This window comes from Dromiciops gliroides, chromosome 2, assembly GCF_019393635.1.
Source record: "Dromiciops gliroides isolate mDroGli1 chromosome 2, mDroGli1.pri, whole genome shotgun sequence".
Lineage (NCBI taxonomy): Eukaryota > Metazoa > Chordata > Mammalia > Microbiotheria > Microbiotheriidae > Dromiciops > Dromiciops gliroides.
In genome coordinates this window covers 616,049,921-616,194,099 of record NC_057862.1, presented here as the reverse complement: position 1 = coordinate 616,194,099, position 144,179 = coordinate 616,049,921, and the positions used below count along the sequence as shown (strand labels likewise).

Below are 144,179 nucleotides of genomic sequence, written 5' to 3'. Positions count from 1 at the left end.
GGACAACAGAGAGAACCATGAATGACTCAAGATAGTGGCCCATTGGAGGATGTGTTTGGATGCAAACACAGAGGACTGAGCCAAAGGAGAGGAGAGAATCATAACCCAGGGGAAAACGCCAAATCAGTACACCATTTATTTTTTTGTGTATTTTTTTCTTCTTTTTCTTTTTTTCTGGGACAATGGGGGTTAAGTGACTTGCCCAGGATCACACAGCTAGTGTCAAGAGTCTGAGGCTGGACTTGAACTCAGGCCTTCCTGAATCCAGGGCCAGTGCTTTATACACTGTGCCACCTAGCTGCCCCCAGTACACCATTTAAAGAGAAAGAAAATACTACTAGGAAATGAGCAGGTTGAATACAGACCAAAGCAAGGATTTAGAGGGAGAAGGACCTTGGAAGTCATATAATTGATGACCTAATTTTAAGGTTGAGTAACAGGTAGTAAAGACTGGGTTTTTGCCAACTAGCAATTTGCTCTCTTCTTTCCAAAGTTGCATCCAGAGGGAAAGCAAGCAAGGGAGGGAGGGAGGGAGGGAAAGAGGGAGAGAGGGACAAAGGAAAGGAAGTAGTAAATATCAGGAATGAGATAGGAATTTAGGTCTTATGGTGGCAAAGACATTACTGTCTGCACTATAACATGTTGACTTTCAACTAGCCAGAAAGAGTTGAGTCACTGGGTCAGGGGGACTGTGATCCAGCCCGAGACAGGTATATTATCCAAAGAGTTGAAAGTTGGAACCAAGGACAAGCAGGGTGATTTGGCATCTGGAGACAAGGTATGACCAGCTGGAATAGAGGAGTCAGATCAAAGGGAATAGAATTCAGCAAACAATAGTTCTGAACTAACTCTATCTTTGAAGACACAAAGAAGGCCTCTGGCCCATGGATGACCAGAACTTAAAAGACCCTTCACCAGAAGAGCGGTGATAGATTTGATTAGATGTGTATGTCATGGATCCCTTTGGCAGTCTGGTAAAGTCTATGAGAAGCCTTCTTTCTCAAAAGATTTTTTTTAAATCTATTAAAATTTATTTAATGTTTAAATATATTTATTTAATATTTAAATATATTTAATTTAATTTCAAGAAATGTTTAGTTAGTGGTTAGTAGAAAAAAAGACAATTGTTTTTCTTTCCGAGTTCATGAATGCCCTGAAATCTAGTCACAGATCCTTTGAAGATCTGTGGATCCCTGGTTAAGAACTCCTAGACTAGACTCTCTTGACCCTCTCTCTTTTCTTGCTCATAATTACATACTTGCAAAGTTGAAAAGGACCTAATTGGTGGCCCAGTGGAAACTACAACAGAATAAGACAAATTCAACCAAGGGTTACCTGGGCTATACATAAAGATCTCCAATGAGAGAAAACTCTGTAATTCCTGAGACAGTCCATCCCGTTGAACTTAGCAGTGTTTGGCACAGAGTAGTAACTTTAAAATGCTTCCTTTTTTTCCCTTCCTTCCTTCCCTCCTTTCCTTCCACCTTTCCTTTCTTTCTCTCTTCCCCCTTCCCTCCTTCTTTCTTCCCCTCCCTCCTTCTTCCCTTCCCTCCTTTTCTTCCCTCTTCTTTCCTTCTTTCCTTCTGAATGCAGCTTTGAAAAGAAGAAAGTAAATTGCTAGTTCTCTGATAAACAAATCCTTTCTTAGGGAAACCGTGGTACAGTAGCATAAATGTTTTATTTAGATTCAGAGGAACTAACTACATGCATGACCCAGGAAACTTAATTTTTCTGGGGCATCAGTTTCCTTATCTTTGAAATGAGTGGGCTCAACCAGATGAGGTTGCAAGGTTCCTTCCAACTCTCAATGTATATTTCTATGATTGTAAACATTAATAGCTGACAATAAATGAATCCTGGCAAGTGACAAGAGATTTTAGATATTATTACATAGGTGGGAGATCCAGACTTACTATCCATGGAATCTTTGGAAAGTCATTTCTGCTATCTTTGAACCTCAGTTTCCTATCTGTAATGCTAGCACACACACACACATATAAATTTAATATTTGCAAAGCACTTCACAAATGTTTCCTTTCTACCTTGTAACAAGACTGAGACATAGGTGATATTATCCCCATTTTACAGATAAGGAAACTGGAAGAGACACAAGTTAGTTGACTTGCCCAAATAACAGCTAGGAAGTATCTGAGGTTTGATTTGAACTCAGGTCTTCCTAACTCCAGATCCAGCATTCCATCCACTGAGCCACCTAGAAGCCTGGGTATAAAGAACACTTGGACTTAATGATCTCTCAGGTTCTATCTAGATAGTTCCTTTGTTCTATGTAGACATAGGGCCAGCACTAAAATTCATACTAACTTAGCTAAGTGAAAAATAATTTCCTCAAGTATGGAAAATCACATATTTCTTCAGATATTTTTTTTCTATGTATTGATTGGTTTTGTGGATTTTCTTGCCTCTTCTTCCTCTTTTTCTTTAAAAAAAAAAAATTGTTGGGGCAGCTAGGTGGTGCAGTGGATAGAGCACCAGCCCTGGATTCAGGAGGACCTGAGTTCAAATCCCGCTCAGACCCTTGACACTTACTAGCTGTGTGGCCCTGGGCAAGTCACTTAACCCCAATTGCCTCACCCAAAAAAAAAAATTTAAACATCTGCTAAAAAAAGAAAAGGGTACGAGTAAAGGAGAGACAATAAAAGAAGGAAAGGGCACAAAGGAGAGAAAGGAGAAAAGAAGAATGGAGGAAAGAGAAAATATGGAAAAGAAGAGAGTAGAGAGGAGAAAAGGAGAAAGATAAAAAAGAGAAATGGATGGAAAGGAGAAAAGGAGGAAATAATGTAAAGGAAACAATAGGGGAAAGAGGGAAAGCGGAAGAAAACAAAGAAAAGGGGGAAATGAAAAGAGGGGAAAGACTGGAGAAAGAGAAAGGGAAGAGGCAAGGAGAAGTGGGAAGAGGGAAAGAAAAGTTCACCTTTTCTTTGTGACATATGCAAGGAAAAAAGGAAAAGAGTGAAGTGAAAAGGGAAAAAGAAGAAAGGAGAAGGAAAGGGAAGGAAATCCATCTTAGGCTTGATGTGTGTGTGTGTGTTGCCCCTGGTATCAACTTTAATTCAACGTGAAAGGCATCTTCGACTTGCCGGGCTCACAAAGCAAGGGAAAGTCTTTCGGAGCTGTGGTGCAATAAATAACCCCTCATTATCTGGAAACACGACTCCCAGGCAAGCAAAGTCATTTGGTAACCACAGCTCCACATGGCAGAAACCTTCCTTGTGAAATCCGGTACATTTGGTCCTCTTCCCTTTTGAAAGCTATTAGTGGAAGGGAGCCAGCCTCGCCTGGGTTTGTGGTCACTGGGCTGGACCTTGCAAAGAGCTGCTCAGCTCGGTGAGAAAACAGCCCTGCCTGAGAATCTCAGGCTACCATCGGCTCCATGTGGTCAGGACCAGCTCAGAGGGATCACCATTTTAGTGAAATTGGATTCTCCTCTAGAGATATGACAGATGGATACAAATGAAGCTTCCCCACTCGAATTCGGGACCCTTCCAGGTTTCTGAAAGTTCCCCTTCTGACAGTTGGCCTCCTTCTCCCTCTCCAATTTTCCCCTCTGCAGGAAATGTTTCCGCGGAAGGGGATAGGGAGCCTAGGGGAGTCTCTCCATCTTTAACGACATGAAATTGTGGAGCCTGAAACATTTAGAAAATGTTTAGCAGCCGGCGACTGCTAGCAGGTCAAACCACCAGACCTCTGAGTAGAATTCCTCCCTGTGGTATGTACGCCGTCCTTACATTTCAAAACAAAGATCTCCAGCCCACTCCACAGCTGTCAGAAACTTAGAGGGAGTGTTAATCATGATCAGCCTGGGCTGATCTGAACAAAATCCCCATTTATGCTACAGAGACCCATGACATCCATCCACCGGCTAGACCACATGAGGCATTTGGGGTCTTTGACCCTATTAGAAAGGAATAAGCAGCAACACTATCCTGAGTTGTCCCCCCAAAACTGGAGGAGCTCACTAGAATGCAGCACAGGCTCGGGGACAGGTCCATACGTAAGCACTTAATCAATGCCCATTGACTGACTTTTTTTTTTTTTTGGCAGCATAAACTCAGTCTAAGGATTACTCCGAGGGCAATCATCACCTGGTCTGGACTTTAGGGGAACCAGAAATTTAAGCAGAGAGATTTGGGGGAGGCTGATCTAGAAAGATCAAGATCAGAGTTGGAAGGTCTCTGGGCTTAGAGGTATCTGCTGGGGCTGTGGAAACAAATCATAACTACATACTCAGCCCCAAGGGCAGATGTTAGGACTAAGAAGTCTCAAGGTTCATGACAGGAGGGAAGGCCAGCTAGAGGGGGTCAGAAGACCTATGCTAGGACACAGAAGAGGTACCAGGATCCTACTGGTGGTAGCTACCCATGTGAACTCAGGTTAGTCAATTAAAAAAAAAATCTTCATATGCCTCAGTTTCCCCATCTGTAAAACTATGGGGCCAGACCAGATGGACTAAAGTCCCTTCCATGATCTCATCTCCCTGAATGTCAAGCACATTGGTTGGTGCACACTTCCATACACAGATGTTACTTCAGAATTATTTCAAAACTCCATGTAATTTCAGTTAATTGCAAGGATACTTTGAAAAAGGAACCGTTGGCATCCTAGTCCTAGCAGCATGCCTAGAACTGTTGACATAGCATCTGCATTGAGAGCCAAGAACAAACTAGATACACTGAAGGAGAGACAGCTTTAAGACTGTAAAGAGTCTAGCAAGTAAGGGATGGGATGGGATGATCTATGTGACCTTGGGCAAGTCAGCTGCCCACTTTGGGACTTGATTTCCTCTTCTGTAAAACAAATGGGTGAAATTACATGATTACTAAGGTCTTTTCCAGGTAAAATGCCTATGATGGATGCAAAGAGGCTGCATCCATCAGAGCATAACATCATCCATATTGTAAGAGATAATAGTCCTGCCATGCAACATGAGCATCAGAGCTCATCTGCTGCACCTACTTCTCAGCACTACGTTTTACAAAGGACATTAATGAATAAGAGAGTCTGCAAAGACAGGCTCTCATGACAGTGAGGGATCTGAACATTATGCCATCATTACTTGAAGAGACTTACTTGGAGATGAGAATACCAATAATAATCCTAGCTCACCTTTGTATTACACATAATGGTTTCCAAAGAACCTTATATACACAGTCCTATTCGATCTTCATAACACCCCCTTCGGGCCCATGGGGGTGTTTTTTGTTTGTTTGTTTTTATTTGTTTTTAACCACCATTTCAATTGACAAGATTGAGGTTAACTTGCCTGGGGTCACATGGCTTCTGAGTATCTGATACAGGATTTGAACCTGGGTCTTTCTGACTCTAAGCCAGTCATGTTGGTAGAGTCTCTTCCTAAAAATAAAAAATGCTTTTATTAAATGCAACAGATTGTAACTCTCTGTTTGAATATCAAGGATTAATATTTTTTCTTTGAAGTATAACTGCTTATAAAAGTTCAAATTTTAAAAAATTTAAAACTTTGCAATTTTGTGAGAAGCCTTACTATATGCAGGCTTTGCCTACTTGACATCCCCAACCTTATTCCCCCACCCCCTAAGACAGAATAATTGTGAGAAACTGGCACATACAGGCTTCCCATGCAAAGAATAGCCTTTATTAAGGCTAATAAAGGCATTGAATGCATGCCAAGGTTAAGTTGCCCAAAAGACCAGTTCAGAATGAGCTCAACCACCTGTGTCTTAGGCAATTAACATTCTCTGAACCTTCAGGGCCAGATCAAAGATGAGACCTTTTTCCCTAATAATTACTTTAAAAGCAAGCTTTTCCTCTCTATAATCAAGAGCAACCCAGCCTCAAATCACACTGCTTCCAAAGAGTCCCTACTGCCTTCCTACCTTCCTGCCTACCCACAATCACCCTCATCCCAGACCCAGGAAGTCACCATTGACTATGGAGACATGAAGATTCATCATAGGCCCAGAGGAAGCCAGAGGTCTTTACAGCCCTATCCCCCTTCTCCATCATTTTGGGACCAGGTCAACCAAATTATATCTTTCGCCTTTAAATATATAAGCTATGCTTTAGACTCATCTTCTACTTTTTAGTAGTGTGAAGTGATGCTTACCCTATAACCATCTGTTTATTAAGCATCTGCTGCTTAATGTCGGAGACTGTTTAGAAGAGTGATCATCTCTCTCCAGACTCTGAACTTAGACCCTCAAACCCAAGGCAATGCTGCTAAATATAAGGTGAAATGGAAGCTGTGCTTTGGAATGTCAGTTAATCAAATCACAAGAACAGAACGGAAAGGGGGCACATTTTTAAACTAATTTTATTGAAGGGGCCTCCGGTTTGGCCACCCTCACTAGCCCATTAATCACTCCACACAGTCTCTCCTGTGTTCAAAGCTAATTGAACTCTTTCTCAGGAACACTTGCTTCTTCTGACTCCCCAACATCTTTCTCAGTTCTCTTCTGAGAGCATAGCTCAAATTCTCAACCAACTACTTGGCCAACAGGCTTAAGTCATAGACACTAACTTAAAGGTACCTACAGGATTGAGGAAACAAGGATAAAAGTCTAATAGAACACAGGATACTTGGGTAGCCAGGGGATGAGGGCTATACCCTCAGAGGCTCTGGGATTGGATATATAGACATAGCCATATACTGATCTGTAAAATGAGCTGGAGAAGGAAATGGCAAACTACTCCAGTATCTCTGCCAAGAAAACCCCAAATGGGGTCATGAAGAGTTGGATACAACTTAACAACAACAAATTTAGGAGCAACTAGGTTAGTGCAGTGGATAGAATGTTGAGCCTAAAGTCAGAAAGATTCATTCATCTTCCCAAATTCAAATCTGGCCTCAGATACTTACTAGCTGTGTGACCCTGGACAAGTCACCTAACCCTGTTTGCCTCAGTTTCCTCATCTGTAAAATGATCTGGAGAAGGAAACTGCAAACTACTACAACATTTTTGCCAAAAACAAAATAAAACAAACCCCAGATGGGGTCACAAAGAGTTGAACATGACTGAAAGTGACTGAACAACAAATAACAAATTAAATAAGATACAAAAAATATATAAAGGCAGCTAGGTGGTGCAGTGGATAGAGTGCTGGGCATGGAGTCAGGAAGACTCCTTCCTCTTCCTGAGTTCAAATCCAGCCTCAGACACTTAATAGCCTCTGTGACCCTGAGCAAGTCCCTTAATATTATCTGCCTCAGTTTCCTCATCTGTAAAATGAGCTAGTAAAGGAAATGGAAAACCACTCTGTGATAAAGTAATGGAATTTGGCAGGCGCCCAGGGGGTCCCACCTGATTGATGTAGTATTGTTTGAGAAACCAACTGAGTATCTACTTGGGATGACTAGATATAAGCCATACCTGGCCTGCCCTGAGTGACGTATACTGCTAATGTCAGCAGGGGGAACCACTCACAGCCATGAAACTCCCCCTTTTGGGGGAGGGAGAGAACAAGTAGAAAAGGGAACGCTGAAGCTGGGAGTACTTTCTTTCCTGCTGGTGAGCTTCCGAGAGCAGACTGGAGAAGGGCTGCACAGCTGACTCCCATAGAAACTATGGACGCCAGGTGGTGAGTTAATAGAAACGAGGCCAGCTCTTCGAATTAGCTGAGCTGGAAGCAAGTTTGGGGATTGAGTCAGTCTTTGCCAGAGCCAGGGAGCGTATCCATTTTTCTCTTCCCCTATTCCCTTGTCCCTGACTTTATTAATTTCACCTTTGTTGTATATTTTATCTCCATTAATAAAACCTGGTTTGTCAATGGAAAAGAGGCTGTTAACCTCCTTTCTTCTTAGCCTGGGAGAAACAACTAAAAAAAACAGTTTGGAAGAGAGGAAACTTTGGGCCTAGAGGTCCCTAATTATTTTCTGAACCCCAATATTACAGCGAGCCACTCAATTAACTCTTCCATAATAAATCTGGCCCCTACAACTCCAATATCTTTGCCAAGAAAACTCTAAATGGGGGGCAGCTAGGTGGCACAGTGGATAGAGCACCAGCCCTGGATTCAGGAGGACCCGAGTTCAGATCTAGCCTCAGATACTTGATATTGACTAGCTGTGTGACCCTGGGAAAGTCACTTAACCCTCATTGCTCCACAAAAAAAAAAAAAAAAGAAAATTCTAAATGGGATCACAGTCAGAAAAGTAAAAAAAAACCTAAACAACAACACGCATATTTAAGATATAGATACATATATCTGAGGGGCAGCTAGGTGGTGCAGTGGATAGAGCACCGGCCCTGGATTCAGGAGGACCTGAGTTCAAATCTGGCCTCAGACACTTAACACTTACTAGCTGTGTGACCCTGGGCAAGTCACTGAACCCCAATTGCCTCACCAAGAAAAAAAAATACTCTGATACATATATCTGTATACACATTGTTGTATACATGTGTGTTTGCATGAATATACATTTGTATATGTGTAGGTGTTTGTATCTACCTGTGCATGCATATATGCTACATGTGTATATATAGATATATAGCTATATATACTAATGGATCATGCCCTCCTCCAGGTCAAAAAGACACCTGTTCATACCCAGTCCTGTACACTCTCCTGAATGCCAGCAAAACTGGAGGTGAAACAGTGATATAATCATCACACACCTAATAATTATCAGCTTCTTAATGCTGTGATATTTGTCTACCACCTTCCCTAACTAGGTAGATAAAGCACTGCATGTGAAATCAGGGAGACCCGATTTCTAATCTAGGTGTATAACCCACAATGAGTCACTTAACCTCTGCCTGCTTCTGTTGCCTATACATGTAATGAGGATAATACCAGCACTTATCTTTCAGAGCTGTTGTGAGAGTAAAACAATATTTGTAAAGTGCTTCACAAACCTTAAAGTGCCATACAAATGCTGTTGTTATAGTTGCTGTCATCAACCTGAAAAATAATTAAAGCAATCAGCATAACAAAATTAAGGTCTTTGATGGGGGGCAGACACCACCATAAGCAAGCTAGGAGCACCCAAAGAGTGGGACTGAAAATAGGGTTTATATAGGCTACAAAACATCAAACAGCATGAGAAAAGGCTGCCCTTGATTATCTTTTGTTTCACCTGTTAAGTTTTTTGTTTGTTTTTTTTTTTTTTTTACAAAAGCTGTTAATCAGAGTCTGGAAATAACAAAGTATGGTCAGCCCCATGTCATTCATTGGTCTGGGGAAAGAAACTAAATGGAGTCAATCAGTTCTCAGTAAATTGTGTTTATCACCATTATTATTCCCGCTATAGTTTGTTTTGTTGGGTGTTGGTTTTTTTTACACTAATAAAAAACTTCTTGGATCCTAACAATGTGCAACCCTTCCCTAATTTTTGATACTATCATATTATCTAATTTTAAAGTGTTTAAATTGTTTTAAAATGTCTTAGGAAGAAAGACCTGGGTTCAAATCCTGCCTTAGATACCTAGGTCATACAAATGTGTGATCATGGCATGTCCTTTATTTCTCTCAGCCCTGCCACATTCCTTCTCCATAAGAAGAAATAATAGTGGTACCTGCTGAAATGCTCCTTGGCTGTTATTGTAATGCTCATAGACTGTTATTGTAATGAGATAACATAAATGTTATGATCATTATTATAGTGCCTGTTTCCCAGATAAACTATGATTCAAGGAAGTTTATTGGCTTGCCCAAGGACATACAATTAGGACAGTTTAACTAGACAGAATGAAGGACAGACCCACTGAAGCAGTGAGAAAACAAATGAAGGAGATAATAAGTTAACATTTAAATAGAACCCACTGTCTTCCGGGCACTGTGCTAAGCATTTTTACAAATTTTAGCTCATTTAATGCTCACAAGAACCCTGGGAGACAGGTGCTATTATCCCCATTTTTTAAATGAGAAAATTGAGGTAGGCAGAGGTTAAGTGACTTGCCCAGGGTCACACAGCTACTACGTGTCTAAGGTCAGATTTGAACTCATGAATATGAGTCTTCCTGACTCCAGGCTCATCACTCTGTGCACTATGGCAACTACCTAGCTGCCTCTAAGCTTTGGTCAATCTTCCCCCTGCCTAGAATGTTGCACATTCCCTTCCCTTATCCAAATCCTACCCAGTACTCATGCTGGTGCTTTGTTCAGTCTAACATATTGATAGCTTATTACTCCATACCTATCCTATATTCATTTCTCCTTCCATTCATTTTCCCAATGCTCCCCATGCTAAGGATGTATGATCTCACTTTCTCTCCACATTTTCAGATTCTACCCACTCTTCAACTCCCACCTTACAGGCCATCTTTTCTTTTCCTTTTCTTTTTTCTTTAAATCATAAAAGTATTTTATTATTTTCCAATTACATGTAAAGATAGTTTTCAACATTTGTTTTCAAAAGATTTTTAGTTCCAAACTTTTTTCCCTCCCTCCCTTCCCTCCCCCCTCCCCAAGACAGAAAGCAATCTCATATAGATTATATATGTATAATCACATTAAACATATTTCTGCATTAGTCATGTTGTAAAAGAAGAATCAGAACAAAAGGAAAAAAACCTCAAAAAACAAAAACAAAGGTAGAAACAGTATGGTTCAATCTGCATTCAGAATCCACAATGGATTTTTTTCTGGATGTGGAGAGCATTTTCCATCATGAATTCTTTGGAATTGTCTTGGATCATTGCACTGCTGAGAAGAGCCAAGACTATCACAGCTGATCATCACATAATGTTGCTGTTACTGTATACAATGTTCTCCTGGTTCTGCTCACTTCACTCAACACCAGTCCACTTAAGTCTTTCCAGGTTTTTCTGAAATCTGCCTGCTCATCATTTCTTACAGCACAATAGTATTCCATTACATTCATATACCACAACTTGTTCAGCCATTCCCCAATTGATGGGCATTCCCTTGATTTCCAATTCTTTGCCACCACAAAGAGAGCTGCTAGTAATATTTTTTGTAAATGTGGGTCCTTTTCCCTTTTTCATGATCTCTTGGATACAGACCGAGTAGTGGTATTACTGAGTCAAAGGGTATGAACAGCCCCATAACCCTTTGGGCATAGTTCCAAGTTGCTCTCCAGAATAGTTGGATCAGTTCACAACTCACCAACAATGCATTAGTGTTCCAATTTTTCCACAGCTTCTCCAATTTTTATCATTTTCCATTTTTTGTCATATTAGCCAATCTGATAGATGTGAGGTGGTACCGCAGAGCTGTTTTAATTTGCATTTCTCTAGTCAATAGTGATTTAGAGCATTTTTTTTTTTCACATAGCAGGGCCATCTTTTCCATAGAGGTGTGCTTCAGCTTAAGCAAACATGAAAACCCCTTATCTAGATTGACAGAAAAGACAAATTAATGCACTGATTATTTGATTAACCAAAACAACTTTCAGGTTATAAGAGGATTCACATAGAAGTCCTTTACATAGTAAGCTCCCGCTGTGATTTAAAGTATGACAGCTTAATTAATTAGCAACGTTTCAGGAAAACATCATTCTTAGAAAACAAAATACACCTTCAGCCTGCTTTTCACCTGAACTTCGTGTTCCCAGTAATATTCAAGCCCAAACTGCTCTGAGCAGACACAAAACCAAGATCCAGGTCCTCCCCACCACCCCAAACCTGGCCCTGCACTGAACCTAGACTTGTAAGTTAAATAATTATTCACATTCTCAAGGAAGCTAAATGGTTCCTTCACATTCTCATGCATGGGACCAACAAATGAGACCATGGAAAGATGGTCTTCGTCTGCCCCCTGCTGCCGATGAGGGGAAACTGTCAAGTAGGAGATGTAAACTTAATGGAGCTGCCTGAACACACCTTGGCAAGCTGCCCATAACCGACGGGGTGTGTCCAGGGGATGTGCCATTACAATCACTTCATTTTACTTTTGAGGAAACTGAGGCCCACATTGGTGAAGTGATTTGTCTATCACAGCCAAGACTGGAGCCAACTTCTCCCGATACTCCATTCGGTACTTCTCCCACAAGATTAAAAAAGGGGTTTTGGAGCTAAAATTCATAATTAACATTCAACTTTTCAGCTCTTCCTGTGAAAAATAAACTTCATACCTCACCCTATCTACTATTAGAAGAGCATTCTTTGGGGCAGCTAGGTGGCTCAGTGGATAGAGCACTGGCCCTGGAGTCAGGAGTACCTGAGTTCAAATCCGGCCTCAGACACTTAACAGTTACTAGCTGTGTGACCCTGGACAAGTCACTTAACCCCAATTGCCCCGCTAAAAAAAAAAAGAAAAAAAAAGAGCATTCTTTGATGAAATCATAAAGTGTACTCTACACTAGCATAGATCCATTCATTTCAATAAGCACTTATCTTTCAGTCACCCAGGACCAAGACTGATTGCTAAAAGATAGATAGTATAGTCCCTATGTTGTCAATGATTAGGTAACAACACCTTTCTACCTATAACACTCTTGTTGGCTACTTCCCCATATCCCACTAGGTATTGACAGACTGGATTCCAGAAAAACTACTGTTCTTGGTAGAGTTCTGGAGGAGAACCTGGAGAAGCTGGGGCAGATATAGAATTCAACAGGTCAAGGTCACCTGGCCCACTGTCAAGTAAAAATTTATTAGAGCTAGTTGAAATAAAGTTCCTGGAACCAGGCAGGGAATATTTGGGATGTTTCTGTGTAACCCACCAGGGAAGGGCAAATCTGAACATGCTCTAAGGATAAGATGTTGGTTGGCCAATCTCTTCATTAGTTATGAGAAAAAGTTATAAAACAATACAAAGAAAGACATATTAGAGGGAAATCTGAATTGGAAGAATCAGGGATATGGAACTGGGAGGGGCCTTAGAAATCATCTAGTCCAAACGCATTTTGCAGAAGAGGAAACTGAGTCCCACCAAAGTTAAAGGACTGCACCAAAATCACACAGGTAATAAATGATAGAACTGAGTCTCAAACCTAGATCCTCCCATTCCAAACTCTACATTTTCCCCCCAAGGCACCAGAGTCTCTTTAAGGATGAGATAGAGGGGACCATCTTTCATTAAGGGGCTTTAAAAGGGACTGAGTGCCCAGATTCAAAGAGTAGAGTTAAGTGAGTTGGAAGAATATGTCTTTAACCTTTTATTATTCAACATTGAATCAGTGATTTAGATCAGGGCTCAGCAAACTACTGCCAATGGGTCAAATCTAGCCCACTGCCCATTTGTGTATGGCCTAAAGGCTAAATAAAGTTTTCTCTTATCCTATTTTAAAATGTAAAAACCATTCTTAACTGAAGGGCTATACAGCTCCCCTGACTCAGAGGATGAAATGTTTAGCAAAATTGCACATTACACAAGCTAGGAGAAATATCTAACACTGGAGTTGGAATCCCCAAAGAACTCAAACTGGAGGGATCAATTGAAACTAATAAGGTGAAATTTGGTAAGAGATTCTGTCAAGGCTTATATTTGAGTTTTGGTGTTGTTGTTGTTTTTAATATTATAAGCAGAGAATGGGTAAGGCATGGCTGAGTTCTTTTAAAAAGAAATTGGGTCACTTAGTGAATTGTAAAGCTCAATATTAGTCAATGATGTGAAGTTGTAGCAAAAAATAGCCCATGTGATTCTCAGAGGATCACAAATATGGTGAGTGCTGGAAGGGAACTCAGATGTCACCTTACATTTAAAAAAAAAAAAAAAGAACTATGCTCCCATTTCTTTTTTTCCTTTTGATGGGGCAACAAAGAGTAAATGACTTGCCCAGGGTTACACAGCTAGTAAGTGTCAAGTGCCTGAGGTCAGATTTGAACTCAGGTCCTCCTGAATCCAGGGCCAGTGCTTTATCCACTGTACCACCTACCTGCCCCTGTGTCCTCCCGTTTTTGAAGGTAAACTGTATCTTGTTTCTTATAGCTTTGTTCCGAATTAACTATAGGCAGAAGTTTGTCTCAAGGGACTCTGAAATTCAATGTCATTTAATCTCTGCTGAAACCAATTATAATATTTCATTTTATTATGCTTCAAAAAAACCATCATGACACTAAAGAAAAGGACATTTTTATATAATTTGTCCACATATTTTGCTAAATTGTTCTCCCATATCTACAGTGATCTGTCAAAGGTTATTTACAATCTTGTTCATTTTTAAAATTATTTATTTATTTGTTTGTTTGTTTATTTTTGGTGGGGCAATGAGGGTTAAGTGACTTGCCCAGGGTCACACAGCTAGTTAAATATCAAGTGTCTGAGGCCAGATTTGAATTCACGTCCTCCTGAATCCAGGGCTGGTGCTCTATCCACTGTGCCACCTAGCTGCCCCCTTTTATTTTATTTTTAATGTATTAAATAAAACAAGCATTTCCATAACATAATATGATAATTTTAAAAAAGATTATTGCACATGAAACTGCAAATCTATCATGTACAACTTTCTATTCCTTTTTTTTCTTTTTTTCTTCTTTCCCCCTCTCCCCATTGCTACCATTAGACACAACAAGAACAAGAACAATAGCTAACATTTATAAAACACTTGCTATGCACCAGACACTGTCTAAACTCTTTACAAATATTCTCCCCATTTTACAGAAGAAGAAACTGAGGCAAAGCGAGCTTAGGTTACTTTCCCAGGGTCACATAGCTAGTAATAAATATTAAAAACAACAACAACAAAAAAAAAAGACACTGGTAAGGATTCTCAAAACTATGGCTTGGAAAGCATTATGACTAAAAGGTTCAGAGATTTGGGAATAATTTTCTGGGATCCAATAAAGGGTAGAGGGAAGGAGTAACATGAAGTGCTCAACAAACTACAGACTCACAATTTTTTCTCAAGCAATATTCTCAGTATTTACTATCAGCCATAATAGCTATTGTTTGGGACAAAATTGCCTCAATTTACCCAAATAACTTGAGGAGACCACCAAGTCAAGCACAAGCAGATTTATTACATGCTCATGAGAACGGGTGACCCCATGCCAGAGATGAGGACCACAATAATGGGCTCATGAATTGGGTTTTTATAGAGATTTTGAGGGGGGGTTCCCTCGTGCACATGGTGCACTCACAATCTAACATCCAATCCTGTCTCACCCAGGGTGCGTGTTGAGCTCGTGATCAGGGTATAGGTACATGTTCCAAGAATGAGGGGGAAAGGAGAGGGGGGGGAGGTCAAACCAAGGGTGGGGAGGGTGAAACCACGGAGGTGAAACCACTCCAAACCACTCCCCCTGGGTAAGGAGGGGCAAGGGGGAAGAAGGGAGTGATGGTACCAGGAGCTGGTACCGGGGGTAGTTAGGATTTAGGAATGCAAAAGGGGGGTAGTATCTGGGTGGGGTCTGCTCTAGCACTAACAGGAGACATTTTCTCCTGCCTGGTCATGAGGTGTGTTGTAGCAACAACATAACTAACCCATAACAAGGACTGGGGGTTTGGAATGTAGGCAGGGGGGGGGGGGGAAGGGGTACCAAGGTACATCAGGTTCAGTGAGACAAGATACATGATTTCTATTATAGTCAATGGAATTAAACATGAATAGAATAATCTAACAATAACAGGGACTGGGGGCTGGGTACTTTCCAGACCCCATCCTCAGAATCTAAACTGACACAAGTCCACCTATCCCATACAGCTATTAAATGCTTTTTGTGGTGAACAAGCTTGAAGCTTATTACAAGCATCATTTGCTATCACATGTCATTATTATTATATTATTATTATTCAGTTATTTCAGTCATGTCTGATTGTCCATGACCCCATTTGGGGTTTTTGTGGCAAAGATACTGGAGTGGTTTGCCACTTCCTTCTCCTGCTCATTTTATTAATGAGGAAACTGAGGCAAACAGTGTTAAGTAACTTGCCCAGGGTCACATAACTAATAAATGTCTGAGGCTGGATTTGAACTCAGGAAGAGGAGTCTTTCTGACCCCCTTATCCAGCACTTTATCCACTGTGCCACCTAGCTGCCCCTAGAGGTCAAACTATTTAGCCCTGGCACAACCTGGCACCACAATTTTATAATGTATTACTCTTCTCCGTGTACACTATACGCCAGCCCAAATGGACAACTTGCTACCTCTGGGACGCACTCTCCACATATATGCTTTTGTTCCCACCATTCCCTTTACCCCAAAAATCTTCCCTCTCCCCCTTTCTCTGTTGAATTCCTCTCAGTCCTAGAAAGCCCATCTGCCCTCTGCCTATTACTAGGACAAGCCATTCCCTGGGCAGATAGGAGCACAGCTGGTCTGGAGCCGACTCCTTTTCCTGGATTTCCCATTAGATCCTGTATGTCCTTTATTGTTGTGAGTCTTATGTGTCTCCGAGGACAGGATAAGATTACTCCCTCATCTTTCATTTTGAAATGTTCACCAGGGAGAGACCACATGGGGCAAAGGGAGCATTTGGCGGTAAATAAAGAAGTCCAATTCTAGTTTAGCACTGCTAGGGGTCCTCTCTCTTCCAAAGTTTACAGTCAATTCTTTCTCCCAGGAAAAGGAAAACACCATAGAAGCATAGTTAATCAAGCCATTTAGGTTTTTCTCTCAGTAGACCCGATTGTCTGCTAAAGTCTTCTCCCTACATTTCAATGTGATGTGGAAGCACAAAAGGTCGTTGTTGTTGTTTGTTGTTGTTTATAAGTACCAAGATAAAAAAAAATGTACAAAATAGAGTGGCTATTTGGTACAGTGAAATAATATTGGATTTAGACTTGAGTTCAAATTCCAACTTTGCCCTGGGGCAAACTTTGATAAATCAAAACCACTCGGTGCCTGTTTCCCAATATGTTAAATGATTAGCTAGGTTGGAATCGATAAACTCTAATGTCCCCAAACCATATCCCAGGCAAGGGATGTTCAGAGCTCTATTGTCTGGTAGAAAATACAGCGACTTCATTTCTAGCGGGAAAGTAGGACAAAGATTGCCAGGCACACCCAGTCCTTTCTAGTCTTGAAAGGAAGCTTGGACTGCATGAACCTCTAAGGAACAGGAGAAAGGATGGGGGGGGAAAAGTCAGAGTAGATTCAGTTCAGAGAATGGCAATTCAGGCAGAAATGAAAGAGTTTGAAAAACCACCAGTGCTTATGGGCTTCTCTGGATACCAGGGTCTTAATCACAACAGAGCCAAAATAGCATTAGGGGCTGTGAATTAATAAAGTTAATGGGTTCATTTCTGTATAATCAGAAGCTGTATAATCGCTGAAATTCAACAGAAGGCCAGAAGGTGGCAGCAGAGGACCCATTAAATCATAGTCCACCAATAGACAAAACCCAGGGGTAGCCCAATGACTTGGGTGCTTTTAAAATGGCTGTCTCCACTGCCTATGCCTCTTGAGTACCCTGACTTCCTTGAAGACCCAGCTCAGATCTCAGCAAGAGGCATGTCACAATCCCCCCAGCTGCTAATCTCTTCTCTCAAAGTACCTTCTATCTGCCCTGAGTATCTTATGTGTATCTAATTATTTGCAATTTGTGCTCCCCATTAGAAAGTACACTCCTGGGGAAGCTAGGTGGTGCAGTGGATAAAGCACTGGCTCTGGATTCAGGAGTACCTGAGTTCAAATCTGACCTCAGACACTTAACACTTACTAGCTGTGTGACCCTGGGCAAGTCACTTAACCCTCATTGCCCTAAAAAAAAAAAAAAAAGAAAGAAAAGAAAGGAAAAGAAAAGAAAAGAAAGCACACTCCTGGGGCAGTTAGGTGGTGCAGTGGATAAAACACTGGCCCTGGATTCAGGAGGATCTGAGTTCAAATCCAGCCTCAGACACTTGACAAGTACTAGCTGTGTGACCCTGGGCAAGTCACTTAACCCTCATTGCCCCACCAAAAAAAAAAAAAAGTATACTCCTTGAGGGCAGGGACTGATTTTTCCCCACCCTTCCTTCCTACACCTGCCTTCCCTCCCAAACCCCTGCAGTTCCTAGGACACATAATAGGTGCTTAATAAATGTTTGTTGACTCATTGGGTGTACTGGTTTAGTTGTTGTTTAGTTGTTTTTCACTCATATCCAACTCATAACCCCATTTGGGGGTTTTACTGGCAAGATACTGAAATGCTTTGCCATTTCCTTCTCCAGCTCATTTTAAAGATAAGGAAACTGAAGCAAACAGGGTTAAGTGACTTGGCCAAGGTCACATAGCTAGTAAGCATCTGGGGCTGAATTTGAACTCAGGAAGATAACTCCAGGCCCAATGCTCTATCTATTGCGCCACCTAGCTGCCCCAGGTGTAGAGTGGTAAGCAGTTAATAAATACTTGTCAGCTGGCTGATTCTGCTAGGGAAATATGTTCTCTGGCCATACGTGATCTCCCTGTATGCCTTCTTCCCTAAGAGATCCCTGTGTAAGTGCCCTATCCTGTCAAGTCTAAAGCTATACCTGTTCTCTGCGCATATTCTCTCCCCTGCCAGTGGAGTGATCTTCTTTAGGAGAATACATAAGTCTCCTGAGCCCATGGAAGGTGAGAGACTTTTATTATCATTTACTTTGCTGAGTTAGGTTTTGGGGGTTCCTGGGTGCTGCATTTTGAAATCATCCATGAATCACAGACTGTTAGGAGCTGAGAGGGACTTAACAGGTTTCCAACTCATATCTCAACAAGAATTCCTTGCAATTCTGTGTGCATGATCAATTAAGATTTTTTGGTTCTATACATCACCCTGTTGACTCATACTGAGTTTGCAGCCCATAAAAACCCCAAGATCATTTTCTGATGAACTGCTGACTGGTTACATCTCCCCACAGCTTGTACTTGTTAAGCTGAGGTTTCAGAATCAGAGTACATATTTATCCCCATTAAATTTCACCTTATTAGATTCAGAACAATGTTCTAGTCTGTCAAAATCTTTTTGGATCCAGACTTATCTAGCATGTTAGATGTCCTTTCCAGCTTGTGTTATCTGCACATTTGCTACACATTCCATCTCTGCCTTTATCCAAGTCACTGACAAAATAATGGCACAGGGTCAGGAAAAGATCCCTGGGGCATTCTCAGTTCTCTGCAATTAGTTAGTAATATATTCCCCTTCCCCATGACCCTCCTTATAAAAGCATTTCACTTTTATAGCAATGTAATGGGGAGACCAGCCAATGGGTAGCCAGTCCTGGGAACACGTGCACTGTTCTTTGCCTACTGCATATTGATGTGGAGGCTTCTGAGACTCTAGAAATGCATGAGGGGAGAGGCCCTGCCAATTCAGGACATGTACAAGTGCCCATTGTTTCCTGTTGGTTTATTCCTGGTGATGAAAAACCTCTTGATTGGCTACTGAGCCAGAATACAAAAGGCATGGACAGGTGAAAGCTCTCTCTTTCTTGCTGGCTTTACTTGGAAGAAAGTTTAACTGCTATAAGACTCCAGGTAGGGGGAAAGAGGGCAGCACCCAATTTGCCTTATCTCCTCACCCAGGCCACCATGTGGCCATGACCACAAGGCACTGCTACTTCTTCCATCTCTCTTGTGTTTCTTCTTTCTTGATCTAAGGTGAATATGAATCAGGGATGGAACTACTAGACTACCACCTCATGAGCTTCAACAGTTCAGAAGAACCATTAGAAGACCCCTGAGAAGTATTCTGTTTGACCCAGCCCAGCCGTAAATCTCCTTAGCAGCCGAGTCACCAAGCCCCGACAACATCAGTAAACTACTGCACACCCAGAAGTTAACGTGGTGGAAAGAATGTTGGTATCAACCGCTTTACATTTGCGCCTACTCTCCCTGGGTATAGGGGTGGTAGAAGACACTGTGCTCCTGGTTGTGGAAGTTTTAGGTCTTGCTATCTTCTTTGTAAATATCCTTTGGTATGAGCTAATTTATATTAAACAGTAAATTGATACTGGGACACTAATTACGAGTATTTATTATATGTAGGAGATATTAACTGGTCAATTGATATTAGAGGAAAGGGTCTCATGAGAACAGGAGACAATTATCCAAACTCTTAGGATCATGCCTACAACTCCGAGGGGAACACTGAGGGACCCATCCTGCTAGTATAAATATGTTTGGGAGAGTAAGTCCAGAGCTTATTTGGGTTACATTTGATGGAGGAGGCAAAAGGGGTTAACAGATAAACTGAGGCTTGAGTCCTTATTAATAGTACCTAAAAGGGTTAACAGAGAAACTAAGATTTGTGTTCTTACAGTAACCAAGAGGATTTGTCCCTATCAACCCTGACTATCAACAGAGATAGTAACTAGGGACCATTAATAGCCATCAATATTCTTAGATGACAGGACACCTAGAAACCAGATATTAAGTAAAGAGATATCATAAACCCAGAGACCCTCTGGGTCGGACAAGTTTAAGCATGTCTTTAGGAACACGTGAAGAAAAGGCCAAATGTGTGCTTAGGTTCACCTTATGATGTGTAAACTCCAAAAACACAACTCCAAGGAAAAAGGTACCCTCACTGGAGGTTGTCTTTTGGGATGCCTCACAATCAATTTGATCAATTAAATCCATCCCACATCACATTCATAGTACCATTTTTAATGTAAATATTATTGTATATTAGTCATGAGTCATATTGACATGGGATAGAATTTGGGGTCTGACTGATCGTGAGTCGTCCCAAAAGAATTACAAAACTCAGTGACTCAGTTTCCCAAGTTTTATTGCAATACTGTGGGTGACCACAGGGAGAGAACCAGAATATTGGAAAGGTATCTCTCCAATAGTGAAAGGAAAGACAGTTATATTTATAGTATGGATAAATTGATTATCAGTCTTATAATAATCTCCACCTTGGGGAGGTGCAGGGGAGGGTTTATCCTAATTTGGAGTTCCTGGGGTCCTAAGCCAACCCCCGAGGCAGGTACCTTTTTCAGTGGAGGTGTGTTTTGGGGTTTATACGTCATAAGCTGAATCTGGGGACAAATCTGGCCTTTTCTGCACATGTCTCTTTCTGATTCCCATGGCTAGTTTCAAAATATCTCCATTTTTCATTAGAATTTCTATAGGTTGTCTTTTTCCTTTATTGTTATTTTGACCTGACCCGTTCTGGTCCATTATGGATGTTGATCACTATGGGTATGAGAACCTAACGTAAATTACCCATTAACTGGGATCTAACTCCCTTTTAGAGCTAATATCTGTACCAGAGCTTGGGTCTTAGATTTTTCTATTAACGCTTTTTTGCCTCCTACATCAAAACCACTTTAGTGAAGTCTGTCTCTATGGGCAAGGGCATCTCTAAGACCATCCAGGATGTCTGCAGTTCCTGTGTTCTCTACACTGAAACTAATATCACCAGGGCCCTCAAACTTCTCCCTCTCCTTAAGCCAACCCAAAGACAAGGGGAACTATCTGGGCAAGATTGGCAGATAGATTTTCCTCACCTACCACCTTGCAAAAAGTATAGGGCTCTTTTAGTAACCTCAACACCCAGCCCAGTCAGGGGACCTAGTGTTTCTGAAAACTTGGAAAACTGAGAGATAGAACCAACTAGTGCCTCGATTGAGGGTCCCCATTGAGTCGTGCTATCAACACCCACAGCTGTGAAGCTTAAGGGGCAGAATACATGGACTCATGTTTCTTGTATTAAACCCTTTGTCCCTTCAGATAAACAGTGGGGAAAAGAAGGACATATGTTCCTGTGAACTGGTGGAGGATCTCAAAGTTGCTCTTCTGCTGATAGACACCCTGGAATGAGTATTCCTTCTCTCTTCTTTGTACTCTCATTTTTTTTTACTTTTGACCCTTCTGCTTCTTGAGCCTATTGTTCCCATACTGACTATTGCCAAGGGGCCTCAACCATCTCACCTATGGCCACTCCCCTCACCATCCTCTGGGTTCTCCCATTACTTTTTTGTTTGTTTGTTTTTTGGTGAGGCAATTGGGGTTAAGTGACTTGCCCAGGGTCACACAGCTAGTAAGTGTCAACTGTCTAAGGCTGGATTTGAACCCAGGTCCTCCTGAATCCAGGGCCTATGCTCTATCCACTGTGCCACCTAGCTGTCACCTCTCCCATTATTTTTGAATTAGGCACTCTCTGCTACCTGGATTATTAATGCCCTGATTCAGTTAGGAGACAGTGACTAAAGCAGACCCTTTGGACTGCTGGGTATGTAAGATATACCCACAGAGCAGAAGAGAACTCTCAGCCCCCTAGCTCATGGCCTGAATCCCTCCAGTCCATGTCCTTTACCAGTACTTTCAGAGAAACACCCTATCTCAAGCAGGCATCAGATCTGATATGCTTGTCTCCTGCTATAATTCTCCCGAATGGGGGTGCTAATGTTACTCAACTATTAAGGTCAACCAAGCAACCTTACCTGGTCCTCCAGGATATAGGTTTATTTGTGGTCATTATATGACACCCCTGGCATCCTGGGCAGATACACCTGAGGAAGCTTTAATATCCACGGTCCCAACCACTTCCTGCCTCAGCCCCTACATCAATGATTGTTAGTGCAACTTGGGTTTTATAGCTACTTGTGTATCCCTATATCAGAGCCCTCTGAGCATTCTCCCTCCTGAGGAAAGGGAGAGGGCAAAAAGGAGGTCTTGGGACAGTTTCCTGTCGTGGAGCCATAAAACGGCAGCTCTAGCCATTCCTTTAGTGGGCTTCCCAGGACATGAAGCAGTCCTGACTAATCTGACCTTAACCCAGACTGCTTTGGGTCCCTAGATTCTTTGGCCAATGTAGTCATGAACAACAGGCTAGCCTTCTGTGTGAACCCATTTGTATTGGTAATACTGTCCTTTCTTTAGTCGCGTTTAGAATTAAAGCTTTCACTGAAGCCACAGTGATGCCCTTGCAACCCTTGGACTGTCCATAAGACCTTTCTCTCCCTCTCTCCTGAATCAACAGGGACATCTCTATGCCACATTTTTCAACCTTGAAGAAGCTATAGAAGATGGACCTTTGCTCCTTTCTCCCCAGAAATAAGGAGAGGGGAGGAATGTTGTGGGAATACATTGGGAGCCCAAGAAACCTCAAGATCCCAACCCCCAAGGCCAAGGGAAAAACATCTCTCTCTCCCACCAGGTAGGAGGTGTGGCAGGAAATGACTTCAGTATGCTAATAAGCAATATAAAGGTCTGCAAGAGGATATGCAGGATATGGTTGGGTGCTGCAGATCCTACTGATCCCCTCACAGTTATCTTGCCCTTCCCTCCCCTTTCTTTGTTTTGTTAGACTAAATGGACTTTGTTTTTCCCTTTGCTGGGCAATGAGGGTTAAGTGACTTGCCCAGGGTCACACAGCTACTGAGTGTCAAGTATCTGAGGCTGGATTTGAACTCAGGTCCTTCTGGATTCAGGGCCAGTGCTTTATCCACTGTGCCACCTAGCTGCCCCCAAACTATAGATAACAGTTTTTTTGGTTTGGTTTTTTTTTTTTTTTGGTGAGGCAATTGGGGTTAAGTGACTTGCCCAGGGTCACACAGCCAGTAAGTGTTAAGTGTCTGAGCTGGATTTGAACTCAGGTCCTCCTGACTCCAGGGCCGGTGCTCTATCCACTGCGCCACCTAGCTGCCCTTTCTTTGTTTTGTAAAGATACAAAAGGCCAGGTCTTCTCTTATTCCAGCTGGACAGTCAACATAGTGATCTGCACCCCAGCCACATATCCGTTTCTCCTAATAAATTCTCTTTTTATTTTAGAAGATTCATGATGAGCCTCTAATTCTTTGGGTGATTTAGCTCCTCAATCCAGGTTACAAGTGTCCCCACCCCACCCCCCCCAAAAAAAAAAAAAAAAAAGGAAGAGCAGGAAAGGGAAGGGAAGGAAACAAGCATTAAGTGACTACTTTGTACCAGGCACTGAGCTAGGTTTTTTACAGATATTTTTATTTCATTTGATCCTCACTACAACCCTGAGAGGTAGGTGTTATTATTATTGCCATTTTACAGTTGAAGAAACTGAGGTAAACAGAAGTTGAGTGACTTGTCTAGGGTCACACAGCTAGTAAGCTTCTGGAGTTGAATGTGAGCTCAGGTCTTCTTGACTCCAGGCCCAGTGCTTTGTCCACCACACCCCCTAGTGAGAGGATGATAGCATGGAAGGATGGCAGGGTAAAATGAAAGTTCACACATTTGTAGGCATCAGCAAAGGAACCAGGAGATAAGAAGAGATTTTAGAGGGAAAACAAGGAGCAGAATATGATGAAAGGGACCAGTTCTTGAAAGAGACAACAGGGGAGGGAGTAAAGAGCAAATGCAGGGTGCTTGGCTTTGTGAGACTGTTGACCTCTTTGTCACAATCTTCCGTAAAAGAGGAAAGAAAGGGAGATTACATGGAGGGGTTTTAAATGTTTAATGCAGGGAAAGAGTTCACAGAAATCAAGAGAATAGGAGGCAATGTCCTTTTCTGAGTTGCAGAGGTGAGGGAAAGGGGGTGTCATGTAGAGAACTCCAGGAGAGAAAGTTTGAAATAACTGCTGCAGAAAGTAGGATTTTCTATCAAGGAAAGAATAAAAATGTTGGCTGCCATATAGCAATAAGGGCTCAGGTGAGATGAGTTGATAAATTTGCAGGGGCAGGGTCCCCACTGGACACAGTTCTGTGACTTCCTCCATTGACGTTCTAATGCAAATGAATAGGAGCAGAAAATAACTATAGATTACTCAGAAATATGCCACCTGCATGTCATGAATACTTCCTTCCCAGAGAGTCAGAAGATAGTAGACATAGCAAGTACCAAAAATAGTGAAAAATTTTAAAAGGAAAGGAAAGGAGAGGAGAGGAGAGGAGAGGAGAGGAGAGGAGAGGAGAGGAGAGGAGAGGAGAGGAGAGGAGAGGAGAGGAGAGGAGAGGAGAGGAGAGGAGAGGAGAGGAGAGGAGAGGAGAGGAGAGGAGAGGAGAGGAGAGGAGAGGAGAGGAGAGGAGAGGAGAGGAGAGGAGAGGAGAGGAGAGGAGAGGAGAGGAGAGGAGAGGAGAGGAGAGGAGAGGAGAAGAAAGGAGAGGAAAGGAGAGGAAAGGAGAGGAAAGGAGAGGAAAGGAAAGGAAAGGAAAGGAAAGGAAAGGAAAGGAAAGGAAAGGAAAGGAAAGGAAAGGAAAGGAAAGGAAAGGAAAGGAAAGGAAAGGAAAGGAAAGGAAAGGAAAGGAAAGGAAAGGAAAGGAAAGGAAAGGAAAGGAAAGGAAAGGAAAGGAAAGGAAAGGAAAGGAAAGGAAAGGAAAGGAAAGGAAAGGACCATCCTGGGGAATAACTAATAATTAAATAAATTACTAATAATTAAAAATCCTTCTATAGATTCACCCATTCTTTCTGCTTTTGTTTGGTCTCTGATCCAAACACCCAGGGACAGCTGGCAATGCAGACAACTAGGTGGGACAGTGGATAGACTCAGCTGTTTGTGCATATTCATCCAAATTAACATGAGAATTTATTATAAGCAAGAAGAAAAAATAGTAATGGGGGAGGGGAGAAATGCAGGGTAATTAAAAAGATTTAACCCTGAATTATTTAAATAAACTAATGAAAGTCAAAAGTGGGAAAGGACACTAGAAATTGCATCAACATTAACTATAATTTCATCCAGAAGCTAAACCAATGTCAGCAAACATTTGATTTATTGGCCACATGAGAGATATGGCTGCCAAAGACAACATGACTTTAGAGTATAAACCCACTTGTGAAATCTTCCAGAGGAGGATGAGGGACAATTATGAGCCATAACATCTCATAAAGCAGAGAACAGCAGCAGGGAGTAAATCAATCAAACTTTATAATATCACCAACTAAGCAAGAACATTCAAGAAGGAAAGCAGAAAGAAGATTCCAAGTAAAAGAAATGTGGAAAGCATTTGCAATATTACAACAAAGCCCTCAAGGACAGTGGAATCACCACATTTGGACGCTAACATTGAAGTCACTAAGAAGAAGTAGAAATGATTCTAAAGAGAACAATGATGAGAAAGGTAGCAGGATTGCATCCAGCATGGACAGAGAACATTGGTGGTGGAGCAACAGAATTATGAGGTCACAATTAGTTATTAAGGTACTAACCTACAAACTGTCTAAAGGAGAGAAAGACATCAAAGGCAAAGAAGAAAAGCTTGGATTTTATTGATTCCCCAAAAAGGTGACCAAGAAAACATCAATAACTACTGACCATATTTGCCTACTCTCCCATATCTATATAAAACCTTTATGAAGGCCATGTATACATGAATTGAGGGCATCCTCAATGAGGTTATCATTAGAGAATAAGCAAGAGTTTGCTAATGGAATTCAACAATGGATCACATCCTTATATCTCATAACTGACTGAAAGATATAGTTAGAATAGAAGGTCTCATTGTACTTATTGGCAATGTAGGACTTGAGTTCAGGAGAAAATCAAAACTGAATATATAGGTCTCAGCATCTCAAAATCAGCATTTAGCTTTACAAAAATACAGCTTTTTCAACTAAGTGTCTGCCACCACTAAGTGTCTGTATATCAAGGTTATTCAGGATTCCTTGGAAGATGCAAAAACAGAAATAAACTTGTTCCATGATCCTCTCATAATAAACATGAGCCAAACTGTAAAACATGGAGATATCTGTTCAACAGAGGTATTGAGGTCCATGATGGAGGAAATCCAGTTCAGAGTCCAAGACTGTGCATAGTGAAGTCTTCCCAATCCTTCTGTTTGCAGATGACATTGTATTGATTGCATCTAGCTCCAAGACATTTCAGAACCTCCTGGAAGAGATCTGTAAGCATGCAGAGCAATGTGGCCTGTCCAGCCACACCAGAAAGACAAAATAGATGAAGGAGATGACCCACATTTCAACATGCATTTGAATGAAAATGCTGTAGAACTTTTCCAATAATATATGTATCTGGGATAGACAATACAGGATGGACGACATGCTGGGGGCCCTGACTTACGAAGAAGGGGGAAGGCAGACTTAAATACTTTTGAAGAAATGTGAAACTCTTTTACTAACCCCAAGTTTCCTATGGAAGAACAAGCCCATCTTTTTAATACTAACACCTTACCAGTGGGGTTGTATAGCATACACTCTTAGAAAGTCATTGCCTCTGAAGAACTAAAGAGAAGTGTCACATAGAATATGTGAGCAGCCTGCGGTGTATAACCAATGAAGAACTCCAAAAGTTGGATAACAGAGTATGGGGCGGTAATATGTTGAGAAGCAAAGGACAACAGGTAGGTGGCTTGGCTGCTTCATTGGTACCCGATGGTGTTGAAAAAAAATCAAGGAAAGCCTCTACCACAATTGAGTGGATTCTTAGGACTGAACTTAGAGAGGATAAAAGTTGTGTAGAATGGGCAGGGGTGAATGAATCTCAATCTGCCTCATTGGTGGCAATTCCCAAATCAGTGTGATCACAAATCAACATAAGTATTTGAGCAAGATCATATTCATTTTATTTTGTTTTGGCTTCTTTGGCCACCTCAAATTATTAACTCCTACTTTGAACAAAGTGCTATCTATCCATATTCTGTTTTGTACTTTTGAAATTAATTTTTGTTTTTTGTTTTTTGGTGAGGCAATTGGGGTTAAGTGACTTGCCCAGGGTCACACAGCTAGTAAGTGTTAAGTGTCTGAGGCCAGATTTGAACTCAGGTCCTCCTGAGTCCAGGGCTGGTGCTCTATCCACTGTGCCACCTAGCTGCCCTCCTGAAATTACTTTTTAAAACCCAAGTAGAAGACTTAATATTTACCCCAATGAGCCCAATTTCCTAGGCTATATTTTTTTTTTGAATCATCATCCAAAAACCACATCATGTCAAAGTTGGAAAGGACTTTAGTGGCCATCTAGTTCAACTTATTCCTTAATCACAATTGCCTCCTAGACTGTGCTTGAAGACTTCCAATAGAAAAAGAAATCATTACATCCTGAGGCAGTCCTATAAATTTTGGTTTAGCTTTGAATGACTTGGTCCCTCTACTTCCTCTCCTATCCCTCTATTTTTAAACTCTTGCAATTAGGCTTCCTGCCTCATCTCAAATACTCAAATGGATCTATGTTCTCAATGATTTTGGAGTTTCTTAAAATGATACAAATCACAAACCATAATTGCCTGTCCATCCTGTGTGATATTCCATGTTCCCCCAATCATTCAACACAAGGAGTTTACCCAACACGCTGGTCCTCTATAATTTCTACCAAAATTGTGAATGTACTAGGGGAGCACACTGGCTGTTTATCTATTATCCCTCACTCTTGTCACATGAGCAGTTCATCTTTCTTTCCTATCATATATGTCTTTGATAACATCCTTTACTCTTATTTTTTCTGAATTCCTTCTTGTTTCCACTAAGGCAATCCCTCTGCTCTCTAATTGATTCTCTATTCCATCCATCATAGCAGTTGTTTCAAACATTTTTGTCTCCCCTCAAGACTCCCATGGTCTCCCCTTCCCCCATCCTCACCATTCAGGACCTCATCTCAGGTTTCACAGAAAAAAATTAACCATCCGGTGAGAGCTCCCTCTTCACTTTCCTTCCCCTCACCTCACATCGCTGACATCATCCCCCTCCACCTCCTTCTCCATTCCAGTCACTGATAAAACAGCCCTTCTCCTTACCAAAGCTAGTATGCCACCTTGATCCCAAACTTGTATATCTTCTCCATCAGATAGACCCCATCATCACCCCCACTCTGCCCACAATATTCACTCTCTTGCTATCAAATTAAATATTTATAATGCACTTAGAACAGTGTCTGGTACATAGTAAGTGCTTAATAGATGCTTGTTCTCTTTCCCTCTCCCCTTTCCTTCTATCTACCGTCTCCTTCCCTGCTGCCTTCAAATGTACCCACACCTCTGCCATCTTACAAAGAAAGAAACAAACAAACAAACAAAGAATCTTTACTCGATCCAGCCTTCCCTGATAGCTATTGCCCTATATGTTGAAAGGAAAATTCTTGATTTGAGCTTTCACCCTGATTAATGAGGACAAAGAGAATTAAAAAGATTTTATTATAAGCACATCAAGGCAGCATTGAGTGGTTGATCACTGGAGATCAGCAATGGATCCAAGGTGGGGACAGCTTGGATAGGTGACTTTAAGATCATTCAGATAGGTCCACCTCAGCAGAAAAGGTTGAGTGCTTGCATCTCAGTTCCTTCCCCATTTAGCAAGAACATAACAATTTGCAGGTAAGGATACATAACTAAGAGCATGTAATTCAAAAGCTGCAGAGCCTCCCCCAACACTAATAAGCAGGGTTGAGAACAATGGATAACTGAGTTAACATATATAACTTTCAACACATATCTCTCTCTTCTCCACTAAACTGCCTGTGGGGGTTGGGAGGGGCAGGAGAACAATGTTCGATGCTTCCACTCCTTCCCTCACTCTTTTTTCTAAACAACTTGACTTCTGTCTTCCCTTGAAATTGCTTTCTCCAAAGTTGTAGATGATATCTTTCAGTACCCTAGGGTGTGACTTACCTAAGCCAGGTGACTTGGACTCATCCAGAGAAGCTAGGGCTTTTTCTTACTATCCTCTTGGTTATCTTGGGTATCAAATCTCAATTAGCCAATTTTGTTCTAAAGAGCATTCTCTTTTTTAGAAATCAAAAATATGAATTGAGCAGTTCTGCTTTATCCATTTCATAAGATGCCACAATGCCAAATGACAGTCCTTTCCCTTCTTGGATCCTCCAATTTTCCTTAATACATCATGGGGGGAAAAAGTGTTATCCTTAGTTTTCCTCACTAGCCTCAGCCAAAGCTAGGATTTAGCACACCTAGCACTTATTATTATAGGACTATGCCACACTTATTAATCCATATTTCATTGCCTATCCTTATTTCCATCTTCCAAATCCATCTTTCAAATATCTTAAGTTGGTTGGGGAGTTCCTGTATATCTACATGTTTTTTTTTTCCCTATCATGAAAATTATTTTGGTTTTGTTTTTAGAACCTAGGGGCAGCTAGGTGGCACGGTGGATAAAGTACTGACCCTAGATTCAGGAGGTCCTGAGTTTAAATCTGGCCTAAGACACTTGACACTTACTAGCTGTGTGACCCTGGGCAAGTTACTTAACCCTTATTGCTCAGCAAAAAAATAAATAAATGAACAAACAAATGAACAAATAAATAGATATAGATAGATAGGTGAATAAACAAACAAATGGATGAATGAGTGAATAAATGAATTGTGAGAATCAGGGTGCCATCCCCTGCTGAGAAAGACATTGTGAGAACCAGGACAGCTCCACCCTGAGGAGAAAGCATGTGACTTGGCATCCGGATGTTACATCTATAGAACAACCTGTAGTCATGTCAATCAAAGCTACCAGCCAATTAGCTTGGAGCTCTGTGGGTGGGCAGCCCTGCTTCCTGTTTCACAGAGGGCTTTTGGGAGAAGCTGCTGAGGATTGCTTTTTTTTTTCATGCAGGACTTCTGTTTGGTGGTGGACAGAGAAAAGGGAGCTTTTCTTCTATTCCACATAGATCTAAGCTAGGGTTTTCCATTCTACAAGAGATCTGTTCTCATTCTCTCTCTCTCTTCACTAACTTCTAATACACTTTTATAAATACTTAAAAGCCTAAACTCTTGCTGAATTTATTAGTAAATCTTAGCTAGTTTCCCCAAAAAAACTGGGGGGGAGGCAAGTAAGGACCCACATTAGATTTTAAATATCACAAAATGAATAAATGAATGAATGGATAAGTGAACAAATCGTAAGATCAATGGGATCAATATCATGGGATCAATTACCATAGGATCAATCTGTTCTTTAGTCTGAACCATTTGAAACCTCCCCTCCCAAAATCTAAGGTGCATGTCAAACTATGCCTAGTTTTCTTCCTTCTTGAGAACAACTTCCAAGATGGTATGGGATCTCTTTTCCCTAAAGTTCCTATCATTTTCTTTCTTTCTTTCTTTTTTCTTTTTGGTTCCTATCATTTTTTTTTTTTTGCAAGGCAATGAGGGGTTAAGTGATTTGCCCAGGGTCACACAGCTAGTAAGTGTCAAGGGTCTGAGGTCAGATTTGAACTCAGGTACTCCTGAATTCAAGGGCCAGTGCTTCATCCACTGCACCACCTAGCTGCCCCTGGTTCCTATCATTTTCACTGCAGCCACCAGTATGTCTTCACTGGCAAGAATCAGATTCAGAACAATACTTCCCTAGTTGGTTCTCTGCCTTTTGAATGGCAGAATCATCATTAAAGCAAAATTTTTAAAAAGTATCAGCTGTTCTGCTTACAGGAGTTTACTCTAGCAGATGTTCAGATAATTACTCATTCTGTGCCAGCCTTCTGATCTATTTCCCAAATAGACTCTTCTTTTTTCTTTTCATCTAGGTAGCCTGTACACTCTGCTAAAAATATCTCTTGTTTCTGCTTCTATTAATCTTCACAGAAATGCTCCATATCAATAGTGTCAAACTCAAATAGAAGTGGCAGGGCTACTAAACCATATATAATGATCCCGCCAACTACATATTTACTTAGAAGACCAAATGCTAGCATTAACTATGTCCTATTGTATTTTTATTTATTTTGTAAATTTATTTCCTAATCACATTTTAATCTGATTGGGCAATATCTGAGGCTATTGTTAGATGTTTGACACTTCTGATTCACTCCATGCTTCCCCATACTGATTTCTTAATTTGCTGAAATAAGCATGTTTTCCTAGTATATCATGCTTCCTCTCACTCATTCTCTCCTTTTTTCTTTTAAACCTGCCCCGTTTCTAAGATATCCTTCCAAAGTCAGTGTAGTGATGGATGAGTCTCATTCTACCCATCTTAGGGATACCTATGAGGTAAAATTTTCCTCTGTTGAATTAAAATTTCTTCCTTGTTACCCATAAATTGTACATTTTTGCATAGACATCTAAAATTATGGATTTTCTGACTTGCTCCATCCTTGGATTTTATCTTCTGTATACTTCTGGGTATTTCAAATGCCATCCTTTCTATGTGGTAGCTATTTTCTATAGAAACTAGCTTGATGGTTATACTTAGGCAGTTTCTCTATACCTGCTTTCCTTTTCACTTTAAAGTCTAAATTAGATTTGTAATGCTTCAGGCAAGCACATTTTACCTTATTAAGACTTCTGGCCAGGAAATGGAATGTACCTATCATGTTTATACTTGGTGTATTTAAACAACTGTTGAGAAAGTTAAATCCCATCTTCAGGCACCATCTTCTTAACAAGTTTCCCATTTTCCAAATCTGCCTCTCTACTGAAGCCCTTGTTTTCAAAAGGTCGAGAGAAATGAAAATCCCATGAGTGCTCCCAAGGTGTTCAGCTTCTTGTCCAATATTTCACAATCTGCAAAGAGGTAATACTTGAATCTATAAGACCTGTTATCACCAAGAAAGAGGGGAGAGAAGACCCAAGGCAGAATTTTGGGAAACATCCACATTTAATGGACAGGTGAGTGATGATCCAGTAAAAGAGAATGAAAAGGGGGCAGCTAGGTGGCACAGTGGATAAAGCACTGGCCCTGGATTCAGGAGGACCTGAGTTCAAATCTGGCCTTAGACACTTGACAATTACTAGCTGTGTGGCCCTGGGCAAGTCACTTAACCCTCATTGCCCCGCACAAAAAAACCCCCAAAAAAACAACAAAAAGAGAATGAAAAGGCATGATCAGACCAACAGAGGGAAGACTGAGAGAAGTGTGATGTGTCTGTGTGTTTGATAAGTGTAGGGGGTGGGGAGGCGGGAGGTGGTGACTGATAAGTGTTAAAATCTTTAGAGAAGTTGAATAGAATAAGGATTTAGAAAACACCATCAGATTTAGCAGTTTAACAGTTGTACATTTATTGTACTGATACCTCATAGTGTGTATGTGGAACTGGGTTCTTGAAGGCAAGGCCAACAAAAAGCACGGACTCTGCCAAGTTCTTTACCAGTAGCTCCCATTCAGTTACTTCTCAGTAAAATTATCCTTTTGTTGTTTAGTTGTTTCAGTTGTGTCCATCTCTTCATGACCCTGTCTGGAGTTTTCTTGGCAAAGATACTGGAGTGGTTTGCCGTTTCCTTTTCCAGCTTATTTTACAGATGAAGAAACTGAGGTAAACAGGGTTCAGTGACTTACCTAGGATGACATATATAGTAAGTATCTGAGGCCAGATTTGAACTCAGGAAGATGAGTCTTCCTGATTGCACGCCTGGCACTCTATCTACTGTGCTACCTGGAGATCCTAAATTACCCTACATACTCAATAAAGCTTACATCAAAAGACTGTTGTGGTAAAAAGTGAAAGCTTTTAACAGTTGGTTAGTGATAACTGAAGGATGCCAGTTTTTGAAGGACCACCCTTTCGGGGAGGAGACCGTGACAAACCACCCGTGTGTCTGCTAAGCATTCCACTTCCGGGGTGCGAGCTTAAAGGCAAGGAGAGAATGGAAGTGGGCTTTTCTTTTTCTCTCACTCACTTGCTCGCTCGCTCTGCACAAACACGCTGACTCAGGTTCGATAGTGTGGTCCTTGGTGATCGGCCTGGTCCTCCATAATAGCATGTGCTTGACACGGTTCTCAGCCTCAGAGGTGGTTTTGGAATTTGCTGAGTTCAATACGGAATATAGACTAAGCTTAGACCTAGGACTATTTATTTATATTTCTACTTTCCTATTTCTCTAATCAACATCACCTTGTTTGTTGGCTAATTAATTCCCAAACAATAAAAGCTAAGTAATCCATCTCTAAAGCTCAGAGGTTTCTTTCTCTTACTGGTCTGGGAGATATATAAGGGAAAGGTTAAAGGGCAGTTTAATGCTCTTGTATCCAATTTTAAATCTCACACTGTTATGTTATTAGACATGGATATACCTGACTACCTATTTGGTCTCTTTTCTTAGAAGAACAGCAGTGGTAAAGAGACTGGAGAATTACAGGATTTCAAAGTTGGAGGGGATCTTGGGCACTATCTATTGCCTCCATACTTGGAGAAATAATCCCCTCTATAACATGAGTCACAAGTGCTCATGAAGCCTTGGCTCAATGGTCCCCAATGAAGAAAAATCCACTTCTTCTTAAGGCAGCCCATTCCACTTAAGGGTTGCTGCAACTTTCTTTTTTTTTTTTCATTCTTTTTATTTATTCTTAACATTCATCTTTAAAACTTTGAGTTCCAGATTCTCTCTCCCTCTGACCCCTCCTCCACCCACTGAGAAGACAAGCAATATGGTGTCCATTCTACATGTGAAGTCATGCAAAACATATGTCCACATTACCCATGTTACAAAAAAAGCAAGAAAAATCAAGTGAACAAAATATGCATAAATCTGCATTCAGAGTTCACCTGTTCTCTCCCTGGAGGCAGATCACATTTTTCATTATGCATCCTTTGGAATTATCTTAGATCATTGTCTTGATCAGAGCAGCTATGTCTTTCACAGTTGCTGTTACTGTGTACGGTGTTCTCTTTCTGCTCACTTCACTCAGCATCAGTCCACTTAAGTCTTTCCAGGTTTTCCTGAAGCCATCCTACTTGTTATTTCTCATAACCCAATAGTATTCCATCACTATCATATACCACAACTTATTCAGCTGTTTCTGAATTTATGGGCATCCCTTCAATTTCCAATTCTTTGCCATCATGAAAAGTGCTGCTATAAATGTTGTTTAGTTATTTAGTTGTGTCTGACTCTTTGTGACCCCATAGACCACAGCATACCAGGCCCTTCTATTCTTCACAATCTCTTGAAGTCTGTCCAAGTGCATATCATTTTTTCCACAACACTACCTATCCATCTTATTCTCTGCTGTCCCATTTCTTTTGCCTTCAATCTTTCCCAACATCACGGTCTTTCCAATGAGTCCCATCTTCTCATTATGTGGCCAAAGGATTTAAGTTTCAGCTTTAGTATCTGACCTTCCAGTGAATAGCCTGAACTAATTTCTTTAAGTATTGACTGATTTGTTCTCTTTGTTGTCCAAGGGACTCTCAAAAGTCTTCTCCAGCACTACAATTCAAAAGCATTAATTCTACAGTGCTCAAGTTTTCTTATCTCACAGATTTCCTTATTCAGCTTTCCAACCTTCACAGCTATAAATTGCTACTGAGAAAAACCATAGCTTTGACCATATGGACCTTTGTTGGCAAAGTGATTTCTCTGCTTTTTAGTATGTTGTCCAGATTTACCAAAGCTTTCCTCCCAAGAAGCAAGCATCTTTTAATTTCATAGCTACAGTCACCATCTGCAGTGATCTTTGAGTCCAAGAACATAAAATCTGACCCCGCTTCCATTTCTTCTCCCTCTATTTGCCAAGAAGTGATGGGACTAATTGCCAATATTTTTAGGGTTTTTTTTTTTTAATGTTAAGCTTCAAGCCAGCTTTTAACACTCTCCTCTTTCACCCCCATCAGGAGGAGTCTTGATTCCTCTTCACTTTCAGTCACCAGAGTGTATCATCTCCATATCTGAGATTGTTTATATTTCTCCCATGAACCTTAATTCGAGCTTTTGATTCATCCAGCCTGGTATTTCACAGGATGTACTCTGCATATAAATTAAATAGAGTGACAGTGTACAACCTTGTCATAATCCTTTTCCAATCTTAAACCATGTTCAGTCTAACTGTTGCTTCTTGGTCCACATACAAATTGCTCAGGTGAAAAGTAAGATGATCTGGTACTCCCATCTCTTTGAGGACTTGCCATATTTTGTTCAGATCCACAGAAAGGCTTTAGTGTCATCAATGAAATGGAAGTAGATGTTTTTCTGGAATTTCTTTGCTTCCTCCACAATCCAGCAAATGCTGGCAATTTGGTCTCTAATTCCTTTACCTCTTCAAAAAAAGCAGGCTGATCTGGTCATTCACAATTCCCATATGGCTTGCATAATCTTAAACATAAACTTGCTGGCATGTGAAATGAGCACAATTGTTTGATAATTTGAATATTCCTTGGCATTGCCCTTCTTCTTTAGGATTGGAATGTAAATTGATCTTTTCCAATCTAGTAGCCACTGTAGAGTTTTCCAAATTTGCTAGGATATTGAGTGCAGCCCTTATCATCATTTTTTAGGATTAAATACCTCAGTGGGAATTCTATCATCTCTACTAACCCTTTTATTAGCAATGCTTCTTAAGGCCCATTTGACTTCTTTTTCCAGGAAGCCTGGCTCTAGATCATTAACCACACCATCATGGTTATCTGGTTATTGGTGGTATTAAGATCTTTCTTGAATAGTTCTTTTGTGTTTTCTTGCCATTTCTTAATCTCTTCTGCTTCTTTTAAGACCCTACCCCTTTTGTCTTTTATCATGCCCATTTTACTGTTCTCTTGCCATCTCTGATTTTCTTGAAGAAATTTTTTTTTTGTCTTTGCTATTCTATTGTGTGTGTGTGTGTTTTTCCTTTATCTTTGCATTAAGAAAACCTTATCTCTCCTTGCTATTCTCAGGAATTCTTTTTTTTTTTAATTCTCAGGAATTCTATATTCAGTTGGATACATCTTTCCTTTTCACCTTTCCTTTTTTCATGTGATCAGAATTATGCATTTTACTTTCCATGATCCTATCTCTTGTTTAATCATAAACCCTTCCCTTACTTACAAATCTGAGAAGTAACATTTTCCATGTTCCCCTAATCTGTGTCTAAATCACATTTTATCAACTAAATCATTTACCAATTCTGACCTTATCTTGGTGTGGGTTGTTGTTTTATGCCCAGTTTCTGTCAAACTATTTTCCAGTTTCCCTAGCAATTTTTGTCAAATGATGAGTTTTTGCCCCAAAACGTTGGATCTTTGGGTTTATCAAAGACTAGATTACTATGGTCACACTACTGTGTACAGTGTACCTAATCTATTTCACTGATCTACCACTCTGTTTCTCAGCCAATACCAGATTGTTTTAATGATTAGTTTTGTAATATATTTAAATCTGGTACTGCTAGGCTGCCTTCCTTCGCATTTTTTCCATTGATTTCCTTGATATTCTTGGCCCTTATTATTCCAGATGAATTTTGTTACTAGTTTTTTGTCTCTCTCTAAAATAATTCTTTGGTAGTTGATTGATGTGGCACTGAACAAGAAAATTTATTTAGATAGAATTATCATTTTTATTATATTGGCTCAGCCTACCCACAAGCAATATTTCTCCAATTGTTTAGATCTGTCTTTATTTGTGTGAAAAATGTTTTGTAATAATATTCATATAGTCCCTGGGTTTGTCTTGGCAGGTAGACCCCCAAGTATTTTATATTGTCTGCAGTCATTTTAAATAGAATTTCTCTTTATATCTCTTCTTATTGGGTTTTATTGGTAATATATAAAAATGCTTATGATTTATATAGTGTTTTTTTTCTTATCCTGCAACTTTCCTAAAGTTGTTAGTTGTTTCTTCTAGTTTTTTAGTTGATTCTCTAGGGTTCTCTAAGTATGCCATCATATCATTTGCAAAGAATGACAGTTTTGTTTCCTTATTGTCTCACTATTTCTTCAATTTCCTTTTCGAATTTATTGCTATAGCTAGTATTCATAATACAATATTGAATAAAAGTGGTGATAATGGAATCCTTGAGCTTGTTGGGAAGGCTTCTAGTTTATCTTTATTGTAGATAATGCTTGTTCTTATCATTTTAAAAAAAGGTTCTATTTATTCCTATGCTTTCCAGTGTTTTTATTAGGAAGGGGTGTTACATTTTGTCAAAGGCTTTTTCTGTATCTATTGAGATAACCATATGATTTTTAGCTTTGTTATTGATCTGGTCAAGTATGCTTATAGTTTTCCTAAAATTGAACCAGCCTTGCATTCCTGGCAAAAATCCCACTTAGTTATTATATAGATGACCTTTGTGAAATATTACTATAATCTCTTTGCTAGCATTTTATTTAAAATTTTTTTATCAATATCCATTAGGGAAATTGTCCTGTAGTTTTGTTTCTTTGTTTTTTGTTCTTTCTTGTTTAGGTACCAGTACCATATTTGTGTCATAAAAAGAATTACACAGGACTCCTTTACCTATTTTTCTCAGATAATTTATATAGTACAGGAAGTAATTGTTCCTTAAATGTTTGGTAGAATTCACTTTTAAATCTTGCTAGTTCTGGAGATTTCTTTTTAAAGGAGCTAATTTATGGCTTATTCAGTTTCTTTTTCTAAGATAGGGTTATTTAAGTATTCCATTTTCTCTTAAATCTGGACAATTTATATTTTTGTAAATAGTCATCATTTCATTTGTCAATTTTACTGACATAATAGGGCTAAATAACTCCTGATAATTGCTTTAATTTCATGTTCATTGGTGATGCATTCAATCTTTTCACTTTTGATACTAGTAATTTGGTTTTCTCCTTTCTTTTTTTAAATCAAATCAACCAATGGTTTGTCTATCATATGTTTTTAGTTCAATGGTTTTTTTTCTTACTTTAAATTTTATTAATTTCTCTCCTTTGATTTTCAGGATTTCCATTTTGGTGTTTAATTAGGGTTTTTAATTTATTATTTTTCTAGGGTTTTTTTTTAGTTGTATGCCCAATTTATTTGTCTGATATTTCTTTTATTAATGTATATGTTTAGAGACATAAATTTTCCCCTAAGAACTGCTTTAGCTACATCCCACAAATTTTGGTATATTTGTCTCATTGTCATTATTATCTTTAGTGAATTTGTATGATTTGCCCTTTGATCCATTCATTCTTTAAAATTAGATTATTTAGTTTCTAATTAATTTTTTAAAAATTAATCTTTATTTCCACCTCCCTTTATTGAATGTAATTTTCATTAGATTTTGGTCTGAAAGGGGTGTATTTAATATTTCTGCTTTTCTGCATGTTTCTGAGGTTTTTATGCCCTAATACATAGTTAGTTTTAGTAAAGCTGAGAAAAAGATATACTCTTTTCTATTCCTATTCAATTCTTTCCAAGGTTCTATTGTATCTAACTTTTCTAAAATTCTATTCATCTCCTTAACTTGCTTTCTTATTTATTTTATGGTTAGATTCATCTAACTCTGAGAAGGTAAAGTTGAGGTCCCCCACTAGAATAGCTTTACTATTTCTTCCTGTAATTCATTTAACTTTTCCTTTAAGAATTTGAATGCTATGCCATTTGGTGCTTATGTTTCATACTGATATTACTTCATTGTTCATGGTACCTTTTTAGCAAGATGTAGTTTCCTGCTTATATCTTTTAATTGGGCCTATTTTTGCTTTTGCTCAATCTGAGCTAACCCTGCCTTTTTCACTTCAGTGGAAACATAATAGATTCTGCTCTGGCCCCTTATTTTAACTGTGTGTGTGTCTGGGGGGCGTGGGGGTGTTCTGTTTCAAGTATGTTTCTTATAAACATATTGTTGGATTCTGGTTTCTAATCCTTTCTGCTTTCTGCTTCTGTTTTATGGGTGAATTCATCTCATTCGCAGTTATTACTAATTGTGTATTTCCTTCCATTCTATTTTGTTCTATTTATCCTTCTCTTTTACCCTGTCCCCCTCAAAAGTTTGTTTTGTTTCTGACCACTGCTTCCCTTAATCTGCCCTCCCTTTTATCACATCCCTGCCCCATTCTTTTATGCCCTTCTTCTTTTACCTCCCTGTGGGGTAAGATAGATTTTTATACCACCCAATTGATATGTGTGTGTATGTACGTATGTATGTATTATTCCCTCTTTGAACCAATTCAGATGAGAGTGAACTTCAAGCATGGTCCATGCCCCACCCCATTATTTTTCTCTCCATGGTAAAAGCTCTTGCTCGCATGACCCTTTTATGTAAGACAATTTGACTCATTCTTTCTCTCCCTTCCCCATTCTCTCAGTGAATCCTTTCTCATTCATTGGAAATCAGAGCATTCCAATATTATTGACTCATTCCCATGTTCTATGTAGACTCATAATTGCCCTAATAATGGTAAAGTTCTTAGGAGTTACATGTATCATATTCCCATATAGGAATGTACTCTATTTAAATATATACATATTCCCCTGAATGATTATATATTCACTTTTGCTGGGTAAATTATTCTTGGATGTGATCCTAGCTCCTTTGTCTTCCAGAATATCATTTCGTGCCCTCTGTCTCTTTAACATGGTAGCTGCTAAATCTTGTGTAATCCTAACTGACTGTACAATATTTGAATGATTTCTTTCTGGGTGCTTGAAATATTTTCTCTTTGACCTAGGAACTCTGGAATTTGACTGATATTCCTGGGAGTTTTCATTTTGGAATCTCTTTCAAGAGGTGATCAGTATTTTCAATTTTTAGGTTACCCTCTGGTCCTAGGATATCAGGGCAGTTTTCCTTTATGATTCTTTGAAATATGTCTAGGCTTTCTCTGATCATGGCTTTCAGGTAGTCCAATAATTCTTTAATGATGTCTATTTTTCAGGTCAGTTGTGTTTCCATTGAAATACTTCACATTTTCTATTTTCATTATTCTTTCTATATTCATTTGACTTTGTTTTATTGTTTCTTGATGTCTCATGGAGTCATTAGCTTCCATTTGCTCAATTCTAATTTTAAAGGGATTTTCATCAGTTAAGCTTTGTATCTCTTACCATTTGGCCAATTCTGTTTTTTAATGTCTTATTTTCTCCAGTATTTTATATGCCTCTTTTACCAAGCTGTTAATTCTCTTTTCATAGTTTTCTTATATCACTAATTTATTTTCTCAATTTTTGTTCTATCACTTATTTGATTTTTGAAGTCACTTAACCCCAATTGCCTCACCAAAAAACAAAACAAAAAAATGGAATCGCCAAAGAGCACCCAGTACTGAACCCAGTGCTAGCATAAATGCCCTCTATATTCTTTCTAACCAGTTGCCTGATCCCCTTACTACTTCTGGCTTGAGAACTTCTGAAACTGCTGCTACTGCTCTTGTTGCCCCAAGGCAATACTCATAGTAAAATAATCAGGTAAATAAGTATGTAAAAATATACACATTCTAATTATGGTATAAATCAACTGGAAGAACTAATTGACTTATTGGATTATTAAAAAATAATCTTCAAGGTTTAACCAATTACAGTCTTTACCTCTATTAATGGATCCAGTTCCAAATTAGCCTAGATTTTCAATTTATAATCCTAAATTCAGACCATCTGACCCACCTTCCAAAAAGGACTTCATCTTTTCCTGTTCTTTCCCACCTACTGAATTCAAATTTCAACTTATATCTGGTCAGTTCCTTTTCATTTCTTTAGTTTTGAGTTTGTTAATAATTTAACATTGATCATTTGAGGTGCTATAGGGGATACTTTTGGTAGGGTCAAATAAGTTTGAAATAAGATGTTGAAAGGTGATAAAAAATAATTAACTGCCTTTCTGGTTGACCTGTTCCCAAAATGAGCTATGAAGCTTATAAAGATAAGATTTTGGAAAAGCTGTATAACTTTCTTTGGACCAATTCACTTAAATGTACTTCAGTGATTTGCCATTTCATTTTTATGGGTCATCAATGAAACATCAAGGTCTGTGGACTACCCTATTGCCCCTTCACCAGTACTTCAAGAGACATGCTTTCTTTAGAGTATTTTTCTCATGAGCCACATAAAACACATCATCATTACCAGTTCTCCAAAAGGTGGTTTCACACATCCTTGTGACTTTATCAGCAGCTCTTCTTGACTTCAACTCCATGGAACACCACCCTTCCTCTCCCCATACATTGACCATCTGAAATTTCATCATCACAAAAACAAAGGTTTTTATATTCTATACTTGTTTCCCTCTCCCTCAGTAACCTCTCGACTCTGAATGGAAGACTGGAGGAACACTACACTCCTCTTTCCTTTATAAAAAGCTCAAAACCTTCCTCGTAACTCCACCAGCATCTTGGCTTGGTTTTTAACTCGATGAACACCATGCCCATGAGCCAAGTAGCCCCTGATGGCACTCTACCTCCTGCTTTTCAGTTCCCCTTTGTATGGTATCTTCCCCTTTTAGATTATAAGCTCCTTCAGGGTAGGGAATTGTCTTTTTCTTATTTGTATCCTCAACACTTAGTACAGTGCCTGGCACATTGTGAATTGGAATTGGCAGACATCATAGGTGACAATGTTATAAACATTAATAGACACTCAAGAAATAAGTAAAATAACAATTTATTGGAGATTAGGCAAAGAAAAGTTGCAGATCTGTTTGGGAGAAATAATCACTGAGTCAGACTGGTAGAAGACATAACCCCATTGTAAAGCCAGAACACTTCCCAAAAGAATTGGGGCTTTGTAATGGTTACAGAAGCAAAATCCCAGAAGTTCAAGAGTTTGAAGGGACCATCAGATGTCACTTTGTTCAACCTGAACAATCTTTTACGACATCCCAGCAAAGGATCATGTGGACTCTGCTTGAAGACCTGAAGGAAAGAGGAATGCACTACCACTCAAAGCAGCCAACCCTATTTATAAATAACACAGGATAGTTTCCGCTGTGTTGAACCTTTATTTTCTCCTCTGTAACTTCTGCCTTGTTTCTACTTTTGCCCTCCAAGGCCAGATCCAACCAAGTTAAAGCTTCTTCCATCTAACAGACCTTAAATACTTAATTATTATGCCACATCCTGATTCTTCTCTTCTCTAGACTACACATCCCCAGTTCCTCTGAACAATTCTCGTGTAGCATGAACTTGACTACACCAGCTGCCCTTCTCTTAACACTCGAACACAATATTTGGGGGGGTGGGGAAGAGAGAGACCAGGGCAGAGCACAATATTATCAACTCCCTAGTCCTAGACGTTATGCTTGCTTTGATGATCATAGCCCAAGTTCACCTTAATGTCTTTGTCATATTTAACAGTTGACTTACTGAGTTTGTAGTCAGGAAGCGTCTACCCTTGGTGGTGCTTCTCTCTTATCTTAACCTTCTACAATCTGGCTTCCAACTTCACCATTCAACAAAAACTGATCTCTCCAAGATCACCATCCTTCTAGACACCTCTACAATATGACACTGTTGACCACACTTCTCCCTGGGTTTTCCTGACATTGCTCTCTCTTGGTTCTCCTCCTGACTGCTCTTCAGTCTCCATTGCTGGAACATTCATGTTATGTCCACTATGGGTGGACCACAAGGCTCACTGTCCTAGGCTCTCTTTTCTCTCTATACTTCCCATGGGTTCATTTTCATGCAAAAGACTTTCAGATTTTTCCTGTGCTTCACTTCACAACATGGACTTCCTAGTAAGAAATTTTAACTGGATGGTCTGTAGTCCTCTCTAGCTCAACCTAAAACAAAACTCGGTATCTTTACCCCCAAATGTGCTCCCCCTTCCAAACTATCAGAGTACCATTATCCTCTTGGCCATTCAGGTTCATAACCTTAGGGTCAACCTTATCTCATTCACCCATCATATCCAATCATTTGCCAAAAAAACTCTTTCAAATATGTTCCCTTCTCTACACTCATCATAGCCACCACCCTACTTCCACTCATCACATTTAGCCTGCACTATTATAACAACTTACTTGGCCTCCCTACCTTGTTTCTCTCTATTCTGATCTATATTCTACATAGCTTCCAAAGTGATTTTCCTGAAGCATGTATCTTTTTTTTTTAATTATATTTTTTTTGGCGAGGCAATTGGGGTTAAGTGACTTGCCCAGGGTCACACAGCTAGTAAGTGTCAAGTGTCTGAGGCCGGATTTGAACTCAGGTACTCCTGACTCCAGGACCGGTGCTCTATCCACTGTGCCACCTAGCTGCCCCCCTGAAACATATATCTAATCATGTCACAACCTCAATGTAAAGCCTAGAGACTCCCTATTACCTGTAGGAGCACCTAAAAACTGGCATTTAAATTCCTTTATAAGTCCTTTTCTCCCTTTCCAGTTTACTTGCACATTATTCCCCTCCATACTATGGTCCAGCTATGTTGTCCTGCTGTTCTTCACACTCAACCCTCCATCTCCCATTCCCAGGCCTTTGTCCTTGCAGTCCCCCATTTCCAGAATGGACTCCCTTTATATGTCTCCTGGAATACTGAGTTTCCTTCAACTCAGACCAAGGACCAGCTCCTCTGGGAGGCTGCCTTTCCTAGTCTCCCCAGGACCAGGACTAGCTACTAGTGCCTTCTCCTCCAGGGCTAACTTGAATTTGTGTATACCTATATATGCGTTGCCTTCCCCATTAGTGTAAGCCTCTTGAGGGCAGACTTTTCCTTTTTCCCAATTATTGTCAGGGCTTAACACAATATTTGGCACATGATAAACTTGATAAATGCTTGCTGATTTAAAGTCTAGTAAGACATCATTTTTTAAAAATATGATTCCATTGTTTTCTAAACAGAACATCCAGAATGGGTCAAAGACACAAGCAGTTACTAGGGCAATGGTTTTCTGCTGAAGACATGGCACACCAAGCTGATTCATTTGCTCCTAAAATTATAAACTTAAACATAAATGTATAATTTCCTTTTGAGTGTGCGGGGGGTGAAACTTCTCATTTACATCAGATTCCTTCCCAGTTGTTGTTTCAGTTACCACCAGTGACTAAAGACCACAATTTGAAAGAGAAATCATATATCCAACAGGTTTCAGAGAACCCAGCAAAGGGGAGCTATTTGCTGGTAGACCTTGTTCCAGAGAGCTCCTCTGGAATGGGGTAAACTCTTAAAGTATAAGATAGTGCAAATAAAAACTACTAATAAATTAACTAAGGCCAGCATGATTCCATGGAATGCCTCAATAGGAAACCTAATCATTAAAAAAAAAATTCCCTATAATCTCTGAAAATATAGTTATGTAAGAGAAAGCTCTAATGGGTGGCATCCCAGTCATAAAGTATTACCCTTTAGAATAGATTTGGGGCCAAGCTGGAAAGAAAACTTTTCCAATTCTATTTAACAAAATTTTTCAGTGGAATAGAACTGAGAGGATCTTCATAGGTATGTATGAATAAATAAATTGCCACTGCAAAGAAGAAGAAAAAAAAAATCACACTTATATTTGCCTCTTCTATTCCCTGAGAGTTCATGAGTTCTGGAATCAGGCAACAGAGAATATCAGGGAGCATTCTTCCCCACCCCCAAAGAGAGCAGTATAATCAACTTGTTTCACAGAGAAATGAGAGGGGGGAAAAGAAGGGGGAGACAGGGAAGGTTAAGGGGAGGGAGAGAGAACGTTCATAGGATCAGTAAAAGATACTCAGGTGAACTTATTTTATGCTAGAAATATTTTCAGAAAATTTAATCAAAAAGGAAACAAAAACAGTAGATTTGTGAATTCCTTTATCTGAAAGGTTTTATAGCAAAGGTTATTTATAACACTGTCATCACACATTCAAAGGCTGTGGTCCACCTTCTTATAAAGGATTGAAAGTCCTGAATAATCTCACATCTGAATATTAGATTAAGTATAAGGTACAGCCAAGCTCTGCAGGGGTTAGGATTTCAACCTCTCAGAGAATGGTTACTATGCAGCAAATCAACTCTCCCAACTAATTTCCCACAGAAAAGAGTAAAATTATTCAAGATAAAAGAGCTGATGAACTCTACTTCACTTTGCTACAAATCTTTAAGCTGTGTGACACTGTCCCAAAGCAGATTTTGACATCGTGTGAAAGGACCACACATTTGCCTGGTGATCACTATCATTTTTTAAACATGTGGTCATAACTAGCCTTGGGAGGCTAGCCCATCTAGATTTACTTTGAGTGCATAGTAGTATAGAGAGTACTAGAAAACCAGGGTTCTGATCCCAACTCTGACACTTCAGATGTATGAGTCACAAATTCTGAGCCTGTTTCCTCATCTATAAAATGTAGGTATTTCTATTTACCAACCTCAAAGGGTTGTTTTAAGGCTCACAGAAGGTAAATCAGCGCAAAAACCTCTAAAGGGTTGATGGATGACGTGTAACTAGTTTAGTGGCAGAGCTGCAAATGCCACCCAGATTTCTTATTTCAGTCCAGGGCTCTTCTCTGAGATGGAGGGCCATCCATCAGTCCTGTCTCCTACCCACTGCCCTTTAATTTACCCATGTACCCAACAGACTCTTGGCCATTCACTCATTCATCAGGCTCTTTTATCCATCTAATAGTCGAATACTCTCATATAGTTTTCCTCAATTAGAGAGACCTCTCCTTGAGAGCAGGGAAAATCTCCCTTTATTCTTTATATGCCCAGTGCTTAATACAGTGTTTAGCACATAGTAAGTATTTAATAGGTACATTTTCATTCATTCACTCACTATAACCAGGCTTCCTTCTCTAGGAGAGAAAAAAATCACATTTCCTTTTGAGCCCTAGGACTAGGGACAAGTATTAGTTGCAAAGTAGTTAGATTATCTAAAATCCTTTCATTTGCAACCTAATTAAGGTGGGCCAGATATATTCCCTTAAACAGTCATAGTGACTCAGCAGGAGAAAAGGCAGTATACTGATAGTGAGGAAATTCCTGAATTCCTTAAACAAACCTCTGTGTAAATAAAGCCATTAAAAAAAATGTATGGATAGGAAACAAAGAACTTTGACAGTAAACTTATCTGATACAATAGTTTTGTTATGCTTTGTTTTCCTACCACTACTTACTTTAATAAGGGTCAAAGTCTTCCTAGTCAAAAGAAAAGATTTCTTTCGATGTCTTTTATAAAATCAAATTACTTTCAATTCAGTAATAGATTCTAAGTCACACAAGACCTGAAGTTGATAAAGCAGTTTACATTTACTTGATCCTCCTAACCCTTCTAACTTTACAGAAGAGGAATTCAAAGCTCAGACCAGGTATGTATCCCTGCCCATGCATTCAGGTATAATGTGGGGGAGGCAGGGCTTGAACCAAGGTCTCTCTGACTCCAAGTCATGAAATGCTAAAAGTGTGAACTACCTAAACACAAAAACAAACAAAAAACACTCCACTGATGTAGTCTGGGCTTCATTACCCTCTTTTTTAGAAACATGTGAAATGCAGTCTTCAATTTCAAAAGCTTTGCTATGACACAGCCAACTTTTTATTTTTCTATTCATAAACAATCCACAGCATCATTAAACATGGTGAGAAAAGAAAACATACAAACTTCAGGTGGATTCTTTTTGCTTGAAAATAGGTGAGCTGGTATCAATTTAATGTGGATAGAAATAAATACAATCCATAATAAAAACAAAATTCCAAGGGGGAAAAAAAGATACAAAATCAAAGTGTGTTTCAAAACTCTCAACATAGAACGTGACATCTGACTTTCTTTTTCACTTAAAGAACAAACCACGTGCCTTCACAAGTGTAGGTCACTATAGAATATCACCTTAACTTATTATCCCCAAAATGAAAACAAATGAACACCAAGAAAAACAAAACCCCACAATTACATCTAGACTGAAACATTTTTTTTTCTTCTTCTAACAGAGACAGACATGGAAGAATAATTGTATTCTTTCACAAATTTAGCTTCATTTCAAGGAATAGTACTTTAGGAGCTGTCATTTGGGCATTTCCTGCTCATGCTCATTTTAATATAAACAAACATGGTTTGTGTTGTGGAATATATATTTGAAGAGTTCCTTAAAAAAAGAATCACAAGTTTCATTTCATATATACATATATATATGTATATATGCACATACACAACCAATTTTTAATTATGTACTGAAAATAAATTACAGGAAATAACTTCAAAATGCAACGGAAAACAAAGTTTCACAACAAACATTCCCACTGAATTCCCATTGGGGGCAGGGGGGAGGAAGGGAAGTGATGGTGAAATGCGGTGCTCAAGGCAGGTAAATATCACAAATATATCAAAAACTTCAAATTGTTTATGCATTCACACATTTACATGAGCCACAAACATTCCTTTACATAAACCATACTTAGCCTACTACAGAACCAGATTTTGCCATAAACTACAAAACTTTAATACAAAATCGTATTTATATATTTATAATTCATATACATGCCCTATCTGTGATTTTAGAAAATAAAAGCTACACACTGTACAGACAATCCTAACTCATAGCTGTAGGCAACATTTTGGGATGGAATTTCTCCCCCAATACAATTAATGGCATATTTTATGTACACAAAGGCTAACCTGCAGAAGAGACAGCTCCATTTCCCAGTTATACATCTGCTTTTAGGGCAGGTCTATGGAATTGAAGAAGGCAAGACAAATGTACACTCCAAAATTGCTTCCTCAGTGACAAGGGTTACATCATGTCATTTCTGTGGAGATCTGATGATACATCTGATGATGATACATGCACTTTGTGTAACACTGGTACTGACGGCAGTAAAGCAATCTATATTTTTAATGTCGTGGCTCAACAGAGACATCCCTGGTGCCAGTTGTCACTACTATCTCAAACTGACTGATTCACAGCTACTCCAGAAATTAAAATCTCAATGGGACACTGTATGTTTACATTCTGTTAAAAGATTTCACTTTAATAGATTCTCAAAATATTTCCCTGATACATCCCTTTCAGACGACGACTTTTTCTAACAAGCCAGAGACTGCAGATTAAGAATTAAACATGGCACAAATGTGCGTGATAAAAGAATGCTCCTCTCTCAGTCTCCATGGCACTAATTTGTGTCTTGGAAGCAAGTGAAGAGAATGCTTAAAACCAACAACCAATTTTCACACTCTGTGGCAACAATTTGTGGAGCCAGTTATACTAAACTACTTCTATAGTGGATTGTAAACTTTGGTTTATTTTGAGTTCTCATTGTACAGCAAGCATGAAAAAGGACGGGACAGCAGAGTTGAAGAGGAGATGAACTGTCAGTCTGTCTTTAATCGGGCATGATGAGACACCTGGTCAGTCAGGCCTGCTTTGATAGAGTTTGTTACAGACTGCCTTATGTTTTCCTCCATCAATTTATCACCCAGGGGCTTCAATACCTGTGGTATGAGAAATGTGCAAAACAAAACAAAAAGCCATAAGGTAAAAAAAAAATTACATATAAAAATATTTTAAAATTCAATTCAAAGTAATGAGCAAAGTAACCCAAGAATATGGAAAAACTAAACTAAAAAGTTTCAAAAGAATAAGTAATACTGCTGGAAATAATGTATTTAGTCATTTTACAAAGAAAAATAGAAATTATTTTCTTCCTATACGGTATGTCACTGAATTCAAACCATTTTATAGTTCCTATGAGATGTATGTGCAATTCCATACCCTCTATGCAGCATCAATCTGGTATGTTTACAGCATTTTATGCAGACCGACCGGCCCAGACGGCCCTGCTTAGTGTCCTACATGTGTAAGTGTGAACACTTCATATACAGAAAAGTTAAAAATACTGTCTAATTTTTCTTCTTGTTATTGTTGGATGACAGTCTCTGTCGCTGTGCTGATGAAAGAGCACGATGAACCATTCGGCGTCTAATAACTTCAAACAGTTTGGAAAACACCTAAAACATGGAGTGATTGGTTAGGAAAATGACGTCAGATTGACTTGAAGTTGACAGAGTTTAAGACTAAGAAATTTGAGACTTGGTAGGTTTCTCACCTTCCTGGGACTCCTCTGAGGCAAAAGAAAAGAGAAAGGCAAAGAAATTTAGACAAAGTCAATGACAACACAGAGCTTCTGTCCTCTGAATAGTAATCAATTCAATTCAAACTAACATGAAAATAATTTTACATACTACAGACTGTTTTCACCTGGCTGACTTTGTTTTAGTGACCCTTAATATTCTAGAATTAATGCTGCACAGGAGGTAGGTTATTTTAAAGCAAGGATCCAGATAATTAAAATTTAGTCATAATCTAAAATAAAAAGCAACTAGGACAGGAGGGGGAGGCAGATTATAAACTCATTACAAAAACAATCAAGGAACAAACTGAAGGTTTTATCTTTCAACCAATCTTTTAGTAAAGATACCAAAGATGCTACGAAAAAAATTAGAGAATTTTAAAAATAAGGCAGGATTTAAGTCCATACATACATGAATTCTTTCAACTATGCATATATAATATTATTTCAAAAACTAAGTGAATAAGTCACCATTCTTCTGGATGTATTACAGTGGACAGAAGGAACATTTTTATGAGATAAACTGGAAAGGGAAAGAATTAAGATATAACTTTCCCCCCAAATGATTTACTTTTGAAAGAATGTTTAAAGCAGCAGAACCATGGAAACAACATGAATTACAGCTTCTCAATTGAATATCTCACTGGGCTACAGAAATGCAAACTGAAAGTAACACTATACTGTTCACAAGTGACAGCAGCTTTATCTTTTCATCTGATAGTGTTCAAATATTCCAAGGTGATTCTTTTTCATATCTGTGTACAACAACCAGCACTGAAATGCCAGGTTCAGACATAGTCACTCCAACTGAGTAACTGCTTAGTATTAGTGAAACTTGACTCTGACCATACCAATAACACCAAAAAGCAAAATCCAGAATACGAGTCCTCCTGGCTTCCGCTGTATTTGTCTTCCCATGTCATAGGTTAATAGGTTAACAGCTTCTCAGGTCCAATAAACAATGAATTCTAGGCTTTTTTCTTCATAGAATCTCGGTGGGTTAACTTTATCTTCCTGGTAAACATTTTTGTCACTTGACTGTAGTCCACTACTCAATATTCATTATGGAACACGGCAATGCATTGCTTCTTGCTCATATTGCTAAGTAGCACTTTTCAAAAATATAAGTTATGATTGTGAAACGTATTTCTTTCCTTTTTAAGTCTTCACTGATTATATTGCTATAGAGGACTTTTTCATATTCCAACAAAACTCGTCAAAAACTCCACAGTAAAAACTTCCATTCATTTAAACTGAACTCAATGTTTTTTTGGTGAATTGACTCTATCTCTATGAAATTAAGAAAAGGCATTAGGTATCTATACCAAAGATGTCAATTTTGGTATAGCCAAGCTTGTGTAATCATCATGATTTTGAAAAGAAATCTTTGAAACCGTACAACATATTGACATCTTGATTATAAATCCACTCAACAGAGAGCACATCAATACAATCACCAGTTCATGGGATTTAAAGGTGGAAGAAACCTTAGACATCATCTAGTTCAACCCCCTCATTGTACAGACAAGGAAACCAAGGCCCAGAGAGGATGAGATCTGATACAAGAGAGAGAAAAGCTATTCAAACAATGGAGAAGAAAACATCAAGATGGAGAGGGATAGATTAGTCAATAAAAAACTAAAAGATAGATACCAACCTGTTCCCATAGTGTTTCAGCAATTTGATCAATCATTGTTCCAATTTCTCTGAACTCCCCAGAGTATTTAACATATGCCCAAGTACAAAGGGAGGTCAGTGCTAAACCCATTATAAGGTTACACAAGATGGCTATCGAGTTCAGGCCGATGAAGCCAGTCAGTCCTGAGATTATGTACATAGCAAACATGACTGCAAACAGTGTGGCAGGGGTGCGAGCAGCATAGAAGATGTTTTTGCCATCATTGTGCTTTACAAAATTTGCATAGGTTTCATCGATCTCGGCTTCAAGCTGGTCTTGATAACGACGGCAGAACTCATCTCCACCCATTTTTTTCACAGAACAAAACTGTTTGACAGCCACCTCCTTGAAATCCAAGTGTTTTTTTTCTAAATCCGAAGGTGCAATGTAAGGCTTATCTCCACCACATACCTATTTAAATAAAATGGGAGGACAATGAGCTACCTTCCAGAAATAAGATTTTAAAAAACAATGCCTAACTTTAATTCTTACAATGCCAGACAGAACTTTGCAAGACCCATGATCTTAAGGCGAATGATGTGCTTCACCAAAAAGGTTTAAACCACATAGGCACACTAAGTCATTTCCCTTCCAAAGAGAAGTGTAAAAAGGTCATTGAAAACCCACCTAAAACATCTAGCTTTTACAATATCATCCTTATACAAATAGCAGAACTTAAGCATGGAAAGCAAATTACTTCATTATTCTGGGTCACTTTCACTCTGCCTTCTCCTACATGCATTTTCCCTGATAAAATATCATATCCTTTGGGGGCAGTGACAGTTTCATTTTTATCTTTGAATTCCCAGTGCCTGGAATGTAGCGGGAATTTAATAAAGACTGACTGACATACCTGAATGGAAGATACAATGAAAATTGCTAGGAAGATGCATGGGCGAAAGTATAACAAATACACTACCCAAAATATCTTCAAATTAGAGTTAATTTTAGAAATTATTTTGGGTCTTAAGCTTGCTTAGTATACCAGAGACTACTATTAAAGCATTCTAAATTACTTAACCAAAAAAAAAATCATCTATCTATATGGCTTATGAACTGCTACCAGAACTCTTTTCCTTCTTATAAGGTACAAAACCTTTGCCAAAACAATTTATTTCCAAGAATAAGGCTGGGGAAGGGGACAAGGATATGGCTGTCATGATAACAGCACACTGGGATGAAAACTCAGACAGACTCTGTATATAAAATAACTGACATATCATAAAGCAAAATTACCAAACTACTAACCTGCTCCATGTTTTTGCTATAGCTGTCCCTTGCTCCTGCTACTGCAGCAAGATTGTTAGCTTCAGCTGTTGCCTATAAAAAAAAAAATCCAAACACCTTCCATTACAGAAGAACATGTCTGATATCTAATGTGAATCTTCAAACATAAGCTACAAAAAATTATATAAAATCATTTTCCAAGAAGAGAAATAGTAAGAAGTCCAAAGATTCATCTGATCCAAAGATTGGCTCTACTTGGCTTTAAGTAAATATTACTTTTTTTTTTTTGGGGGGGGGGAGTGACTATATTCTTTCTTAATTACATTTTCCTTATATTAAAGTAAAAACATGGAATCATGTAGAAGAAAGGACAGAGCATCTGGGCCCAAATCCCAATTCTGTTACTTGCTAGCTGTACATTACTGAACAACCACCTTCTGGACCTCAAATTTCCTTGTGAAATGAGGAGGCCAGACTAGAAGACTAATTTTTTTTCCAGATCTAAATCTTATGATGCTAATATTTAAAATGCCCTGGGCATACACCAAATAATTATAGCTAAAAATTATCCAAAAATAAATTAGGTGGTCAGAATAGAATTAAAAAAGAAACATCTCCATTCAATGAATAATTAATATTTCTCCCTCACAGAGTCCAATTAAAAGTAAAAACAGTGTCACATAATCCATATAAAAGAAAAGATAGGCTCTAATCCATAAATATAAATTTCATATTTTGGAGAAAAATGTGCCTGCTATACTGTAAAATTGATAGCAGCAAATTCTAAAAGAATTCTTGTTAATCAAAATTTTCCTAACAGAATAATATAGCACATTCTTACTCTTATAAAATAAGTCCCAAATTATCACATTTTCAGAAAACAAATTTCATTCCAAAAGATAAAATTATTGACAAATGAAAGGGACTGAAATAAAATATTTTTTTTTGCCTCAAGAAAAAAAAAGTTTAGTTCAGGTAGCTCTATTAAGCCATTGTCATTAAGTAACAAATGAAAAGGCTTGATAACTCAGGTACCTAAAGGAAAGGTGTTTCTTTCCCTCTACTCCTCCCCCTCCATAACATGAGATATAGTTTCTAGTACAGCACTTTCTTTACCTATCTGTATCAATAAGGAGTCAACAACTCAGCCTTTCTAACTTAATTATTCTAATCTATGCCAAGACAAATCAGCTGCTCAAAACACTTGTCAAATTCCCTAATCCAAGGCATGGACTTTAAATTATCTTCAAAAGTGTAGTCACATATTTTAAAAATCACATAAAGTCTGTTCACACCCTCAGTATAACTTTCCATGTTAATGAGCCCATTTTCCCCTCAAACATACAAATAAGATAAAGTACCTGAAGCATAGATTTAGGATGCGGAAGCTCCTCACCTTGATAGATTTTAATATAAGCCTAAAAATAAACAAATCTTCATTAATGGGTTATTCTTAAAATCTGGAGCAAAAATACCAAAACAAAATATAAAAGAAGAGGAAGGGTGTTCATACCACCAAGTAAAACATATTAAGTGTCACAAAGAGAAATCATATGCTGGTTCACTACACTACCAAATTGCCCACCTCTTAAAAAGTTATTAAATAAAAGGTAAATTAAACCTAAAAGATTATAGGATTTTTTTGAACGGAAACATTTCTGTGTGTCTTAAATTAAATATGCTTTATTTAGAACCTGGAAAACAACATACAGAATAACTACAATAACATGAGAAAAAAAAACTAATATAAAGTCTTCGAAATGGAAGGCTTTGAAATTATAATGGCACCAAAGAAGAGATGGTACCTCCCTCTACTTTTTTGCAGAAGAAGAGACTAAGGGTGCTGAAAACCACATATGGCAGCTTTTTCAATATGTTCGTTTTATTGAACTTTCAAATTTGTTTATTAAAAGAGATAGCTCTCAGACATGGAATAGGGGAAGAAAAGGAAATAGAGGTGATATAAAACAAAAGATATCAATAAATTTAAAAAAATTATATCTGCTTTCAACTATAGGTTACTCATATCCCCATAATTCTATGCAGAATATAGTCAATGCAAAAGTTTTAAAATTCAAGGTTATATGGATGGCCAGCATCTTTCATCATATTCTATCTCAAGCAAAGTCAACCTCCAATTTTTGGCTAGAAAGAAAGGATCAGGCTTGGGGCACTCCTCCCTCCTTCCACACACACACACACACACACACACACACACACACACACACACACACACACTCCATATAGATGACTATCAAAGCTATCTTCATATACATAGTTATTCAGAAATATGAATTTTAAAATCAAATCACCTAAACCAAGAGTTTTCAGAAAAAGATTTGGGGCTAGATCTGAAAATTACAAACCTCCTACCTCCACTCCAAATTTAAACTGATTGATGCAAGACTTAATTTCCACTATATTATTTATTCTAACTCATTCTCAGCAACAGTAATCTTTACACTATGATAGGAAAGAATAACTGAAGAGGAGTAGAGTGTGCTTAAAGTGTTACCCATAAAGGAACTTAGCACTATTTACACTTCAACTGCTCTTGGCCAACAGTCACAACTCCAAAAGAGATTTTGCTGATCACCAGGTGATAAGGAATTAGTAATTCTCAATTGTAACAGGTTTCATAAATGCTAGTTACAGTATCATGAATGTCATTGTTCTTGTTATCTCCCACACCCACCAACTCCATTTCAAACCTTAGGTAAAAAGGCAGGAAAATTATGAAAGTAAAATCTTGCAGGAAATGAAGCCAATTCATCACAATCACAAGTTCTATTTATCAAAAGGAAAGGAGAATAGACTTTAAAATTTCTTTGTCATTGCTTTAAGAACAGGTTCTCTCAACACATCTACATGTAATAATGTCATACCCCATGAGCTAGCTATCACTTCTAATTTAGGAAATTATATTTTAGTGGGTTTAAATATAACAGAGTTTGCCTACCTTAAAGTATTCTACAAGATCTCTACAAGTCACTTTGGATCCACTTATCTCTTTTTCTACCAAATTTTCAGGGGCAAGCAGTAATGGAACCAGATTGCGAAGCTCTTTTTTAAAGTCTTCATCAATATCTAGTAGAGATGGAATTAGTCAACACTAAATTAGTCACAAAAGAAATAGAGATTCAGTCCCCAGTGGTATAAAACTACAATAGGTTTCTATTATGGAAAAGCACTCCAGAAACCATCCCTCGTTTACAAAGCTTCATTTCTTTTTTAGATCACATAATTAAAAAAATTGACATCTCTTTTACTGAGCTAATTACACATATAATTGATACAGCTAGTTACAGCAGGTACCTGACCCAAAGTTATAAACAGTTTTCCTATACTCTTGCTGAAAATGATGTCTTAATACAATATAAGCTCATAGAAAACAGGAACTGTTTTGTGTATGAAGCCCTGGTCTCTAGTATCATGCTTGGCAAACAGTAGGGGTTCAATAAATGAGCGCTGAATGAATGGAATAATAATAAACTATGAGCCAAAAGTCTCATTTCAGTCAGTGGCTCACAGGATAAGAAATTGTTGGTTTTTATTTTATTTTAATGTTTGTTTTGTTTTTTTCCTCAGTTCTTCTGGGTGAGTTTCTTTAATCCTCAACCCTTCTCCATTTATTTCCACAAACTTACATAAAAAGGAACTGCACTATCTTCTCAAACAAAAAGGGAAGATCCAAATCTACATCTGTTAGTACATTAGAGTTTTTTACAATGCTGCTATATATGTCTTGGACATAAGTGTACAAAGTCTTCAAGACCAACCTTTCAAAATTTTGCCATGAGCAAAAACGTAACAAAAGTTATTGCCTAGAGAGTTGCAACAAAATTCAATTTTAAAAACCTTGAAACAAGAAGCATGGTAACCACTTTTTCTTTTCTTTTTTTTTTTTTGGTGAGGCAATTGGGGTTAAGTGACTTGCTCAGGGTCACACAGCTAGTAAGTGTTAAGTGTCTGAGGCCGGATTTGAACTCAAGTCCTTCTGAATTCAGGGCCGGTGCTCTATCCAGAAAAATGAGCAGCAAAGCATTTATATCCCATATATCCCAGTGACCTCATAAATCCAAACTCCCATGCAAAACAAAACTAGTACTTGCTTTAATAAGTGGTACTGACCAGTATTTTCACATGAATGAGAATGAGAAATTCCTACCAGTCAATCTCCCATCAAAACTTGGATTGGTTGCAACTTTAAGACCAGGATGTGGCAACAGGAAACAACCAAGGTTAGAGAAACAATTGTGAATATGCTTCCTGACATTCTGCAGTTCTTCATGCTGGTTTTGCTTTACCTGTAATAAAGTAAGAAAAAAAAGATAAAAATATATAAACTTCAGGGAAATTATTTTTTAAAAAAAAACAAACATAATTAAATGCCACCAAAGAACACTGGGGAAATACAAGAAAATCAGCAAAGGCACTTTTCAGACTCCACTCAATATAGTCATTCCTTTTTTTAAAAGTAGGTGTTTCATAAGCATGAGTACCAAAATTCACGGGGTGAAAAAGAAGGAAGAAAAGAATGCTCGATGAGGGTCAATTCTAGAGTGGCAACTTACTACTTGGGTGACGTAAGTAAATTAACACTTGCACATTGATAAAAGGAGAGCTTTGGACTAACCTCTCGGGTCCCTTTTAATTCTAAGTCTATAATTCTATAACAAGTTCTATCCAGACCCCCTGTGACTTGGGGTTCCCCAGAAAGCACACCAACTGGGAAAAAATCTCCAGGCCTTTCTCCTACACTGGCCAGTTTTCCCCAACTACAAAAGCGAAGGCTACAGGTCTTTCCTGCTCCCAAGCTCTGCAAGCTAGGAGTTCATGTCCCCTCAACACTGGCTGTTTTACCACATGTGGAGACTCAACACTGTCTACTGGAGAAGCATCATGGCAGTGCCTCTGACCCTCAGAGATGCCATCCAGCAGGCGTACTGCCTCTTACCACTTCTTGCTTGAGCTCTCAGATGTTACCCTCCCTCCCACCCCCAAAGAGGCTGACATCTCCTCCTCTTCCTCTTCCAGTCCTACTCTTTCCTCTATAATTCTGGCACTAAGTTCCCTACATCTCTCTCAAGTGGGAGGTCTGAAGGTATCTTAGGAGTGTCTCAAGGTAGATTGGGTTGCAGAGACATTTGTTTTAATTTAATTTTATATTTTAATGTGTACTGAGGGGGTCTGTACATTGTGTAGGAAAAAAAGCATCACACAAAGAATCAAAGAGATCTGACCTCTAGTTCATAGAATCAAAGAATTAGAGATTTGGAAAGGACGTATCTAGTCAAACTCATACATAGCTTCTGTCCAAAGACTTCAAAGAGGGAGAACCCATTTCTGTAGGCAGTTACATGATAACCTTCGGATACTTGAAGATAGCTGTCACCTCCCCCTTTGTCTTCTCCATTTCCAGCTAAACAAGTTCAGTTCTCGAATCAATTTTCATATAAGAAGGACTGAAGGTTGAAATTCTATGTTTTGGCAAACTAGAATTCTGGTCTCCTGACTTCTGGTGCAACACTATTTTGTTAGTTGCAAGAGAAAAACTAATACAGTGGACAATTAAAAATAGATAGCTCTTACCACAAAATAGTTAAGTAGAGAAACATTATCAAATACTATTCTCTGCTATGGATAAGGACCTCTCAATTAGTCCTCAGTTTCTTTGTGTGTAAAATAAGAGGACTGTTCAGATTCTCTCTGAAGTCCCCTTCTAGCTTTTAGATTAAATGACTGGAAAATAAATGGTTTTCCTGGTGAAATACCAGTGTGTTCCTTTCTGTTGGTTTTTTTCCCCTTTGGCGGGGCAATGAGGGTTAAGTGACTTGCCCAGGGTCATACAGCTGGTAAGTGTCAAGCGTCTGAGGCCATATTTAAACTCAGGTCCTCCAGAATCCAGGGCTGGTGCTTTATCCACTGTGCCACCTGGCTGCTCCCCCTTCTCTATTTTTAAAAATAAAATCGCAGTTATTTTTTAAAATGGATTTTTATCCGTTTTAAAGGGGGTGATGGGGATGTAGCAAAACCAATTAACACATCAAAAAGATTAGATGCAACTTTACAAAGCAACAGACCCCAACCTCTTCAAGGGATAAGGGATGGGCATTTTCTCCTGTCTCTTCTCCAGGGCCAAATATAGTCTATAATTTTGCAGCTTTCAGTTCTGATTGTTTTGTGGTGGTTGTTCTTTCCATTTATATTGTATAGCATCATGCATTATTGTGTTCCAGCTTCTGGTCACTTCATCCTGGATCTGTTCATGTCAGTCTTTCCAGGCTTCTTTGTATTCATTACATTCATAATTATTTACAGTACAGTAACAGTCCATTACATCCATGTAGCAAGATTTGTTTAGCTATTACCTAATCAATGGGTATCTACTTTGTTTTCAATTTTTGTTACCACAAAGCCCTTCTACACAGTGGTCAATGACCTCCTGAGGATATATGCCTATTAGTAAAATCTTTGGGTCAGAGGCTAAGGACATTTGAGTCATAATTCCAAACTGTTTTCCAGAATGGTTCTATCAATCTACAACTATACCTATAATACTTTGGAATGTTGCTCATCTCTATCACCTGCACACAATTATTCCAACCTTCTGTCACCTTTGACAATTTGCTGGGTGTGAGAGGAGAGAAACATATCATGGCTATTTTGATTTGCATTTCTCTTATTATCAAGGGTGGCATACACTTTCATAAAGTGGTTAATAGTTGGTGATGCTTCTTTTGAGAATTGTGTGTTCATGTCCTTCAATTACCTATCTGCTGGAATATGTCTTTCTGTCTTGGGGGCACAGCATGTTCCAAAAGTTTTAATGCTATTTTAAGTTTTAGTAGCTTAAATTGAAGCTTTTAATTAAGAGTTTTGATCACTTAAAACTGCACTAAGACTTTGGAAACATTCTGTGTTTCTATTAGTTGTCTAATATCAGATTTGATATTTGATACAAAGATTTTTCCCTAGTTAAGTGCTTCCCTTCTTATCCTGCATATATTAATTTTGTTTGTATTTTTCAATTTCATGTAATTAAAATTTAACCTCATCCCTTGTTTGAGTAGGAATTCATCCCTTACCCATAGCAGAGAATGGTATACAACCTGTTTCTCTTCTAATTATTTTGTGGTAAGAGCTATCCCTTTTTAATTTATTATGGAATATGGTACTAGATGATTTTAAGCCTTATTTCTGCCAGACTGTTTTCCAGTTTTCCCAGCAGTTTTTATCAAATAGGGAGTGCTTTCCTGAGTAATTTATGTTTTGGGGTATATCAGAAACTGAGTTAATGAGTTCCATTATTTCTGCTTCTCCCTAGTCTATTCTATTAATATACTTTTAAAATTTTTTAACTAGTTCCAAATGGTTCTGAATGCTACCTTATAAATACAGTCAAAGGTCTGGAATGCTATTTCTCCTTCATGCCTATCGTTATTTTCCTTGATATTCTAAATCCTTTGTTCCTCTCAATGAATTTTATTGCTTTATGTAGGTCTAGCAAATGTCCTTTGGGTAGTCTGATTGGCATAGAATTAAATCCACAAATTAACTTTTGTAGGAATGAATGTCATTTTAATGTTATTGGTAGAGCTCAGTCATGAGCACTGAATATTTATTTATTCCCCTGGCTATTTAAGTTGTTCTTTCTTCCTATAAGAACCATTTGGTCATTTAATCTATATAATATTGAGCATGCTTTGGTAAAATGACTTCCAAGTATCTTATGCATTTTGTAGTTATTTGGAATAGAACTACCCTTTTTCTAAGTGCCAATGAAATTTGTTACCATGATTATCTTAGATTGTTTCTGGCCAAAACTCACCAATTACTAAATACTACTTAGTGGGTTATTCACACTATTTATATGTTCATTCTTCATTCTCTAACTTTGGCTTTACCTGTAATCTTTTTTCAAGGAACTGTCTTCCTCCTTCCAAGCCATATGAATGCTCATACGGATAACTCCAATCTCGAATCAAGAACATTAATGTCTACACACAAACAAACAAAAATGTGATCATCTTACAAGCACACAAAGACAATTGTATTTACTGCTATCACCATCCAAGTTTCACCTAATCCTCTAAACAATCTTTACCACAAACAATGGTATAGTCTCTACTTCTGACTCTCTTGTTCATTCTTCTCTCCATATCTCACACACACACACACACACACACACACACACACACACACACACACACACACAGAGGTATGTGCATGTGTAGGCGTATATACACATATAAATATACACATATACGTATACTTGCATACATACATATGTGTGTATAAATAATCCAGTAATACCAGTCTCCCACTCTCATCATGCATAGCCATTATCTAACTAAAAGTTTAAATGTTATCAAAAAGGGTAAACTGGGCCTTACCACCATCTAAAAGTATATTAGCAATTTAATTTTTTAAAAACACAATGGGATTAAACACATAATTTTATCATAATAAAGTATATTAGCCAAGTTCTCATTCCAGAAGAATAAGATAAACTAACTGTATTAAGTCTGTGCTGAGTAAAACTACTGACTTTTGGAGCTGAAAGCTATTTTGGAAGATTATTTAATCCAACTTATTCATTTTGCAGATGAGAAATTAGAGAGGTTATGCAATCAGTACACAGAATAACTGGGAATAGGGCTTGACAAAACTCAAGTCCAATATACTTTTACCTCACATAGTATTAATAGAGGCCAAAATAACATATTTGATATAAGGTCAATTCAAGAACATTATCTCTACCCATACACACGAGACCATAACCTTAACCCCAGCCAGTTGTTTCCAAAATGTAGTCAGCACAAACCCAATAAAATATATATCAACAGGATCATTATCATCATCAAAAATTTAAAACATCAACAAACAAAATGTGGTGAAACATAAAAAAGAATCTTATTGTCTACAAACTGTCTCTGAGCCAAGAATAAAATTAAACTGGCAAGTCAATTGGCTGAATCTTTTCCCTTTTCTAAAAAAAGATAGACTAGATGATCTCCATAATATTCTATGATTTCAAAATACTCAGATGCTATTACATACAGAACATATGACAACATAACCATAGCTGAAATTATAGCATTCGTATTCCTTTCATTACTAAGGGCTCTTCCAGAGGAAACAAAATAAATTAAACATACTTAAATCTAATTTGAGCTTCACAAATCCTAGAATCCTGCTACAAGAATAAGTATTAACATTAACCAAAGCAAAAAGTAACAAAACTGACCCAAACCAAAAAGCTACAATCTATTATAGCCACCTAAGTTTTACATGAGAAATGAGTTCAGACTTGAAATAAGTCAGTAAGGGTCAAATGAGGAGAGGAGGCAGTAATATAAAAGTGAAACAGAGTCATAACCCTATGTGAAAATCCTATCAATTATATAGAAGGAAAAGTAGCAGAACCTTTGGAAAACTTGAAAAAATTATTGAGAAGAAACAGCTCAGATTCACTCCTTCTTTATCTACCTTCCTGGCAGTCTTATAATCAACCCAACAAGGCCTGGGTAAGTGATAATTGACAAAGATTCAACTATCAGTTCTATAGGATATACTTAATAAAATCTACTGTTTCTTCAGAAGATAGAAGCTAACTTGAAAACTATTTATACTGAGGCAGAATAACTTTTAAAAATTTACCTGAAATGGTTTCTGGTAGATTTCTTCCATTGCAAGTCTTCCGTACTCTGTAAACAACTATTAAATCAGGCTATTAAAATTAATGACACAGGAGGAGGTATGATGCGATACTGATTAAATGGTATTTTTTAAAAATCAGGAATAAAATATAGCTCAAACAGAACTTTAAGAGAAATCAAACATGAAGTTTTCCTAACAGCGTTTAAATAACAAAGGTTATCCTCCTGATAAGGAACTAACAAACTGATTTATACCTTCACAATACTCAATATTGTTACAGTTAGACTGGGGAGGTTGAGGGTTAAGATTTTCCAAGTAGATATGAAGATAAGATATTCTAGCAAAAACCATTTAACATGAATTTCCTAATAGACATACTTGTAAATGCTGAAGATCATCTTCTTGAATATTCTGAGATAAATTGTATACCTGTTAAGAAAAATAATCAGTGTTTATACAGTATTATAAGATTTACAAAGGGTATAGTTTATCATTTTGAAAGCAGTAACAACTATAATTTTTATACTACAGCATAAATGAAGCTTTCATCTACTGTTATGACCAACAAAATAAAGATATCAAAGGTCTTTTCTATAATAATCTTTGTTTTCTTATTTTTAAAGTCAAATATTACTGTGATACAAACTAAAAAAATTCAAAGCAATTCCTAGTCGTATCAGCAGGAGTTCTGCTTTTGTCCCTCCTATCAGCTGAGCTCATCAATCTGGATTAGTTATAACATACTCTGTTTCCCTGATGATTAAGAATCTCATTCCTGACCCTTTAGCAGCCAGATGCAGTAGCTCATGTGCTTGTATCCTTCCCACAATGTTTTGAAAAGCCTTCTGTTCCCAGAGCAGCTGGAGGACATTACAATGTGGGAAGGGCTAAGCTCCCAGGTGGTCATTTATCCATTTTCCTTAAGTATGTGAAAGAGCATGTTGTTACAACAGTATCTACACTGGCACTAATTAACCCAGTAGGAAATCAAAGGTTTTATGGTGTTATAGATGGAAATGACCTTAAAAAGAAGCTATATCACTTCCTCACCCAAAGTGCCACTGGGCCTATCTGCCTTCTAGCTGTTTCCCATAAGAATGTGACCTCCTTGAGGGCAGAAACTCTTTCCCTTTTCTATTTGTATTCCCAGCACTTTCCATATTTTAAGAGCTTAATAAATGCTTCTTCATTTATTCTGAGGGAATCTTAATGAGGGTAAAGAAGATATAGTTTCATAAAATCTAGTATAACCATAAGTAATTGGAAGTTTCAAAAAAGAACATATCCCCGCAGATAGGATGCATCATGGATGTATCAGGTGACTGTATGGTTACCCAGAGCTGGATGGAAAGACCGAAAGAGAGCACAGCAGAAATGAGTCCAAATGGAAGTCAGCAGCTCTAAGACCTACCAACAGGTAGGCATGCACAGTATTTCTACCATGAACAGCCTCACATTTATAAAATAGTTGAAGATTTACAAAGTGCTTTCCCCAAAAAGACCCTGTAAAGTAGGTACTATTATTCCTACATGTAATAAATGTTTGTAGAATTTAATTATAATTTGAGAGGGGGACGTCAGTCATTCAAAAAGCATTTACTTATTAAGCATTTACTATATGCCAGGCCCTAGATTAAGCACTGGGGAAACAAAAAAGGCAAAAAATCTTAGAGTAAAATGCTCTAGCAGTTGTGGGATGGGGGAAAGCTTCCTGTACAAGCTATCTTTAAGCTACACCTTGAAAGAGTCCAGGAATCCCATTCCAAGAGATCGAGGAAAAAAAAAAGGAAGAGCCCTCTGGGAATAGGAGACAAACATGCCAAAGGCACAGAGATGAGGGATGTCACATCAGATAAAAGAAGAGTGAATAGGCCAGAGCAGTTGGATTATGGTGTGGGGAGAGGAATAAGGTATAAAGAGTTTCAAATGGTAAACAGAAGAAATCTTATTTAATACTAGAAGTAACAAGGAGACAATGAAGTTTACTTAAGTCTATGTGAGGGAGTTAGGTCTAAGCTTTAGAATATTCCCTCTGGGTGCTGAGGAGAAGATGGACTGGGGCAGAAAAACCAAATAGGTAACTACACCACTCCAGAAAGGGGTGATGAAGGTCTGAATTAGGCTAGTGGCTCTAGGAATGAAGAAGGATGATATATGTGAGAGATACTGTGAAGAAGTTATATATGGGGAGCGAGTTCAAGTGACAAGTCAAGGATGACATCAAAGTTGGGAGCCTAAGTGACAAGGATGATGGCAGTGCCTTGAACAGTGAAGTGAGGAGGATTGGACATGTTGCATTCGAGTTGCCTGAGATATCCAATTCGAGACAGACACAAATAACTAGAGCACAGATTAATATAATATAATGGGTGTCATGATAGGCATGGATGGGCAAAATGCCATAAAGAACAGAGAGAGGGGTGGGGGCAGCTAGGTGGTGCAGTGGATAAAGCACAGGCCCTGGATTAAGGAGGACCTGAGTTCAAATCCAGCCTCAGACACTTGACACTAGCTGTGTAACCCTGGGCAAGTCACTTAACCCTCATTGCCCCACAAAAAAAATAAAGGAAGAAAATAAAGGAAAAAAAAATAGAGAGAGGGGAAAGCTAGGTGGCTCAGTGAATAAAGTACCGGTCCTGGATTCAGGAGGACCCGAGTTCAAATCTGACCTCAGACACTTGACACTTACTAGCTGTGCGACCCTGGGCAAGTCACAACCCTCATTACCCTGCCAAAAAAAAAAAACACCATAGTGGAAAGAATGAAGCCTGAAAAGGAAAATATGATTTCAAAAGTCAGAGATGTCAAATTACATTTAAATTCTACAAGCATTTATTAGATGTAGGAGTGATACTACTACCTATTTTACAGGGTCTTTTGGGGGAAAGTGCTTTGTAAATCTCCAGCTACTTTACAAATGTGAGGCTGTTCATGGTAGAAATGCTATGTATACCCTGACCTGTTGATATGTCTTAGTTAGAAATGCTAACTTCCACTTGGATCTCATTTCTGCTATGCTTTTTCATTTCCAGGAGAGCTGAGTTTAATTTGTCTAGAGTGTGAACCACACATAAGAGAATAGTAAATGAAACTAGAAAGGCACAGTGGCACCAGATACTGGAGGGCATCAAATGACAAGCTAAGGAAGTTGAACTCATTGTCTGTACCATTCATTTGGTAATTACAATCATATTATTCAGTTCTTATATTCTTACTTTTTTCTAAGGTCAGGATAATGGGCAAACCAATCAGGCAACTCACCTACAGATTCAGACAAGGGAATTAATCAATCAACAAACATTTATTAAGCATCTATTATGTGCCAGGCACCAAGATGGCTTAGCAAGTCCCTAGCTGTCCAAGACAGAGTTCACTACACCATGCTACCTCTACTGTTAGCTAATGAGTCAAAATTCCCAAAGGAACCATGTAAAAGCATAGTCATAGCCACTGGGAGGACAGTGCCTTAGAAATTCCAGAAAAAGAGAAAAAGAATAATAGAACCAATGGCAGCATCACAGCAGTGCTGTCGGTAGGTTCTATTCCAATACATAGCTAAAGTAAGGAAGGTCAAAAAGTCTCATCTTCATACCCCCAACATCCCCCTCCTCCCCACTTCCCCAGTTTAGAATAGGGAGCTCAGGCTGGTCTGGGAGGAGGGAAAGAGGTTTAAGACAGGGATTCTTAACCTTTTTCTGTGTCATGGACTCCCTCCTTGGCAGTCCGGTGAGGCCTAAGGGCAATTCCTCAGAATATTTTTGAATATGTAAAATATATGATTACTACTGAAATGGATTTATCAATTTTTTTTTAAAAAAAACAAGTTCAATGACTCCAGGTTAAGAATTCCTGGTTTAAGGGAATGCTTCCTCACCCCACGCTATGTGTTTAACATCACATTTAATCACAAAATATCTAATACAGGCTAATGGAAAAGAAGAAATGAAGAGGAGAGTGGAAAGAAAACCAATACGACTGAGGCATAAGTAAGGGCCCTTCCCAATTTGGTAAAATACTAAGGTGTCTCCCACATCAAGACGTACGTTCCTGACACCTGAACAAAAAGACTTTTCATACAACTTTCAGAATATGAATGTTACCAACTGCAACAGCTGCCATGGACAAAACCATCGTGTTTTCTTTTCTTAAAAAGGTGTCAGTATAATATGTTTCAAAAATTTCAAGGGGTAAAGTATCCTAGAGATTACCTTCCTTCCCCACCCCCCCACCCCCACCCCGTGTCCATCTTTCAATCACTTATCTGTTTGGATTAGTACCCATTCAACAAGAAAAATGAAAAGATAAAATGCAGGACATTTAATGGGTCTGTGCTAACTGCAAACCTGGGGAAAAGACAGACTGTTTTGCTTAAGAACTTGTGATACAGAATGACAAATGTGTTTATTATCGATAAAAACGGTAATAACAAGAGTTAGCATGTCCTTTCCTAATAAATGAATCAGGGATTTAAATTATAGAGTAAAAAATAAATAAGGAAAGCAAAAACAAAAACCTAAGCAAAATTTGGAATTACCTAGGTTTTTACTTATCTGTACTTTTACTTTACCATTAACTCAGATAATGACCAAGACCCTAGCTTTACCAAAAACAACGAAAAGGTTTCCCAATGCTAAAGTTTTTTATCCCCGATAAGCCCAACACATACACAAAAAACCAAAATGCACTGTACACCTTATAATTCAGGCAAGTTTACAGTTGGGTTAGATTAAGATTAGCACTTAATACCACCTTTTTTTCTCCTCTTATAAAAACAAATACTATGGGAAAAGGCTGAGAATTTAGGATGAATGGCTTACTGCTTCTTAGAGTAATTAAAGCGTGGTATTACTGTAAAGCAATAGAAAACAGAAATGCAAGAAAAACAGAGACAGAGGGAGAGATGTAAGCCTTAAGATTTCTCTAATCTTTCAGTTTTTAAGGGAAAATGCATGTAGAAAATAATTAAAATGTGTTAGGGTTGTCCAGTTTGAGTATCCTATATAACTTCCATATCTCACCTGAACAGAACTTGTCATAGTGCTCAAAGCAAATACAGTTGCACAGTCTTTGATAGTTGATTGGCTATCAAAGGCACCCTGGGTGTCCATTAGCAGTACAGCAACCTAGGAATTAAAAAAAAAAAAATTAGCATGCTAAGCAAATGCACTGGCTATTAACAATGGACTCTACAAAGCTCACAATTAATATAACAGGCTATGTGCCAGTTACGTTTAGGGCCCTTCTTTAGATACCTTTGTTAACTTTTTTTTTGTCAGTACCTTTTTGTACTTAAATAAAGTAATTACAAAGCAACAATGAGCCTGAGACAAGAAGCCATGGTTCTGAAACTACTGCATAACAGTTAACAGGCTCTTGTGGGCACTGAGAAATTTTGGGGTTACCTGTCATAACTCAGAATATCCAGTATTCAGTGTGGCCATCCCTGAAAGTATGCCTCAGGCAATAATTCTGCTACTTCTCCCTTTAGTCTCTGGCAAAGGGAAATAACAGTATCGACCCAGATTACTAGGGAAGAGGAGAGGCATGCCAGAGAACACTTCTTCCCAGTGGTGGCAGGGTTCTCTGCACATTTCACTAGTGAGAAAAGAAAGAAAAGAAGAAAAGAAAGAAAGGAAAGAAAGAAAGGAAAAGGAAGGAAAGAAAGGAAGAAAGAAAGGAAAGAGAGGAAAGGAGAGGAGGAAAGGAGGAGAAAGGGAGAGGAGAGGAAGGGAGAAAGGGAGGGAGGGAGGGAGGAAGGAAGGGAGGAAGGGAGGAAGGGAGGGAGGAAGGGAGGAAGGGAGGAAGGGAGGGAGGAAGGGAGGAAGGGAGGAAGGGAGGAAGGGAGGAAGGGAGGAAGGGAGGAAGGGAGGAAGGGAGGAAGGGAGGAAGGAAGGAAGGGAGGAAGGAAGGAAGGAAGGAAGGGAGGAAGGAAGGAAGGAAGGAAGGAAGGAAGGAAGGAAGGAAGGAAGGAAGGAAGGAAGGAAGGAAGGAAGGAAGGAAGGAAGGAAGGAAGGAAGGAAGGCTTTCCTTGCCTAGCATGGGGTGGCCCCAACTTTCCCCTCTCTCTTCCACAGCCTGTAACTGCTGCAGGACTCTACAGGACCCCTTTCCCTCCTGACTGCCCCGAAGTTCTCCTTTATCCTTATTATAAAGGTTTGGTAGGTGATCTTCAGGGGATAACATAATTAGAGGTAAGAAAAAGAAAGGGCAAAAAGAAGGAATAAGAAAACACCTCTTGTTATGGGATAAAATGCTCTCCAGTTATAATCTTGTTTGAAAAAGCAGATTACCAAGGACAGAGAGATGGTATAGACTACTCAACCTCACATACTTGAATTTTACACTTCAGACAAGGTAATAGAGATATTAAAATAGATTAGATATCACAAAGAAAATTCAACTAAAAGATGAATTTTGAGAAAACTTGGGGAAGAGATTGGGGCATTGGGTGGGGGGGAGCAGGGGTTAGAAAGAGAGAAAAGCAAAAGGGAAGATTTGTTGTAAAAAATTACCTTTGTTCCATCTGGCCTATCAATCACAAACACTTCATTCCAGACCTGAATGCCTGTTGTTTCTCTCTCACATCCACCTCTCCACGTAAAGCCAGTCAATGGTTCATTGTTTCCACCAATCCAGCTAGACGAATTCTGTGAAGTCAAGCAAAAGTTCATATATTGAAACAAAGCATTCCAAACATCACTGTTTTTCAGGAAAACCCTATTCTAGAATAGCCACACCCAGGCTTAATTTTCTTTAAAATAGGGTCCATTTAGGGGCAGCTAGATGGCGCAGTGGATAGAGCACCGGCCCTGGAGTCAGGAATACCTGAGTTCAAATCCAGCCTCAGACACTTAATACTTACTAGCTGTGTGACCCTGGGCAAGTCACTTAACCCCAATTGCCTCACTAAAAAAAAAAAAAAAATAGGGTCCATTTAACAAAGCAATTGCTAAGCTATTCAAAGTGCTGGAAATCAAACAAGAATGTAGAAGTAATGCTTCATTTATCCAGATTCTCAGCTAAAATGAAATAAAAAATGGGGGGCAAAACCCCAACCCGCTGATGTTATTCTCCCTCCTCTTGGCCCTTAGATGTCCAACTTCATGCACTGAGGCATAACAGAGATGTCGTAGAAAGCCCTTCAGGTACTCATCCAAAGTTTATTTATTCTCATGTTAGAAAGAAATCCTAATGAAAAAAGATGTAAAGGTAGCCAATTCAGCAGTCTGAGACGTTAAACTAGCTTTGGAAACAATATGTAGTATTTATTATATAGGTTTTCTTGAAATTGAAATTTATTGTTTCATACTGAATCCTCTCATGTTCTGCTGTGTATATGGCAATAGATGAATGACCAAGGAGACTCAATTCTCTTCAGTATCCTCCTTAAGAAAAAGAACCTGTAAAATATTTTTAAAGGATTTACATAATGATTTTCAATCGTTATTTCAATGGATGAGCATCAGTTATCTGGACATTTCACTTCCTCTGACCTCCCCAAGCACTCTAATGCTATCTCTCCTACTGGACTTTAAAGTCACTGAGGACATGGATGGCTTTACTGTAGTCATCTTCTGTCTGCCTAATTCACTGGCTTCTAGACACAACGTCAAAAGTTATTTGTTGAATAAAGACCAAAATGAGAGTAAGAATTTTAAAGACCAAACATACAGACGGAGAGATGCAGTGAAAAGCACACTGGCTTTACAGTCAGAGGAACTGGGCTCCGATGCAACCACCGGACATGTGCTATCTGTGTGACCTTGGCAAGGCACTTCACCTCTCATCCTCAGTTCTTCATCTGTAAAATGAGGGGAGTCACACTATAGATGGCCTCTGAGGTCTGAATCTATGAGTCTATGACATACCCATTTAGTACAAAATGTCCAATGCATAAGGTCATATTCTTGATTAATAGGGTATCATAAATATTAAGTATTCTTTCTTTTAAAGGGCAGGGGGATGAGAAGGAAGAAACTCATCCTTGTTGTTTTGAGACACAATAAAAACTTAATGGCAAGGACCAGACTCTTAAAAACGAATACAAATAAGAAGAGAAATGAATTCAGACTAAGAGGTTTTCAGCTCTGTGTATCAACAGAACTTTTAAAAAGAGTTCTGATATGAAAAAATGTAATGAACAGAGACACAAAGTTCAAATGAATATAAATCCAAAGACTTGAATGTATTTTAATGTTTCTTGAGTGTGGGTAATAGTTTGGATAGTCTGAAGACCTAACTGGAAAGGAGCTGGTAGCCTGTCTAGTATTTTATCTCTAATGCCACAATACAATTAAAGGCATCCCAGTTTATGCTGATAATAACAGCAAATAACTTTTACAATATGGTATTGTATTCATTCCAGCCTATTTAAAAACACCCAACTGAGTGAGGCCTTGCTAAATGATAGCTATATTAGAGGTGTCTTTTAAGCTGAAATTGCTCATGGATGTTTCCTTCCCTTCTAGTCTCTTGCCACAAATATAGTTAACATTTCCTCCTAATCAGAGAAAAAAAGCAGATAGTCCCCTAGATGATGAAGAATCAATATCATTTCAATTAACCATTACCCAAGACATTCATAAGCATTTAAGTTTTTATAACAGAAGTTTATATATGCACTGAAATGCAGAGATAGGGGGCAGCTAGGTGGCGCAGTGGATAAAGCATTAGCCCCGGATTTAGGAGGACCTGAGTTCGACTCTGACCTCAGGCACTTGACACTTACTAGCTGTGTAACCTTGGGCAAGTCAATTAACCCTCATTGCCCCCACAAAAAAGGAAAAAGAATTCAGAAATAAATGATAAAGAATTTCCTAAGAGGACATAAAACCACATTTATTCCAGTCCTCTCACCTTCATTTAATTCAAAATAATAATAGTGTTCACATATTTGCTTCTGCAAATTAGCTGATATTTTACAAAAGACATTAGATCCTAAATCATAAGAATTTTAGAGTTTTGCTCAGGATCCCTCATAGATTAGCTCCATTTAATTTGGAATTCTACATTTCACATAGAATCAGCCCTGTAGCACTTCCACCATATAATAACCCCAGCTTTAAACTCACCATTTCAACTTAAAAGCAAGGTAGAGAAAAGCTATCCATTTTCATGGCAGGAGCCCCTAGCACAAGCCCATCTCCAAATCACTGAGCCTATGGCAACATTCTAGGATTTCTTCCCTATCAGACTTGTCTTCCACTTAAATCATTATTGTTATACCTGAAAAGGGGAAGTGGAGGGGAGAAAGGAGTGAAGGCCTTGAGGAAGCAGCTAAGGTTAACCGGAACTTAGATATTGAAGAGTTGAAGAGGAAAGGGGGTTCAGCATTTGTGATTTCTTTCTTCAAGAGAACTCCTCTACCAATACAGATGAACTAATCTTTTGCAACTTCAAGTCTTTGAGTTGCCTGGGGCACTGAAAAGTTGGTTAAGTGATTTGTCCAGAGTCACAGTGTATAATATAACATAGAGATATACACACACCACATACATACGTACATACGTCTGTTATATTATCCATATACAGTCTTCTACATATCATCCACTGTGACATGTTATTTTTTGCACATACTTTACACGTGTGTACCTCTCCTGTAATATAGTAGATATAGGGTGGGCCTCAGAAGACCGGGATTCAAGTTCTGCCTCTATACAAAGACATGCATCATTTTGGTGGGTGGAGGAGCAGACCTATGATTTTCTTGACTGAGCCCACTCCCAATGGAGCTGACGACCTGTTATGTAACCTAAATCTTATAGAGCTACCCGGGGGCACTGGGAGATTAAGTAATTTGCTTACAGAAATGCCACACAAGTATATGCCAGAAGCAGGCCTTCCTAAGACAAGATGCCCATATCATTATACCACACTTCCCCATAAATACTCTAATGCATATTCTGTGACTAATAGGCAACAACCCTATCTTAGAGTTAACCAAACATTGCTATGTTATTTTTTTTTATAAACTTGGGCATCTTATAGAAAGGCTATTTTTAAAGGATGGACAGAAGCAATGTGGCATGATGGAATCCTAACAGAATCGGCCTGGGAATCAGGAAGACCTGGGTTCAAGTTCAATCTGACCTCTAATGGTTGTAACACCGCCACTCAATTGCCATGGCAACAGCACACTGTACATGAACCTTGAAAGAACAATCTCCTGTGTGGATAAGTAGCTACTTGGTCACCCTGTAAAGGGAGTGGTTTTGCTGCCCTCCTACCCAAAAATAAAGTATCCAAGTTCCACAGACATCGGGAACAGGACTCCTTGTGCCACACCAGGGAGGCCCTTTGGGATGAAGCCCTCCCCCTCACCCCCTGATATTACCCACTGAAGAAATAGTCTCCAAGTATTGACAGCTTAGACAGCAATCAGATGTAATCTAATCAATCCTATACATCCTGAACTGTTCTAAGCCATCAAGAACTAGGTGACACAATGGGAAGAGCACTGGACTTAGAGGGCAAGAATTCCAATCCTGCCTCAGACACCTCCTAGACGTGTGACACTGAGCAAGCCATGGCTTCAGTTTCCTCATCTGTAAAATGGGGCTAATAGCCCTTACTTGAGAGCTGTTATGAGGAACAAATGCAAGAACGTGGAAAGCACACTGCAAACTTGAAAAGTGCGACATAAGTGCTAGATGTTATTAGTGTTCTAGTAAGGAATCGAGGTAATACTGCTAAATTAAGAACAAAGTATTTCACTGAAATACTCATCCTCATGTCAGTAAAGTCATCCCCGAAAACATTCTGAACTGGATTTTTCAACTTTGATCATTTAAAAGGGCATGATATTGTCAAAGAATTTTTTAAGCTAAGAAGTCGAAGCAGAACTCCCTAAGGTCAGATGGCAACCTGGCACTGGAAAAAAATTAGTACAGTATCATCCTTAAAACTGGACAAGGGTTTATTCTTCCACCTGAATCTACTAAGAACATTGGCTTACACCTCAGGTGAGTACAAAGAGAATTTTGTCAATTTGAACATATGCACTGTGTATGAGAAAAGTTTTTAAGATCATAGCTTGTTCTGAGAATTCTTATTTCCTTTTCAAGGAATATAGATATGTTACCAGGTCTCCAGAAAAAAAAGAAAAAGCACAGCTGTCAGTAATTACTGATATCTTTCCAATTGTTTTTTTTGGGGGGGAGGAGAGATGGGAAAGAGTAGAGGCTTCAAAAGATTTACCTGTAATCTTTTCCTTCATATTTCTTGAGAAATTGAATTCAAATGTCAGCAAAAGTGTGTCATAACCACATTTTTCCTTGCACATATTTGAAGCTATCCTCCTGGATTTCATCTTCTTAAAAGCCATTGTGGCTTCCTCCCACAGCACTTACATAAGACACTGAGAAGGGTAGAGTCCAAATGTGGTGTTGCTTCTTATGACATGAATGGCTGTTCACAGAATTTTTTCTAACTTCTAGATGTACAACAAAATCTACCCTACCTATTGCTTTTTTCCAACACTTCAAGAAAAGCATGTAAACACTTATTGCATTCAATTGTTTTCAATAGCTAGGTACTATTAACTGGTAACCTGTGCCTTCCAATTTCATTTACCATGAGAATATCAACAGGCTGGTAGAACAAGATTACACATTAAGTTCAAAGAAGTGTTAACATTTGTAGACAGTCCAATACTGTATCATCATTAGCTCTTTTGGTCCATTTCCTTCTACTTCCACATTACTGTAGAAGCCACAGGTCACCCATGACTGGACTATTTTGTATTAATGTATCAGCCAGAGCCATTAGATGTAGCCAATATTAGCTATCCTAGTGAGAAACTTACAAAATTCTTTTGCTGCTACTGAAAATATTCTTCTAACTTACAATAACAATTTTAGAAGCATTTCTATGTGTGGTATGATACACAAAGCACTGTTTTTGAAATGAGAAGGGACTGAAGTTTAAATCCTCTAACAGCACACAGGTGAGTCCATTGGTAAGTCACTTAAACAGCCAGGACTCAGTTTCTTCACCTGTAAAAATAGGGATAATATTTTTTTTTTTAAAGCAATTGGGGTTGTGACTTGCCCAGGGTCACACAGCTAGTAGGTGTCAAGTGTCTGAGGCCGCATTTGAACTCAGGTCCTCCTGACTCCAGGGCTGGTGCTTTTATCCACTGTGCCACCTAGCTGCCCCTAAATAGGGATGATAATTACACCTATTCATAGGTTGACATGAGGATCAAATGAAATAACATGTAAATCCTAAAATCTAAGCTATCATCATATGGAAGTCCATTTATTACTGGCAGTAACTAGTTATTTTTATTCTTGGCATGTAGGGAAAGTAGTCTCTTGTATCAATAAAGGAGAGAAGTATAAATAAAAACAATTTTGAGATGACAAAGACAGGCACATTAACATACTGTTCACTAATCCAATAATTCTGTAAAACAACTTGGAACTATCTAGAAAAGTCACCTTTTACCTTGTGAGATCACATTTGCCAGGCATATATCTCCAGTGAAGTCAAAGTCTAGGGAGAAGTCTCACATATATAAAAAATGTTCATGGCCGCAGTTTTGTGTTTGGAAAAAAACACCGACAGAGTAGATCCCCATCACCAGAGGAATGGTTATGTGAGTGTAATGGATTACTAGAGCATAGAGAATGATGTACAAGAAGGATTCAGAGTAACTGGACAAGCCCGGAACAAACCTGATACAGAGAAGTATACTGAAGTAAATACACTTGACCAAAATAGTGTAAAGGAAAACAATAAAATGTGGATCAGTGCAGTGACCAGCCTCGAGTCAATGGTGTGGGTAGTGAAATATGCAGGATCCCGACATGCATAAGGAGGCAAGTGTCATCAGACATAGCTCCTAAGTTGGTCTGCTTTTACTCAATCATATTTATTTGTTATAAGGGAAGAATCTATGGAGAGGGGGACAGGAGTGTTTTATTGACAAAACAAAGAAACAAAACGTTTTTTTGATAACTCTCAGGATACTTTTAAAGACAGCTATTCAAATTTTATTTGACAAAAGACTTCCCTATCCCTTCATATGTTATTATTGCTTAAATACATTTTAAAAACAAACTTAAGAAGCAACTAAATAGCGCAGTGGATAGAGCACTGGACCTGGGGTTAGGAAGACCTGAGATAAAATCCAGTTTCAGACACTTACTAGCTGTGTGGCCCTGGGTAAACTCAGTTCCCTCACTTGCAAAATGGGAATAATAACAACCCTTATCTCCCAGGGCTTTTTTTAGGATAAAATGAGATGTTTCTCAAGTGCTTTGAAAACCTTAAAGAACTACATAAACATTAGATATTATCATGATTAAAATACTTACCTTTACCTATAGGTTTCTAAGGGTTTTTGCATTTGATATTTTTAACACCCTTATATAATATGTATACTTAAATGTCAGGGAATCTAATTCAATTGAGTACAGGAGTTAAAAGGCAAAATTATTTTATTCCTTTCAGATTTCCTAAACTGTAACACTAATTAGCATCATATTTTCTTTTCTCTCTCTTTTTTTTTTTTTTGCGGGGCAATGGGGGTTAAGTGACTTGCCCAGGGTCACACAGTTAGTACGTGTCAAGTGTCTGAGGCCAGATTTGAACTCAGGTACTCCTAAATCCAGGGCTGGTGCTTTATGCACTGTACCACCTAGCCATCCCCCAGCATCATATTTTCTTGACCAACAAATTCTACCATGAATATCTACAATTACTTATTAACTTTCATCCATCTAAAACATTTTATTTATATATAAATATATGGATGTATATGTATAAATATACATATATAATCATATAAAATAGGTTCAACATAACCTCTAATTAAAGATTAATAAACAAAGTTACTGATTTGCATTAAGAACTCTAAATCATAATTATCAAATAAAATAATGAAGAGAGCAGATAAAAGAACAAAAAAGCACTGTGCAGAAATCAGGAAATTGATTTTCAATCTTACTATTCTCCAAGTTAAACAGCTGCCTCTTGAAGAGGTCCAAAAAAGATTCCTAATTTTTTCATTAAAGAAAAAGCAGCTCTTCATAATAAGGACTATTTTTTCAATGGAAAGCACAGGTCCATCCCATTTTTTATTCAAAGGAAAGGGGAAAGAAACAAGCATTTGTTAAACTTACTTAAGGCAAATATTTATTAAGACTTCCTACTGTATGCCAGGTCCTGTGCTTAGTGCATTATAAATATGATCTCATTTGATCATCACAACAACCCTGCAAGGTAAGGTGCTTATTATCCCTTTTTTTTTTTTTTAACAGACGAGGAAACTGAAACAGAAATTAAATAATCTGTCCAGGTGCTAGTAAATTGTCTTAGGCCATATTTGAACTCAGGTCTTCTGGATTCCTAGCCTACTGCTCTATCCACTGAGCCACCTAGTTGCCTATTTTCAGTAGGGCTATGTTTTTTAAAGTGAGCATCTTCTCAGTATAATACAATGACCACCAATGACTATTACAGTTACATTAGATAATATATTCTGATTTCTACTCTTCAAAGTAGTATCGGGTTTTGGATGACTATACTTCATATGAAAAACACATTTTACAACAAACATCCTCCATCATTCAGAAGGATGGGGGGGGGGCCGGGGGGAGAACATATGTTATGAATCTGTATAAAATGTATGGCCACACATGGCACAATAACCTTAACTTAAGGCCAGCTAAATCACTGCTGGTAGATCTGGTCCAACTCTTCTGGAAAATTATTTGAAGTTGGGCCAGAAATATTATGAAATCGATTAGATCCTCTGACTGAGTGATTCCACCACTGAGTTCAATGTATACCCCAAGATGGTTAACGACAGCAAAAACAGACCAATATACAAAAGTATTCATAGCAGCGCTATTTGTAATACATTTAAGATTTACTTAGTTCCCTCAGCCTCCAGCATTAACTACAGAAATATTTACTTTAGCTATACAAACGCAGCAATAATTATAACATAATACTTCTGCTGCTTACCAGTTTGCCTTTAATATAAAACACTGAATTAAGCTCAAAATTTAGAATCATAAACTTTTAGAGGTGAGAAATAAATCTTGGAGATTCAGTCCAGTGTTCCCCAAACTAAAACTATACTATAGACAAGTAAAATATTTACATATTACTTTTCTACCATGTGCTACCTACTGTAAAACTGTAGTGGTCTGGAAGGAACAGGACTTATACAGAAGGGAGTCATTTAAATTTAACATATTGAAAAAGTAAAAACTTTTGTCAATAAACTTTTTATTTTTTAAAAAATATTTTTCTGGAGGCAGCTAGATGGCGCAGTGGATAGAGCACCGGCCCTGGATTCAGGAGGACCTGAGTTCAAATCCGGCCTTAGACACTTAACATTTACTAGCTGTGTGACCCTGGGCAAGTCACTTAACCCCAATTGCCTCACCAAAAAAAAAAAAAAAATTTTCTTTTCTTTTCTTTCTTTCTTTTTTTTTGCAGGGCAATAAGGGTTAAATGACTTGCCCAGGGCCACACAGCTAGTGTCAAGTGTCTGAGGCCAAATTTGAACTCAGGTCCTCCTGAATCGAGGGCCAGTGCTTTATCCACTGTGCCACTTAGCTGCCCCTAAACTTTCTAGTCTAGTAAAAAATTTTCTGCGAATTGTAGGTTCAGAAACATTGACCTAGTTCAAACTCTCTGATTTTACAAACAAGGAAACTCAGGCCTCTCACTCCTAATTTGAAAGTTTCCAGTTCCAGTGAACAATAGTGTCCTATATTTTCAGGGCATACAGATGCTGTATGCTTAAGAAAAAATAACTGATAAAATTTAGGAAAGGAAGAAATAAGCAGAATACAAACTATTTATAACCTTAAAGCCTACCAAAAAATCATTATTTCTATGTAGTATTTTATAAAGTGGGGGAAATGTTTTTTAAAAAAGGGAAACAGGCATTTTCACCTTGTTATACATATATCTCAGCATGAAGTCCAATAAAAATGATTTCCCTTTACGGAAAGCTCCAGCCACAGATACCACCACGATATTAAGATCGCGTATATGCTCTTGTAACAAAATTTGCTCCAGTGCCTCTTCGTCAAGCTCAAAGTTGTGATCATCTTCATGAGCAAGAACAATCTGTACTGGACAGGGTTTCTTCATAGCCTCATCTGAGTTTACCAGCTCATCATCTTCATAATCTTCACCTAAGAGAAAACAGAAAAGATGATGCTTTTTCCCATTCATTAATAAATTACCCAGTCTCACTTTTGAAGCACAGACAACTGCAGGCTAGAATTCCTTGAAACAAGACTTGAGGTTCAAGTAACACAGCATCTTGCTCTGTTCTATGGAAGGCATCAGGATAGGAACTGGGGTGACAAGAACAAAAGTAGAACCCCTGCCATCAAAGAGCTTATATTCCACTGCAGGCACACAACACACACAAATGAGCAAATATGTACAAAGTTAATACAAAGCAGAATGGCCAAAAGAGAACAAGAAAAGAAATGACACGGTGATCACTAAAGGAAAGGTGGAGATTCCAAGCTAAGGTGGATGATTCTGACAGGCAGAGATCAAGAGATGAAATGTCATTAACAAAGTCTATTATATGACTGAAATACAGAATGCACAAGGGAGAGTAATATAAAGTAAATCTGAAATACGTCCAAAAGACAAATTACAGTCAGAAGACTTTTGTAGATTCTAGAAGGAAGGTTCTTATCCTAAGGTCCCTGGCCAAGGGAGGGATCCATAGAGAGATTTCAGGGCATCTGTGAACCTGGATGGGGAAAAAAAAATTACTTATTTTCACTAACCTCTAAATGAAATTTAGCATTTCCTTCAATAATTTAAAAATATTTTGCAAAAGGATCCATCCATAGTCTTCATAAAACTGCCAAAGGGTGGTCCATAACAAAGGTTAAGAACTTCTAAGCTAGAGGAATGTGTATTTTTATTCTAGGGACAAGAGAGAAACCCTAAAGCTTCTTGAGCAAGAATGACATGGTCAGACGTGTGCTTTGGCAGCTGTATGGAGGATGGACTGGAAAGAGGAAAGACTTACTTAAGGCAGAGAGGTACACAGTTAAGATACAAAGGTACCCTGAAAACATGTAGCGAGAGGGCCACGTGATTAAACAAGAGGCCTGGTGTTTTATTTTTCTACTATATCTTTTATAAATCCAAGGTGCATAAATATGCTAAGCCAGTTCCAACCGTTAACAAAGATGAAGGAAACTTAAGATTAGTCCTAGGATGATAATAATAATAATAATTTTAAATCACATCCAACTGAAAAAAGGAGTTGGCCTTTCAAAGTACTACAAGAGACGTGACTGAATTTCTCAACTAAATTTTTTAAATCACAAAGATTTTTTTAAAGGAAGTGATTATTTAGCAATACGAACTGAACTTAAACCTGAGCCAAGGAGAGGAAAAAAACCCACACCTCCCCAAAAACTCTTCCTCTGAAAAAAGAGTCTGAAAACAAGCAGCATAAGGAACATTATCTGAATATAATTGCCAGATGTTTCTCTCTCTACTGAACATAAAAAAAAAAATTAACTTTTAAATTTCAGCATGAGGAATTTGGAAAAAATAAGAATACCCTGAAAAAGGTTGATATTGTTATGGATTGTTTAAAAAGTATTATAAAGATTGCAGAATTGGATAGAAGAGTAGATAAAACAGAACTGAGAGCAAAAGGATGGAAAAGGTAAGAGTAATGACTAAGACTGTCTCTTTAATTTATTTCTGAAGGAAAGAACATAAATGCACAATGCAGATCAACTATACTATTTGACCTAGAATCAATTACACATTAATCCAGGCATTTTCTTTGTAAAATTGGGACACTACTAGCATTCCTGTCAAAAGGTGCTTTCTCAGAGCTAGTTCTGATGTTTCTAGCATCATGTGCTTCGTATTTAATTTTATAAAAGCTTAATTTTTAGGGACATTTTTCATTTCTAATGTTTCCTTACTTTTAAAGAATAGGCAAAAATAATAACCTGCCCATGCACCCCAAAATAAATAAATACATGGATTAATGACTGAATGAATGAATGCAGAAATAAATAAGTGGTATAGAGCTGTTACTTGAGCCACACATTCATATTTCATCAGAACGGTAACTACTGATTCAGCAAAATCAAATACTCAATATTTACTAAACTTGGAGTTCTATTACTTAACCTGACTTTTAGGTTAAGCCATACACTATTTTTTTACAACAAATCTTAATAGAATTAGTCCTTTTACTTTATCTGAGTTTCTAAATCAGCATACCAGAAACACCCAGGAGACAGAATACAACATACAGATTAAAGAGGAACTTACTCCATAAAAATTGCCGAGGCAAAAGTGGTAAAATCAATGACTTAACTAAATCATGAGAAGGTAGACCAAAAGTAATTTCATATATGTGTAAAGATATGAATATGCAAAATATTCCCATAATATATTCTACATGCAGAAATCAAGATCTGTATGCCATGCTTTGTACCTACTTCTCAAAAAGAACAAACTCAGCCCCCGAAAAGTAAAAGAATTAGTCTTTCCAGAGGTGGGAAACAAGAAGGAATCAAGTATTATACAAACTGTAGGATAGACACAGCTGGACGTTTGGTTGGGTTTCAAGATCTACTGTTTTTCAGTCTATTAAAGGGAAAGATTCCTGGGGAAGAGAAAGTGATAGAAGATATAAAAATAAGCTTTTTTTAAAAAAATTAAGCATCCTTCAAATCTAGTTCTGGCTTCCTCAAATCTCTTTATTGCTATTCACTCTATGATAATCCTACAGAGGAGGGAAGGCATTGATAAGCTTGAGACCCTCTGGAGCACTGTGGCTCTAACCCCCCCCCCCTTTTTTTTGGTGGGGCAATGAGAGCTAAGTGACTTGCCCTGGGTCACACAGCTAATAAGTGTCAAGTGTCTGAGGCTGGATTTGAACTCTGGTCCTCCTGAATCCAGGGCCAGTGCTTTATCCACTGCACCACCTAGCTGCCCCTAACCCTTTTTGAATACATAGCCCTTTTGAATGCAGCCATGAAAAGTTTGAGCAACTCTCAATAAAGGTATATTTATAAAATGTAAATACATTATAATGTATTATGAACACTATAAAATACAAAAAATAGATATTAAAAGGATGTGAAAAGATGAAAACTATTTTAGAATTATACTTTATTTTATTTAAAAGCACAAAAGACCTTTTACTCTTACTAAACTGATATTTTTAGAAAAAAAAATATAACCAAATATGCCTTTTTAAAAATATATGGTTTAACAGTGTGTGATACAGTGATTTGAAGGTACTTGATTTCAATGGCTGTTTTGCCTGGAAAAGTATCCTCACAAAAATAAGTAGATCAAAATGGAAGAAGTATATCACTGACCACAACTTAGTAAATCATATTTGCTTTTGGAATTTAGCTAATACATTTCTATCTTCACTGATATCCATCAATTGTTCTTGCAATCTAATCAGAAGCTTTTTGCATTTTTACATTTTTAACAAATGGGTTTCCTCCAAAATTCTCCATTTGGAATATTTTTTAACTGGTTAGAAAATTCCATCTCCAAGTTTAAGTGTGTAAATATGAAAGTTTGTTACATGTGGCATACAACATTTTCAGCAATCCAGAGAGGAAAGTAGCCATGACAAAAAGATGTTCAGTAATATCATGCTATAGGGAAGTCAAGAAGCAGGAAGCATGAGGATTTAAAAAAAGCCATCAAAAAGGATACATTAGTATCCAAAAAAAGCTTCCAGCAGCTCTTTTTGTAGTGGCTAAGAACTGGAATTTCAGTAAGGGCCTATCAATGGAGAAATGGCAAATTATGAAATACTATTGGAATGGAATCCTTTTTTGCTATAAGAGATGGTGAAAAGAACAGTGTCATTGAAACCTGGAAAAAACTGATACTGATGATAAGTGAAGTGAACTGATCCAGAAGTAAAATTTATATGACAATCACATTTGTCAACATAAGGACCTTAAGAACTCTGTCCTCCCTTAAGGAAATGATGCCTTCCTGAAGAGCCAGGATTTGACAAGTACTGAACAGTAACAGGTTGTTGTGCAGGACACAAGTCCCACCAATGGCTACTACTCAGGAAGGGTAGATAGAGAATACAATCAGTCTTTCCACCTTCTCCTTTATTAGCCCTTCCCCAGAGTGAATGCCCTTGCCCACTGTAGATCCTTAGTCCCTTTTTTTGATATCACTACTCTAGGAGGGCAGCCAGAAAGATGAAGGGTTTAATATCAATGATTAGTTATAGGAGAATTGTCTAAGGAGTTGGGATGTTTAGTTTGTAGAATATGACAGTGGTCTTCAAGTGTATCTGAAGACCAGGGATTAGATTTATTTTGCTTGGTCCAGAAAGAAAGGGATAAGGAACAATGGGTAAAAATTACAAAGAGGAAAATTTGACTGCATGTTTAGACTGAAGCAGAATTGGGGGGGGTAGCGGGGGAAGGAGCTGTATTTAAGGGAGAGAAAGAAAAGGAATGGTCACTACCTGACTTAGTTCCACATCTATAGAAGACCTTTAACAATTTAAGATAAAAGTCAAGACCTACTGGATCTTTATATTTTAGCATCTTCCCCTCGGAAAGGTCTTAAAAAACCAATCCCGGAGTGGCTTTAAAATTTGTCAAATACAGCATAGATTTTATCTCTATTGATTTGGTCAGGTTCAGCCACTTGTGACCAGCTTTACTTTCCTGAGTGATGTTTCTGCTTGTTAAAAATAGCACATCAGGTAGTGAGATTGTAAAATCCAAATGGTGTGTGGTTCTCCAGCACAAAAAGCAATAAACTTGATAATCAAGAGAACCAGCTCCAAATCGCTGCAATTTCCTAACATGATTGTTGAGAAGCCACTCTCTGCTTCAAACATAATTTTTATCATCTATAAAGTGAATATAAAACTTGCATTACCTAACTCCCAAAAGAGAGAAGTACTTAGAGAGAGAGAGAGAGAGAGAGAGAGAGAGAGAGAGAGAGAGAGAGAGAGAATATTTTACAAACTTTACACTATAGGAAAGCTAGAGTAGATACTCGAGAGACCTTAGCTTTTCTGAAAAGATATACTTCAAAAAATTACCATAGATGATATTATGAAAATGTGGTCCCTTCCATACTCCTACTCTAGAAATCCCAAGAATGGATTGGGTCAGAATCCAAAACTTCCCTCTTTTCCAAAGATGCATGACAGAGTAGAAAGAGTATAGAATTTATAATTGGAAAATTTGGGCTAAAATTTCAACTCTGGTAGCCTGTGATCTACCTTGGCAAGCCATATAACCTCTCGTTCTAAGTTTTGTCAATTATAAATCATATTATTATAGCCTAGGATCATAGTTCTAGAATTAGGTTTTGAGAGAATAATACAATGTTCAAGTAAAAAAGGAACTAACTCAATGGCCACATATAGCTCAACCCATATCTAAAAAGATGTCTGAATCCCTCATATTAGAAACAAGGTAACCAAATTTCAGGAAGGTAAGGTAATTTAGCAACGTTTATACCAATAGTCGGCAGAATCAGGACTTGAACCTATCTCCTCTGACTCTAGAACCAAGGATCTTTTGACTATCACCATATATTATCCTCTAAGATCCCTTTGAGCTCTAAGGAAAATGATTCAAATGCATACTAACATTATTTCTTCTTTATTCAAGTTGAATGATTGACTGCTCTCCAATTTCCTTCTGTATTCTCCAGGGATGTGGTTATAGCCTATGTGCATGCACTCATATGGGAACATACTCTGTACTTATCACACATCAAAATGTTGACTTCTTCCCTTCAAGACCCAGTTCAGGTACCACCTCTTCTAAGAAGTCTTCTATAATAAAGCCAAGTAAAAGAAATTTTCTTATCTAGCTTTGTCTAGATTTCTTTTTTCCCTTTTTAAGATTGTATTTTGTATTGTGCTTATGTTCATGTTCTAATTTCCATTAAAATAAAGCTTTCTGAAAGGAAGGAGTATAATTTTTTCACCTTTGCATCTCCAACACTAAGCATGGTACCTGTACAGGCACTCAAGTATTCAGTGAAATGCATTCTCTCAGTAGTTGATAGAAATTTTGCTCTTTTAATGGAGATGATGCTTTGGAAACAACTGAAAGTCAGAGATAATAAGTTCATGGAATAAAACTAATGATCAGTGAGTAATGGTAAAGGAGGAGAAGGTGAAGTAGTGAAATGGGTTCTCTCAAAAGGGCTTTTAAAAAGACCTAAAGACAATTCTAAACAAAAACATTCAAACCTGTTTTGAGAATCAATATATACATTCTCAAGGTGATTGATTACTATGAAAGACAATACTCATTTATAAGTTCTGGCATTTTTCGGGGGCAGCTAGGCAAGTCACTTAACCTTCACTGTCCCACCCAAAAGGGAAAAAAAAAAAATCCTGGCATTTTAAAGAAGTCTCTGTAGAGACAAGCCTTTGTGTTTAAGAAGCCTCCCCAGCCTATAGGTTGTAAAAATAAGATAATAAATACTAAACATAAAGAGTGGTTATACATTAACAATAATCATCATCTTAATAATAAGCTTCAATCACGTAAAACAGCACTAAGTCTTTTGGAACAATCTGTATTATGAAGAGTCATCCAATGAAAGCAATCCTGAATTCCATCACTCTTCAAGATAGTGCCGCCATAGGGGGCAGCTAGGTGGCGCAGTGGATAAAGCACCGGCCCTGAATTCAGGAGTACCTGAGTTCAAATCCAGCTTCAGATACTTGACACTAGCTGTGTGACCCTGGGCAAGTCACTTAACCCTCATTGCCTGGAAAAAAAAAAAAAAAAGATAGTGCCACCACACTCTTCTGAAAAAGTCACCACGTGGTTCTTTATGCAGCCTATCTCTTTTTTTCCTCACAAGTACATAGGAACCTTGAGCAAAAGATTTCTCCATAGGTTCAGGGAAAGGAAATATCCCATGGGTTAAAATTATACAGGAAAGTCAGGTATGGGGGAGGGAAATTCTAAAGACATAAAGGCATATATTGAGGATTAACTCAAGGACAAGTAACAGAGGACAAATACAAAACCATAGCAATTTCTCTACATATTGATGCCAAAGAGCACAATAAGTAGGTGAGGGGGAGATAAGCTCAGTATAAGATAAAGCTGTTTCTAAATTCATATTAAAGAAAAGAGTAGACTCAAGAGGCAGGCCTACTGTTCAGGGTTGCAGACAATGATAATGCATGGCAGGGGGGAAAGCAGAGCTACTTCCTCAATGCTTATTTAGCTTCTGTTTTCTCTGCCAAGAAAAATGACCTTTGGACAAAGGACAGAACAAAAATAACTAATGGAAAATTCAAGATAACTAAGGAGATAAGAACATATAGCTGCCTTTATTGAGTTCAATGAGTTTAATTCATCAGGCCCTGATGAACTACACCCTAGAGTACAGTAAGAACTGATGGATGTGATTTAGTGCATTCCTGTCAATGATCTCTGAAAGACTATGAAGAATGGGAGAGGTGAAGCAGACTGGAGAAGGGAAAACACTGTCCTGATTTTCAAAAACAGGAAGAAAATGGAACAACCAAAGTACAGGCAAGTGAGCTTAATCTTGATTGCTAGAAAAATCCTAGATTATAGAAGTAAATGTCTAGAAAATGAAAGAACGATGGCAAAACCAACATGGCTTTATTAAGAACAGATCAAAAGAAAGCAATCTTTGACAGGGTTACTAGACTAGAAGACCAGGGAAAGTTTACAGATACAATTTACCTGGATTTCTGCAAAGCGTATAGTAAGGTCCCACATTATTTTTGTAAGAAAGCCAGCGAAAGCCTATAGGTGGATTGGAACCAATTAAATGAGCAGGCCAAAAGCAGTGGCCATTTATAGGTTGATATCTAACGGCATAATCCAAAGATCAGTGTTTGGTTCTGTGGTGTGTGTGCGGTTTTTGTTAATTATCTGGCATAGACCTCATGTACTCATCAAATGTGTAGCTGACATAAAGTGGTCTAGGATTAGCTACACACCAGATCAATGACTCAAAGGGAAAAATACTAAGAGGCTGAAACACTTGACTGCAATCTAAAAAGATGAAAGAGACTAATAGGAATAAGTGTAAAGTACTACATTTGGATTTTACAAGTATGAGAAAAGAGAACTGTGGCTAAATGGCAGTTCATCTGGAAAAAGTCTAAGAATTTGGATAAAATACAAGTTCAATGAATTAATTTTATAACATTGTAACCAAAAAAGCTAATGCAATCCTGGGCTACATTTTGAGGGGTGGAGCATCCAGAAAGGCAGATGGTAGTCCAGCTACATCCTGCTCTAATCACATCTTAAAGGGAGTAGTGTTCAGTTCTGAATACTACATTTAAAAAAAAACATTGATAAGATAGTATGCAATGATTACAATTTAGGATCTATGTAAGGAAAAGCTTCCAAAATCACTGGAAAAATTATAAGTAAAACAGATTATCTTAGAAAGTCAGTTTTTTCCCTCCTTGAATTCCTCAAACAAAGGCTATATAGATGACTCCTCTACAAATGTCCACTAAGCAGATTCCTGGACTCCAGTCACCCCTACATATGTCTGAACTTCAGTAAATCACAATGCTAATTATCATTTCCCTGTCATAAAAAACTGAAGAGCTCCCACCAACTACATCTCATGCCCTTCTTCTTCCCAAACCAACTTTTCAACATTCTCTCACATTACTTCCCTCTGACTGTATTCAAGTTGGCTTATTTACCTACCTCCACAGACATACATTCCCACGTACTGACCTTCCCCTCCTTCAAACATTTCTTTATACTTTTCCCCTTCCCTTTAAGGAAATCCTACCTATAAAAAGGCAGCTCTAGACTTTCCTTATTTTTCTGTGAAATCTTCCTAGACTGTTCTAGCCTTCAATTATTCCTTTATATGAGTTTCTATCACTATCTACACTAGTCTAGCAATCAGTGGTGATGCCCCTAGTTTTGTATGTAGCAAAGGGAAAGGACGGGAATAAGCATTAGTACCAGGCACTGTACTAAGTGCTTTACAAATATCATCTCATTTCATAGCTGAGGTGCTATTATTATCCTATTTTTACTAATGAGAATACTAAGGCAAACAGAGTTAAGTGATTTGCCCAGGGTCCCACAGCTAGTAAGTATCTGAAGCCATATTTGAACCCAAATCTTCTCGATTCCAAACCCAGTGCTCTATCCACTACACCACCTAGCTGTCTCTATTATTTATTTCTATTATTTAGTGTTATATTAGTATAGATCACAGGTTAATAGATTTTATGCTGAAAGGGACTTTATAGGTCATCTAGTCTGCATACAAATACTTCTTCATTTTAGAGGAAACTGAGGCTCAGAAAGATTAAGTGACTTATTTGGCTATCATCGCACTTGTATTAAATGAAAAAGTCAAGATCAAAGTAAGGTCCTTTGTCTCCAAACTGAGCAAAACTTTTACTGCATCATGATATTTCTCAATTTCTATTAGTTAAGTGTGTGGCGTAGGATCAGTTAAGCACAAATGTCTGGACACAACATGAAAAGTTATGTCCAGATAGCTGGGTCTTCTTTAAAACGGCAAATTAGCCATTTTTAAATTAATTGTAGCAGATTTGAAATGAATATAAACTTACCGAAAGGATTCTAAAAATATGAAATGTGTGTGGTATTTAGAACAGATAAGGCCACAATCAAATTTTAAATACTATATATACACGGCATGTATATGTGCATACTAGTTTTCTAATAATACCTGTCTCCAAAAAGCTGATATGCACAATTCCTATATGTGGCTAACAAAACATCTAGTTTATCTAGATAATACAGAATAGGTGAGCAAAGGAAAAAAATGTCATTACCAAAAATAAAATTTACTTTAGCAGCTGACACGAGTTTTCAGGCTTAAATATTGGCTGCCCCTGACCTACATAGAGCCTGAAAAGCCATTCAAGGAAAGGGAGACAGAGAGGGAAGGGAGGGTAAGAGATGGTTCACAAGTTCCACTATATTATGTATTTCTTACTTTGCTTTAGGGACAGTCTAGAATAAGGTATAGTAACAAAAAGGAAGGATAGGGAAGAGAAAATTTCCATTGCTATTCCTCCCTTTCCTCTTTTAATAAGAACATAATAAGATATAAAATTCTCAGAGGAAGGAAAGATCACTTCTGGTTAGGGAAGAAGGGTTTGGCAGAAAACCAACAAAAGCTTCACAAACAGGGAATTTTATCTTATTTCACAAATTAGTATGCAACCTCCTTGAGTGCAAAAGCTTATCTTAGACATTTTTGAATCTGCTACTGTGCCTAAAAATAGCATCTTATACAAAGTAGCACTCAATAAATTTTATATTAAGTTATCTGCTACAGGAAAACTCTATTCTTGCTATTAGCTAGTATTTGATCAGTTAATTTTAACATCTAAGAATATGGCCTGGTATATTAGCTCATACTAAGCATAAATAGATTCGTTAAACAGTTTTACTGAAATCTCAGGTACTAGAAATGAAAATAATAAAGTCTTAAGAAGTAATAACTTAGTAACAAGTACTAGGTATAATATTAGTTTATTTGTTGAACTCTAATATTTACAAAGTACTTCCCTCAAAATAACCAATGTGGTGTGGGCAGGGGAAGAATTATACTTGTAAAGTGACTTGCATCAAGTGTGTAAGGGTGTGATGTTTGTAGTTCTGCCACACTGTCACATAAGTGACTTATCTGAACAACAAGTATAGGTTTGTCTGTTTTGAAAGGGTGAGGGAGCTCAAAGAACACCTCTCCACACCCCATGAAGTGAGAAAGAATAGCTCCTACAAGTAACAAATGAAAAGTTTCAATGGAAAAGAAAAAGGGGTGGAGAGAGGAGAGAAGTGGAGGACAGGAGACCTGACTCTGTCAAGATGACAGAGCATGGGAAGAGTGTTACAGAGAAGAGAAAGGGGAAGGAAATGGACAGCTGTACAAGTAGAGCTTAAAAACACATTTGAGGGTCTTCCTAAAGTGGAGAATGCTGGATGCTCTGAAGAAGTTTGCTGTCTTCCTATAACCGAGCCACATAAGTTATCAGGTGAGAGATGATCTACTACAACGTATTAAGCTACTTGTAGACCCGATGCAATAATAGAAATCTTTAGTGATCCTGGAGCATATTTACAAGACAAAATACCAAACCTCCCAAGACTTAGCAAAATGGATGACAACCATTTACTTTTGGTGATTCGCATGGTCACAAATGACACTAACTGAAGGAACCTAAAAAATAGCATCAATGACTATGAAGTATTGGGCAAGAAGACCAAGCAAGAAATGAAGAAGAGAAAAAGTAACTTAAGAAACAAACATCGGCTAACAAGGTGATTTCTGAGAATGGGGTTTTAAATTTTTAAATTTTAAGGGTTATGATACATGGTTAACATATTTCTGGCCAGAGAAAGATTATAACCAACAAAGGTTGGTAAGAAAATATTGTAAATATAATCAAAAGGGCTATAAAATTTAAAAATATGGGGAAGTAGAAGATTGCCATTGTAAACCTCCAAAATTAGATACTACAGGGAAAAATCTCAAAGTAGGGAAAACAGCAGCTGAGATATCCAAAAATTAACAGGAGGCAAAGCCCAAGAAAGGAGCCATTAGTAAAACCCACAACCTCAAATATCTAGACACTGAGACCGAAGGTTTAGATAACTAACTAGATGAACCAGAAATCCTAATTCAAGGAGGGGGAAATTGACCTGATACATATTAACTGAGACTTGATGGTATGAAATCCATGACTGGACCCTGGCTCTGGATGGGTATACTTTATTTATTCAAAAGAAACAGGATAGGTAATAGGGAGAGCAGGATGGCACTGTACATTAAGAAGTACATTCATGAAAGGAAATTCAGATACAAGAGAGGATTGACTATTTGGGTAAAAGTCAAAGGAAGGAGAAATGGAAATGATTCTATCATGGCAATGTACTACAGAACCCCTGGACAGAGAAAAAAGAAAAAAGAGCTTAGGAAAGAAATCACAAACCTGGTATGGAGGTATGAAATAGTACTATGGAAAACTTCTATTTGTCACACATCTGCTGAAACCCTAATTCTACCAAAAAACAGAATGGATAATAATTTCTTGACTCACCTAGAGGCAGTTAGGGGGCCTAGTGGATACAGAGTTGAGCCTGGAGCAAGGAAGACCTGAGTTCAAATCCAACATCAGACCCCTATATGCTATGTGACACTGGCCAAGTCACTTAACCTCTGTTTGCCTCAATTTCCTCATCTGTAAAAAGAAAAAATAGCACCTACCTTGCAGGGTTGCTGTAAGGTTCAAATGATATAATAATTGTAAATACTTAGCACAATGCCTGGCAAATAACAAGCACTGTTTAAATGTTAGCTATTATTAATACTACTACTATCATTATTCTTTATGAAGACAAGAATATGGCTCAGTCATATAAAAAACAATATCAGCAATGTTAAAGGTCAGGATGAGCTGAGGCTGGTGAGAGACGCTAAGGACAACAAAAAGGGTTTTATTTTTGTTTTGTTTTTTTAATTTATGCTGGGAAAAAAGGAAGGACCCAAAAATTTTCAATGTTTATTTTGTGACTGTTTTCTTTGCAAAGAAGAATAACCAATACAGTGAAAATGATGAAAGCTCTGCCTTCTTTATTTGATCAGTTATCATTGTTCTTTCCATTCACCTCCTAAGTTAAGGGGGGGCTGTCCTTTTTTGCCATTTAAGTCATGCTGTACTTTAAAATTCTGGCAAAAACAAAAAACCCTAAGGTACCCCAGAATAATAATTGAAAGGCATTTTAATATTGAACATGCAAATATACGTGCTACAACTTATAAACTCTCAACACCTGATCATTCCTGAATCAGATTTCTCATATTTCATTTACTCTATAATGTGATCCCAGGAACAGATGACTAACAGGGACTAGACAATAATACAATCATATCAACTCATAACAAGCTAGACAGATTCAAAAGAGTAACTGTTCATGAATGATTCTATGTCAGTATGGCAAGGGGTCTCCACTCGAGAAACTTCTATTTGGGTATGGATGACCTGGGTATCCAAAAGGCATCGGTGATCTGTTCATCAAATGTGCAGATGACACACTGCTGGGTAAGATAGCTAACACAGTGCAGGGCATTCAAAATCCAAAAGGACCTTGGATAAGCTAAAATACTGATTTGAATCTAAGAAGATGAAATATAATAGGGATAAATAGAAAGTCTTGTACTTCAGTACAAAATATTAGCTTCCAAATTTTAAAATGGAGAAAGCACAGATAGTAAGATGTTCTGAAAAAGATTGGGGGATATACGTGAACTGAAAGCTCAATGAGTCCACAGTGTGATTTGGCAGCCAAGGACCTAATGCAGTCTTATGACTACATTAAGAAGGGCACAACTTCCAGGAACAGGAAGGTGATTGACCCACTATACTCTGCTCTTGTTAGATCTCATTTGGAATGTTGTGTTCAGGTCTGGTATAGTAAGTTCTAGTATACCAAGAAGGGCACTGTAAGCTGGAGGGCATCCAGAAGAAAGCAGTCAGAATAGTGAAAGGCCTTGTCATTAGCTCATAACACAGGAGGACTAACTGAAGGAACTAGACACACAGAGTTTTGAGAAAAAAAGACCCAAAGGTGACAGGTTAGCTGTGTTCAAGTATTTAAAGGGATGTCATGGGGATGATGAGTAAGACTTCGCCCCAAAAGTAAGAACCAGAAGGGGTGGCTGGAAGTTGCAAAGAGGCAAATATAAACTCAATGCAAGGAAAAAATTGCTAACAATTAAGCTGGCTGATTGCTGCCTGTCAAATATATTATTATAGGTAAGGCAGCTACGTGGCTCAGTAGATAAGAGTTCAAATCTGTCCTCAGACACTTACAAACTATGTGATCCTGGGTGCAAGTCACTTAACTCTGCCTCAGTTTCCTCATCTAAAAATGAGCTGGAGAAGGAAATGGCAAACCACTCCAGTATCTCTGCCAAGAAAACCCTAAATGGAGTCATGAAATGCTGAACATGACTGATGACTGAAAACGACTGAAGAGCTATGTGTGGTTTGAACTAGATAGCCTTTGAGATCCCTTCTAAATCCAAATTCCATGATTCTAAGATGCTATATCAGATTTTAGGAACTTGCCTAGTATCATACAACTATTAAAGTGAATGGCATAACTAAAGTTTTTAGCAATTTCCACAAGAGACAGAATTTTAAAGTACAGCATGACTTAAATGGCAAAAACAAAAAACCCTAAGGTACCCCAGAATAATAATTGAAAGGCATTTTAATATTGAACATGCAAATATACGTGCTACAACTTATAAACTCTCAACACCTGATCATTCCTGAATCAGATTTCTCATATTTCATTTACTCTATAATGTGATCCCAGGAACAGAAAATGTCATCGTTGTTATTCAGTTATGTCCGACTCTATGCAAACCCATGGACCTTAGCATAATATTGTCCATGTGGTTTTCTTGGCAAGGATACTGGAGTGGTTTGCCATTTCCTTATCCAGTGTCTGAGGCCACATCTGAACTCAGGTATTCTGCCACCAGGCCCAATGCTCTATGCCACTGAGTGGCAGCTAGTGACCTTCTGGATGACAGCATTTCAAAATGTTCAAGGCCATTATTCTGCTTTCCCTCATGGCAAAGTGTTAGACCTGGGGCTTTCCAGATATCTCTGGTAAAATGATGAGAGAAAAAAGAAAGGAGAGGAAGGATTTGAACTACCTGCAGTTAAACTTTGAAGACAGGTTGTTATTTCTAAAACCTAGCTCAGTGAACTCTATATGTTATATACAGTCAATAAATGCTACCAGTTGTTGGCTTTGGTGGCAATACACCAATAATCTTGAAAAAAAGATTAATTAGGAAGCAGATAATATCTACTTTTAGTATAAAAACATTGTATAAATTTTTAAGGCTCCAAATAGAATTTAACATGGGGCAGGAGAATAGTAGTAATTGAACTATAAAATGCTGATGTTCATTACTATCTTGCCCCATGCACAGAAGCATAACAAGATTTTGAAACTGTATTATAAAAAACCATGTAATTTGACTATTCTCTTTTCTTCCTAAGTATGGACTCATGAAATTTTTCCCCAAAAGTCTTTTGGGGGGGAAGAGCAAGACTCCTACCATATTTTTCTGCTTCTTCCCACTTGAAGTCAATTCTGTTACCACAGTAACCAGCCTTGATGTCACAGGAATGATTTCTGCTGTTTTCACTTACAAAATACTGAGGCATAAAAATTATGTGTTTATAAATTTTAGGGAATTTTAAAAAACAATAAAATCTTTGGCTTGTCATCAAATATAACTACTGAGTCTTTAAAAGTAGTGTTTATATTTTTCTCACGGGGGGGGGTCTAAAAACCACAAATTGGATATATGAGAAATGAAATGAAAGCAAATGACTCAACGAGGAATATAGACAGGTACTTAGTGGGAGGTGGAAAGGCTACAATATTACCAATTATACAAGGAAATCTAAGAGTTATGTGTGAGATATACACCTAGAAAAGGAAGTGGGCTAACCAGGTAGCAAGAAGTAATGAAAACAAGCAGTCCATCAAAACAAGTCTAATTAATGATCTACATGAAGGCCACCAACAGCAGAAAAAGAGGGCAAAGGAGGGTAAGAATCAAGAGTTTTTAGACATTCTCAAAACATTAACTGTTGATACTTTAAATTCAAGATCCTTGTACAGTGATTAACACTGCTGAAGAAATTCAACAAGATCAAAAACCAATGTTGAGATTTTTGCTTTAAGTTAAACCAGAAAACAAAAAAGTTGCAAATCAATAAAAGAATGACTCACAAGCTTCTCTTCAAGAAAGGCAAATTAAGGAGTTGGCTAAATTGGTTTTATCAGAGAGCAGCATGATGCAATGGAAAGGCTGCTAGGCTTGGGGTCAAAGGACCTTTTTTCAAATCCAGATCCAGTCACTGTTATCTGTGTGACCTTGGGAAAGTTATTAATTCTCTGGGTCTGTTTTTTCATCTGTAAAATAAGAGTACTGGACTAGATGACTTCTAAGATCCTTTCCAGCTTTAAATCTATAATTCTGCATCAAAAGTCCACAACAGGGGCAGCTAGGTGGCGCAGTGGATAGAGAACCAGCCCTGGAGTCAGGAGTACCTGAGTTAAATCTAGCCTCAGACACTTAACACTTACTAGCTGTGTGACCCTAGGCAAGTCACTTAACCCCAATTGCCTCACCAAAAAATAAAAAGTCAACAACAAACATTTCATAAGATGTTCATCTTATGCTTCAGTGCTCAAGATATGCATTTATTTTAAAAAATACCTTAATGAAATTTCACCTTATACTCATTGATGGAAAATGCTATCCACATCCAGGACTATGGAATCTGAATGCTGATTAAGGCATACTATTTTCACTTTCTTTCTCATGGTTTTTCCTTTTTGTTCTGATTTTTCTTTCACAACATGATTAATGTGGAAATGTTTTACATAATTGTGTTATATAACCTATTATCAGATTGCTTGCTGGCTTGGAGAGAGGGAAGGGAGTAAAGGAGAATTCGGAACTCAAAATCTTATAAAAACGAATGTTGAAAACTATCTTTACACGTCACTGGAAAATAAAATACAAATAAGTCAAGAAAAAAAATTTCAACTTATGTGACATCAGTTGTAGAAAAGGTAGGGGTAAAAAAAAAAAAAAATCTTCCCAATTAAATCAACACACCAAGAGATACATTTTAAATCAACATGTCCAAAACCGAACTCATTATCTTTCCCCAAACCCTCCTACCTTCTTTCCTAACTTCCCTATTATTTCAGTCAAGGATACCACCATCCTCCCAGTCACCCAGGTGTCATCAACTCCTCACTCTCTCACCCTAGTGTCCAAATCAGTTGCCAAGTTCTGTCATTTGAGCCTTGGTAATATCTCTCAAATATGCCCCCTTCTGACACTGACACCACATTGGTAAAGACCCTCATCACCTTACTCTTGGACCACTGAAGAAGTCTTCTGGTTGGTCTCTGTGCCCCAAGTTTCAGAAATCTATCCTCCACTCAGCTGTGGAATTGATCCTCCTCAAGTGCAAGTATGACCATGTCAAACTACCCACCAATTCAATAACCTCCTAAGTGACTCCAGGATCAAATATAAACCTCTGCTTAGCTTTTAAAATCCTTCATAAGTTGGCCCCTTCCTACCTTTCCAGTCTTCTGACACGTCCCTCCCTCCCCAATACTCTACCACTCAGTGATCCAAGTCTTCTTACCTTTCCTGGAATAGGCTACTTCCATCTCCTGAATGAGTATTTTCACTGGCAGTGCCCCATGCCTGGAATATTCTCCCTCCTCATCACCATCTCGTAACTTCCTTGGCTTCCTTTGGGCCTCAGCTCAAATCCAACCTTCTGAAAGACGCTTGTCAGTATCCCCATTAGTGCTAATCCCTTCCCTCTTGTTAATTTAGCTCCAATGTATCCTGTCTATTTCCTGTTGAAAATGTAGTTGTCTGAATGATATCTTCCCCATGACACTATGCACTCCTTAAGAATAAGGACTGGGGTGTGGGGTATGGGGGTTTGCCTTTCTATCACCAGTACTTAGTACAGTAACTAGCATATAGTAGGCAATTAATAAATGCTTGTTCCCTTCAATGCAAAAGTGAGCAAAGAAAACAGCAGAAACTGTTAGAAAATGTGGTTCAGAACTACAAAATGAGATGCTGATAGTTTGTAGACTCCATAGACATTTCTCTCAATTCATAAATATTTCAAGAAAAAATACGGGGAGCACTGGACATAGTGAGCATTAGATACCATCACCAAAAGCAAATAAATAAATGTGTAGGTGAATAGATAAAATAAATAACTAAATAAAGGAAAGAAAAAAATCTACTGACAACATGATTGATTACTAATGTAGGAGTCATTTATGAATCAGATGAATACAAACATCACTTAACATAGAATCAATGCCAAAATTTAAAAAAAGAAAGAAAATGATCTTTCATGCAAATGCCCCAATCTTACTTAAATCATTAATACTGAAAAATGGTAAATGGATGAAAAAGGACAGTGACACCAATTATAATTCTTAATCCTTCTTGATTTTTCTGTAGCCTTTAACACAATTATCCTCTTTTCCTTGTTCTCTTCTCCCTAGGTTTCCATAACACTGCTTCTCTCTTAGGTTTCCTACTTCACAAATCCTTCTCAATCTTTTTTGCTGGATGGATCAAAGCCTATTAACCGTGGCTGCTATCTAAGTTTCTGTCCTAGGTCCTATTCTCTTCGATATGATTTTGTTTGGTGATATCATCAGCTTCCATTAATTCAGTTATCATTTCCATTCAGATGACTCTAAGATCTATTTATCTAGGCCTCCATCACACTGCAAAACTGGTGCACCAGAGAAATCTATCTAGAACTCAACATTTCCAAAACAATTCATGATCCTTCTCCCAAACCCTACACTCTACCAAACTTCCCAATTATTGTTGAGGGGACCAGCTCCTCCCAATTAACCAGGGTCACAATCTGTGTCATCACTGATTTCTCACACACTCACCCAAATATTTAATCTGTTACCAAGTCTTGTCACTTCTACCTTCACAACATCTTAAATGTATGTCCTTCTTTCCATTCACAACTGTCATCCTAGTACACAGCCTATTACCTCACAATTGGCCAAATGAAATAACGTCATGTCTCTCTCCTTCCTCCAGTCCACCCTTCAATCAACCATTAAATTGTGGCACAGCAGATAAGGTGCTGGGCCTGGAGTCAGAAGGCCTGAGTTAAAATCTGGCTATGTAATTCTGGGCAAGTCACTTGTTTGCCTCAGTTTCCTCAATTTTAAAACAAGAACAATAAATAATAGCACCTCCTTTGTAAGATCAAATGAGGTATGTGTAAAAAGTGGTTAGAGCAGTGCCTGGCATATAGTGAGCACTATATAAACACTTATTCCCTTTCCTTCTTCCCCCTAAAGGGCAGGTCTGACCATGTCTTCCCCTGCCTTTTCCCCATTCAATAAATTCCAAAGGCTCTCTATTACCTGCAGGATCAAATACCAATCTTCTTATACTTACTCCCCTCTACTCTACGAACCAGCAACACTGGCCTTCCTTCTCACCATTAGGGGTTGAATATTTGTTTGTGTGTCATCTCCCCTATTAGAATATGAACTCCTTGAGGGCAGGGATTGGATTTTTGCCTTTCTTTGTGTAAGGGGCTAAAATTCTAGCTATACTGTCTAAAATATCTAATGAGTGGTCACCAATAAATTAGAAGCTTAGCAAGAGTTTAGACTTTTAAGCATTTATTAAGGAAAATAAAAATTTGGTGAAGAGAGAAAGAGGCCTAGATTCATCTATCTACCAAAGGGAGAGTGCGTTTTAGCTCCACTCTCCACGAGAGTCCAGACAAAAGAGCAAGAGCCACACCTCCTTCATCCCACAAGCCTCCTGTGAAACTGGCAACATCCCATCCACATGCACACACATCTCCAAGCTAATTGGCTGGTAGCCTTGATAGACAGCACCCACGAGCAAATGTCACTTCCTGACACCAAGGACCTGACTGCATGGCTTGCCCTCAGATGCCTTCTCCTCATGGCAGAGATTTCCTACAGTAACTCTCCAGTAGGTGGCGTCATTCCAATCGTTACATTTGTATCCCAAGTACATCCTGTAGGCCTTGGGCATGCTTAATGTGCTTAATGAACACTTGCTGACTGACAACACTGGACAACACCTTTTATACCATGACCCAGGTGGTTAGTGGTCCTTGCCTCAAGTACAGATTCTGGTACTTTCTAGTTTGGGCTCTACTGTAGAAGCTTAATCTGATTTTGGTTTACAGAATAACTGGAAGGAGGAGAGTCTAGGGGCAAGGAGTCCAGTCAGAAGGTTTTTTAAATAGTCTAGGCATAAATTTAAAAAAAAATTTTTTAAATAGTCTAGGAATATAGAGTTAAAGTTTTTGGCACCAGCATGGAAAGAGAGTAATCGCAGGATCATAGATTTTTTTTTTCTTTTGGGGTGAGGCAATTGGGGTTAAGTGACTTGCCCAGGGTCACACAACTAGTAAGTGTCAAGTGCCTGAGGCCATATTTGAAATTAGGTCCTCCTGAATCCAGGGCCGGTTCTCTATCCACTATACCACCTAGCTGCCCCAGGATCATAGATTTAGAACTGAAATGGCTTCTGAATATCATCTAATCCAACCTCCAAATTTTTCAGATGAAAAAGCCAAAGCCCCAGCAAGTTACCTAATACCAGTGGTAAACTTCAGAGTGGGAGCTGAACCCAGATCCTAACTCCAAATGCAATGAGCTCTTTGCCCTCTCCTATGCTGCCTCATAGAACTATAACTGCTATGCTTGATGAGAGAGGCATTCGATCAAAAAACAATCTTATTAAAATCACCCTGACTATACCTTTCTGTTTTTACAGGAGGACACAGAGAGGTTGTCATTTATATTAGGACTTCTTAAACTTTTTCCACCTGCAACTCCTTTTCTCCTGAGAAATTTTTATGCAATCCTGGGTATGTAGGTATATAAAATAGGTCTACATGACCATTTACTGTTGCCAAATTTTGAGGACCCCCCCCACAATTACTCGACCCCATATGGCATTATGACCCACAATTTAAGAATCTAAATCACTGGGGATACTACCTACATCAGTAAGATCACAAAACAAAAGAAGCACCCCAATATGCAAACTACTACTCTTTACAAACAATGGCTCCAAGCTATAGGAAAATTTGAAGAGGATCCAAGAATCTAACCAGACATCTAAAGAATTTCCCTTAGGATAACACTGCTCTAACCACTGCTTTTTAAACCCAAACAATAATTTCCTTCCCAGTAGGCTCAAATAGTTATTCTAAGAGAAATGACAAAGGAGGGTTTATGGCTAAAAAGCAGGGGAAAACCATTAACATATAAAAGGAAAATAGTCTTAAGAAGCATAACCAGCAGACCATATCTAACAAGGAAGAAAGGAGAAATCCCATAAATATAAGGATCCACTGTTACTCACAATAAAGATAGAAAGAGGAAGGAATGAATGAATACTTGCTGCTTCCACTTCCTCTCCTCTAAATCCTCTGCAGTCTGACAGCCAACCTCATAACTATTCTCTCCAAAGTTACTGACCACCTCTTTCTTAACTGCTAAATCTGGTGGTGGCATCATATCAATGCTCTTTCTTCTTAAGCTCTATCAAGAATGTGACAATGGTTTACCCTGTCCTAACATTAATTCATTCCTGGGTCTTCTCTGACCTACCTGATCACTCTTCCTCAATCCCCTTTGCTGAATCATCACCCATAATCACCCCCTAGCAATATATGTACCCCAGAGATCTGTCCTAAGCTGCATTCTTTATTTCTCTCTATGGTCTCCCTTTTGGTGATGCCACTAGTTTCTAAGGGTTCAAATATCTCTAAGCAGATTCATCTCTATCAAGAGTGCCAATTCATCATCAACAGCTACTGAAGTTCAAAATCCCCATGTTCAGAACTTAACCCATCCTTTCCCCTAAACCACTTCCCTGTTAACTCTCACCTTTCTAGTCATACTAGTTCTAAACTTCCATGTTATACTCAATGTCTCTCTTACCTTACCTGACAGTATCCAATTAGTTGCCAAATCCTGTCATGTTTGTCTCCAAAACATCTCTTGAATATGACCCCTTTTTCTGCACTCACAAGACCAAGACTCTAGATTCAAGCCTTTCACACCTCTCACCTAAACTACTCCAAGAGCCTCCAAATTACTCTTCCTGCCTCATGTCCCTCTCCAATCCAATACATTCTCTACACAGCAGCCAAACTGAGTTCCTTAAAGTACAGGTCTGATGATGTTAAACCATAGCCCCTCCTCCCACCTCAAACTCCAGGCTTCCCTATTACCTCTAGCTAATCAACTCCTTTGGCCAAGAAAGTACTTAACAACATAGCCCTTCAATCCTTCTAGTCTTCTTCCCCTCATCCTCACTCCCAATGTCTCTATTACTGTGGGGCCTTACTGCCTACTAACTGTCCCTTGTATGACACCCCCTCCTGTCTCTGTCTGTGTCCTTGCAATGGCTGTCTCCCATACCTGAATACATCTCCTCATCGGCCAAGAATCAGTGGTTTTCTTCAAGGCTCAGTTCAAACACTATCTGCTTCATGAAGCCTTTCCTAACTCCTCCTACCCAGTGTCCTCCCTAAACCACTTTATTTTATTATGGTCCATATGTATTATCTCCCCAATTAGAATGTGAGATCCTTGGGAGTAGTATCTGTCCCTTTTTCTTTGTATCCCCAGGGCTTAGCCGAGTGCCTGGAACACGGTAGTTATTTAATGAAGGCTTCTTGATTGAAGTGTGAACTGACCCAGTGACTATCTGTAGTGCCCCAAAAGAGATCATTAACCCAAAGAAACTCAAATGGTTAAACACTTTTGGAGAGAAATAGTTTTAAACAGGAATACTTTGTCTACCTTACCACACTATGAGTTCTCTTCCAAGTAATCAAGCAAGATAAGAAACACCATTAATTGCAAGCATGCAATACTGTTGAACCCCAAGGTCAGAAAAAAACAAACATGGATTTGTAATGAGAAAACTTGAATGTGAGAGCCCAGAAGAGAGAATCCCAAAATGCAGAAAGATCTCCTGTACTTTACCTTCCGTTATGCCTTTACCTACTCATGCTCAAAACAGACCAAGCAATAAATAACATGTGTAATCAGGAATAGTTAGTGAAAGTTGCAAATGTTTAAAAGTAATCCCAAAAAACTTGTTATAATAAGAATTCAAGAAAACTGGAGGTTTTTCTGGGCAAGATGAAGACTGATGGAGAAGAAATCCATGATTTTTTGGCCAAAAGCTAATGACAGGACAGTAATAACACTGGATTTGGCATCAGTGATTGGGTTTGAATCCTGGTGCTACTATTTACTTCTTGTATAACCCTGTGGAAATGATTTAACTTCTTTGGGCTTCAGTTTCTGTGCACTGAAAAGTGAAGATGTTGACTAGAATACCTCTTATTTAGATACTCTGAACCTATGCTCACCCCAACAGGTTCCAATAGTTCATCACCTTAACAGTGGTTCTTTTTGATGACATAACAATAAAGTTTGTCTTCTGTCAAAAACCACGAATGACTATGGAAAAAGGCATCAGTCTGTGCTCTTTGGAACTTTCTAGGGAGCTGGAATCTACCTGTTAACTCTTTGCTTTCCCAAAGAGATCTCAACAAGGGACTACAAGATTTCTTAATCCCTACAGACATACTTGAGGACCAACTAGAATCTATTTCACCTCAATAAGAGCCAACTCTTAAGTTTTCCTCAACAACATAAGACCTTAACAGGACTCTGACTTGTTCCCAATCATACTTTCAATTCTGAGCCTCTGTCTCCATGAAGGACTATTAGTCCTTTATACTTTTAGTAATGCTACTCTCTAACCAATTAATTGTCTGGTATGTTGCAGGACATTCATGCTTCAGATAGCAGTTGTACTAAAGGACTCTTTTGGGGGGGGGGGGAGGCAATCAAGGTTTAGTAACTTGCCCAGAGTCACACAGCTAGTCAGTGTCAAGCGTCTGAGGCTGCATTTGAACTCAGGTACACCTGACTCCAGAACCAGTACTCTCATCCACTGCGCCACCTAGCTGCCCCTGCACTAAATTACTTCTAATGTCATTTTCAACTCCTGAGATTCTATTGAATACTGCTATGACACTCTGCTTCCTAGTACTGATATATACTTGAAAAACTAACCTGTAATATTCTAGCTTTTAATATCAACCAAACAAGAACTTAAACACCTACTATGTGCTAGGCACTGTACTAGGTGCTGGAGGTACAAGTACAAAGAATGAAATCATGCTATTATTTGTCCATATAAATAAAATCATTCTGTAGTAGTCAAGAAGCAGTAGGAGGACCCCTTGGCACAAATCTTCATATAGCTTCACCACAAGGAAAGACGACAGGATTTGGAGTCAAAGGCCTTTGGTTCAAATCCCATCTCTGCCATTTGTCATCTTTGACAAGCAGCATGACCCCTCTGGGCCTTTATCTATATGAAAGGCAATATCACCATCCAACCTCCTTCAAGTGTTCAGCCAGCTCTAAACAAACATAAACCAAAAATCCAGATCAGGAATCATTTAGGTAAAGGAATTCAAAAGCATAGAAGACTAAATCATTCCCACCTTCGTATCCACAGTTTTAATCAGATACATACTGAACTGAGATTAATCATAGCAGAGAAGGGGGGAAGGAGATATCTAGAGAAGAAAAAAATAAAGGAAAAAGGGGTTGAAAAGATGGAAGAGGGAGATGATAAACAAGATCAAGACTCTTACACTCATAAGTGTTCTCACCAGTTCTTTTACTCAATAGGATCCCCCCAAAACCTATTTCTCACATATTTGTATTGCTTTAACTAAGTTTTCTTGCCTTATTGCTATAGGTACCATTTCTAGAACTCTATCAAATAAGAGCAGTGACAATGACCATCCTTTCTTTATCCTTTCTAGTACTGGAAAGGCTTTTCATATTTCTTCATCACAGATTGAATTGGGGGGGGGGGCCCCCGCGGCGGGGTAATGAGGGTTAAGTGACTTGCCCAGGGTCACATACCTAGTAAGTGTCAAGTGTCTGAGGCCGGATTTGAACTCAGGTACTCCTGAATCCAGGGCTGGTGCTTTATCCACTGCAACACCTAGCTGCCCCACAGACTGATTTTTAAAGACTTTATTATAGTAAGTAGAGGCTCATTTATTCCTATGCTTTTTAGTGCTTTTTAAACATGAATGATACTATATTTTGCCAAAAGCCTCTGTATCTACTGATATCATATAATTTATATTATTTTTGTTATTGATATTGTCTTATAGTTATCCTAATGTCAGACCATCCTTACATTTGTTTATAATTCCCACCTGGTAAAAGTGAATACTCTTTTGAATATCTTGCTGAAGTTGCTTTGTCAATATTTTACTCAATATTTTTGCATTGAGATTCATTTGTGATATTGGCCCATGGTTTCCACAAACCTCCAGACTTCTGTCACTACAAGAAAGCATCTACTCCAGACAAACTGCTTCTAACTCTTGTCAAACAGGACCCTGCATCTTTGCTGTGTCTGAGCTTCCCTCCTCCTGGAATTGGTGCATTCCTACTGATTCTTGGGCATCCCAGCTCAAATGCTACTTCTAGCCCAGTCTTCCTTCATTATGAGGTCATTTCACTTGCTCCAATTTGACAGAAAGATCTTTCCCTTTACTCCGAAAGCACTTTCAATACTTAAGACTTCCACAAGAACAACTCTTATGATATGTAAATGTGCAACCTCTCCTACTAGATTATTAGGGCTGAGACTCTAGGCTTATCCCCCTCAATGCCTAGTACAGAATTCTTTAAGGAAATAATAGCACGTTCAGATTTATGTTCTTAGTAGCTGCCCTATAAAGGATGTTATATTAACAAATATACAAAAATGAAATTAATAGAAATGAATGTAAAGACCCAAAGTCAAATTAGACTATGATTTCCAGAGCAAATCTCAAAAAAAGCATCTGCCAGGACTCTGGAAGGAAGATGCCAATTTCCATTTTGCCACATCTTCCCACCCCCAGATAACTTGATATAGCAGCAGTTAAAGAAATCATATGCTCATCCCCCAGGCTTGGCTTAAAACATCAGACAAAATTCCTACTAGGACAGTAGCAAGCTTTAAAAAAGAAAGGCATAATGCCAAAGATGAAGACAAATATGTATCCTTTAAACATCAAGCTCCCCCCCCCAAAAAAATTCCAGTTTTGAAAAGCAGCAGGAGAAGAAATCAAAAGCTTCTCCATATATTCTGCCTGCCCTTCCCTCTTCCCTATTCTGCTTTGTAGATTTGGGAGTTTGCACCTAATTTTCAACACATGCCAAGACAATAACACAAAGGTCAGATCTCCAATCACAGTGAAGCTGAAGACTGAGGCAGAAATCAAGATTATTCAAATGAAAATTTTCCTAAATCATTCAGAAACATATCCTGACCTCATTTTTAAAAACACCACTCTATTATATTTCTCAGTTCCTTGGGTAGAGAATTACATCATTATACTGTATTATAGCTGTACTTACTCAAGAAACATTCAATAAAACTACTTTGTGGGGGCAGCTAGGTGGCACAATGGATAGAACACCGGCCCTGGAGTCAGGAGTACCTGAGTTCAAATCTAGCCTCAGACACTTAACACTTACTAGCTGTGTGACCCTGGGCAAGTCACTTAACCCCAATATATATACACACACACATATATATATATATACACACACACACACACACATATACACTTTGTGGAGAGTCCCTTGCAAGACCCTTGAGGAGATAAAAAGTTTACACCTTCAATCCATGATTTATTCCATCTGTGTGAGTCCAGATTGAAAGCTTTCTAGCCTTCTTTTGGAAAGTTTCTGCAGCTAAAACATTTGTTACACTGAAGACTGGCTGGGGTGGAGTCTCTCCAATTTAGTAGGTTTCTCCTAAGGGTCACTGTCATTTTGTTCATACTTTCTATCTTTGTTAACACAGAGTTTACGTCATGCCAATATAGACTGAAAAGCCATATCCACCTCCACACCACAATAAGTTATCAAAGTAGAATTTCTATAGAGAAAAACATAGCATACATCTCTAAATATTCCTTTCAGATTATTATAAATCCTTAGAAAGCAGAGGTCACTATTCATCTCTTATAAAAGCCTAACAAGGTACTATGTGTAATAAGGGTATGTATACAAAATGGTTTCCCACCCATCCCCCCAAGAACATTTACACCTTCCTAATTCTTCCAGACCTCCAAAGCCTGACCATTTATGGCCGCTGCACTCCTTCCCCAAATCCCAAAGACTTTGGTACCTTCCTCTGGCTTCCTCATTGAACTTACTGCCTGCCACTCATCTGACATATAATACAAAGCAATACATTATCCTCATGTATATAGCTTCTCTAAAATAAAGTACAAGAAATCTGAGAATGGCAACCGATCTTATACCTTTCACAGCCAAACTTTCACTGCAAGTATTCCAAAGAGAAAGAAGACAATTTCTAATCATGTTCTATGTTACTATCCACCTGTCCTATGAAAACAATAGACACCCACATATCCCTCAATAAAAACAAGTCCAAAAGAGAAGACAGATGACATATATTTAGATCACAAAGAAGGGGAGTGGTGAACCAGAGAAAAAGAATAGCACAGGTCTCAGGAAAGAAAGGGGGTTACAGGAATATTAAAAGCATTCCCAAGAGATAAACAGCAAACAAATATGAACAGTTTTCAAAATATTTACAAGCTATCAAGAAACATGAAAAAAATGTTCCAAATAACTACTGAAAGTTAAAATAACTCTGAAGTTTTCACCTCATAGCCATCAAACTGGCAAGAGGGAAAAAAGGGGAAAATGGAAAAGGGTTATAGGGGAAAGGCAGGCACACTGGAGTTGTAAATTAGTCTAACCAATCTAGAAATCAATTCACAATTATGTGACAAAAGTCAATAAGCTGTTTTATACACGTTGATTCAGCAATTCCACAATTGGGCATATTCCCCAAAGAGGTCAAAGAGAAAACAGGTTTCTATGTATACCAAAACACTTATAGCATTATTTTTTGTGGTAGCAAAAAATGAGAAACCAAGTGGGTGTCCATCTATTGAGGAATGGCTGAACATGGTATGGTATATGTAACTGATGAGAAATGATGAGTTCAAAGAAACACGAGAAGACTTGCATAAACTAATTCTGTGTTAAGTAAATAGAATCATGAGAATATACCCAAACACATAAAATATCAATGACTACTACAGTAAAAGAAAGCTAAGCACATGAAAGACCATTTAAAATGATCTAGAAAAGACTATATGATGGTCCTAGAAAACCTGAGGCAACACATCTCTCTCCTTCTGATAAAGAGGTAGAAGATCATGGATACAAAATGCATATTTTAAGACCCAATCATTTGTCTTTTCTTAACTGTTTCTTTTTGTTACAAGGAAGCCTTCATAGAAAAAGGGGTGTTAAAATACAGTGAAATGACTGACATAAAAACGAAAGGCAACAATAAAACATTTCTTAAAAATAAACAGAGTCGGAAAAAAAACGTGTTCTAACTCAATGACCCTTTGACTCTTCCCCTACCCCACATCAGTTTGAGGTCTAGATGTGAGCCACAATACCAACAAGTTCATCTATGATATAATAGAGCACTGAATATGGAATGAAGAGACCTGGATTCATGTCACAGTTCTGTCACTTACAGGTCATGTGCCTAAGTAAGTCTCAACTTCTCTGAATCTCCATTTCTATGTTTAAAATGAAGATTCTAATACAGGCTCAGTCTACTTCACAGGGTTGATGGGAGGCTCAAGTGACAATTTATGTAAAATACTTTATAAAACATCAAGTGTGTGTATAGTTAGTTATTAGTGAGAGTAATAAATAACAACATTAGAGGAAGCTTTACTAAGCCTTCAAAGACCACAGACATCAGTACAAATAATGAATATATGAACAAGGATTGCAGGATGAAATGAACTGAAACATAAAAAGTAGATGTCATTTTCTGTTTGTACTGTATATTTTTCTAGTGAACTACCTACCATTTTATGAGATGTGACTGCAGTTTTTTTGTGCTAACAGCCTCTAAGCTCTCAATAAGAAGTTTTCCACAGCATGGTCCATATTGCCACATCTATTTAAAAATGAAAGAAGTGCTAATAAAAGGCAACCAATTTTTTAAAAAGCTTTGACTAACAACTGTTTTCAAAGAACAATTTCCTTTAGAAGGGTGTTATAATTTCTCTTCATGTCTCAAGACTACATATTTCACTCAGAGGAAAGAAGCAAAACAAACATCAGCTGTATAGACCTCAAAAAAACCTGGTCATGCAAAATATATGTCAGTAGTTTCTCTTCCACAATTTTGTCTCAGGGCAGAGTAAAAGGAAAGGAGATTCAGCTCTAAAAGGACAAGGAAAGTCAACTTCAGAAGCTTAAAGAATAATTTTAATTGCTTTGAGCAATTTAGAATTCCAACCACCACATGGCAGTGAACACTACAGATGATTAAATAAATGAGCAAGGCCTTTTACTCCCTTCACTAAAAATATAATTTCCAGTCAGTTTTGAGGGTGTATGAGTGTTCAGGGACTGGCAACTCTAGTATGAGGGCTTGCTGCTCATCTTACCTTTGGCATCCATCTGGCACTCAACTCTTACCTGTGACTCCAAAAAGCTGTAGCACGCTCAGCCCCCACATCCCAAAAATAAAAAATAAAGTTTCAGCAGATGGGCTAAACCAGGCTGAGGGTAACCAAAAGGCCACAAACCCATAGAGTATCTACTCAAGCATGTGAAGCCTTCTCCCCAGTGGAATGGCAGATTTGTTTCCACAGCCATGAAGGCAGCTGAAGCAGGTGCTTTGGAGCACTTAGAGCTTGGTCAGACAATGAAGATGTTATGGGCATCCACTGCATTCTGGGCCACCGCCAGTCATCCTGACTTTTGTCTTGCCCCCGGATTTCAATGACTCTGAAAGAGTGAGGCAGAGGCAGCTAGGTGGCTCAGTGGACAAAGCACCGGCCCTGGATTCAGGAGGATCTGAGTTCAAATCCTGCCTCAGACACTTGACACGCACTAGCTGTATGACCCTGGACAAGTCATTTAACCCTCATTGCCCTGCAAAATTAAAAAAGAGAGAGAGAGAGAGAGGCTGGCAATTCTGCCTCACTCAAATCCAATTCATGCATGAGTCAAGATATCACCTTGTGATGTCATTGGTTCTCTTCAAAAACAAAGGACACAACATTTCTAGTCAACAAAGTATATGTGCAGATCCTAAAAGGTAGTTTTGAAAAGCCAATAAAGAATTAAATAAGCAATTATTCCTGTAAACTGCTATGATCTTAAATCAACTATTATCAAATCAAATAAATAGACATTTTAGAATGCTTCCCCCCCCCCCTTACATTACAATCAAATGACCAATTATTCAAACTAAGCACTTGGATCAAATGTTACGTTATTGTCCCTACTGGTATATTTTAAAGCCTTTCAAATCACTGCTTTTATAATATTTACTTCTTAAATTATTATACAGGTTTCTATTCATAGCTGCAACTGCATATTCTTAAAATGATTTTTTTGGGTCTTACATGTATAGCATTAATTTTTTATTTGGGGAGCAGAGGGGAGGCAGGGCAATGGAGACTAAGTGACTTGCCCAGCTAGTAAGTGTCAAGTGTCAAGTGTATTTGAACTCAGGTCCTCCTGAATCCAGGGCTGGTGCTTTATCCACTGCGCCACCTAGCTGCCCCCAGCATTAATTTTTTTAAGTAAAAAAGACCTTCTTCTACCCTGGTCATATTATATGGTGAATCTTATTTAGTACCAGGCATCCCATTTTAGGAAAGGTATTATAATTGGCTCCCTGTCATGTCTCCTCATAAGTGAGGTACAAAACAAAAATCTATAACCCATACAAATTGCTAAACATATTCATCCAGAAACTAAGATAAAGGAAAACCCTAAATGTTATTGTGTAAACACACTCCTGTAAGTCTTTCGCCTGAAAATACTTCAAATAAAAATGTCTATGTTAGAACAGCATATCTTATTTTAATATTCTTCTTGTTAACTGCTTTAAGAGAGTTTCTGTCTTTCCTGTGCTACATTCCTGAGATAAAGTGTCCAGTCCAAATTCTTAGAAAGGAAATGTATTAATAATGGCTATTATGTGAAAAAGCCTAATCCCCCTCCCAAGAATAAGAACTCTATAGATAACCACTACCAACTGGCCTAGAAGAGTGGAGCTTCCCAACTTAAAGCTACTGAGCAGCATTTCTTCTTTTTTCTTTTTTTTTTTTTTTTTTTTTTTTTTTCAGGCAATGGGGGTTAAGTGACTTGCCCAGGGTCACACAGCTAGTAAGTGTCAAGTGTCTGAGGCCGCATTTGAACTCAGGTACTCCTGAATTCAGGGCCGGTGCTTTAACCACTGCGCCATCTAGCTGCCCCCCTGAGCAGCATTTCTAACCCTGAGTCCAATTCCCATTTCAGCCAATGTTAAGAGCCTAATACTATAACTCAGACTGAGAAGCAAAGAAGCAGACAACTCCAAAATATAAGCTTAAGATATAAAGGCCTAGAAGCTAGGCCAGCTCATGTGCCTACCCTACGTGAGAACCAATGGTTCACCAGTAAGAAGACCTATCACAGGCCTAAGTGAAGTCAAGGAAGCTGTATTCCAGTACTCTTCTCTATCATCATGGAACCAACCTAGTTAGTTGTTGGTGCTATATTTCTCAATTAACTTCCTGGATATCTAAATTTTGTTCACTGGCTTTCTTTTTGCTTCTCTGGCAGGCTGGCCAATTCACAACATAGCCACCTATTTAGAAAGCATTTGCTAGTAAATGGTGAGGAATAGACAGGAAATATCACCTCTCCTATCTCCTAAAATGAGCCCCTTAAACCTAAAACAGTCATTAACAAGCTGGAAATATCTAGTAGAAGAGAGCAACTAGGATACTGAAAGACCTCAAGGTCATTTCATAAGAGAAGAGGCTGAAGGAACTAGGGATGCTAGCTTTAAACCAGTAATCCTATATGTAGCCCAGAAAACAGAAAATTTAGGAAGGACAAGATAGCTGTCAATCAACCAACAAGCATTTGTTAAGCTTACATAGCCAGCAAGATGATAACAAAGAAAAATGGAAGCATTCTGGCCCTCAAAGAGCTTAAAGGGGGGAGGGGGGAAGAGAAGAGGAAGAGACATATACATATCTTAAGTATATATAAAATAAACACCTGAATATTTTTGTGGCTAAGGTACTAACAACTGAGATCAAGAAAGTCTTCATATAAAAGATGGGACTTAGCCTGAGGCTTAAAGGAGATTTGGGACTCTAAGATCCCCTCCTGGGAGGGGGTACAGTCAGTTCCAAGACCAGAAGAAGGGCCTTAGACTATAGAGTGTGTGAAAGGAAGTGATGGACACAGCTGGAAAGACAGGTTGGAGCCAAATGTTTGTTCCTAGAAGTCACAGGGAGTAATGAGAAGCAGAGTGCCCTGGTCACACCTGTGCTTTGGAAAAATCACTCAGGTAGCTGTGTGGGGGTTACATTGGAAAAGTAAGAGATATGAGGCCATGTTCACGAGAAAGAGAGATAAACCTTGTTCTGCTGGCCCCAGAAAGCAGATAAGAGAGCTTTCTCCAAGTAAAATTAGTTAGAGGAGGAGGCAGAAGACTCCCACCTCACTTGAAATGATCAAGCAAAAGTTTGATCCATGTACCACAGACACAGATAGGTATGGAGCCTGCTCTTCATTGGTATAGGGAATTCCTAGGTGAAAAAACTCCAGCTACCAATGGCAAGTCTGAGTCTTAGGATATCAGAGGTGCTTGGAGTACCAAGAGGCTAAGCCCAGGATTACAAGTACTTGTATGTGCCATAAGTGGAGGACCTGTATGCAAGTGTTCCTAGCTTCCTAGTTCCTGGCTTTCTATCCACCATGCCACATTACCTCTCACATTGGTGAAGGAATCCTTATGTAATATGAGTTGGACAGGGGACCATCACCAGTTATCCTTATTTATGTGTTGCCACTGGACCCAGGTGGATCTGAAGGAGAGAGTGAGGCTAGGGCCTTTGCAAAGCCCTGCCTTACTTAAATCCAATTCACTTACAAGTCAAGACATCAGCTTCCTGAGGTCGTTGGTCCTCTTCGAGAATGAAGAACAAAATCTGTAAGTAGTAGTAGTAGCTGCTCCACCGGGGACCCAACTGGCCAGTTCCAATGAGGCAATGCTTGCTTGCTCCTTCTTTCCTTGCTTCCTTCCCTTCCTTCCTGTCCACATGAGGAATCAGGCACTTATATGTGGGTGCTCTGCCCAAAGGAAAATGGATTTCTTGAAATAGAGCTCTGGAAAAACCAGGCTTTGGTAAGGCCCCTTGAGTTTCAAATGCAGCCACTTGAGTATGCCTTAAACCCAAATCACTCTGGCTCTCACTGAATGGCCAAAAATAAGTCCCAGCCCAAGCTTTTGTGGTTCATCATTTGGGTTTTGAAGGTTCCGAGTGAGTGCAAATAGCAATTATTTCAGTTCTGGTCAGGAACTCTGAGGGTCCTCCCCTACCAGATAGATTTTTTTTTTTTGACTAGGTAAAAGAGGCCATTCTTTGCTTTTGGGTGTTGCCTCAGGCAAACTGAGAACTGGAAAAGACTGTAGCTTAAAAAGGCCAAAGTCTCTCACTGCACCCTGGACCATACCAGTCATCCTAACCTATGTCTTGCCATTGGACCCAGGTGGCTTTAGAGGAGACAGTGGTGCTGGTGACCTTGCAAAGTCCTGCCTCACTTAAATCCAATTCACTTCCAATTCAAGACATCACTTTCCTAATGTCATTTATCCTCTTCTAGAACGAAGGACAAACAAGTTGGACAAAATGGTTTCTGAAATTTCTTCTAACTCTTACTCTTTACATTCAATGTGGATAGGTCTAACCACACTTTTTCCCCCCAGGAACATAAATTTATTTAATTTTTTTTTAATAAAAGTATTTTATTATTTTCCTGTTACATGTAAAGATAGCTTTCAGCATTTGTTTACATAAGATTTCCAATTTCAAATTTTTCTCCCTCCCTCCCCTCCTCCCCCAGAGAGCAAGCAATCCAATACAGGTTATAAATACACACACACACACACACACACACACACACACACACACACACATACATAACAACATGAAACATATTTCTGCATCAGTCATGCTATAAGAGAAGAATCAGAGTAATAAGGAAAAACCTCAAAATAGAAAAACAGCAGGGGCAGCTAGATGGTGCACTGGATAGAACACCGGGCCTGGAGTCAGGAGTACCTGAGTTCAAATCTGGCCTCAGACACTTAACACTTACTAGCTGTGTGACCCTGGGCAAGTCACTTAACCCCAATTGCCTCACTAAAAAAAAAAAATTTAAAAAAAAAAGAAAAGAAAAACAACAGCATCAAAAACAAAAGAAATAGTATGGTTCAATCAGCATCCATATTCCACAGTTTTTTGTTTTTTTTGTTTTTTTCCTGGATTTGGAGAGCCTTTTCCATCAGGAGTCCCCTAGAACTTTCTTGTACCATTGTAGTGGTGAGAAGAATTCAGTCTATCACAGTTGATTAACACATAATGTTGATGATACTGTGTATAATGTTCTTCTGGTTCTGCTCATCTCACTTATCATCAGTTCATGCAAGTCCTTCCAGGTTTCTCTGAACATCTCCTGATCATCGTTACTCGCAGCACAATAGAATTCCATTACATTTATATACCACAACTTGTTCAGCCATTCCCCAACTGATGGACAACCCCTCAATTTCCAATTCCTTGTCACCACAAAAAGAGCAGCTATAAATATTTTTGAACATGTGGGTCCTTTTCCCTTTTCTATGATCTCCTTGGGAAAAAGACATAATAGTGGTATTTCTGGGTCAAAGGGTATGCAAAGCTTTATAGCCCTTTGGGCATAGTGCTCTCCAGAATGGGTAGATCAGTTCACAGCTCCACCAACAATGCATTAGTGTTCCAATTTTCCCACAGCTTCTCCAACATTTATTATTTTCCTTTTTTGTCATATTAGCCAATCTGATAGGTGTCAGGTGGTACCTCAGAGTTGTTTTAATTTGCATCTCTCTAATTAATAGTGATTTAGAGCATTTTTTCATATGGGAATAGATAGCTTTGATTTCTTCATCAGAAAACTGCCTGTTCATATCCTCAATTGGGGAATGTCTTAGATTCTTATAAATTTGATTTAGTTCCCTATATATTTTAGAAATGAGGCCTTTATCAGAAGTACTGGCCATAAAAATTGTTTCCCAGCTTTCTGCCTCCCTTCTAATTTTGGATGCACTGCTTCTGTCTGTACAAAAACTTTTTAACTTAATGTAATCAAAATTATCCATTTTGCATTTCATAATATTCTCTATCTCTTGTTTGGTCATAAACTGCTCTCCTTTCCAAAGATCTGAAAGGTAGACTATTCCTTCTTCTCCTAATTTACCTATAGCATCACCTCTTATGTCTAAATCATGTACCCATTTTGACCTTATTTTAGTATAAGGTGTCAGATGTTGGTCTATGCCTAATTTCTGCCATACTATCTTCCAGTTTTCCCAGCAGTTTTCATCAAATACTGAGTTCCTATCCCAGAAGCTGGAGTCTTTGGGTTTATCAAACACTACATTACTAATGTCATTTACTACTGTGTCTCCTGTGCCTAGCCTATTCCATTGATCCTCCACTCTATTTCTTAGCCAGTACCAGATAATTTTGATGACTGCCACTTTATAGTAAAGTTCCAGATTTGGTACAGCTAGCCCACCTTCCTGTGCATTTTTTTCATTATTTCCCTTGATATTCTTGACTTTTTGTTTTTGGTCTAACCACACTTTAAGCCATCACCACCACCAACAAACATTTTGGATTAGAAGGGCCTCCTGGAGTCTTTTAGTCCAATCCCCTGATAAGGAACTAAGGCCCAGAATCAGTCAGTCAAAACATATTTAGTGTTTACTAATTGGCTAGACACTGTACCGAGCACTGGATAAAAGAAAAGGCAAAAATAGTTTCTGTATGGCAGAGATAACATATAAATAATAGGTAATAAGAGATATACAGAATAGGTGAAAGATAATATGGGAGAAGGGCCTAGCAGTTGGGAGAAGAAAGGGAGAGAGGGAGGGAAAACACAGAACCTGAGCTGAGTTTTGAAAGAAGCCAAGAAGAAAATGGTGGTGATGGGGGACAAAGTATTCCAGTCGAGGAAACAGTCAATGCAAAAACACAGAGACAAGAAAGTGGGGAATGGGGGGAAGCAACTTCAAGTAGGCAAGTATAAATAAATAGATCACAGAGTGAATGGAAGGTTGAAGGATCTAAGTAGTTTGGAAAGGTAGGAAGAGACCAAGTTTTGAAGAGCTTTAAATGTCAAACCAAGGAGTCCTGGAGCTCACATGGTCACAACTAATCTTTAGAAAAATCACTCTGGCAGCTTGTGTGGAAAATGGATTGGAGTGGGAAAACTTGAAGCAGGCAGACTGGAGAAGACTGCTGAAACAACCCAACAAAAGTGATATGGCTGTGAACTAGATATGAAAGGACTGGAGGTCAGGATGAGGATGAAGAAGGTTAAGGGTTGTAAGGTTAAGGAAAGATTAAGGATTAATGAATAAGCATTTATTAAGCACTTAGTATGCACAAAGTATTGTGCAAAACATTGGAGATACAAAGAGTAAAAATAGTCCCTACTCTCAAGTTCACATTCAAATGGAGGGGACAACACACAGAAAGGTTTCAACACCAAGTCAGATGGAAAGAACTCATGGTCTTTGGTCTACAGCTGAAAAGCTAGTGATGCACCTTCTTTAATGTCAGTTCCACAGATCAAATGTACCGATCCGTGCTTTGAACCACAAGTTGATGCCAAAGACTCTGGTAATAAGAACTTTATTTTCCAGTCTTCAGTAACTGGCTGTTGAACAGGCAGGGGCTACAGCCCCTTCAGAATGGGCTAACAGGTTGCATTTCCTATTGTTTGCTTCCTGGATAAAAAGGTCTAGTGGTTTAATAGGGAAAAGGAGGAAGCGAGTGCTCTGCCCCAGGTTCCTGAGCTCAGCAGTCCTGAGCCATCTCCATTGTCCAAAGCAGACTGCTTCTTTCTCATATAAGTGCATCAGACTCTATCTATTCCAAATGAACTATCCATATCAGAGACATAAGAAGCCAATTTTTGGCAGCAGAAATGTATTCTACACACAAGAAGCCACTAATGCAGAATACTGAAACTCCTCATCTCTTCCACTGAGGACTACGTTCTGAGAACTAGAGTGTACTCTGTCCTTGATAGACACTAGGTACAGTGATTGGATGGAGTGCTGGACTTAGATGCCAGAAGCCCTGGGATTCAAATCCTTTATCTGCCATTTGGCATCTATGTGAGTTTAAAACATCACTTACTGTCTCTGAACCTCAGTTTCCTCATTTGTAAAACAGACATATTATTCATTAATCAAAGGAAAGGAGGGAGAGCATTCCAGGCATGGGGACAGCAAGAGAAAATGCCCACAGCAGAGAGATGAATTATTTTTTTCACGGAACAGCTTAAAGGCCAGTGTCACTCAATCAAAGAGGCTATGTTGAGGGGTAAGGTGTAAGAAGACTGGAAAGGTAGGAAGGGGCTAGGTTAGGAAGGGCTTTGAATGCCAAAGAGAGCATTTTATATTTGTTCCTAGAGGCAACAGGGAGCCACTGGAATTTATTGAGTAAGGGGGTGATGTGATCAATCCTGCATTTTTGGAAAATTACTTCAGTGGCTGAATGGAGAATGGCTTGTAGTGGGGAGAGATTTGAGACAGGCAGACCTATCAGTTGGCTATTTTGGTAATTCAGGCATGAGGTGACAAGGGTCTACCCTAGAGTGTCAGAAGTATCAGAGGAGAGAAAGGGGCTTATTGGAGAGAGGTTGCAAATGTGAAATCTACAAACCTTGGCAATAGATTGGGGAGGGGGGGGACAAAGAAGGGTGTCAGCGAATGGGGCAACAGATAAAAGAGGAGTCCAGGATAACTTCTGGCTTGTGAGCCTAAGGAACTAGGGAGATGGGGTTGCACACTATATAATGTAATAGTGAATTGTAATAGTGAAGGTGCAAATTTATCATAGGTTTAGAATTTACCTGCACAAACTCAAATTTCAATTTCTTAGTAACTAGATGTTGCGAATGTGGGTAAGGTAGTGAAGAAGAATTAAAAGTGAGTCTATTTCTCCTATACAAGATCAGAACAGACATTCTAATTTTACATACTTCCTTATTTAAGTTGAAATCTTCACTTTACTACAAAAGAAATCCTAGACTAAATCTGAAAAGCCAAAAATGTAAAATCAGATATATATTATTCTACCAGCAGAAATTCAAGAAAATAAATCGATGATCTCTACCAGCACTTGGTTTTACCTCCATTCCCAACCAGCCTCATCCTTACTCTCTGGATTGACTAAACCTTGTCGATCAAGTGGGAAAGAAAAGGGCTGTACTAATGAATGAAATTTTCTAATTTCTGAAACCTCTTCCTCCTCAAGAATATGCTGGTGGGCCAAAATAGCAACTGAAAAGGGTCTAGCCCAGTGCCTGGCACAGAGGTCCTTAATAAATCCTTTTTTAAATCATATTGCTACAGTCTAATGCAGTATCACAACAACCCATAACACAGAAAAGAAACTAAATTTATAGCAATTAAATTTCTTTTCCACCCCCTAAATTTGGGGCTTTGGATCCCAAAGCCCAAACAACTTTATATGTCCTCCCTTTTCTCTAACTTTTCTTTCTTCTTTGTCTTAAATATTGCCCTTACCCAAAGAATGTTGTCATGACAATAACCCATTTGATTACCTTGCTTGTTTCCTTATGTCAAAAATTAATAAAGTTGGAATTTACTGTCAAAAAAAAAAAAAGAATGTTGTCATGAAGAGTTATGTGTTACTATATTCCTGAGGAGAAAAACAGGTTTCAGAAAGTAGGAATTCATTAGCACAACCCCTGGTTCCACTTGATTTGACAGGATTTAATCAACCTACAGGGAAAGGATGCAACTAGACAAGATGAGAGATGAAACCAGTACAGAAGGCTGAATCAGGGAGAGAAGACTGGTCAACATTTCTATGTTCTTATACTCTTTTAATCACAGGTGAATCTATCTCAGCTTGACTGAAGGAAGGAGGATGTACTTATACCCATGCCAAAGTCTGATACAACATGAAGGGCGAAATGATAAAGAATTTAAGTAACTTTAGAGACTAAAGCAGGCGTTGACAAGGGGAAAAGAGAAAACTTCTGGAAGATGATTAAGGTTCACAGGTAAATGATATTATCTGCCTCTACTATTTTACCACCAGAAATGGTGACCTTCTAGACCCATATCTCCAGAGACCAAGCCCCCTACCCATCCTGATGAAGTTAATCTTGATTGATGGATGAGTGAATGAAAACTCCAACCCACTATATCTAGCTAGCCTCAGACCATCCACCAGGAGCCATCCTGGCACCTATTCCAACACTCCTCCCCTCCTACCCCCACCCCGGCCCCAGATCAGAATCCATTTACTCTGAAACAGTAATTAATGCAGCTACTACTGCTACCAGAAAAGGTGAAAAAAAATCAATTGCCAGGTGGTTGTACTCAGAATCACAGGCCTCCCCAAACCCAAACTCTCATTCTTTTCCCCTATGTGTTTCATTCCCCACCACCACCTCTAATTAGAATGCAAGCCATTTTTTTATTGGTATTTCCAAGATCTACCACAGTGGCTCGCACATTGCAAGTTAATAATTGCCTTTTCATTCATTTTCATTCACTGCTTAGTCTAATGCTTTTAAAAGAAATACGACCTTGAATTCCCAGAGCATTCAACTAGTCAGCGGTTTTCTAGTTCCTTTTAAGTGTTATCTTAGCCCAAGGGGTATCAGACATATGGGCATATTTTGAAAAATGTTTTAAACTATGTAAAAAATATATTGGAGCCACTAGAAAAACCCTCAAAATAAGTTCTCTGGGTTTGAGTCCTAGTTCCAACATTTACTGGCATAGACAGCTGTGTAAACCTCAACATCCCTCTATGCACTTGAGTTTCCTCATCTATAAAACTGGAATTTGTTAACACTTCTATTCCCTATTCCTGTGACCTCAGGGCTGCTGTGAAGAAAGTATTCTACACATTAGGAAGAAATATACCTATCAGCATTGGGGGAGGAGCCTAGGACTATGATTTCATTGGTGGAAGACCTGAGTATGAAAAACTCCCTCTACCAATGCAAATGTCATTTGTAGTCTCAGCCAAAGTCCTGCTTTCTTCAAGAAGACTTTCCCAGTCCTCCTAAATCTTGGTGCCTGCCCTCTGAGAAGGTTTCCAATTTACCCTGTATGTACATAGTTGTTTGCAGGTTGTCTCCACCATTAGACCGAGTCCCTTGAGAGCAGATAGTGATTTTGCCTTTCTTTGTATCCCCATCTTATGTAACTGGCACACAGTAGGCACTTAATAAATGCTTGTTGACTTAGAAAGTTCACTGCCTGTGGCCTGAAGAGGTTAACTGACATGCCTAGGGTCCCTCAACTACTAAGCAGAACTTAAATACAGGCTTTCCTGACTCCAAGGCCCTATACTGGATTCAACTAAATAGAATTCCAAAAACAGATGTAGGTTATCTAACCATAGAACCAAAGTTTTTTCCACCACTAATCTTTTTCACTGAAAAAGGCTGTGTCTCTTTACTAGGCAACACCCATTTCCCCCAACCCCAAGTATTTCATTCCAAAGAAGGCCAAAAATGTACTCTATAAATTTATTTTAAAATTACATGTTGTTTTGATGATACTCTGAAACAAGTTTAAAAGTACAAAAGTACATTTAATAAAACATCATATATTTCTAGGGTGATTAAGGTCTTCCTTTGAAAACTCCCCCCCCCCAAATCACTAATGATAACTTCCATATAACACCTCATCTGAGGAACACGGCAGCCAAAATATACACCTAAGTTCATGCACTTGATTCATTCAATAAAGCTAACTGAGTCTAATAGGTGTGAAGAAAACTCTATTAAGCTTTAGAGGAGGTAAAAAAATTTTTTGACAAGGCACAGCCACAAATCAATCTTACATCTATGAGGCCCTCTTGGGCTCCTTTACTAAGACCTTAATAGTCAACAAGTAATGTCCTCAGTTTTGAGAATACCAAAGCTGTGAATTTACCACATTTTCCAGAAGGCAACAAATACACACAGCTATATAACAAACAGACAAAGGGAGGAGACACTTGTGGGGAAGAACATAAAATCAGGAAAGGTTTCACATAGAAGGTGATGTCTGAGCTAAGCCCTGAAGAAAGCTAGGAATTATAAGGGGAGACAGGTAAGGAGGACAGGAATAGGCAAGAAGAAAGTTAATTCCAGTCAAGAGATTACTAACACAAAGGCATGGAGAGGAAAGCTGGAGTGTTGTATGTGAGGAATAGTTAATATTTAGTCTTGTTCTGAGGTGGCTCAGTGGATAGAGTTCCAATCCTGGAATCAGGAGGACATGAGTTCAAATCTGACCTCAGACACTAGCTGTGTGACCCTGGGCAAGTCACTTAACCCTGTTTGCCTCAGTTTCCTCATCTGTAAAATGAGCTGGAGAAGGAAATGCCAAACCACTTCTGCCAAGAAAAGCCCACATGGGGTGTCAGAGAGTTGAACATGATTGAAATGACTCAAAAAATCTTGCTTTATATACTACTTTATACACTCCAACAACCTGGATTAACTGGTTTCAAGTTCATAGCTAAGAAAAACATGAAAAATGATAGACACTGTTCTTTTTACACTGGAAACAACTGTTAAGCAGAAAGAAGGGGAAGAGAAGGAAATAAACAATTAATACTTATGCATGCCTACTGTGTGCCAAGAACTGTGCTAAATAAACACTTTACAAACAACTCATCTGATCCTAACAGCCCTGCCAGGTAGCTGCTGTTGTTATCTCCAATTTAAAGTTGAGGAAACTGAGACAGACAGAAGTTAAGTGACTTGCCCTCCATCACACAGCTAGTAAGTGTCTAAGGCCACATTTGAATCTAGGTCTTCCTGATGTCAAGGCCACGGCACTTATCTACTGCACCACCAAAAATGCCTCTACAAAAAACCAAAAACATAAACTTTAGCTCAAGTTGTGCCACTGGCTCCCTTTTATTTCTAGGATTAAAAAAAAAAATGAAACCCTCCATGACATTTAAAACCCTTCAGAAGAGCTCTGGTCTACCTTTGCAAGCTTATGGTTCCTTTATACCCTACCTTCCTGCCAAACTGGCTGGCTTACTCTAACCCTCATGCCTCCCTCCTCACATCTGCCTCTCAGAATCCCAACTTCCTTTCAAGGCTCAGCTCAACTGCCACCTGCCACAAGAGGCCTATCTTGACAACCCCATCCCCTGCTAGTGACTTTGCAGCCCCCAGAACAACTTTGTGTGTATTTTTAACTACTTAACTGAGTTCATGATGCATCCTTCCAATATAAAGTATGTTACTTGTATTCACTTTTGTCTCCCTAGGACTTCACACAATGCCTAGCACAGGTAAGCCCGACACTGCTCACTGAATGAATGCAAACAGAATTTTAAAAGCAGAACAAGAGGAGGTGACTTACTATAAAGGCACCACCATCAAATACTTATTTTTCATAATTGGCAATGAATTAACAACACCTACCTCTACAGAGATCTATGACTCCATTTCTGTGAATGCTACATCCTATTTCGATCACATCCCTTCCATGAATTAGCCTCCTAACTCTTCATGAGTTGCTACAACAGCTTGAAAAAAAGTTTTACCTAGGAGCCAACAACTTTCAGGCTACTCCGGAGACTCATCTAGCCTAGTTCTCCAATGACAATCAGCCACAAACTGGAAGCTTTTCAGGTTTGGTAGGTCTTCGGGCACACCCTCCAAAAATCTCCTTTCAGACACTTCCATGCCACAGGGAGGCATCAAAGCAGGATTTCAGTGAAGGCCAATTTAACTTCAGTAAGTAGTCAAGAAGTTAAATTATCCTAAGCATACTGTCAAGTGGGAAGATTTCTAACATAAAGATTTATATAGAAATTATTCAAAATAACTAGTTTTTAAAATAACTTAGTACTTTATTATTTAAGAGGAGTTATTTTCTGAGGGTTTTAAATAATCCCGGTAAAAGATATCACACCTAAAGAGTTTTATACTCCAGTACATCTTAGCAAAGACTGCATGTTTTCCCAGTGCTGGAAATAACACAAATAATTATTGCTAGCAGCTCAAAAAATTCTTAACACTCTAGCATACTTTAGCAAACAGAAGTTTTCCTAATGCTGGGAATAACACTGATAATAACTAATTGCTCAAAATAAGTTAATAGCTAAAAATTCTTAACACTAGTATACCTTCGCAAATAAGTTTTCTTAATGCTAGGAATAACACTAATAATAGCCAATTGCTCAAAAGAACGGCTAAAAGCTAAAAATTCTTACTATTCTGGTATACCTAAAAAGTTTTCCTAATGCTGGGAGTAACACTAATAATAACTCATAGCTAATAACTAAAACTTCTTACCCTCTAGTGTATACTTTGATAAAAAGTAGTTTTCTTAATCCTGCGAATAACACTGGAAGCATCGGTTATAATGTTTCAGGTATTTTTGTTGACAGGCATTTTTAAATTCTCATATATAGATTTTTTTTTACCGGGGGGGGGGGGGAGGGGAAGTAATCTCTCTAACAATATGTACAGGGATACTTGGGCTCATTTTCCCCCCCACTGGTGGAAAAAGAATTTACTCTCTACATTAACAGGTACAGGGCTACTATAATCAGGCTCATTTTTTACAATGAAGGAGCAGAGAATTTAACGTCACTAACAAGAAGTCACGGGCTACTTGGGGTTTTATATAAAATAATTCCCACCAACTTCTAACACGAATTGAAGCCCAACAACTGTCTAGAGTGGAAGGAAGTTCCAAAGAGAAATCTCAGGACAAACGAGGGAAAGTTATGTCAAGGCGAGAGGTTCCCAGTGACTGTCGGCTCCGGTCGGGTCCAAGCCCAATTAGCGGGTGGGAGACTCATTGTGGCAAAGGACCCGGAGAACTTTGGGTGACGGCAGGAGTTTGCGTCCCCTGGACGCCGCCCTGACAGGCCAAATGCTCTTCTCCTAAAAATAGGGGTGTTATTAGCCTAAGGGACACCTAACACTTGGCGGCCGCCGCCCGCGGGTCCTGGAGGAGGACGAAGGAGAGGAGGAAGGAGCCGGGCTTTGGGCATGTACCAGACGCGCTTACGTTCGTCCAACGGGCCCGGGGGGCTCGTCCCTTCTCCTCCGGATCGCGCCCCCCTTCCCGCCCCTGGTCCCCCCTGCTGCTCCCCCCCCCCCACCGCAGCCCGGCCGAAGGCACGCGCGGGCGGAGTCGGACGGCGACCCCCGAACTTCCACCCCGCGGAAAGCCCCCACGGGGGATTCTGGAGGAGGGGCCTCCTGGCCCGGCCCCGGCTCCCCGGGGTTGCCCGCTTGCCCCCTTCCCCGGAGTGCGTCCGCGCACGAAAGGTGCCCCCCACCCCGCCCCCTACGGCACCCCCCCCTCCGTGGGAACGGTCAAGGACGGCCCCCCCGGCCCCCTCCGGGGCAGGCCGGGCCGGCCCCACGCGCGCGCGCCCGCTCCCATTCGCTCCGGCAGCGGCCTAGGCGCGGGCGAGCGGGCAGGCAGGCGGGCGGGCGGGCGGGCGGGAGGGCACGGCCGCGGGGAGCCCCAGAGGACGAGAACCCGGCGCGGCCCGGCCCCTACCTAGCGAGGACGGGGACGAGACGTGGTTGTCCTGGACCGCCGAATCTCCGCTCCGAGGCCGCCCCCGCCGCCGCCGCCGCAGCTCCTGGGGCGGGCGCTGCTGCTGCTGCCTCCGCGCTGCCGCGTCCCCCTCCGCCATCTTGTACCGATTTAAAATTAACTCCCCGCTGACGTCAAACGCCGCCGCCGCTTTATCAACCTCCCGGGAGCCGGAGGGGGCGGGCGCCGGGTCCTAGCGCCGCCCGTGCCTAGCCCCGCCCCTCACGTCCCCCGCCCGCAGCCGGCTCGCACCCGCACCCACCTCCTGCCGCTCCGCCTCACGGTCATCCCTATGCCGGGTGGGCAGTGGGGATACGGCTTGGCGACCTGCGTCTTCCCTCCCGGGGCTCGGGCCTTGGCCAATGGTGGCCAAGTAGCCCGAACACGTGAGCTCAAGGACGCGAGCGCACTTTGTAAACAAATGTCCGCTGCTGCTGCTGCTGCTGCTGAGCCACCCGTCCTGAGAGATGCAAGGGAGAGCGTGTTCTGAGCCGGTTGTTAAATTCCCAGCAGGAGCTTTTACCCCCTCGGAAATCCGGCTAACGTGACAAATCTAGGCTTAGTTTGTTGTTTTGTCGCTTGTCTAGACTCGGGGAAAAAAAAGTGGTCGAGAAAATGTCAATAATGCATGTCAAAGTGTATCGTGGGTACGTTTTTCACCCGGAAAGCAGGTGGTTAAACATTTGCCAGCACACTCCGGAATAGATGCCTCTTTCCTCGCCCTGTACTTCCCCGCCCCCACATGAGTCTCTTTTTAGTGGAAAGAGTCAAGGACTTGAAATCGGGATACCTGGACTAGCTGTGACACTTCAATTTTTGCATCTGTAAAGTGGGGGTGATGCTTATATCACCTGCCCTAACAGGTTGGAGAGAAAACAGTTTGTGAACCATAAAGACGGCGCTGTATAAAAAGGTCGATGATGTTTACCCTTCTATCCTCAATTGCTAAGCACAATGCCTGGCACAGGATAGCTTAATAAGTGAATCAACTTGCATTTTGACATGATTATTATCATATTATGATAGCAACATTTATATAGCACCTACTATGTGCCAAGCCATTTATAGTTATTTCATTTGATCCTCAAAATGACTCTGGGAGGTAAATGCTGTTATTCCCATCAGATGTAAACAGACGAAATCACATGCCCAGGCTCACACAGCTGAATTTGAACTCCCGTCTTCCTGACTCCAGGAATTCTCTATCCACTGTACCATCAAGCTCTTCTTCAATCTGATTTATTTTTCTTCCCTCGAGTCTCTGCTAAAATTCCACCTTCTACAAGAAAGTTGCCCGAGCCTTCTTAATTTGACTAATTTTAAATTTACAAAAGGGTTTCCAACCCTCTTGCTTTTAGTGTTTTCCCACTGTTGATTATCTCCAATACATCTTGAAAATAGTATTTTTCTACATAGTTGTGTACATGTTGTTCCTTCCTTAGTGATAACTCCTTGAGACCACTAATTGTCTTTTACCTTCTTTTGTATCCCCATTGATTAGTAGGATGCCCCTGCATATAGTAGGTGTTTAATAAATGCTTGTTGACTGGCTGATTCATGCCTTTTCCCTCAAGCTGATTCTTCACCTCCTTCCTTTACCCTCCTTCTTCTACCTGTAACTCAATTATCTATTATTGCTTACACTCACACTATTCCCTTTTTACTCCCTTACAGCAATGTTTTTCATCACCCTCTGGCATTTTCTGTCCTTGCTGTTTCCCTCCCCTAACTTCTTCCCCATCTTTCCACCACCTCCTAACATTATTCACCAGCTCCCATACTTCCACATACCAAGGCAGCAAGGAGGTGGCTGCTACTTTCTTGTGAATCAATCTTAGGAATCTTTAGGTAGATCAACCTCCCCTCGAAGAACAGTCCTCCTCTTTTAGGGAAGAGTATGCATGTAGACCTTAATGAGAGGGACTTCTGTGTCCTTTTTGCATTTTTAAAAAATTAAACCACAATGCTTCTGGCTTTTGCCACATCAGTAATTAGACTAGAATTCACATTCCAAGGGCAGGTTTCCCCACCCTCTAACAAAAACACCACCAGTGTTCCCATATAGTCCCTTCATGTGGCTCCAAAATCCGAATGGTTATAAGGATAGCCTCCACTAGATGAACAGACTGGATGTTTGTCTTAGAAGGACAAACTTAGCTAAGTTCAAAAAGGCTGATTCATCCATAGCAGTTGGCCTCAGGGAGGTATATCAACTTTTGTTGATATATACCCTAGGTATGTCAAGTCTCTTCTTTTCTTCTTTCCCTCCCTCTCTCCCTTAATCCTTAGCCCGGTTAAGGCTCTGGCTGCCCCCCAAGCCCAGAAAGCTCTCCTCAACTCTGCCTACTGACTTCCTTGGATTCCTTTTAGTACCAACTTAAATCCCATCTTTTACAGGAAGACTTTCCCAACCCCTCCTAATTCTAGTGCCTTCCCTCTAATAATTATTTCTTGGAAATAGCTTCCTTTGTATAAATGTGTACATATATTAATGTTTACACATGTATATAAATAATATTTATTATATATTATGTTCATATAATATATAAATATCCTTTGTATATATATTAATTTTCCTGTATATAGCTTCTCTTTTATATATTTGTTTGCATGTTGCCTCCCCTATTAAATGATAAGTTCTTTGAGGACAGGGACTGTCCTTTGCTTCTTTTTGTGTCTCCAGTGCTTAGTACAATGCCCGACACAGTGGATATTTAGTAAATATTAATTGATTGGTTGATTGTAGCTGTTGTCTGTCTCTATAGAGACAGACTCAATAGAAGAAATCATCCATACTTTAATTAAAGAAGAGGAAGCAATTCAATAGTCCTTTGATTAAAGAATCTGGAAGCACTGGTTTTGGTTTTTTGGTTGTTGGAGTTGTTTGTTTTTTCATTTCCACTTTCCTCACTGTGAACTCTTGTATCCCCAGAGATCCTGTATATGTTTTCATAGAATCACAGAATTTCAGAGTTGGAAGGGACCTTGTGGACATAACATCTAACCCAAAGATGCACAAGGATCCCTTCTACAAAATGCCTGGAAAGCAGATACCCAGCCTTTGCTTCGAGGCATCCAGTGAAAGAGCAGTCCACTCTTAGACAGTTCTTATTGCTATTAAGTGTGTCTATACATCAAGCCTAAGCCTAAATTGACCTTTTTGTAATTTCCACCAAGGGCCAAGTGGGATAAATCTAATTCCTCTCCCTTGGTCAAGATAGTTATCCTAGGCTACCCAAACCACAACCTGCTTATGACAAGATTTAATTGTCTCATCTTTCCTTCCTTTCCTTCTCTACCTCCCTCCTTTTCTTCTTTACTTTCTTCTTTCCTTCCTTCCCTCCTTCTCTCCCTTTGCCCTTTCCTTCTTCCATCTCTCTCTTCATTCTTTCCTTCTCTCCCTCTCTTTTCCCTTCCCTTTTTCATCCTCTCTTCTTTCCTTCCCTCCCTCTCTCCCCTTTCCCTTTTTCCTTCTTCCCTCATTCTCTTCTTTTTTTTTTTTGCGGGGCAATGGGCGTTAAGTGACTTGCTAGTAAGTGTCAAGCATCTGAGGCCGGATTTGAACTCAGGTACTCCTGAATCCAGGGCCGGTGATTTATCCACTGCGCCACCGAGCCGCCCCCCCTCATTCTCTTCTTTCTTTCCTTACCTCCCTCAGTCTCTTTTCCATTCCCTTTTTTCTTTCTCTGTTCTTCCTTTACTCCCTCTCCCCCTTTTCCTTTCCCTTCTCTCCTTCCTTCCTTCCACTGGCTTGAGAAGATATCAGTATCAAGGCAAGAAAATTTTCACAATACAGTAAACTTATTATAATTGGGTTCTCCACCCTCACCGTTGCTAAGCCAAGAATAGGTTGGGAGCACAATATACTTAAATCAATAAGATTATAAACGTCCTGAGGACAAGAACCATGTCTTTTATGTCTATGTATCTACCCCAGGGCCTAGTATATACTGAATACTTAATATTCTCTCATTTGCAATAGGGATGTAAAAATCTTCCCTTGACCTTATTTGCCTTGAAGCTTTGTCTCTGTCTCCTTGTCTCTGTCTGTCTCTCTCTCTTTCTCTTTCTGTCTCTGTCTCTCTCCCTCCTCTCTTTCATCCTCCCTCCCTCCCCTTTTTTTACCTTACACAATTAATTGTTTAAACTTACTTTATACCCCTAAATTATATGCTTCTATTTTCTCACCCACCTTGCAGTATGACTTCTGTCAGCATCTGTAAACAGAATTGCTTTTTTAAAGCCACCAACAATTTTTCAAAGTAGATTCATTATTTATTTATTTATTTATTTTAGCATTCTTTTTAAATTTTTAGTTCCAGATTCTCTCCCTACCTAAGCAAACTGGCATCCATTATGCTTGTGAAATCATGCAAAACCTATTGCCATATTAGCCACATTGCAAAAAATAAAATAAAGTGAGAAAGTTATACTTCAGTTTGCACTAAGAGTTCATCAGTTCTCTCTCTGGAGGTAGATGGCATTTTTTCTTTTTTTCTTTTTTTTTTTTTTTTTGCAGGGTAATGAGGGTTAAGTGACTTGCATAGGGCCACACAGCTAGTAAGTGTCAAGTGTCTGAGGCCAGATTTGAACTCAGGTCCTCCTGAATCTAAGGCCGGTGCTTTATCCACTGCACCACCTAGCTGCCCAGGTGGCATTTTTTCAACCTAAGTACTTTGGAATTGTCTTGGATCATTGTATCGATCAGCACATCCAAGTCTTTGACAGCTGATCATCATTACAATATTGCTGTTACTGTACATAGTGATCTCCCAATTATTCTCACCTTATTGTACATCTGTTTATATATGTCTTCTCATGGTTTGTTTGGGTTTTTTATGAAACCACTCCTTATCATTTCTTCTAGCACATAATACTCATTCCATCACAATCATATGCCACAACTTGTTCAGCTATTCCCCAATTGATGAGTGTTCCCTCAATTTCCAATTCTTTACCACCACAAAAAGAGATGCTATAAATATTTTTGTGCATATAGGTCCTTTTCCTTTTCCTCTGATCTCTTTGGGGTACAGATATAGAATTGGTATTACTTGGTGAAAGGGTATATGGAGTTTTAAAGCCATTTGGGCACAGTTTCAAATTGTTCTATAGAATGATTGAGTTAATTCATAACTCCCCCAAAAGTTTATTAGTGTACCTATCCCTCCAGCATTTGTCATTTCTAGTAGGTGTGAGCAGGTACCACATAATTTCTCTAGTTGATAGTAATTTAGAGCATTTTTATATACCTACTGATAGCTTTGATTTCTTCTTCTGAAAACTGGCTGTTATATCTTTTGACCATTTACCAATTGGGGAATGCCTTTTATTTTTATAAGTTTGACTTGGTTCCCTATGTACTTGAGAAATGACACTTTTTTTAGAGAACTTACTTTAAAAATTTTAATATTATGTCATTGTCTATGGTAAATCTCACAGGTGGTGAGTATCAAAAGGGATAATGTATATGAAGATCTTAATTATTAGCCCCAGACCCCCAACTGAATTTTGGTTTTCCTGTCCACATCCCCTGTGCCTTGCACTTGTTCACTATCTTTTAATTGTCTATCTTTGCTCTTGCTTTGTCTGAGATCATGATTGCTACTCCTGCCATTTTTGCTTCAGCTAAAGCACAATAGATTCTGCTTCAGCGTTTTATATTAATTCTCTGCGTGTGTTTCCATTTCAAGTGTGTCTCTTGTCAATAACATTGTAGGATTCTGGTTCTAATCTGCTTTCTGCTTCCATTTTATGGGTGAACTTATCCTATTCATGTTCATAGTTATGATTACTAAGTATGTATTTCCCTCTATTTTATTTTCTTCTATCTGTCTTACTCTCTCTCTTTTTATCTGATTCCTCCTCAAAAGCCTGTTTTGTTTCTTTTCGGTTTTTTCTGGGACAATGAGGGTTAAGTGACTTGCTCAGGGTCACACAGCTAGTAAGTGTCAAGTGTCTGAGGCTAGATTTGAACTCAGGTCCTCCTGAGTCCAGGACCGGTGCTTTATCCACTGTGACACCTAGCTGCCCCGCCCCACCACCCCTGTTTTGTTTCTTATCACTGCTTCACTTAATCTGCCCTCTCTTTTATCACACCTCCCCATATCTCTTATCCCCTTCCTCTCCTATTTCCCTATGGAGTCAGATTTCTATACTCAACTGAGTGTATATACATATATACATAAGTGTGTGTGTGTGTGTGTGTGTGTGTGTGTTGTAAGGGGGGTTTTAAAAGATCCCCCAGGTTTGTTAAGCCCCCTGTCCCCTCCCCAACTGCTTCTCCCAGACTGATAAGAAATGAGATTAAAAAGCCTCTTTCAAAAAAACAACAACAAAAGAACAGGGTTTATTGATGGGAAAAAATAAGGACAAAGAAAAGCAGGAAATACCATCTGTAAACTCACCTGCTTCACACTTAACTCTCTCTCTATCCCCCTGCAAGTCCGTGTTTTAACTCTCTCACCTGCCATTGTGAACTCTTTTCTCTCTCTCTCTCTCTCTCTCTCTCTCTCTCTCTCTCTCTCTCTCTCTCTCTTCTCATCTCCTCCTCCTCTTTCCTCTACCCCCTCCCCAGAATAAAATCCCTTCTCTCACAGGAAACCCGGAATGACCACCCACACACCCTAAGCTAATTTGTTGACACCCTAGGGGCAGCACCCAAGGCCAGCTGGGGCACGGGTTTTCTGTGCATACCCCCCCTGGGCAGAGGAAGCCAGGGCGTGCGGGGAGGGGGGAGGGAGCCATTCGGGGTTTGCCTGAGGCTTTCTAATTTTAGCCAAAGATGGGGTCCCCCAAATCACAATTAATTCTTACAGTTTGTGTGCATATATATAAATATACATACGTACACACACATATACACACACATACACACACACACACACACACACACACACACATATATATATATATATATATATATATATATATATATATATATATATATGTCACTATTTGAACCAATTCTGACGAGAGAGGTTTATGCACTGCTTACCACCCCTCCATTTCCCCCTCCACTGCATAAGCCCTTATTTGCATGCCTCTTTTATATGAGAACAGTTTTCCCAATCTACCTCTCCCTTCCCTGTTCTCCCAATGCATTCCTCTTTTTTACTCTTTCATTTGGCAAGGGGGACAGGGGGGAGGAGGGAAGAATCATCCCAATATAATTAACTCATCCCCATGTTCTCTATGTGTATTCTGTCGGCCTAAATAATGAGAAAGTTCTTAGGAGTTACAAGTATCATTTTCCCACATAGGAATGTAAACAATTTAACTTTTTTGAGTCCCCTTTGATTACTCTTTCATGTTTCCCTTTTTATGCTTCTCTTGAGTCTTATGTTTGTCAAATTTTCTATTCAGCCCTTGTCTTTTCATCAGGAATGCTTGAAAGTCCTCTATTTCATTAAATATACATTTTTTCCCAGAAGGATTATGGTAAGTTTTGATGGGTAGGTTATTCATGGTTGTACTCCTAGTTCCTTTGCTTTCTGGAATATCATATTCTAAGGCCTCTGTTCCTTTAATGTGGAAGCTGCTAAATCTTGTGTGATTCTAACAATATTTGAATGATTTCTTTCTAGCTGCTTGCAATATTATCTTTTTGACCTGGGAACTGTGGAATTTGGTTCTAATATTTGTGGGAGCTATCATTTTGGAATCTCTTTCACAAGGTGATCAATGGATTCTTTCAATTTCTTTTTTACCTTATGGATCCAAGATGTCAGGTGTGCTGTTTAAACATCTAAATGTGGGTTCTAATCTGTTCCCCCCAATTTGGGGGGGGGGGGAACTGGCTAAAATCACTGATAAATTCACCAAGAGTTTAGACTTTTAAGGGTTTATTAAAAGATGTAAGATAGTAAAGAAAAGAAAGATTGAGAACAGATTCCTTATATCATGGAAATCCTAGGTTTCCTAACAGCCCACGTGAAGTCCTGCCACCAAGCTGATGTCTCAAACCAAAAGAACAAGATCCCCCCCACCAGCCTCAGCTTCCTACTTCCTGTCCTCCTCCCAGAAATGGGAGATTCTTCAAGTTGATTGGCTGAGAGCAGTCTCCTGTTGATGTCTCAGTCCATCTTTAAACTTTATATTAAATTTGGATTCTGTTCATCGGGAGTGGGGAGGCACTGCCCCAAGCTTCAGGTTTTTTCATGCTGCTGTTTTCAGAGCTAGTTCTGGGAGTCTGCAAGTTTTTAATGCTTCCAAAGTGGTTTAATCCAGGAGATAGGTGGTCAATGACTGGTAGCTCTCCTGGTCTGTGCTCTGGTCTTTACCCTGCTCTTCTGTGGTCACAAGTGCTAGCACTCCTCTCTGCCTTGAAATTGCAACCAAGGCCCTTGCTTGAGTGACCAACCGCAAGCATGCCTCTTCATCTTGAAATTGTGACCCAGGGTTGCTTCCAGGAAATAGAGTTGCCAATCAGTGTCCACTGAATCCATTGCCAGCAAAGGGTTTAACCAGTTGTCTGAAGACCCTACTGTCTCTGAGCTGAGAGCTCCCAAAGCTGCTGCCACAGCCTCCAATCTCCACTGCTGATGCTACTGGGGCCTCTGTATACCCCAAATAGATATCTCCTAAGTTTTCTTAGGCTAGACAGAAGTCTCACTCGGATCTTTTGTTAGTTCCACTACTCCAAAATTTGATTTGAGGCTTCATTTTAAAGTTGTTTGGAGGAGAATATTGGGAGTTCAACTGGGTTGATGCCTGCACTCAGCCATCTTGGCTCCCCAAGGTCACCAACAATTATCTAATTGCCAGATTCAAAGATCTTTCCACAAACCTTAGTTTCCTTCACTTTTCTGTCACATTTAACACATCCTTTTGAAAACTCTCAGCTTTCATGAAATTTCAGTGCTACAGTTCTTCTCCTATCTCTCTGACCACTTTAATCAATCTCCCTTGAGGATTCTTCTGTTTTACCCTTAAACATAGGTATTCCACAAAGTTCTAACTTGGCTTTCTTTTCTTGTCTCTCCATGTACTCTTTCCTTTATTATTGCATCTACTTCTGTGTCTTCTACTATCATCTTTATGCAGTTGTCTCCCCAATCCATTTATGGAACTCCTCCTTCTCTTCCAAGCTCCAGTTGTTTTCAACTCTGCTAAATTTCCCCACTATGATGTCCCTTTGGAATTTCCCATTCAATGTCTATAGCCAGACTCGTGTTCCTAGCACCAAACCTCTCAAAATGAGTTCCTCTTTCTGAATTTATTATTTCTGTTAATAGCACTGCCATATTGCCAGTTACTCGGGACCTAAATCTTTGATTCCTTCCTTGCCTTTGCTCTTCAAAAGCAACCAGTAGTCAAGTCCTATCAATTCTGTCCCTCCCTTTTCACTTTTACTACCACCCTGGCATAGTCCCTCATTACCTTCTGAGCTAGAATATTGCAATCAGGTTGGTCCACCTCCATTCTTTCTCCACTCTACTCCATTCATATAACAGTCAGATTAATCTAATACTCCCTGGCACAAAAACCCTGGTTTTATTGGGGTTTTTTTTTCATTGACTTCCATGCCAATTTAAAGTTAACTTCTTTCCTTTGGCATTCAGGATCATCCACAATTTGTCCTCAACCTATCTCTTTGTCCTTATCTTCTACTACTGTCCTATACATACCTTACATTCCAAACAAATAGGATTGTTCCTTGAACAAGTCCTGTGCTTTCCCAATTCAGCCTTACTTTGTATTATCTCTTCCACCAGAGTCTCTCCCCCCCCTTTAATTCCAGTCTCTCCTTATTGGAATCCTATTCATTCATCATTCACTGTCCAGCTCCAGTGTTACTTTGACCCCATGAGCAGTCATAGAGGCAAAAGAATTCAATGTTCTTTGAGAATCCAGAGAATTATCCTGTTTGATTGGTCTTTATATTTCTTATGGGGGAGAAAGATGAGATAATACTGGAAGAGTGAGGCTAAGTTGAAGAGGTAATTAAATGGCAGGACTTTAAAGAAGTCTGAACTTTATTCAGGAGGCAGTAGAGAGCCTTTGAGAAGGAAATGCCAAACTATTCCAGTATCTTTGCAAAAAACCAAATGGGGCCATGAAGAGTTGGACATGACTAATCAATTAAACAACAATAGAAAACTATTGAAGATTTTTGAGCAAATGGGTTATATATCCAAATCTATACATAAGGAAGATTATTCTAGCAGTGGTATGAAGAATGGGTTGGAGTGGGAAGACAATGAAGGTATGAAGGATATGTCAGTGGTTTCCAGGTGGTAAAGGGGGCCTAAACCAGGGGGGTGGTAATGGAAATAAAAAAGAGGGGCAGAGCAAACAGAAGTTATAGTGTTATATTTGATAAGACCTAGTAACTGATTAAAGTTAAGGAAATGGGAAGAATAAGGCCACAGACATAAAAACTGAAGGCAAAAGGACTTCAGGTTTGGCAGGGTCATGGGATAAAGTCTTCAGTTTTGAACAGATTACATTTAAGATATCATGGGAAATCAAGGTAGAGATATACTATGACAACTGGAAATATAGGCCTAGGGCTCAGAAGAGAGAGTTCAGGATTAGAAACAGAGATTTGGCAGTCATCTACATAAATGTAATCATTGAGGTTGTAGAAGTAAATGAAATTATCAAGGGAGCATTCTGGAAAGTAGTTCATGTCCTTAAAAGTCACTAAACTGTGCATACTCTTTAATTGAGAGATACCTCTACTAGGCATAAAACCCACAAAAAAAACATCAAAGAAACAAGAAAAAGAACCATATATACAAAAGTATTTGTAGGAGCTCTTTTTGTGTTATTCAAACAAACAAACAAACACTAAGGGGTATCTATCAACCAGGAAATAGCAAACAAATCATAGTATATTAATATAATGGAACACTTTATTGTGCCATAAAAATGATAAAGGCAACAATTTCAGAGAAAGCTGGAAAGTCTTATATGACACTTGAACTTTTGCGAGTGAAATGAACCAATTGAGAAGAAAACTTTATGCAACAACAACAATGTTATAAAGAACTTTGACAGAAAAGCATTAAGATCAATACAATAAGCAAGCATGATTGCCAAGGACTAGTGATGAAACCTGCCACCTACCTTCAGACAGAAAGATCATAGACTCAAGATGCAGAATGAGACACATATTTTTAGATATGGCTAATGTACAAATTTGTTTTGCTTGATTATGCATATTTGTTAGAAGGGTTTTCTTTTTAATGGAGGGGACAAATGCTTGTTTGTTGAAATTTTTAAAATAAAAGTTACATTTTAGAAGTTTTTTTTTTTAAAAAGATTGCCAAATGAAAGCATATGTAGAGAGGTAAGGATGGAACCAAGGACAGACATGTGGGGGAAATTTCATTAAGAAGGTTGGAAAAGAAGATGAGGAGATTAGTCCACAAGAGAATTAGGAAAATATGGTAACTGGGGCTGAACAAAGAGACAGAGTATCTATTAGTAAATGAACAATCGCATCAAAAGCTACAGAAATCAAGTGGGATGAGGTGTGGAAAAAGTCATTTAATGTAATGGTCACTGGTGACCGTAGGGAAGTTTCAAGGGTGGAATGGGAAACCTAGCTTAAAGAGGTAGAAGTGAGAGCTAGTCAGGATATAATGATCATAGCTAACATTTGTAGCATATAGCACTTCACATACTATGACTATACCATATTAATGTTCTATATATATATATATTCATATAATATACACATATGTGTATATGTGTAAATATATTATCTCATTTGCTCTTCACAACAACCCGGTGAAGTAAATGCTACAGGCAGGTGTGTGATAGAGCCAACCTCACCTGGTTCTCAAGAACCAAACATTAAATTTTCAGTGCTGAGCATTTACATCTCAGAAATCAGCAAACGTTACAAATCAGAACTCGATTTATTATTTTGTTGATTGTCTAAACTTAAGAAAGTGATGGAGAAAATGTTAATAATACAAATTAAACTTAGAAGTGTGTCATGTGTACATTAACTATCCCCAGCCCCTTCCAGAGCCAGCACACCCCTGACTATAGGCATTATTATCTTCATTTTACAGGTAAAGAAACTGAGGCTGTTTTTAGTCAGTCTATATTTACATATATAGGAAATGCTAAAGTTAGGATTTGAATGCTGGCTTCTGTGGGTTCCAAATTCAGAACACTTTCCTCTCAACATTTTTCAAGTTTAGAAATGAAGAACAGAAAAAAGATGGAATGGTAGTCAGCTTAAAAGTGTAAATGGAAGGCTGATTTTAGGACTGGGGATTCCCAAGTGCAAGTATAGGCAAATGGAAAGAAACCAGTGGTGAGAAAGACATTGAAGACTGGATGAGAGAGGAGATAATAGTTGGAGCCAGGTCCTGGAGGGGGCAAGAGGGAATAGGATTAAGGTTCCTGATAGTGGGACTAGCCTTGGTGAATAAATGATATAATAAATAAATGTCTTCTGGAACCAGAGAAGAAGAAAGGATCAATGTTACTGAGAAGTTTTGAGGAAAAGAGGGGATAGGGTTAAGGAAGCTCACCTCATATGGCTTCCTCAGTTTTGTAAGTGAAACAGGAAGCCAGGTTATCTCCTATAAGTGTATGTTGGGGGGCGGGGTGCCATCTCCAGTCATCCTGATATGTATGTTGCCACTGGACCCAGATGGCTCTGGAGGAGAGAGTGAGGCTGGTGACTTTGCACAGCCCTCCCTCACTTACATCCAAGTCACTGCAAGTCATGACATAACTTCCCAATGTCATGGTCTTCTTCCAGAATGAAGAACAAACAACAACAACAACAACATCGAGGGGCAGGAGAGGAAGGAGTGGAGGATTTATTAATCTTTTTTATTCTACTTAATACCTAATACAGGTATCACAAAGAATGGAATATAGTATATCACATACAGCATATACTTAATAAGTATTTGCTGCATGAGCATGTGAAATAAAATATACACAAGGCCCTTGGAGGAAGCAAAGACTTAATCTTTACCATCAAGAAGTTTTAGCCTTATATGCAGGGTTTTGACCTTATATACAGGTTCTCTGGGCCTCCCCAGAGAGAACATTGTATACAGTAACAGCAATATTGTTTTGAGAACAACTTTGAGTGACTAAGTCATTTTGACTATTATAAATACTCAAATTAACTACAAAGCACCAATGAAGAAAGATGCTATCTGCAACTAGAGAAATAAGTGATAAGCAAAAGTTTGTATAGAATGATTTTACACATATATACTTATTTGTGTCTAATGGTTCCCATTTCTGAGTGGGGGGGGTAGGAAGGAAAAAAGGGTAAAAAAGAAAGTTACAGGATTATTTTATTATATATTTGATGTGCAAGTTCTACATAATAGATTTGCTGTTTCATGTGCAATCATCTTTTTTCCCCTATCCTACTATGTTATAGAAATGCTTGTTTTATTTCTTTTTTTTCTTTCTTTCTTTTTTTTTTTTGGTGAGGCAATTGAGGTTAAGTGACTTGCCCAGAGTCACACAGCTAGTAAGTGTGTAAAGTGTCTGAGGCTGGATTTGAACTCAGGTCCTCCTGAATCCAGGGCCAGTGCTCTATCCACTGCACCACCTAGCTGCCCCTTGTTTTACTTCTTATGGCCAGAATAAAATAAATACAATTTTAAAAATAAGTTATCATTTTAAAGGTTGTTAAGTCCTTTGAAAAGACCGAACTTGGGAAATCACTGAGTGGTCAAATTTTACAGTGAAAGAGGACTAGTTAGGACCTCCCAAGATTTTAAGCAAATGAATGAGATTAAACAAGTTTAAGTTGATGAAGGAAAGCAATTAGGAAGAAGTGAAAAAATTGCTGAATTGGGAGTTAGGTTCTTCCTCTGCCACTTACTATGTATGTAACCATGGGCAAGTCATATGACCTCTTTCAATCCCAGTTTCCTCATCTGTAAATGATGACTCTAAGAAACCTTCTAGCACTAAATCTATGCTCCTAAGACATTCCTGGTTAGAGGGTGTCTGGTGGAAGAAAGCAATGAAGGTTAAAACTCTAGAGATTGTGATCCTAGTCTGAGCTTTTATGAACTATTCCAAAACAACAACTCTATAATTTGTTTTTTAGATACAACATATCTAAAAAAATAATCTAAATGATAATTATTGTAATGTTTTGCCAACTTATATTTTTATTTATCTGGTCCTCCAGAGAAAGAGAAAAGCCATTTAATAGCCTTTGGGGGACTGGGGGGTGGGCAGAGCCCCAAAATTATGGAATTTATCTCTCTCTTTGCCTAGCACAGAGGCCTAGAATCCAGAGATGGAAGAGACCTCAGAGGTCATTTAGTCTTGTTTGTTTGTTTGGTTTTTGGTGGGGCAATAAGGGTTAAGTGACTTGCCCAGAGTCACACAGCTAGTATGTGTCAAGTGTCTGAGGATGGATTTGAACTCAGGTCCTCCTGAATCCAGAGCCAGTGCTTTACCTACTACGCCACCTAACTGCCCTGAAGGCCATTTAGTCTTAAACAGGAATGTCCTCTACCATGTACCCAAATGGTTACCTAAGCTTTAGTAGAAGGCCTTAAAGAAGAAGGACCCATTACTTCCAAAGGTAGCTCATTCTACTTTTCAATAGTGATGGCCTGCATTTGCAGGGGCGGGGCTGGGGGGGGCACTGAAAAAGCAGGGTGAGATTTCTTTGAGTAAAAAATGCCAGGTTTTTCTTTGGGTGGGGCTTTAGTTAGGGCTTCAAGTTGATAAGATCTCACACCAAACAACTGGTAGAGCGGATGTAGCCAGCAAGGGATGATTCTTAGGAGCGAGCCCCACCATCTCAAGGAGGTTAATGAGCCACTTAAAGCCACGTGACAAAAGGGATTTTTTTTTTGGTCCCTCCAAAGCTTAAGAATTAATTAGAATAAGCCCATCTCTCATTATAATATACATTCTTCTCACTAATTGTTAATTAATCAGAGTTGATTGCTAGCCTCAGTAACCATTGAGTGGGTTCCATGAGGGGTCTTTGGCATTGGAGAATGTCACTGATCCCTTTTATTAGTAATATGCTAGCATGATTAATAAAATGATTCATTCCCCCAAAACTATGCCTCTCAAAGTTTTTATACATTACAAAGTTTTTCCTTAAATAAAATCTAAGTTTGTTTCTTTGTAACTTCTATCCTTGTTCCTCATCCTGTCCTCTAGAGCCAAGAAAAACAAGCCTATTTCCTCTTGCATTAATAGCTCTTCAAATATTTAGGTCTTCTCCTCTTCAAGCTAAACACCCCTAGGTCCTTTGACCCATCCTCTCTCCAGTTAGGAGCTCCATGAGGGTGAAGATGGATTGCCAGTTCATTTTTGTATCCCCAGTGTCTAGAACTGTTCCTCATATATGATATGTGCCCAATAAGCAATTGCTGAATTGAATTGAAAGGAACTGAATTGACATGAATGTGACCTGATCTCAAGACTACTTCATCCTGGTGGTCTTCTCCTTAATGACCTCCAACTTCCCACCAGCCTTGCTCAAAGGTAGTGCTCAGAACAGAATCAAATCTCATAGAAGTAGCCTGACAAGTGCAGAGTACAGGAGGATACAGGCGTTGTGTTTCTCTTAATACACCCTAATTATGGTGTTTTGCTGCTCTCTCCCAGTTCTCCATGGAATCCCACTTTGGTGGGACCTTAGATGCTCAAAGGCTATGGAATAAAATTCAGGCTCTGGAAGGCTCTGTCATGTTGGAAAGTCTCTATGGATGGTCCTGGCAATTAACAGTGCCTATTTTCTAAGAATCAGCCCAGTTAAGTATGGGAGGGCTCTTGAACAATAGTCTAGTGACCTGGTGACGAACTCTTTGGCCATAGCCAACAACCTAAAAACCAAGAGAAATACAAAATATCCCTCAATTATTGCAACAGTCTTCTGTATCTGCAGTGGGTGATGGGAAAGAGAACATAAAGTATTAGAATTACACAGTTTTAGATAATCTACAAATATTAATTTAGCTGTCAGTACTCTAAATGTTAATAAACTTTGACCCTTGATAAGTGAACCTACTACTGAAAGAACCCCAGGAATACACTGGAGACAACATGTGATTATTTAAATTTTCATTATGAGCATTTACAGCTCAGAAATCCAAAAGACTACAAATCAAGGCATGTATTATGTTTTGTTAATTGTCTAGACTTAAGAAAGTAATGGAGAAAATGTTGATAATGAAGATTAAATTTTAAAGTGTGCTTTGTGTCTGCAGAGAATCAGTTGTTAACTATTTACCAGCAAACCCCTGAAGACTCTAGTCATATGGTCTTGACTACAAATGAAACCAGAAACAGAAGGAAGTTGCAGATCAATTGAAAAATGATTCACGGGTTCTCCTTGGGAAGTTAAATAAAAGATGGTGGAGTTGGTTTTATCATGTGCCCAAATGCAACAAGAAATATCATTTCATGCGATATTTGACCATCTCATATTCCTGTGCTGAAGACAAATATATTTTAAAAGAACACCATGAAAATAATTACTGCTTACATATAAATACTTATCACAGAAAAAGTAAAAAATATCTATATGAGGAACTTAATAAATTCAGATTCATTTAACATACAATTTGATACTTGGTAAATTCAATGCAAAGGGGGCACAAATGAAGATAGAAAAAAAAGTCATAGAATATAATTCAGGAATAAGGAATGAGAGAGACCCAAAACCTGTGGACTACACAAAGCCATATCCCTATAGATCATGATTACTTTATCTGTGAAAAGAATTAGAAGGTATTAGTCAAAGAGAACACCAAACACCAAGTCCTCCAGATATAAAATTCATAACCAACATGCAAGTCATTCCTGAATTGGCTATCTGTGCACAATCAGATCACCAATGCGTTAAATCAATTATCAAAATGAGCATGAAGCTAGAAGAATAAAAATGAGAAAATGATAAGATATGCAATTTATATAACTCCTACCTGACAGAAAAAAGTTATTGAAAGAGATGAAGAGAAGGACATTGAGCTTAATTTGTCAATCATTTGCCATCAGAAAGAGACTGAAAGAGTCTAACCATCACCTTCATTATGGTGATAGCATCTATATATCACTTTAAGGTTTAAGAGAAGGAAACAAACATATGCCCTACTATGTGGTAGACATTGTGCTAAACACTTTACAAACATCATCTCATTTGATCCTCACAACAACCCTGGAGGAAACTGAAGCAGACTGAGGTTAAGTAACTTGACCAGAGTTACACAGCTAATAAGTATATGAAGTGGGATTTGAACTTAGTCTCCCTGAATCCAGGTCCAAGGTTCTATCCACGATGCCACCTAGCTGCCTATCATAAAATAAGATCACATATTAAGAGCTGAAAGGGATTTCAGAGGTCAACTGTTCAACCTAGTCATTTTATAGATGAGGCAAGTGGGGTCCAAAAAGGGAAACAGACTTACCCAGGGTCACACAACTGGTAGCAGACAGAATCAGATTTTGGACCTAGGTCCTCTGACCCCAAATCCATCACTCCTTCCTCTGTACCTAGCAGAGAAATTTTGCCAAGGAAAAAGAGATTGCAGCCAAGGGCAATGTCTTTACAGAATAGAAATTTGTTTGTAAAATATTAGGGGAAAGATGGTGAAAGATTATGAGCTATATTGCCTCATGAGACAGCAAGAAGCAGTGGAGGGGAAAACAAGCCTGAGGGAAGTTTAGTAAGAGACCCAGCTAAGCAAAATCATCACTAGGGCATTTGAGGATAGAATTAAAAAGAAGACAGCAAGTAAATAAAAGATATAAGCGTTCTACAAAGATTTTTATAACAAATTATTTTCACCATCAAGGACAGTGGAGTACTCAATTTGGTCTCTAACAAGAAGAGAAAGAAACAGGCTTGAAGAAAAAAAGGGAAAAACAGCTAGATTAGGCCAAGGAAAAGGAGAAGGTCTATTCTGGAAACAACACAATTTTGAGGGTATTGAAGTGTAAGTGTAGGGGGGGGGATTGACCAATGAGGACTCTGCCCTTAGAGCATGCCCAATAGGAACTCCCTGCTATTAATGTGTGACTGTATGTATATGTGTTTTGGGGGGTGATGGGGTTGAGGCAGCCTGTTTCTAAAAGTGTGAGATAACATGTAATAGAGGTGCCATGTCTCTGATTCAGAACACAATCAGGTATTCTGTAACTATTTCCTGTATGCTTACTACATGGTGAAGAAAAGTCTTTTGATTGGCTGCTGAGCTGGAACTAAGCATATACAAAAGAGCAAGAAGAGGCCAAATTGACCACCCAGAATTCTCTAGGTCTATCAGGAGAGGAGCAGGTTTATAACACATTATACAAACCAGGAAGTAGGAGAAACAGGGTAATGATGTCTTTAAAAAATTATGATCAAAGAAGGTCCTGTAGTGACATTAAGAAATAATCAATAGGCAGACCATATACTCCACTGGCATCCCTGTTAGCAATACCATTATCAATAATATCAAAAAAATAAAAGGAAGGTCTCCAGAACATTAAGTCAACCTCTGTGGTGAACTTATGGGAAGACACGAATGAGGTTCACACGGGATGGTCAAGCATGGATAGATTGTTTTCTCATCCTTGGTGCAAATTCATGAAATCATAATTCTATTAAGGCATATCATCCTATTGATTCATACTGAGCTTCAAGTTCAGCAAAATTCCTAGATCTTCTCAATAAGAAATGTTATCTAGCCATGCCTCTCCCATCTTATGTTTGTGACATTGATATTTTTTTGTACCTTACTGTATTCCCTTATTAAATTTTATCTTATTAGATTCAACCCATTGGTCTGGTCTGTCAACATCTGTTTGAATCCTGACTGTCAACCTGCTTGTTAATTATCCCTTACAGCTTTGTGTCATCAGAAAATTTGATAAGTATGCCATCTTTACCTTTTTCCCAGTCAGTGATAAAAAACAAAAAACCAAAAACCATTAACTAGCACAAGATAAATGCTGATTGCTAGGAAATTCTACTTGAGACCTCTTTTAAAGCATCAGAAACAATTTTGGGGGTGGGGAGTTCCATCCATTCACTCAGTTCCAAACTCAACTATTTTATGGTTTAATCTTTAGCTTTCCATTTAGTCTATGACATTAGCATAAGAGATGTCAAATGCTTTGTAAAGCTATAGCTAAACTCTATCAGCAGCATATCCTCTGTTCTCTGTGATCAGTGTGCTAGGGATGAACAGACAAAAAGGAAACAGTCTCTTCCCTCAAAGAGCTGACATTCTACTGGGTGTGGGGGTGAGAGCATACCACATATACAGAAATAAGAAAACCCAAAATATATGTAGTACCTACTCCAGTAGTACACCCCCAACTTGCCCTTGAAATCAGAAGTCAGGACTTAGATGTTGGCTTACTACTTATTTTCTTAAGATTCTGGGTTTCTAGTCCTGTTGTTTATGAGCCCCCATCACTGTCCTCTTAATTATTGATTAGTTGAATTCCTTTAGCTTTTAGAAAAGGGATTTACTGAGAAGGTATAGTAAGAACAGTAATTGTAAAAATAAATCAAGGGCACACCATCCCCCATACACAAAAGGAAAATCAAGTTTAAATTACAAAGGTAGTGAGGCATAAACATAAGGAACTTACTGTGGTTAAGGGGTGCCCAGAAATGCTGGCATTGGGAGTTCATTTCTCCCTTAATGGAGTCCTCACAAAATTTGCTATACAGTATAACAAGGACAAGTTGCTTCTCCTGGATTATTTCTTTGATCTTCCTCTTTGCCCCAATATATCTTTTTTTTAAAAAGGCCAATAACCTTTTTTATTATCCTCAGCTTTCTCTACCAACCTCAACTCATTCTAAGCTTTAGAGCACTTCACATATGCTTTGCTTTTTTAATTCATCCTCCATTACCTGCTCTTGTTTCTATCTTCTGCATATAACTTTTCAAAAGTCTAAATATGTTCTTAAGTTCTCTATGCTGGCAACAACACAAAACAAAACAAATGAAAAAGAATCAGTCATATTCCTTGAGGAATTTAGATTCCTGTGGAGGAGACAACATGTACATGAACTGGCATATACAAGATACCTATAGAAGAACTGGAAAATTACCTCAGAGGGCATGGCACTAGCAATTGGGAGGGAATGGGGAAAGGTCTCCTACAGAAAGTGATCTTTGAGCTGAGTCTTGAAGGAAGCCAAGTTTTCTAAGAAGTGGAGGTTAGGGGAGAGAGAGAGAATTCTAGGCACATGAGAAAACCCATGCAAAGTCACAAAAACAAGAACAGAAGGCGGATAATATGGCTGGATTGTGGAGGGAAGTGATGTGTAAGGAGACTAGAAAGATAGAAAGGGGCCAGGTTGTAAAGAGTTTTAAATAGCAAATAGGAGTTTATATTTGATTGTAGATATAATAGGGAGACCCTAGAGTTTATTGAGTAGGGGGTTAACATCATCATGTGCTTTAAGAAACTTACTTTGGCTGCTGAATAGAGGATTAATTAAAGTGCAGAGAGACAAAGCAGAGAGACTAATTGGGAGTGTGTGCCAGGCACCATGTTAAGTGTTGTGATAGCCCAAGTCAGAAATGATGGGTGCCTAAGCTAGGGTAGTAGCTATTTGAATAGAAAGAAAGGCATGTATCCGAGAGATATGGAGAGATGTTGTAGGAACTTAATGGATAACTGAATCCAAATATTCTCTAGGAACTTAAGGTACAACTCTGCAACCTTTGCCATTACAACACACCACACAATTTCATCCCCACAATTAGCCAACACGGCTAAAAGGCTGTTCCCGGATAAAGTCCAGCACTAGTCTCTGTGATTTCAGAGTACACATATCAGCTCGTTGAATAGCAATTCCTTTATCTCCTTTTGACAAACCATTTGGAGAGTCCACTTTGTCAGGATGTTTTCTATTCTATTATTAGCCCAAAGAGCAAAAGGTGACAAAGAAATGCAAGACTGATAGATAGATAACACAAGGACAAAGAAAACCCATTCAGTCTTATAAACTCTCATTAACTCATTATTATGTGCATATGAAGAGACACAAAAACAGGAAGTTATTTAAGAATAAGACAAGTTACTTGGCTTGCTAAATTGAATTTGTCATATTGACTGAAACAGAAGCATAAGAATGTACATTTAATAGTAATGTCATCTACCTCCTACTCAGAGATAATTATTCTGGATTACCTTTTTCACTTAGAACTCAACAGTAGCACGTGTTTCCACAGTGGGCCTTTGTTCTTAAAGAAAGCTAGTTTTGTTTCTTTATCTGGCTACTACCCTATTCGTTTTATTGTAATTTTGCAGTCCTTTTCTCCCTTGCTAACAAGATACTATAGGATGTTTCTTTTATACCTGAGAAGGGAGCCCAACCCAGGCTTATAAAGAGCAACTTGAGGCCTCTGGTTAATTAAATCTTCATGGGTCCTAGGTATATTTGCATTTTCCTGTGTAGACCTTTGTCCACTTCACAGGGAGATTGGGCTAATTATAGTAAGTTCAACAAAATTAAGTGGCTACTATGTGCCACGCACTGTGAAAGATGCTGGGATACAAAGACAAAAATTATAGTCCTTGCCTTCAAAGAGTTTACATTTTTATGTAAGGAAACAACATGCACGTGCATAAGTAAATACCAAAATATTTAAGGAGTAATTGTCCCAGAAGGGCACTGGCCACCCAATCCAGCCATATTATCCCCCCTCTGTTTCTTATACATGATACCCTATCTCCTGTCTTCGTGACTTTGCATGGGTTGTCTCACTTGCCTAGAATTCTCTTTCTCTCCCCTAACCTCTACTTCTTAGAAACCTTGGCTTCCTTCAAGACTCAGCTCAAAGATCACTTTCCAATTCCCTCCCAATTGCTAACTGCTTGATAAGCAGTTAACTGGAACTCTAGACCAGTGGTATCAAACTCAAATAGAAATGATGAGGCGCTGGAGTGGGGGTGGGGGAGATATTGATTTAGAAAAC

The 144,179-nt window shown here is 38.7% G+C and overlaps 1 protein-coding gene across 6 annotated transcripts; it reads right to left on the bottom strand.

Annotated features, from left to right (window-relative positions):
• Positions 1–46,660: 46,660 nt before the first annotated feature.
• On the bottom strand, positions 46,661–122,663 carry ATL2 (atlastin GTPase 2). 6 transcript variants are annotated; one of them, XR_006354812.1, is made up of 15 exons: positions 122,236–122,450; positions 77,695–77,939; positions 68,292–68,426; positions 66,798–66,902; positions 62,158–62,208; positions 61,780–61,836; positions 60,024–60,116; positions 56,285–56,423; positions 55,076–55,203; positions 53,478–53,534; positions 52,138–52,209; positions 50,869–51,300; positions 49,188–49,202; positions 48,854–49,089; positions 48,446–48,573 (listed from the first exon to the last, which is right to left on the bottom strand). XR_006354812.1 is itself a non-coding variant. In XM_043984219.1 (14 exons), the coding sequence occupies exons 2-14, from the start codon at positions 77,893–77,895 to the stop codon at positions 48,454–48,456; spliced, it is 1,605 nt and encodes a 534-aa protein (XP_043840154.1). In that variant the 5' UTR covers positions 77,896–77,939; positions 122,537–122,663; the 3' UTR covers positions 46,661–48,453. The 6 variants fall into 6 exon arrangements, 5 of the variants coding, with proteins under 5 accessions (XP_043840154.1, XP_043840149.1, XP_043840153.1 ...); XM_043984219.1 differs by lacking the exons at positions 48,854–49,089; positions 122,236–122,450 and adding an exon at positions 122,537–122,663 and having other exon boundaries at positions 46,661–48,573; XM_043984214.1 differs by lacking the exon at positions 48,854–49,089 and having other exon boundaries at positions 46,661–48,573; positions 122,236–122,446.
• Between the last annotated feature and the right edge of the window lie 21,516 nt (positions 122,664–144,179).

Coding starts and splice junctions, on each gene's coding strand:
- ATL2 (XM_043984214.1), bottom strand. CDS start 122,374: ATGGCGGAGGGGGACGCGGCAGCGCGGAGGCAGCAGCAGCAGCGCCCG. Junction 68,427..77,694: donor TGAGATATATGTATAACAAG/GTGAAAATGCCT, acceptor TTGACTTCACAG/AATTCGTCTAGCTGGATTGG. Junction 66,903..68,291: donor ATAGGCCAGATGGAACAAAG/GTAATTTTTTAC, acceptor TTTAATTCCTAG/GTTGCTGTACTGCTAATGGA.